This window comes from Emys orbicularis, chromosome 10, assembly GCF_028017835.1.
Source record: "Emys orbicularis isolate rEmyOrb1 chromosome 10, rEmyOrb1.hap1, whole genome shotgun sequence".
NCBI classification, from domain to species: domain Eukaryota; kingdom Metazoa; phylum Chordata; order Testudines; family Emydidae; genus Emys; species Emys orbicularis.
In genome coordinates this window covers 70,500,028-70,615,445 of record NC_088692.1, presented here as the reverse complement: position 1 = coordinate 70,615,445, position 115,418 = coordinate 70,500,028, and the positions used below count along the sequence as shown (strand labels likewise).

Genomic DNA, 115,418 nt, shown 5'->3' with positions numbered 1-115,418 from the left:
TTTCTAGATTGTGATGCTGAATGACTCTAAAGACAAGAATTAGCAGGATTTGTATTAAGAACTGCTGACTACATTCAGAGAATTATTTTGCATGTTTTTTAAAAACATATTGTGTGAATAAAGAATGTGCAAATTGCAGAACCATGATTTTTCTTTCCAGTGGGGCAGCTGAATACAAAATGCTAAGAACAGGGCTTGTAAGGTATCTCTTTGGGTTCTTGCTAATCTAAAGATGCTTTTGAGATTCTAGCTATCTTGCATTGCTTTCTTTGGAATATTTTTTTTAGTCTTTACTGCAGCCAGGAATTCACCGTTAATGATGCAGGCTATAACAGTGAGTGTTCAAAGCTGAGAATGATTTAGAGGCTTGCTTGCTTGTGGCAGAAGTGATTTTAGATATGGATAGCATCTTTTCAGATTAAACTGCTGTAGTATTTTTATACCTGTGTATGTTTCCTTTAGCATTACATACAGATGACCATGCAGACTTAAGCTATGTTCATTAAGAAAAATAAGCCACGTGTGAAGCAGTCAACAAAATTTATCCAATTGGCGTCTGTTTTTAAAATTGTTTGACTTGCTTAATTTCCATGTCATTTCTCTACAAGAAGAAAGTCAATTTATGCAACAGTATCCAGTTACAGAACTTCCAAGGCTATGAGAGAACGCAGTCAGCACAGTCGCAGTGGACACGTACTGTATGTAGGACTATTTAGACACCCAGGAATGCTTCACAGGGCTAAATACAGTCGCTTTAGGGATGATTTTATAACATCATTAGAGGAAGGTACACAAAGTAATTCTTTAAATATCAAAGGCTCCTCTTCATCTTCTCATTCCTCCACACCTCATTTACCAATTGAGGATGTCACCTTGGGGACACAGGACAGTTCCACCACTTTGTGCACTTTGATACCCCGAATGGCTAATATTAAATTATCCAATCCATCCAATCTGCCTGGTTTTAAAAACTTCTGTCTGGGGACAAAAGAGGTGCCAAGAATTAAACTCACAGAGTGTGTTACAGTTCCAAGCAGCCCAACCTCACCAGAAATCAGTTTAATCAGCTGCCTGCCTACTTCTTATCCACGGCAGGACCCGGACAAACTTGATGTAAATACAAAATCTCAAGATGACTGCAACTTGCTGGGCTTTGAGTCTGCCCCTCTAAGCAAACAGGACAAACCTCCGGTGCAGAGCGGAGAGGACATTGTGAAGACTGGCATGACCTACTGTGTACGAGTAAGTAGCTTCTCACAGATTTTCCACTAAAGAAACAAATAATCAAATTGTGTGTGGGCTTGTGCAACATAACCTTCCTTTCCCCACTTCTTCAATAGGTACTGAAAATCACTGTATACTGCGTGTTCCCTGTTTTTTGAGGCCTTATATAAGTGACGTGTTGATTATACCAAGGGGAATTAAAGTACATGAATAATCCAAAGCAATAACGATTAGTCTCCAAAGCATTTCCTTGAAGGTTTATTATAATAAACGCTCCTTAAACAGATTAACTGATTTGAAATAAGGAAGTGCATGTTTGAGGGAGCTGAACACTAAATAATGTTTTTATCCCCTTTACAGCAATCCTGCTGCACAAAATCTCAAATGGGTTGTAACGCTGTCATGTTGCTGTAGGTGTGTAATAGTTGCTGAGACTCCTGCTGCAAACTGTAGTTCTTTTGCATCATCTCTCCTGGAAATACTGCGGGTGTTTGCTTTCATGCAGCATGTTTTACAGTCCTAAATTGGCATTTGCAATGCGTCTGATTTCTGATACTACCACTGCATGAGGTAACCCCTTTGATCTGTTTAGAAGCTGTCTATTTATGGATGGGTATCTCCCTTGCCCCAATATCTTTCATTTTCAGTGCTGCGCTGGCACTGTTACATTTTGTGTCTCCATTTTTCACTCTCTGGTGAGAAGGAAACCTTGCTGCATGAATGCTCCCTGCGAACTGTATTTTCTGCTTCCCTCCCCCACGGCACATGCGTCATTTCTTTTTCTTCTTTCCCAGTGTAGACTTTACAATTGTTACCTTAATTCTTGCACTGTGAAAAGAACTGACAATTGCTTCCCATTCTTCTCTCTGGACCTTTGACCCTGACCTTTTAATTTCTTAAGGCTCGTCTCCTGTCTAATAGCTTTCCAAAATGGAAGACCGTCTACATTAGGCACAGAGAAAGCTTATACCATGGGAAAATTACAGCAAAATTTTTTTCAAGTTACTTCAGGAGTAATGGCCTAAGAGGCTGGGCAAAGCCATGGCTTCTGTACTTTGGTTTGGCATGATTTGTGCTTGACAAATTGGCGATTCCTTATAGCCCTATTATCCTGTAGGTGCTTACAAATTGTTTAATAATTTGTTCCAATATTTTTCTAGGTATCAAAGTTAGGCTGACCAGTCTATAATTCCCCTGGTCCTCGTTGTTTCCCTTTTTAAAAATAGATACTATATTTACCCTTCTCCAGTCCTCTAGACCTCACCCATCCCCAATGAGTTCTCAAAGATAATGGCTAACGGTTCCGAGATTGCTTCAAATAGTTCCTTAAGCACCCTAGGATGAAAACATCTAACTTATCTAAATATTCTTGAACTTGTCCTTTCCCTATTTTGGCTTGAGTTCCTTCTCTCTTGTTGTTAATGTTGAACATGAACAAGAAGCAAGAAGAAAAGGTAGAAAAGAGAACAAAGGATGGTCAGAGGAAAGAGGAATGCAAGGTTAAAAAAGGCACTATCCCTTCTGTTACCTACCAGATTAAATATATTTTTTAAACAATCTCTCAAAGATTCTCTCATGAAATATACTCAGTTTAAGTAGAGCCCTCTCAAGAGAAGGCTTCCTCTGGCCCATTTGTAGCTACTGTCATTGCCACAATCAGAAACGGCTGTCTATTGTCCCGTACCAAACCACGATCCTTCTCTTTATAATTAACTGTAAGCCCCAGAGATGAAAGGTCACATGTCCCCTCTGATGTCCTGAAGAGCTCACTTGGAGCAATAGATAACAAGTTTTCCTATTTATATCAGTGACCAATTTTGAATGAATTCCTTCGCTTGTTATGATCTCAGCATGATGAGCTTGAATGCATAGCTCTAACTCATGTGAGTAGCCAGACTCAAGTGGGCCTGCTCATGTGATGAATGGCTGCAGGATCAAACCCTATAGTTCAGCGTGGCAAAATACAGGATAGCATGTGCAAGAGATTAAACAGAATCTGGCCAGAAACCAGGAGACAATACCAGGTTTTTTTTGTTTTGAATTTCGAAAATTTCATTTTTGGGGAATTCTGAAATTTTGTTGCAATTCAGATTAAAAACAAATTTCCAAATGTCAGAATTTCCTGTGAACTAGAAATTCCAAGTTTTGACTAGCTCTAGCTTCTGGTACAGGCCACTGACGAACCCTGGATACCACAGGTATAGCAATTTCCTTGTTTCTGTGTTCCAAAACACGTTTGGTACTTGATCTTTTACAGAGTATAGAAGGAAATGTATTTACATATCCTTTTTTTTTACATGTACTGCCTAATCGGTGTCTTCCTATAGAAAGACCGAGTAACTAGACAGCATGAACTGTCTATATGTTGTTTGCCAATAGAATGTGAGGGACTGTCGGTATTCATTATAATCAGACTGAGGACTACACAATGAGCTACTGTACTATACTTGCTATTCTCAATTTGATAATTACTGTGGACAAGGCTTGCCAAGCAGTGATTATAACTATGCACAACAGTCTCAAAGCCAGGCTGGCTATATGTTCTATTCACAACAGGATACAGACGGATGAAAATAGTATCTTTCCTTAACACCATCCAACAGTAAAGGCCCAATCCACAGAAGCTGCTAGGGATCATTTTGCTGACTTCCATGGTCATTGGATCAGGCCATAAAACAGTACTTTAACAGTACTAAAACAGCCCAGTCTCTAAATCAATAGTATGAACAGTCTGCAAAATCCTGAATGATTTTGTTAAGCACATTTCTCTAACAAGTCTTATTTACTGGAGTCCTCTATTAAAAATATTGAAGGGGAAATTATTGTCAGATATTTTAGAATTTAATATTATATAATGTACTAATATCATGTAGCTTACATTTTTGCACAGCACTCTTGAAGGATCTGAGAACTTTACCAACATAAGTACTATTCATCTGATAGCTGTTGGGTAACCTCTATGAAATGAGTTGGGGGTCTCTTGAGTAAGGGGGTTCGCAAGACTGGCCTTAAGGCAGGAAGTGAGGAATACCATGTCCACTTTGAGGTTTCTCCTGAGAGATCATGCACAGGAGCTTCTCTACCTTACTCCATTTCATGGTGGATAGGTCCATCTATTAGTCAAGATGTTCAGGGATATAACCCATTGCTCTGGGTGTCCTTAAACTTCTGACTGCCAGAAGCTGGGCCTGGACAACAGGGGATGAATCACTCGGTAATTGCCCTGTTCTGTTAATTCCCTCTGAAGCATCTGGCACCAGCCACTATCAGAAGACAGGATACTGAGCTAGATGGACCATTGGTCTGACCTAGTATGACTGTTCTCATGTTGCCCTGTGCAATCCTGCCTTTACTCACAGGTAATTTGTCTTACTGAAATCTGCATGAGAAAACAAATGAGAGGATCCAGGTTGTATTATCCTGGTTATATTAGGGGAGCCTGGGGGCAGGGTTTGGTGTACTTCGAGTCAAATCATAGCCAACTTTATAGATGTTCCATACAACATTTTCTTGTATTATTTTAAAAATAAATAATCAAATTGGCTCCCTACAAAACCATCCCAACCTGGGGATGAGCCCCCATGGAGTATGGGGGAGCACTACCAACTGCTTCCTCCCCCTCCCTCAAAACTAAACAAAAATTCAACACTGCCAAACATTGTAAATTGAGGATATTTTTGTTCTATATCTTCTTAAAACTCATTCTCTCATTTTGTTTCTTCTGTCATTCTGATTTCTGTTACAGTAGTAGCTGAGACTGGGGCCTCCTGGGGCAAGGCACAGGATAGACAGTTTCCCTGCCCCAAAGAGCTCACATGCTAGAGCCCCAATCCTGCAAAGATTTAAGCACCTGCACAACTTTCCATATCTGAGTAGTTCCATTGGCTTCCATTGGGGGACTACTCAGGTGTGTAATATTATGCACAGTCTTCAGTCTTGGCAGGTTTGAGGCCAAGGTAGGCAAAGGGTGTGAGAAAAGAGAGAGTGGCCATCCTCACTTGGCAGAGGGGGATTTGAGATTAAATGATTTGCCAAAGATCACACAGTGAATCTGTGGCAGAGCCAGGAACTGAGCTCAGATCACGTGGCTTGGTGAAAACTGATAAACCCATAATGGTCTAGTAATGTAAATGCCAGGATCTTGCTAGAAGCCGGAAAATAACGGGTCACATGCAGTTTTTAGTAGCAGCAATGTTTTTATTATGCCTGCAGAGTCTCATGCAGCTAAAGCTCTGGTTTTTGAGGCTTTTTGGAGATGGAGTCCCAAAAGCATAGCTTGAGTCACTCAGAAATAGGATGGACACAAATATGTTTGGCATTTTGCCAAGCCTACCCCCAAAATAAATAAAGAAATGAAAAATCCAAGACTCTCCTGGGAAGCAGATTAACTTCAGTGACTCACTGCTTCTCAGCCTCATCTATGATTCATGAGCCAGGATGTATTTTTAGCTCTTTTGCTGTGACAGGCATAGCACTAGGTGCAAGTATTTTATTATAATATCCATGGCAGAATGAATAAGAACACAGGTGTTTTGTTGAACCACCCCTGTGGGTCAAAAGCTTACAGGAGCATTGGGTGAAAGGAGCAGGCAGCAGTTGTTGTAACCGCTGACTTAGTGATTCCCATGAATAATGCTCCTGTATATCCTGTCAATAATGGCCTGGCCCAGTGGCTTATCAATTGGGGTTAGTCCTTTGTTTCAGTATTCTTCTCCCTACACGAGTAGAAGGGCGACGGGAACATGGCAGACACAGGTTCATCATCCCCTCTGAGGAAGGGAGTGACCTGTGGCAACTAAACAGCAATTTCTCTGAGATGGCTTGTAAAATATGGTGTGTGCATTACTGAATGCTGGGCAGTCCTGCTATTTGATAGCCCTAGGGATTAAATTCCTCTTTCCACAGTACAGATTCAGCCTGGGCAGCAGTAGCGCAAACTCCCTTGATGCTCTGGTCATGTGTTTCACCCTGATTTGGAGGTACCACTGCTAGCGATGAGTGGCAGGTGGGTAACACAAACTCTGTACATGGTCTCTGCTGCGACAGCCCAGAAGAGACGGATAGTATCCTCTCCAATGGACAGAAGTCCATCAAATAGTCATCAGTTGTTACCAACTTTAACTCCTTATTGACCACGTTTAAATTGGTACCCAGGCTCTTTATTGTAGCCAGTTGTTTCTAACAGAAAATGGTGCCGCTTAGGCCTTTTCCTCATCTGAAGCTGGTAGCTCAAAGCAGGGCTGAGCTTTGAAAGAATCTGGTTAGGGCTAGAGCCTGCGAGGGTGCCCAGTGCAGCCAGTTGGAAAATGCATTTGATTTTCCACAAAAAAATCTACAAGTGAATATTTTGTTTTCATTGAAATTCCTCACAGGTGTGGGGTTGTTTTTTTGTTTTTTGTTTTTTTTGGAGGTTTTTTGGTCAAAAAATGAAAAGAAAAAAACCCAGGGGGTTTTGAATGAAAAGATGAAAAATTGCAACAAAAAATGAATTTTTTTCTTGGGTAAATTTCCATTTAGTGAAAGCCATTTTTCATCCCAAAATGTTTTTGGATTAAAGGATTTTGACTAGCTCTAGGGCTGAGAACCACCTGCTTCCATTTGGGTTCTATACTAGTTTATATGGCTTCTTATTCTGCCCTCAGCACCGGAATATCGGCGCACCTGCATGAAGCAACCTGACTAACATCTGTCACATGTGGTTCATTCTTTCTCTCTCTCATCCTCTCCCTAGGGGGAGAATTGTGTATGTAGTGCAGGGTTTTGTTTGGGGTTGGAAGGTGTTCAGAGCTTTGCAGGAGGAACTCAGCACCGTGCAGGTTGGTGAACAGGCAGTTAATGAACTTCTGGAGGAACTGAGAACCTGGGGCAGAACTGAAAGGTTCAGTGGGTCATTAGCAGCCTGATGTGGTGGTTGATAATGACATTATAAACCAGAAAACTGAAAGAAGAAGAAAGAAAGAACAAAACCAAACCTCAAACCGTCACCTTCCTGCATTGACGAAAATAGAATTTTGATCTGTGTTGCTCTGGTTACAGAGTTTTGTTGACAGTACCTGTCGCTGTCTAACAGTTAGACCAATACATAAACCAACAGGAAGGCAGTGCTGTCACTGGTTTAATCAGACTTGGTACAGTGACTACTGAAGCTTGTTATTTATGGCCATGGCTTTGGGACAGTTTCCTTAGCCTTTGGCTCCACTAATAGTTCAGAGGTGCATTATAAAAAAAAAAAAAAACAACCCCCAAAACAACCCAACAGTTGTATGAAGAAGCGTACCCCAACTACACGTGAGCTGTAGAGATCAGAGTTTGTTCAAGCGCACTGGGGATGGGGACCCTGCAATTGGAGCACCTCCGTGTGGCATAGTCCTGTGAGTGAGGCATTCCCAAACACAGGGCACCATTACCCAGAAAGGGGAGGAAGAGGCAGGGGTGGGAAACTCAGAAACTTTTTCTAGTTCAAAAGCTTCTTGTTAGAGCAATGCTGGGTACAGAAGTATTGGAATCAGAGTAGGATTGTTGGCATGCTCTTTTGCATTCAGTACAAATGTTTATGATGCTTTCTTTCCCCACACAGCCTCATTATGTTTATAGTGAACTGAACTTAAGGTCAGTACTGAAATTCATATACATTGGATACAAAGCTATTTGGTGGCAGCATAATACAGTACTGTTTTTATTAAAAGCACAGAGTGCCAATTCCTGGCTACTTGAATCTGAAACTGACCTAAGAGTTAGTAACCTCTGTTAACTAATAAGTAAAATTGTAAAGCTTCAGCTGAATGGTTTAATTTGAAGCACAGCATTTTGCTCCCTGTCTCACTTGTTTAATCACTGCAGTCATTCAAACTAGTCCTGGAAGTATTAGTTGTGTTAAGGAAAGGAAAGGCAGGAGACTTGGAGCTGTAGTTGAAGGGGTCATCAAAGTCCTATTCACATAACCTATGTTGCTGCTTCCTGGCACCTCCTCCCACACGACCTTTCATCCTGCTTTTCATTGACTCTGCATCATACTGTTGTAACTAGAAGGGAAAAGGTTGCATCTTTAACTCCCCCAGCTCGGTTACACAGGAATTGTTCCTAAATCAGCTTCTGCATAAGGATTTCTAGTCCCTGCTATCCAGGAATACCCCCCCCCCCCCAATATAGGGAGCCAGGGGTTTATTCTCACACCCATACCTGTTGGAAGAGTTGTTGGCCTCTCCTTTAGCGAGGAGCAATCCTCTCTAGCACATACTATCCAATCCTGTCCCTCATACCTGAAAGAGGGACTACCGTGTATGTGCCTGACCCTGCCACATTGAAGTCAATGGGAACTTTACTATTGACCTCAGTGGGCTCAGGATCGAGTCCTAATAGCTGAACTCATGTTCTTAGCCTAGGGCTCAAATTTAATTATGGTGCTTTTCCTTGGGCAGAGTATTTCTGTAGTCAGGACAGTACATTATCTGCATTCCCTGCTGTTCATGCTCTGTGCAGTACCCTGGATTCAGCTTTGATTCTCTCCACTGCTTTCCTTTGGCCTTTGAGTGTCCGTGACAAGTACCTCCTTATACAGCTTTGGAAATCAAGAATCAAGCTATTATTGGCATATTCAAATGCTACATCAGCTGTTTAGCTCAAAAGTCTGCATACAAGTAACTGGCCCTCATACTTGTATCTCTTATTACAACAACCTTGAGTAAGCTAATTACTCTGGCCTATTCCATTTACATTTTTATACTTAGCCAATTATTGTGGCATTAAAACACCTTCCAAATTTAGACTTAAACCATCTTGCAGTTGGAATTTCCTTTCCATTCGTCCTGCAGGGGAAAAGAGCATGGGTAGCTTCCTAGAAATATATACATTACGAATAATTTAAAGTGCTCTGTGTTGTTTGGGAAGAGCGGGTTGAAAAAGTGTTTCTTGCTTTTCAGCTGGACCATGGTAAGGTGTATAGTAGCTCTGAGTTCCTGTGGGAGAGACCACAGTCCCCGTGGGCCCCTGAGAAAGGCCTGTCTCCTCAGCAAATGCCCTCACCCTGGCAGTAGATGGTTTGATTGTTTTTGAGGAGTGGAGCTGTTGACAGTATTGAGGTCCTAGACAGTGAAGTGGCCTTTTAAGTATCCTAGGCCATGACCATTTATAGCATGGAAATAAGGACCAAGACATCAAATTACACTGAACCTGTATAGAAAACAGTGTTAAGAGACCAGAGCTCCAGGGCAACATGCTCTCGGTAACCTATGAAGCTGTGTGGGTCTGCTGCAGCATTCTTCTCTAGCTACAGTTTTCTCAGGGCTGATGCTTTCAAGCCTAAATAAATTGCATTGCCAGCATTATCATTAATAAGTGATCATCAGCAAGGATGGGATGTAGTCTCTTAGCCAGTTGGAAATGGTGGGACGTGACTCTGGGAATGCTGCTTTATTCAAGACCGGGATCAACAAGACCTTGCACATTGTCCTGACAATTTTTGGAACTATGACTTTGACAATTTGTGGCCTCATCATGATGGCAAACTCTTCTTTAAGCATAACCACTCTACCTTGCCAGGGTTTAACATCTGCCAGCCCTTCTTCACCTGGCTGCTGATCTCAGCCAGTCACCGAGGAACTGGGGGAAAGCACATTTCCAAGATTTAACTTTGAATTGGTGTAGAAGTGGCACATTTCATTGTAATTTCTAAAGGTGCCCCTGCCCCAGGCTGTTCAAGTAGGCATCCTTTCTTCTAGCTAACCCTGCTGGGATTTTAACTACTTTCTTAACCCAGGAGCATTGGTGTTGAAAGTTTCATATGCAAAAGTGTATTATAACATGGGAAAGAATATATAGAATATTATAACTTATACTACAAGGTATTTTATTACACCACTAGGGTTAGGATGTCATACTCATAAGGGCTTGATCCCACTCCTTCTGACTCCAGAAACACTTACACCAGATGCTAGGCTTGCTAATCCCATGCCTATGCCGTATTTTAAAATAAAAAGGGGGAAGCCGGTAGAATGCTGGCCTGTGCAAACCTTCAGCAGTCTCAGACTCCAACCAAACTCCTTCCGTACCCAAGGTGGCTATTTCATGGAGCCAGTGCTTCCGCTTTCACTTCCAAACTGAGTCAGTCAGTCATTCTTCATTTCAGAGTTAACTCAGGTGATTTGCACCTGGGTTTAGCCTAGCCTGGGTCTGAGCTGCCACAATGCAAAGCCCTACCAGAGTTACTCCATCCTTCCGACTGCTGCACTCCCGTCAGAGTATCACTAGGCCTTCTGAGGACATATTCCATGGTTCCCTGTGGTACAGTAAGCTGAGTGGCTCACTTGTTCTTTCCCAGTGAATTGTGGGAGAATTTGCCCGTCCTTCTGGGCACATGAAGGGAATTGTGGGAAGGCAGTGGACGACTATTGATACTCAGGTGAGTGAGCCTGCATCCTCACTGCAAAGCAGAACCTGGGCTCTAGCCCACTCCCCCATCCATGCCAGCTAGCCCAGTTTGCAAGCACCAGTAAACTCAGGTGAGAGGGTTTTGTTGGGGGGGGGAGGCACATGAGGGTAGTTAGGGCAACACTTGGGTAAGACCTCCAGCCCTACCTATGTACTTGGGTGGCTAGTCCATCCCACTGCTCATGCCACGGCAACTACACTTCTATTGGTAGTGCACTACTCAATCAGTGCTAGTGTGGGTATGTCTACCTGAACTAGAAGTGACACCTCCAGCTCCAGTGTAGACAGATCCTAAATCAAAAGCATCATACTTTTTATTTTCTAGGGCAGTCTCTTTCGCTTTATTTAGCAGGGGTTCCAGTCTCCTTTAAGTCCCTTTTTGATTGCTTCACAGGTCTCTTCTTCAGCACAAGTTCCTGAATACTGGGGCACAGCCTTCCATTTCCCTCCCATTCCCTTTGATCAGCTTCTCCCATTCTCTTTGGCCAGCTTCTCCTGGATCCTGGCCGCTATCTTCTTTCTACACTTTCCCCTGCTCTTTCCCCCCTGAGATTGGGAGATTCAACCTTTATTGATCGTGTATCTTCAGGTCACTCATGGACAGTAAACAAATCAGGGAACTGAGGAAGTTGCCATATTAATGCATTTCCTCTATCCAGGTTTTAAGTAAGGAGTCATCTTTTTTGTGAATAAGATCAGCTCCAGTCAGGGTAATTTATTGCAAAAACCTAGTATTGATTTTTTTCATCTTTGCTTAGAGTAGCTTCCCACGCATCTGTTCAGGATGCAAGGGTGAACTTACTCATCATCATATGATCTCAGCATATGACTCACTCCCTCCTCTGAATCTTTCGTTTCATCCAGGGTAGCAGAGTGTCGCCAGCCAGTTCACTGAATTTCTGTTCCTAAGAGAAAATGGAGTTTAAAATCTGTGCATGTAAACAGACTTTTACAATGCTTTTCTGAGCAGCACACTTAGCTACTCCCTTCGTGAGAGCTAACTAATGAGAAGGGAACACAAGATTCTCCATAAATGCTGCAATGTATAACTCAGAGATTTTTATCTCTTTAATTTTTAAATCACAGCCCTACAGGACAAAAGAACACAGTTCCAACAGCAGAAATACCACTTTGTACAGTTAAAAAACAGAACAAAACACGGGTACACTAAAAATATTTCTGTAACAGTAATTTCAGAAATCCTTAGGCTAGTTTCAGCTGTAGCTTCTGTGAGAATATTCCATAATCTCCTTACCATAGTTCTATTTATTCACCAAACAGAGGCTTTAAATCAGGAAAAGACAGCCGTGGCTAACTCACCAGAAGAACTTGCATCTGTACTGTATTTGCCTTTTTTTTTTTTTTTTGGTCCCTGCTGCTGCCTGATTGCATACTTCTGGTTCCAAATGAGGTGTGTGGTTGACTGGTCCATTTGTAACTCTGGTGTTTAGAACTCTAAGGTTCTACTGTACATGTTTTGGGGTGAAGTAATATCAGTCGGTGGCTTTGACTTGCATATTGTACTGAGATAGAAATGTCCATAGGTTCATATGTAACCACCAAAGGAATCCCTAGGCTAACACATCCTGAAATTCCACATAGGTTCTGACTGACACAGTTCTTTGTTTCATCCCCACCCCTGTACAAAGCCCATGTGAATGAGCGTTGTTGCAGGAAATCCAGTGTGTACTGTAGATTGGAGGGACAGAATTCATCCACTGATTCCGGGGAAGGCTGGTGCTCTATGATACAGTCCCTCCACACATGTTGCTGTGGACTGGAATAGCAGCCACTGCTCTTCCAACCCCCTATACAGGGGTTGCCAGCCACTGAATTTGCACAGGTATGGATCCAAAGGACCCTCCTCTTGCACCCACCAATACTTCCCTCCCTGCTGGCCTATTTGGAGTGACAGGCAGTTCCCTCCCTTCCTGGACACTCTGCGGGATGCTCCTTAGGCATATGGCCCTTCTGCTAATGCATAAATGTCACCACTGCCTCTCACACATCCCTCATGGTTCAATGGTAAACCTAGTGGACTGACACAAACTGAAACGAGATAACCAATGATAAGTAGGGTTGGGGAGAGGGAGGTGGTTAGATTTTTGTGTGTGTTAATTGCCCTGCCTCCTTTTAACGTTATGTTGTTTGCAATCATTGTTTAGTCAATTACATTATTCAATCAAATAAAATATATATTGTTGAGCAGATTTGAAAATGGTTGTACAAATGTTTCTACATCTATTTAATGTCCTTAAAGGGCCAAAATTATGTCTGCACCTAGTTGTGAACCTCTTTCTGTTTTTTCAAGGTGCTCTTTTAAATAGCTGTGATTTTTTTATTTTTTTATTTTTGCTCTCCATTTCTACTCTAGTACATGGGCTGTATTGAAGTGTTGCAGTCAATGAGGTCTCTGGACTTTGGCACCAGGACACAAGTCACCAGGTAAGTGGTGGGTGACTGACATCCAGCTTAATACAAAGCCTAAATGTTAATTTCTATACAAAGCCTTAGATGTGGGTTTTCTCTGCAGACTCCTGTTTTTTCTTGGGTGGTGATCTAAAATATCTGATGATCACAATAGGCTGTGTCTGCACTAGAAAATAAACTGTGTTCACCACCACCACCACCACACAGGGCCCCCATCCTGAGGTCTCTCCTCTTTCATGCTTGGTTTTGGATGCAGATGGGACCAAAATGTGTTCAACATCCAATATGGAACGTGTGATTGGTCCCTTGTTCTAGCAAGGGCCCAGTCTTGACTTCTTTATTAGGTGTGTAGCATTGCTTGGCCCAGTTTACACCAGCAGCCAAGCAGGGCTGAATGTGGAGTCTGAGAAGAGTTAGGCTGGACAATGGGTATGAAACACGGTCCATTTTCTAGTGCACAGCAGGCCTTAGTTTCCAGGCTTCAGATCAGCAAACGTTTGTTCCCAGATACTAAACCTCTGGGTTTGGCCAATAATAAAAAAAACCCCATGTTATCACTCATCAGGGTTTGGTAGAGTTCCCTCAGGTGCTGTTTAAATGTGAAATACTTTGTGTTCTATTATCTTTGAAAGTTTGTAACTTCCTCTGCAGATCAAGTGAATGGGTGTTGATATTCAGTCTTCTGGAGTGAGGCATTACAGTGCTTTTAAAAAGATACTGTGACAGGATTGGGAAGGCCCAGAATTTCCTTTCCTTTATTTTTCTTTTACCTATCTGCGAAGTCCATGTTACTCTATATTTGTGTGTGAGTGCACATGTTTGAGGTTGAGGTTCAAAATAAATGCTACTTTTCCCTTTCAAAAGAAACTCCTTATCGGGAAGCAGCGTGGCTCGTGAAAAGCCCTTTAACAGCTGGGGATAGATTCTGTGCTGCCCCATGCAGGAGGCACAGCCTAGATGTGTGCGGACAGGGAGCTCTATGCCCACCCAACCTTTGCCCCTCTAAGATTCTGGGCTGCTGCAAAGGCCAGCTGCCCATGAGCTGCTCTCCAGCCACAATCGCCAGAATATTCTGGCAGTGCCCCAGACATGCTCCCTCCCATCCCAAGCCATTCCCCAGCCCGGTTTATGTTGGGGAGTCAGGGAACGTGAGTTAAGCCTCCGGCACCCAACTACACCACCTGTATATTGGGGGAATTCCCAAGGGGCATTTCTGCTCCTCAGTGTGTTTGTGTTTGCACAGGGCTGAAAAGGGATGGGAACATGGAAGGAAAAGTTTATAATAATCCCCTGGAAGCTTAAAACAAGATTAAGGAAAGGGGACTTGAAAAATTACAAAAACTGTTTGAATTGGGCCAATCTATCTAATAAGTGAAGTTGCTAATGCTGATATTGATTCTCTTGATAAGATGCTGCATCATTTTGAAATGAGGCTTCGGTACGAAGCAGAATGTTGGAGGTGAGCCTCTGCCTTTGAAAAATAAATTGTTAAAACCCTCCTCATCATGTTTCCACCATGTCTCTGGCATTTAGGGCAGTGACAAAGCTCCTCCGCTCCTGTCTGTTTCTGGCAAGTCTTTCAATGGTTCCCCAGCTGTGCCCCAGGTTTTTCAGCTCAGCTTCCACAGCTATTCGCCCTATTGTTTTCGGGTGGCCTCGTTTTCACTTGCCTTCAGGTGTCTGTCTGTCTTGCTACTCTCGGGATGGAATCAGTTTCCATCCGAAGCACGTGGCCGATCCATCTCCAACGCCTCCTGGCAACGATGGTGCTCAGATTCTCTTGGCTGCATTGTGTCAACAGATCTTGGTTTGAGATTGGGCCAAAAGATACGGAGGAAATTTCTGAGGCAGGTTGTATGGAATGAAGACAATTTGATCATGTCATACTTTCTCATTCCCCAGCATTCTGCACTATAAAGTATAAAGCAGCTCTGATAAATCTTGAGTTTGGTTTTGGAGTTGTATTTTGGTGATTTCCAGACTGTATTTAAGCTCCTGAAGGTGTTCCTGGCTTTAGTGATTTTGTTCCGGATGTCCTGGCTTGTTCCACCGTCCTGGCTGATGGTGCTGCCCAAGTATGTGAATGTTTCTACACTGGTGAGAACATAATCCTCTCTCCATACTGGTGATGGTGAGGCAATATTAAAGGTCATGATATCTGTCTTATTGCAATTGATTTTCAGTCCAATTTGCTGGCTGAATGTGTTGAATCGAGTTGTTTTTTCTTGTACAATGGTGTTGGGTATGTGATAGGAGAGCGACATCATCTGCGAAGTCTACGTCTTCAAGGGATGAGAAGTGTGTCCATTTAATGCCTCTTGGCATGTCTTCTGTTGTATGCTGCATTACCCAATCGATGACAATGTTGAAGAGGATTGCAGACATGACACACCCCTGATATACTCCTGTTTTGACTTCAAAACTGAGCTCACTGTTGTAATCAACACTGCATGTAAAGTTGAAATAAGGGATTCCATATGCCCACAGAATGCACCATAGGCTGGTCCTGTGAATCCTATCAAAAGCCTTCTCAAAGTCTATGAAGTTTATGTAGAGCTGCTGTTGCCATTCTAAGCATTGTTCTGTTATGTTTCGTAGAGTGAAGATCTGGTCTGTGCATCCACACCCTTTCCGAAAACCGGCTTGCTCTTTTCTGAGAATGCTATCAACTGCCTCTGATATATGCTGGACTATGATCTTACACCATACTTTGCTTGGCACAGATAAAAGTGTGATACCACATCAGTTATTACAATCACTGAGAGTTCCTTTCTTTGGTATCTTCACTATAGCCCCATTGGTCCACTCATCTGGCACTTTCCCCTTTCCCAGACTGATGTAAATAGAGGGGCCAGGATAGATGCTGCTAACTGAGGATTTACCTTGAATAATTCTGCATTTAAGTTATCCTTGCCAGGAGCTTTCCCATTTTTTTTTAAGGATTTGATGGCTTGAATGATCTCTTCCTTAGTTGGGGTATCTGTGCTGATATCAAGATCTTCTTCTGCCTCCTGGATGTTTGCTTCCTCTTTAGGTGGCTCCCTGTTCAGCAATTCTTTGAAATGCTCTGTCCAGCATATTTCTTGTTTATTCTTTTGTTAGTAGGTGGCCTTGTTTGTCCCTGATGAGAGTGTTTGTTGGTGTCTGCCGTTTACCACTGATAAACCGAATAATGTTGCAGCTGCATCCTCTGCTTGTGTTGCCAGATTATCAATATAATGTTGTTTGTCCACTCTCACAAGGTGTTTGACCTCCCGGTGTGCCTTGCTATACTCCTCGTGGTATTTGTCCTTTAGCTTCTGGGATTTTGTGTCTAAAACTTTTTTCTTCAGGGCTTGTTTAGTTTCTATGGCTTTCCATGTGCTGGGTGTAATTCACTCCTTCCGTCTCTTCTGACTGTATCCTAGACAGGCTTCACTGCTCTGTTTATAAATTGCTGTTACTTTGTCCCACTTCTTGTTGATCTCCTCATCTGCATTCCCCTCCTCTTCATCAAGGTCTGCAAGGGCCTGAAACCTGTTCTTTAACTGCAGAACAAAGGCTTTCTGTATTTCAGGGGACTTTAGCTTGTCAATGTCATAAAGTCTATGTCCCATACTTCTCAGTTTTAGCTTGATGGAGGCTGTCACAAGGTGGTGGTCACTGCCAATATCTGCACCTCTTCTCACTTTCACATCTGTCAGTGAGCGTCGCCATTTGCCATTGATCATATGGTTAATCTGGTTCTTATCTCTGCCATTTGGAGAACACCATGTCACCTTGTAGATTTCCCGGTGTTGAAATAGGGTTCTGCCGATAACTAGGTCATTCATATTTCAGAAATCAACAAGCCTTTCTCCGTTTTCATTCATGGTGCCACACCCATGTCTTCCCATTGCTCTGTTGTTGTTTGTGTTGTCCTTACCAACTTTGATAAGGTCTCCCATGATGATAGTTAGGTCATGGTGTGGTACTCTCTCTAACGCCGCCTATAGTGTAAGGTAGAATTTGTCCTTTACTACTTCATCACTGTCATTTTTCAGAGCATAGCACCTAATCAGGGTGATATTATTATATTTCCCTTTCAGTCTGGCTCTCATAAGTCTGATGCTGATGGACCTCCATTCCCATCTTCAAAAGGATGGCAACACCCTCATGGTGTTGTCCATCATTCCATCCAGAACACAGCAAAGTTTCTCCCGAGGCTGTTAATCTTCCTGATCCCGTCCATCTGCTCTCGCTGACACCCAGGCTGTTTAAGCTGTAGCGTCTCATCTCTGCTGTGACCTAAGCTAGCTTCCCTGTTTCATATATTGTCCGTACATTCCAAAAAACAAGTTTGGTTTTTGTCTTGGTGTTAAAAGTCTATCATTAAAGCTCCTGTGTACCATGTTTTAATGCAGCCTTGATTTGTGTATACTTGAAATTAGAAGCTGTTTGCACTTATCAACTTATGCACACAACCAGCCCAGTTCCTGGCTTTGTATATAAAAAAAGCTATTGTGTTATTAATACAATTCCCTAGCGCTAATTATTCACAGATCAAAAAAGTAGGTGCCATTCTATTGGCACATGGAAGTCAGTATTTAGCATTCAGACCAATAAATTGTCTTCTTTAGTAGCTCTAGAAGACAAAAAGTGAGGTTATCTCACAACTGCATGCCATGGAGTATGTCATTACACTTACAAAATAGAGCTCTTGATGGATTGTTTGGAAAATAATGAGCAATTAATTGTTTAAAGGAAATTCACCAAGTCCAATTTGGCCCAAACTTTAGGTTTTGTAAACATGAGCAATGTTAAAACTTAGCAATACAAATGTTTCCATTACTTAAAAAAAGTCCAGTGAGAACATTTTTTAAAAATAAAACAGCCCCTTGCAGTGTGTGTGAAAGAGAAGTGCAAACCTAAAACATGTTTGCAACCCTAATGCTGGGCTAGTGCAGCAGAATTTGAAGTTCAATAGTTTAGCGTCTGACTAGAAGCAAACATAAAACTGATTAGTCTATTCTTCTCCTCCTAGCTGAGAAACTAGTATAAGTAACATACAAAAATATTGGCTATTTTAAGTGTTTTCAGTTTTAATAATCTAAGGCAGTGTTTCCCAAACTTGGGACGCCGCTTGTGTAGGGAAAGCCCCTGGCGGGCCGGGCTGGTTTGTTTACCTGCTGCGTCCGCACCGTCCGGCCAATCGCGGCTCCCACTGGCCACGGTTCACCGCTCCAGGCCAATGGGAGCTGCTGGAAGCAGCACGGGCCGAGGGACAGTGCCATTGGCCTGGAGCAGCGAACCGCGGCCAGGGGGAGCCGCGATCGGCTGGACCTGCGGACGTGGCAGGTAAACAAACCAGCCCGGCCCGCCAGGGGCTTTCCCTACACAAGCGGCGTCCCAAGTTTGGGAAACACTGATCTAAGATATCTGCAACTTGGGAAAATAGATTGGATTTTTTTACCTTGATAGCATTCCTCTACACAAAGGGGCATTTTTCAAAATTGGACCCATACAGCCCCAGAATGTGTGTCTAAAGCTTCATCTACACTACAAGCTGGAGGGGAGTCCCTGCTCATCTCCATGTACTCTCACTAATGCTCACCAAGCTAGTGCGAATATAACTAGCAGTATATCTGCGGTAGCACACACAGCAGCTGTGGAGGCATAGCTGAGTACGTACCCACTACCTATTATGCTCCCCTTCTTCCTGTACAGCAGCTTAACTCTTTGCTGAAACGTAGGCTAGAGCTCTGTCTTTTCAGAAAGTTAAACCTCAGGGCTATTGTATGTAAAGCCCTGCGGGTAGGCGTTAATAGATCCCAGACAGTTTGAGAGAGGGAACCATACAGTTTCTTTACAATCAAATATTTAATACACAAAGCACATTGTAAATGGTCTTTGGAATCATTTTACAAAGAACGTCTTAAATAAAATCTATAAGGTACCAAAATCTACTGTTTATTATATAGACTTTCCCACTTTGCTTTTGTTACATATATTTACATGGAAGGTTTCACCATAACATTTATACTTCTCTACTTAAACACACACAGACACATTCCCATATGATCTTCTTTCAGAGATGAATTCTCAGTTTCTATAACGTAGCCTTGATATGTTGGGTGTGTCACTTGGACTCTTCAGAGCTTGAGAAGAATGGCAGCATTTCCGTTCTTTTCCAAACTCTTCTTCAGGGGCTTTCAGCAAAGAAAAGTCTGGGCATCCTTACAGCTAGCATGGGGATAACAAGATGACAGGTCTCCTCAGTTGTTGTAAAATAAGAACTGTAGCCTGTATCCAGACAGGTACGGTACTGGGACCTCGCCCCCACAGCAGACAACATCCCTTGGTCTTGCATGCTGCTAAGTCTACAGGACTGTCTTTAACTTCTGTATTTATAAACTTTCTCTGTGGTGAGCTCTGACTGGCTTAGCTGTCAGTGAATTTGTGGACGCTGCAAGACTCCTTGCCCTTAGTGAATACTCTCTGCCCAGCTTCAGAAACAGCTGCTGAACATGCCCAGTAACTGCCACACCCTATGTCTGGATGTTTCTGGACCCTTCTAGTCAAGTTGCCCTGCTCTGCAGACACAGAATATTCTGCTAAAATCCACGTCTCTTCCCCACTGCTTCACTCCCTTTCTTTGGACTTAAAATCCCCTCACCCCCCCCCCCCCCGAATACACACACACACACAAATCAAATGCTGCAGTAAAAATATGTGGATTACAGTTACAGGCACAAAGGAGCAGGAATTGTCTTTATACTGCGCTGGTCATTCCATTTGTGCTGAGCAATAATAATGAATGCACCAGATGGGTGGCACTAGGTGATGTAGAATTTCTATATAGGTGTGCTATGGAGTGTTATTCCCTGCAGATTTTGCCTGTGCAAAGCCTATTTACTCAGACTTTGTGCAGGGAGAGCGGATTTCATGCTAGACATTTTTGTATGGTTTTTTAATATTCCTCAGAGCCAGCTGAAGGAAAGATCCTGGGGTCAGAGGCAACAATGAGTCAGACAGAGAGAGGCAAACCGGCTAAGTAGCTGTGCAGCTCCCAGCTGAGCAGTATCGGTGTGCTCTCTGCTGAGACTGGCTGGACTGACTTCCATGGCAGAAGGTGCAAGGATTCCGGAGTGGGAGGAGGACAAAGATCTCTCCTGGGTGGTTGGCAGGATCAGTCTGTCTGTGTGCAGGTGGGATCTGACTGGGGGAGAAGAATGTGAAGGTGAAATCCTCGCCCCTGCTCAGGCCCCTTTGTGCCCTCTGAAAGAGCCAGAATGGTATAGAGGGGCCCTGATCCTGCTCTACATGGCTGGGGGAAGATTCCCCAAGCACAGGAACTGTGGAGACAGTTGTAAGGCTGCCTCCCAAGGACCCCGTCACAACCCTGGCATAGGGTATGGGTCTGAAGGTAACAGAGATGTGTCCAGGCTGTGGCTACAGTACTTAGTATTACAGTCCCTGTGGCAGCTCTGGAAGGCTGCAGTAACTCAGACAGGTCCCCAAGGCTTGATTAAATTATAGCAGGAGCCTCTCCAGCTCCGAGAGCAGGCCAGGATCGGGACAGTGCAGCGGTGTCTTAAAGCCACCTTCTCCCTTCCTCCCCCCGGACTGAGAGTTCTGTGCAGGATTCTCTTAGGGTGCGTCTGTGTTGCAGCTGGGAAATGTGATTCCCAGCTTGGCAAGATGTACGCAAGATAGCTCTGCGCAAGATAGCATGCTAAACATAGCAATGTGGCCTCAGCAGCACAAGCAGTGCCTCGGGGTTAACCACCCATGTACAATCCCACCCAACACCCCCGGGGACATCCATTGGCCATTGGCCATGTTGCCCGTGCCGCTGCGGCCACATTGCTACATTTAGGTGTTAGCACCAGTAGAGCTAGCACATGTACATCTACCTCAGCTGGGAATTGCACTTCCCAGCTGCTCTGTAGATATGCCCTTAGAGGCATATCTCACCCTAAGACTGTCTAGAAAGGAGACCTAGACTGGAAAAAAGAATCTGGAGATCCTCTGCTTTTTGGTGGATCCTGGTTAGCTTTATTCTTCCCTGACTCTGCTGCACTTAGGCCTTGTCTATCCACAGAAGTTGCGCTAGCTTAATTTATGTAGGTTTTTAGTCCTGTTTAGTTAGACTGGTACAGCTATGCTTATTTCAGTCTGAGTGACTTATTTCTATGTAGCTTAAACCTGTTCCTAATTGACGTAAGCTAAATATTGATTAAAGTGTCCATGTTCCCTTTTTCATCAGGTTAGCTAAATCAATTTTATATCACACCTTTAGTTAAACAAGGGCTTGTCTATATGCAAATTGCCCTAGCTGCTCCTTTACTAAGTGAACATGTGCATGCTGTGAGACTGGACTTTCATGCTTCACTTCTTTTTCTATCGGTGCATGTTCTACTCTGCATCAAGGTCAGCATATATCCTAGAGGCTTGAACTTGCTTTCAGAAGCTGACTGAATTCATTGCACACAACAAGGCTAACATTCCATATGGTATGTTCTAAGGGACTGCAGGGTATCTTGGATGACTTATTTAGTTCCACTGAAATTAACGGAGCAAGTCATGTGCCTTATGCCTGAAAGGACAGGATATGGGGTAGATGTTATCAGTTTCTTGGAAGGTTAGAAACAGGATGATTTATCATGGTATTGATGTATACTCCAAACCGTAAATCTCTTGGCCTGTTTGAAAAATGAAAAAATGTCTGACACATTCAGATGACCTCTCATGCGCCTCAAAATGTTATATATATTTGTGCTCTAAAATTATATTTAGATTGCACACTTAAACCAAAAAAGTAATAGAGGGGTTTTGCCCCTTGCTTCTTTTTGGTGCTTACCCTATAAGGGTTTTAGTGCATGTTGTTCTCTAGGGCAAAATGTTTTCCCCAATGGAGATTAGAATTGCGCTCAAATCAAGTTATTTGGATCCAGAATGCAAACACCCCCGAAGTTCAGTATTGTTTACAATGGGTTTTTAGTTCTTCCCATTATAAAAATACGGGCTGTGTGCAAAATGTCTGTCACTGAATCACCTCAAAGGTCCAAGAGTGTTCAGATCCACGGTTTTAGTTTATGGCCCCACTCTGTGGAAAGTGAATAATCTTTGTCATTTGTTCACATGAACCAGTTGCCCCCTCTTTGTTGTACTATAAACATGCATTTTCATGGTTTCATTAAGCCCTCTGGCTAGTTCCCTGTTACGCATCTCCTAGCTCACACTCATAAATCACTCATTATTAGAAATTATACTTGGACATTTATGGGAAGAAGGGAAGAGATTCTGGATCTTGGATTGCTACATTAACTTGTAAACTTGAAAATGGTCAGGCAACATTGTTAGGGCTAAGGGCATCTGCAGTGGGGTGACAGGGATGGATGGCTAAATAAGGCTGACTTTGTTTGGATGATTACTTTCTACTTTGTTGAGCCACACAATCCCTTTCTGTTAGATGGCGTAGGCAGGCCTTTAGATGCTTAAAAGCAAATTTCAACAGCATTCTTATTCACTTACATCAGCCCACGTCTCTTCTTTTACTCTCGTTTGGAGAAACAATAAACAAAGTGGTCTACTGTTATTGTGAGTTCTTCCCTTTAAATTAAAAGATTAAAACTGCAACAAGTTTTCTTCTAGAGAGTCAAACTCCAGAGAACAAGTCCCACACAGCTTGGAAGTTGCCTTCCACCCAACAGGTTTGTAGCAACCAGCTAGCACAAACTTTTTGTTGTTAAGCTTCCTAGAAATTCAGACTCCTTCAATCCAGTAGACAGCAGAGCTGCTGGAACCCCAGGATTTGTAGAACAGCGTTTCTCATCCTTTTCAGGTTGGCTACCCCAAAAAAAATTTCCACAACCACCTTATATTTATTAGAAAAGGTGAGAGTTAAAAACATATCAATGATAAGCCTATTGAGTTGATTTGTGTGTGTGTTTCGAGAGGTTGATAGAGAATATTTAACCTGGAAGGGTAAGGGTATGTGGAGAGTTGGGAACAAGATTGTCTTTGCTTTTGACTTTAATAAAAGTTTCAATCCCTCTCAACCCCTTGGTTGCCTTTCATGACCCACCAGTTGAAGAAAAACTGCAGTAGAGTATAGAGTGGAATCACATCGTTTCATTCTGAGTGTGATAAAGGACACATTCTCAGGCACAGCCTCAGATTTTAAATGTAAAAATGTACATACGAATTCTTGTGTCCACAGAATTGCACATTCATCCATTTTGCACATGTGGACTGGACTGCTGGGAGCCTATCACATCTACATCCACTAATTCAGGTGTATGTGATATGGCAGGTACAAAATTGGAGGCTGGTTTAATGCCAGCTGAAAATGTGTTCCTGAAAGAGAAACCTAAAATCAACTTGTTTCTAGAAATCTATCAATACAAGTGCTATTTCTTCATAGCAAGGGTATATCCACAGTTTCTTCTTCTCTCTAATCTATGATGCAATTTATGTGCAATTATATCTGCCCTATTGAATTGTACTGTACCTTAGAAATACTTTAGGATACAAATGAGGTGTTATCCCATATTTATTTTTCATAACTATCAAAATAATGTGCAGCCACATATGCCGTAAACTTTGTTACTAACTTAAAAGTATGTCATTATTATGTAATTTACACGTTAGATGTGCTTGAAATAAGCAACTTAGCACAATATTAGTGTGCTGTAAAATAAGTCATTACTCAAATTAAAGCCAGACATATCATGGCTGGCTTGAGGAAACTATTTTATGTATTGGAAAGGTTGTTCGACCATCTAAAATGCCATCCATGGATACCCAGCAGCCAATACATGAGACAAGGGAGTAGGTGTTCTACGTTGAACGGTACAAGTAATGGAAACTGCTGAGGAATTATCCTCATATTGCTTTGTCCCCTTTGCTGAAAATTGCTTGGGTGGATGGGGACTCCCAAGGTTTCATTTTCTAGTACAGGATCGGGATCTATTGTTATCAGTTTTGCTTTGGACTCCTTCATTCTGTATAGACTGTCCTGGCTGAAGAGTCCAATCATTCCTCTGTTGCCAAATCTCCTTGTTTTTGATGTTTGGCCAGTGTCTCTGTGTCTCTTACTATACAACCAGCCTCAGTGTGCTGGGCTAGTCCATACCTCCCCACATTTCAAGATGGGTCCTGCCCTGGGGGAGGGGAGGATCTGGCAGAGAGGGCAGTTGCAAAGAGAGCCCACTCCACACTCACCCTGCAGGGTTGGCTCCTGCCCAGCACGGCTGGCTGGGCTTGGCTCCCCGCTCCAGGCGTTGCAGTGCACATGGTCGCAGCCCTGCTGAGGGCTGGCCCGGCCCCCCTGACAGGGAGTGGATGGCGGGCCAGGCCAAATTTGAACAAGTGGCACTGCAACCTCGTGCTCCAGGGCCCAGGTCACAATGCTGGGAGCTAAGCTGAACGAGCCCTGTGGGATTTGAGTCACTTCAGCTAGGACGGGGGGTTGGGGCTCAAAGATGGACAGTCCCGCGAAACCCCGGGGCTGCTGGGAGGTAGGCTAATAACCCTGATTGGTTAATTTATACGATGTCAGGCCGGTTTGGTTTCTTTTAGTACTGACCTAGAATACAAGATGAACATTTTTTTTTACCATTTTAAAGGTTGGTTTTGTGGCTAGGAATCTCACCGTTTTTTTCATATTGATCATTTATTGGCCTTCCTAACTGCATTTCTTGCCATGGCTTGCAGGGTTTAGTGCTTATTATTTCTAAACTAGGTGATTGTTTTGGTAATTCTCATTGCTAAGAGCTTGGCCCATGCTATGGTAATGCATCGTTTAGCCTGCTGTAATGCACGTGTGCTTGTCTTCCACTTTCATCAGTCCAAAGTCTTTCATTCCATGCAGAATATATCAGCTGAATTTACTCTTCTTCTTAATCTTGATACCCTTTAAGTTTAATTACTCAAGATTTCCTTTACAGTGAAAGTTCAGTTGAACATTAACGTCATTCATGTTCAAAACCCATAAGGCTGGATCCTGAGCTGGTACACATTGGCATACTTCCATTGAAACCAACGGTGATGTATCAATTCACACCAGTTTAGGATCTGGCCCATTCAGATATCACGCTCAACTTACTTGCAAGTAGTACTCTAAGTGCGTATCTCCTCCTGAAGTGTCGGTTCTACAGTAGGTTGTTTCCGTGTATGTTTACTTGCTCTCCCTAAGCTGTGGGATTTTACTACTTGCCCTTTGAGGCTGCCATTGGTAGCGTTGAATGGTATGTCTGGTTTTCTCTAGCTTGAAAGCCGTCATTGACATTACACTATTCTCCAGGAGGCAATTTATCCGATGGACTGTACTCCATCGGTACTAATTCTATATTAGCATTATTGCTGTATCAAGAGCTTTCTCTCCTAATGCAAATGGACCACAAGCACTCATTGGACTAGACGCTGAGACTGAAACCCATTGGCTGTTATTGATGTGTGGTTTTTTGGGGTTTTTTTTTTGTATTTGTATTTTATTTTTTTATTTTTGAAACTGAGCTGTCTCAGGGAATAAAATCCTGCAGCATGTATGTGAGCTCACACACTCTCTCTCAAAGGTAGCCGACTTTCCTAACCGCTTTGTCCCTTTCTGAATAATAAACTATGACTATGGGAAAAATCAAAATTGAACTTGCAAGTTTTAATTTACTTCCTGATCTCTCCTAGATGAGACACAGGCTGTAACAACAGTTTTTTTGTTTGTTTTTTTTAAAGAAAATTACCTAAGGCAGAGACACACCCCAAGAGTCTGTCTTTGTAACCAGAATTGGTAGAATGGAAAAGATCCTTCTTAATATAATGATTAGTAAATAATCCTCATGTGAAAAAAGAATACAGGCATAATGTATATGCAGCAGTGAAGTGTCAAATGATTCATTGGAATCAGAATAGTGGTTCTCTAGCTGCATGCACTGACTCCTGAGGCCTAATGTGTGTAGTACATAGGTATAGCATGAAAAAGTCCTGCTTCACCATTGCAATGGGTCATTTGGATTTTTACATATCAAATGAGGGGTAAATGGGTTTCCTGAATGTCTTTAAATAATGTGAACCTTCTCTCCTTTCATCTGGGCTTTCGTACAAATGTGCACATTCAGGCATGTGCAAATGTGCGTGTTTGTGTCTCATTGGTGGGTGCAAAAGACTCTCTGTGGTTTGGAATATTTTGAGTTCCCAGATGTGAGTGGTGGTGGTTATGCTACAGAGTGTGCATTCCTGACAATGGTCAAAAGAAGCTAGATCCAAACAAGAACGGAGAAAGGATCCAGTAGGCTTTTTCATATATTTTCTTCTTGGGAGAGTGTAGGAGAAATGACAGACTAGAAATTCAGTTGTGTAAGTTATAATTCACCCGGGACAGCCTCTAAGGTCCTGGCTGTCATAGTAAAGGTTTGGTGGGGAAGGGGGTAGATACATATGACATAGACATGACAAGAATGCATTAAAGCAGGCCTTAGGAGTAATGTTAATGAAGAAATGACTGATGACACTACTTGCCATTTGCTATAGAAGATGATGTATTAGAGCTAACTTGTAAGAGCTGTTTCATTTACCAGCATGCTGACTTACTAAAGTAGGAGTTTACAAAAATCTGACATGAGAGATGTGGTCTCCTACAACTGAATTACTCTTACCACTGATTAACTAGGTCTCTGGGGAAAGGAGCATGCAGCACATTGTAACTAGTTGCAGTCTAAAGAGTTGAGGAGAAGGGGACGGATCTTGTGCCAGTGCTACAATGAGCACCATGGGGCATAAGTATACAGGTCTCAATCCCTCTCTTCTTCAGCCTTGAAGTAGGAACTTCTAATAAAAAAAAAAATAGCCATAAAAATACTTCGCTCTGATACAGGGCTTATAATCAATAGATCTTAAAATGCTTCTCAAAAGTGGCGAAGTATCATTATCCACATTTTACAGGCCCAGAGAAGTTAGGTGCTTTGTCCAAGGTTATATAGAATGTATACAGCAAATAGAACAGAACTTCTGTCTTCTGAGACCTAGTCCTGTACCCTAGCCACTGGACCCACAATGCTAAGTCCACACATCACCTACAAGACATCATAAACAATTGTACTAAGACACATTTAAAAAGATGACCTCCGGTGAAATAACATATAAAAGCAATAAACTACAATGAGCTTCTGTTGCCCTATTTGTCTTAGGTTACAAAAACTAGAAGGCTGGAGTTCAAATTACTCCTGGAGTATTTTAGAAATTATAAACACTCTGGGCCAGAGCTATGTAGCTTTCTGCATTTCTAGCAGAGGGAAAGCAGACATGTGAGGGGGGAAAAAAATCTACTTTCATTACTTCCATTAAGAAGCTGGTGCGAGATCAGTGCTTCTAATCAGGGTAGGTAATATACAGTAAAGAGGAGAGACTGATGGAAGGAAATTTGTTATTGATTTTCTTTTCTTCTGCAAAATGACATGTGGGTTGAATGGTTTTTAATGACACATTTATCAATGGGACTCCATTTGTGGCCACCTTGTGAATTTCTCTGTCATCACAGCCCATCTAAATTTCTTCTCACCTAAGCTCAAAGCATCCCTTTTTCACTTAGTTCTTTTGTGACTATGTCACGGAGTCCTTAAAAATGAAACCATTGGAAAAGCCATGCCAAGTCAACAGTGTTATTAACATCAAGTACTAACACCCTTAGAGCCAGCAGAGAACAAGCTACAGTGTATGGTCCTAAAGTAGCTGGGGTCAGGAATGAGCCCCTGGCCTGACTTTTATCCTGCCCCCATATAGGACGTCTGGGCTTTAGAAATCCGGCCCTGAGCACTGTTGTGATTAATATGTTTTTAGGATTTTTTGGCTAGATGAATGTTCTGAAAACGCCTGAACAAACTGGCCTCATTTTAGGAGCCAATTAAAATCATCACATACAGAAGATGACAAGCAGACTGGGTTGATTTGGCAGTAATCAGAACAAGCAATTCAAGGGGGCTTTAGCTTCCTTCTTCTGCACAGTACAGCTCTGCACTTAGATATCTGCTATGCAATACAAAAAAGGCACCAACACACACACCTTTAGTTTATAACGTTCTAGGGTGACAGCTCATCTTTCCCCTGTGACCCCAATGCCAGAGGTCAGCTGGAGATGGAAGTAACTGAGTCCAATCCTCCAAGAAGCTGAGCACTTCACAGGATCGGGCCCTTTAATAGCTAAGTTGCTGTACCCACATGTACTATTGCTTGTTTACCAAGACGGGAATTATATTTGATTTTGGAATGTTTGCTGTTTTGAGACTGAGCTGACATTTTGTCATAGTCACACTGTCTAAAACAGTCCCCAGATAAAAGGTAAGATGTGCTTGTGCTGAACACCTCGCATTGTAGTAGGGGTTTTTTTCCCATTGGCTCCAAAACATTAAGCATCAGTAAGTGAGAAGTTAATGACCTTCAGCAAGATGCATTATTTTGCCCAGCAACTGTGCCATCCTGGATCAGGATAATTAAATGCTACATTGCATGTTAAAAGTGATAATCGGAGTGATTTTAAATCAGAAGTTTCTTTGTCCAAGTGTGGAAAATAAATACAGCACGCCACTTTGCTATATGAAGTGTGTAATTTATCTGTCTTTGATGTAGGCCAGTAAGCACTGTAAGTGATTTATGAGTTATACCCTTCCGTTCTGCTTTCATAAATGGGAAGTGCCTAAAGAGAATACTTGAAAGTGAGAAAAGGGGTTTTACCATGGGAAATTCCTATTCGAGAAAGAAATCTGAACTGATACCCCAGAGCTGAAAAACCTTGAGAGAGGACAAGTAGAAACAGAAGCCAGCTCTGGATTTCCCCTCTGGCCCTTAATTCTACAATGTACCACATCAAAACTCAAGATCCAAACTACCCCACATTTGAAGGGGAGAAGCTTTGAAATCCAGCTTCCACTTTTGCAACTCATGCACACTGTTCTTAAACAGAGATGGGCTCATCTGAGATTTACAGAGAGCAGTTTCCTACTTAGACAAATCTAGCACGGCTGACAACAGCTCTTCCACTATTGATGCCACCGCTCCTGGAAAAGGGCTTCAAAATGTCTAGTGTAGAAGCTGCCCATGAGAATCCCAGTTTGAGTTTGGCCATGGTAAGGTACAGCATACTCCCAAACTAGCTAGCATGGCCATCAGGTGGGGGAGTGTAACTTGCTGGGACATTTTTGGAATCTAGTCAGACACAACTACTACTCCTGTGAAATGTTCACCATGTACTGTGGACAGTAAAAACAAACCAAAATAACTGCTAGGAGCTTTAGGGGGAGGGATAGCTCAGTGGTGTGAGCATTGGCCTACTAAACCCAGAGTTGTGAGTTCAATCCTTGAGGGGGGCATTTAGGGAACTGGGGTAAAAATCTGTCTGGGGATTGGTCCTGCTTTGAGCAGGGGGTTGAACTAGATGACCTCCTGAGGGAGGTCCCTTCCAATCCTGATATTCTATGATTAAGTGTTTAAGGGTGGAACTGTAACTATAAATCACCAGTCTCCTGACCTTTTTGGAGCGGATGCTTGTTAAATGGTCAATAGTTTGTGCTGTCTTTTCTATTCTGCAGGGAAGCAATAAGCCGACTGTGTGAAGCTGTATCAGGAACAAATGGAGCTATAAAAAAGCGGAAGGTAAATATTGCATTAGTGGGACATGTTTTCCTTTTTATAGCTGCTTTTTATGGGTTAGATGATTCCCTAGCAGGATTCAGCCCACCATAGAATTCGTGCAAGTTCAGTTCTCAACTGCATGTTATAAACAGAGTATTTACAATACACTATTTAAAACTATAAAAAGCAACAGAGGGTCCTGTGGCACCTTTAAGACTAACAGAAGTATTGGGAGCATAAGCTTTCGTGGGTAAGAACCTCACTTCTTCAGATGCATCTGAAGAAGTGAGGTTCTTACCCACGAAAGCTTATGCTCCCAATACTTCTGTTAGCCTTAAAGGTGCCACAGGACCCTCTGTTGCTTTTTACAGATTCAGACTAACACGGCTACCCCTCTGATATTTAAAACTACTCATTCTTTGATGAGCAATAATAGTACTGTGTCCTGGAGCCCTAAAAGGTTAATACCCTGCCTGACACTTCTGTTCACACCCAGATATCCCAATTCCCAGTGCTTTGCCACAACCAGGTTTTGGTTGAAAAACAAAACAGTTTTTTTATTGGTAAGGAGACTGAGTTAATTGATTTTCCCTGATTATCTTTTTTTACATTAAAAGTTTAAAAACTACCAGAATGACAGTGGCTAGTGGTCTCCATCACTCATTGATTCAGTGAGGAGTGATATTAGCACTCCATGTTGTGCTGTACTATGTTAATTGGAAGTTGTAGATTTCTGTCAGGAACTATGGAGTGTCGTAGGGAGGGTAACTCTCACTGACCACATTCTTGTTATAACCTGGAAAACAAATACATTGGAGAATTTCCTCATTGACTTGGAAACATTTTGTCCCCAGGAAAAGAAGCAGAATTAAATGGATAAATTACTCGTTGTGAATTATTCACTCAGCTCTATCACTTACGAACATAGCTCTTTGGTGTTTTGTTAAAGTTTTTAGTTTATTGTTATTAACATACAGGAATGTTGCATACAGATATTAAGAAACCTTAATCATAGCCTGTATTTCTTACCTTTAAAAGCCCCCTCTGAGTGTGATCAACATCTTATCATCTGTGTCTTTATTTTGTACAGATTCTGGGAATGATAATCATAGGTTATAAAATCTACTCAACCCTGGTATAAAATCACTCGACTCTGTCTGTGATGCATGAAGTTTACAGTATGTTTTTTTTGTTTTTGTTTGTTTATAGCCTCCAGTTAAATTTCTGTCTTCTGTGCTTGGCAAAAGTAACCTTCAGTTTTCTGGCATGAATATAAAACTGATCATCTCCATGAGCAGCCTTACTTTGATGAATGTTGATACCCAGCAGGTAGGATCTTTATAGGTCAGTTATTTTCTGAGGTTTCCTTCCATCCATGTTAATATGTTTTCTTCCTCTTTTAGATGCAGATAGCTGTGGTTTAAGAATGAACAGGTGCTTGAGAGGGAAAGCAAAACTATTCAGGTTTAGATTATAAGCCTTGTAAAGATTAGCCAGAATTGGCCTCTGAATTTAAAGGGGAAAAAGCGGTGGAGAAATTTGACATTTGTCACATGTACTTTGTGTTTATAATAGTGTCTTTCATCTGGAAGCATCCCTAAGCACTTGACAAATAGTGTCTCTGTGGGTGTATGTGTATACCTCTGCCTGTTCATTTGTATGGTGCCTAATAGGGCTGCAGTGCAGACTGGAGTCTCTTATCACTACAAAAAATAAATATTTAATAACAATAATGGGTCATATGACTGGCCTATGTTAGGGAGGTTTGGCAGTTCCCCTGGAACAAAGCTGCCCTAGAGTTACTTACCTGACTTCCAGGGGATCTCCCATAGCACCCCCTCCTGGAAACCCCAGGGTATAGCCTCAATGATACTGCAGCCATAGGCAGCTAGCAAAACTTAGAGCAGCCCTTAGGCTAGTGCAAAGTTGTCCAAAGCTGGTTTAAGGCTGTGCTAATGTGTGTTTATTGTCAGTTACTTATCACATGCATTTGCTGATTCTGCAGGATATGTGGCGCTATATGCCTATGGGGCTGAGGTCTGACTTGGAACTGTGATGTGATTCTATTATTGGATCACAGTAGCAACACAGCTCCCTACGATGACCACCTTAGTTGTGCTTAACCTTTTGTACTGGTTTCAGCTGTTTCTGATACAGAGCTAGGTTTTCTTCTTCACTGAACAGGTGGGGTCTGTGAGCTAGGTTCTAACTCCCTGATTCTGTGGGCAAGCCCTGGCTGTCACACATTGTAGAGCAGCTCTAAGTTGTGCCATTGCCAAAGCGTCTTCAGTAGAGTTGACCCGGTGCAAGTGAAAGATAGTCGTGGGCAAAGTGGAGCTCCATCACACAGTTCCCTCACTTTAGATGTCTTCTACCCGGGGAGAGGCAAAGGTGCAGGGCACCAGGAGAGTTCTTTTTACCCCAGAGGAATTGCACCATTCAGGAGTGCAAAGGGACCAAATCCCAGCTAAAGAATCTGGCCCCAGATGTACTAATGCTTTCTCAGTTAATTTGAATTATGGGAATTCAGGGCACTGTCTCGCTGTTCTTTTTAGCCCCTATTTACTGGATGTTGGTAAATTGAAAATCCAATGTATTCAGTTCTTTCATTTCCACCACATTTCACTGTTTGCCTGCTTGCTTAATCAATTGCAGTTGGTTCTAATAAAGAACTGTGTGTTCATTGCGATGAGGTAATGCATGAACCTAAGAAAAATTGATGCCTGATCCAGCTAGAGAGATTTATGACAAATAAAAGAACTGTACTAGTGTAGAGAGTGAATATCGTCAGACCACAAACACCAGAGAGCCCTGTTCATGAAAATATTCTTCCATCAGCTGACTTCTTGTGTGCCTTTATGAATAACTGTCAGTGACATTTAACTGAACTCATTTGGCTTTTAACTTTAATCACGGATTTGTAAAGCCACCTCTCTCTCTCCTCACGTAGCCCCAAGTTCCCAATATTTAGTTTATTAATCATATAAAAAATCAACAGCTGAATTCATTTTAAAAAATCCCTAACGGCTGCTGGGGATTAAGAAGTCAAAGATCGTGCTGTACTGTATGTGAATCTGATGTTTCTGGCTGTATTCCCATCTTTAAGTTCCCTCACAGGAAAATTGTATGATGCGCATATTATTGGATCAGGTTTTCATGAGCTAGGCCCTGTATTACTTTCTCTGCAGGGTTATCTGGTATTTTCTATATGTACAGCACATGGACACTCCTAACTGACTGCTTGTATTTCTCAGATTATTGCCAACCACCACATGCAGTCCATCTCATTTGCCTCTGGAGGTGATCCAGTAAGTATAGCTGTGTAAGATATATTTCTGTAAGCATAAGGATTAATTACAAGACTAAAAGTACCTGCAATTACTCTACTTCATCCCCTCCTATCTCCAGTTAAATTGGACTTACACAGTACTTAACATTTCTGAGTCATTACACGTAGGACAAGGAAAGTGGTTAGAGCAGAGGACTGAGATTTTGGACTCTTAGGTGCTATTCCTGGCTCTGCCATAGACTTGCTGCATATATAGGACACTTAATATGTCTTTATCTTTTTTTCTCTGTCTTCAAAATGAGCTCAACCTGCCCTTGGGTTCTGTGAAGCCAGCAGCCTTGGTTCCTCCTGCCCTGATTTGGGGGACCTAGAAATGGGAACGTATGAACATAGAAATTGCCAAATTGGATCAGATCTGTGGTCCGTCCAGTCCAGTCTCCTGTCATCAGCTGTGGCCAGCACCAAAGGCTTCAGAGGAAGGTGCAAAATACCCTGCAGTAGGCAGCAATGGGACAATCTGTGCAGCCTGGGAGAGGGAGGTCTTCTCCAGATCCCTAATAGTTACAGTTTGGCTTAGGTCCTTAAGCAAAAGAGGATTTATATCCTTTCCTAAACTTCTTTTAAAATATTTATTATAACTAGATATTCTTGTTATCCATATACATGTCTCTTTTAATCGTTATATTCTTTGCTTCAGCAGCATCCTGTGGCAATGAGTTTCACAGTGTAACTGAATTGTGTGGACAAATATTTCCTTTGATCATTTTTGAATTTGCTGCCTTTCAGTTGCATTGACTGTCCCCTGTCTCTTGCATTATGAGACAGAGAAAGTAGAAGTTCCTGAACTGCCTTCTCAGTACTGTTTAATTGTAAACCAGAATCTCATCTTTCATTCAAAAATGTCCATTCTCTCCCTTTTGGCTTTGAACATGTAAACTGATCAGGCAATATAAAGCAGATGGAAGGCTGCCCTAAGTGGGCAGCTGGGCATTCCCCTTGTGTAGAGAATCCCTGGGTAGTATAAAGCCAACAGAGCTAGCACTCTGTGACCTGCTCCTAGCCCCCTTGGTGTAAGGGGATTTCTGGGGTTGGAGCGGTGTGGCCAGGGAAGGCTGTGCTCTGGCAATCCTGGACGAGTAGAGTAGACCTAGGGGTGCTACTACTACAGTGGTAACTGAACCTTGAGGCTACTCCATGTCTGGAAGCCAAACTGGCCTGCAGCTGCCACCAGGTGCCTTTAAAGCCATCCTTGCCCCTCGCCTTTGGTGTGGCAATGAGCACAGTTTTTCTAGAGCAGATCTGACCCTTGAAATTCTGCTTGTACCACCTATCTGATAAGGTAATAGTGGAGGTATGAGAATAGGAATATTACCTTGCCTGTATTTATTTTAAAAAAAAAAAAAAGTGTGTGTGGGGGGGAAGGTGGTGGTGGTGGGGAATTCTTTGGTCCAAGACTCTTTGTTCTGAAGTTCTTCGAATCATTAGAGATGGGGCTGATCCAAAGACCTAAATCCTAACTTCTGACTTTGGGGAAGTTCAGATCCAGATCCAAATGTTGCAGCTTAAGTCCCTCTTTGCTTTTAATTAAAACACATTGAATTTAGGTTCACAGCTCACTAAAGTTCACTCTGAATCATATCATCAGCAGTTACTTTACTTTGCTGTAACATGCAAATTCTTTGCCTGCCAGAAAAGGTCACACACGGTGTATGCTGGATGGTAGTTTTCTGTACTGCTGAATGCTGCCTGAATTCAAATGGAAGAGTCCATGGTATAATATGATGCCTGATTTGGGAACTGATTTATGGCTTTTTGTTCATTTGACTGGGGAGGGTGTTGGGTGGATTTGTGGGAGGGCACTATTATTTAACTAACTTACATGGAAGTGTAACCAGTTTTCTTAATAGTTTAACTTTGAAAAACTGGCTTTAGCCCATCTTTAGATAATCTAGATAGGGTGTACTTTCTAGTAAGTTTTAGATTTCTAAATACAGTTTCTCTTTATTTTGCATAACTTTTTCCATTTTGAAAATATTGGGATACATTTTCAGTGCTCTGCTCAGCAAATTAGATGCAGAATTCCCATGGCCTTCTTACTTATTTGTTCAGCCTGAAGCCGTATTGTGCTGTGAAGTCATCAGATCTCACAGGATAAGCAGGAGTGGGTGTTGTCAGTATTTGGAGGGAAGAGCTCTAATGAACACCTACAGAAGGTACTGTAGAAGGTGGTGCTGGTGATTCAGTAGGTCACACTCTTCCCTCTTAGGCCTGGTCTGCACTTAAAAGTTAGGACAACATAACTACAGTGCTCAATGAGCGCCATAACTATGCCAACCCAACCCCTGGTGTAGATGGAGCTAGGTTGATGGAAGAATTCTTCTGTTGACCTAGCTGCTGTTGCTCGTGGAGGTGAAGTTCCTAAACCAGTGGAAAACCCTCTTCCATGGCTGTAGGAAGTGTCTACACTAGGTGCTACAGAAACATAGCTATGGCACTGTAGCTCTGCCACTGTAATGTCTGTAATGTAGACGTGGCCTCGGTCAGAGCTGAAGGAATGCCCCAGCATGGATGAGAGGCACTGGGCTCCATGAGCCAGAGCCATTTGCATGATATGTCAAATGGAGGTCCAGCCCACTTGAGGTCACTAGTGGCACTTTACATAAGAATAAGGATGTGAATCCTCGTGGCCAGATGCCATTTTGGGTAATTACAACCACATTTTTTCTTACAATTTCAACTGGATATGGTATTCCTCACTTCCTGTCCCAGAGCCCAATCCTATAAGGTGCTTAGCACTATGTAGGAAGGTGTTCAGCAGCTTGCAGGATTAGGCATCTAAACTCTGTAATGTTGTTATGCACTGTGAAATAGCAGCTGTGTTCTACTCCAGAGGTGGCTGCATTTCAGTGCTGAATGAAGTAATTCATGAATGTGCGTAACCTTTATAAAGATACAACAAAAACATCTGGTATTTTTCTAGTTAATTGCTAACTGGTTGCACGTCTAATTTGTATTGAAAATGTACCCCAGACTATGTCTGAGCTTTTAAAAATCTGAGAAAGAAATTAAAGAAATTGAGGAAACTGAGTTCACAAAATTTATTTAATAAGAAAATGTTGGCTTCATTTGCATCCACAACAGTTAATTTGGGTGCTTTTTAAAATAAACATCGACAAGTTATGCTGGCCCCAAGATCTACTTCTTTCATAATTGATTGAGCAATATTAAATGATTATTCTTGTGGCATTACAAACAAGGGCTTTTATTTCCTGCCAGTTGATTGCATCTTCTGTAGAGAGCCATGCCTTGAACTGCAAAGTGCACTCTCCCTACTCTTGCCTTAAGGATCCAAGATAACAAAATGCATCTTTAATTATTAAAATAATGCTATTCATTACATCACCATTTTACTGCAACACTGAATTATCAACTGGCTCTTTTGCTTTTGTACATTCTCTACATGTTTTATTTTTGCTATGTCAGTCACCATTTGCTGGTTTTGTACTAAAAACTAATGTTTCAGTATTAGTCATGACCAGAGTCTGGAACAACCAGACTGAATACTCAGGCCTGTCTTCTCATCTCAATGACACTAGTGTTAATCCAGACTAACTCCACTTGACTTCAGTCGAGTTACCTGGGACTTACGCAGTGGTGTAACAGAGATCAGACTTCAGCCCATTGAATTTCATATTTTAGTTCTTCTTTGAGATGTTCTTTTAAAAAAAATATGCATAATGGGCAAAATTCTAATCTGCCCTCTGCAGTACTTGGCTCGCTAGTTTGTGTTCTGCTCTTGAACTTCCATAGGTAGGTGAGCTAACTGACTTCCATTGAAGCAGAGAGCACTCCGCTCTCCTGGATTAGGTCTAATACACTTTAGAACCCGGCATAACAATTGAAGAGGACAATTTTGTCCATTGACTGATCATCATTTGAATGACTGCTTCTTCTATAACAGAATCGAGAATGCAGAATATCATTTATTTAATATACAAAGAATGTAAAACAAAGAAATTCCTGCATTTTTGGCCAGGGGAGGGGAATTAGCACTTCAATATCAAAACAAATGACTGTTCCTTTCAATGCACTAGGCTGACTACTGTTTGCTTTTCCTAAACATCTAACTATGTATCATTTCTGAAGCTGAAGGGAGAGCCTGAATTTATCCTTCTGTGCTCATTTACACTAGTTATTTTGTTGACAATGGTGCTTTAATGACTCACTTGAAAGACATTTGTTTGTTTTTGTTGTTTTTTAGGATACAACAGACTATGTTGCATATGTAGCTAAAGATCCTGTTAATCAGCGAGGTATGAAAATATTTTCAGATTAAAGTATTTTGTCCTATCTCTACTGAGCAATAACATGAGCTTTAATGTGCCTGTGATACAGAACAGCTTGATATTCTGTCCATTTCAGGGTTGTAGTATAATTTCACTAGTTGGTCAATGGGGTGATAGTGTTGTCTGGACTGCAGCACTAAACACCTTACTACTCAAGCCACACAATGAGAATCTTCAGGCGTGACTTAACTCCTGTTAACTATCAAACTCCACGAATGAGAAGACACTTGCATTCTGCCACTCTCCCAGCTTCCCAAGCAGGACTGGCAGCTCTGCACACAACCTCTGTGCTGGCTGAGAGGAAAGGAACTTATGCCTGCACCGTTGCAAACTGAACTGCTCCAGTTGAAGTTTCAAGGCGAGGAAAAAGTTTTGGTGATTTTTGTCTCGTAATTTATGATGTTCCCAAAATCCTTTAATGGAATTACAGCCCATGCAATTCAGTTGCATTCACTTTTATTCACCTAGTCTGTTTAAATACCAGTCTGCTGCCTCATCCGTGGAGATCATCATTGCATCCTTTGCATTACTTATTTAAGAACAGTTATACAGTGAACAGCAGGTCACATCAGTAAACTTTTGGAGCCAGCCAGCAACCGATGACCTTTGCTAACAACAGAATACTGTGATTTAGAAAAAAAGCCCCATTCTCCTGGTGGCATTGCAACAGGCAAAACACTGACTAGCACAACTATGCCAGAGCATTTCACAGGCAGTGCAAAAGCAGACAGTGGGACAAGACAAGAGGGATTGGAGTGGTCAGAGTAATTCTATTTCCTTCTGCAATGTACTGACTAGCATCTAATTTGTACAGCAGCCCACTAGCAGATGGACTGGTGAGACTTGCACAGGTGTATTTGTATATGAGAGCATTTGTCCCTTCAGTGGCTGGCCTATAGAAGATAAAACCTCTAATACTGCTCTAGCTAATTTCCCTTTAGTTCAGGTAGCAGGAAACTGTTTATTAGAGCTGGAGGTTTTGGGTATCATCACTGCTTATGACTACTAAGTCTAACAACTGACTACTGAGATGTCTTCTATGGTTAAGGAATCGTTTCCAGGGAAGGTTGGGCTGATATTTATGACCCTCATTTCGTAGCTATGTCATCTTTATTCTGATACATGAGAAAATGACTAAGTCAATGAATTACGGCACTCCAAAAATCTAGTCATTTGTGGTTTCAGTGACATTTAGTATTAAGCATTCAGGTATGAATGCAGTAACGTATTAAAAACCACTGTAAAATCAGTGCTTGTGTTTGTATTGCACTAGTGAATTATACTACCATTTGGAATGTAGACTTTAGATTGAGGCTTGAATTTTAGGCCTCAAGCTGGTAGCAGCAGAGGCAGTCATGGTCTACAGTTCTGGATGCAGTGTACTGTACTAGCCAGAGTGATCTCACAGTGCCATCTAGTGACTGGTCTGTAAAAGAGTTGCTGCTTTGAGACCTACTGCCAGATTTTCAGGAGTTCATGGCCAGATTTTAAACGCATAGCACCCAAAATTGGAGGCAGATTTTCAAAGATTTCAGTTTCCCTTTAAGCATCTAAATAAGGGACAGATTTTCAGAAGACCTCTGTGCCCAGTATATGCCTAACATGCTGAAGTCTTCAGCAAATCTGGCCACTTATTTTGGACTTTTGGTTTAAATGAATGATATTGGAAAATCTGACTCTTAATGCATAGCAGTCACTATGAGAGGAAGAGAGACAAAGGACGCTATAAGAAAAACAAAGCAGAAAATATAAACACAGGTTTAGATTCTTTTGTCAAGTTGTAGATTTATATTAAATTAAATTAAAACACATGCAAGGTGGTTTTCTTAACACATCAAAAGCAAAATCAACATGGTCTCCTCAAATTACTTAGATATTTCCTTTATACTTCATCTCTGGATTTACTGATATAAGAACTTTCTCTGAATATTTTCTTATAAGCTAAGTGAATATGTTTTATGAAAGTGTCTTTTTGTTCTGTGTTTATACAGCGCCAAGCACAACAGGGTCCTTGCCGCTATAATACAAATAATAAATAATAGTGTTTTAAAAACATTTTTGTATCACTTTGTAGCATGCCATATATTGGAATGTCCCAACGGAATGGCTCAGGATGTAATAAATACCATCGGGCAGGCTTTTGAGCTCCGATTCAAGCAATACTTGAAGAATCCTTCTACTCTAATTACTTCCAATGAAAGGTCAGTATGGTGTTTTCTATAACCGGAATATTGCTCTTCTACTGTAAGGATGAATATATGCTATAGGGACTGACCCCCTAAACAAGATGCATTGTGCATGGCATTCTTTTGGACACACACAGACTTTATTTTTAAAAACAACAACAACCCTGTACACACAATATATAGCAGACCAAGTTTTCCTGCTTCTAGTGCACTCCCATTTGTACAGGTGTAACTGAGAACTGAATTCAGCCTTATTCTCTCTTCTCCAAATAGCCTTATTTTAAATTATGCATGTAAACTGAGTAAGCATTACCAAATAAGGACAGAGTAAGTGAAATGAGCAAGTTCTGCTCTCTACATATTGTGCTTACATTGAGCTCCAACCTCAGCTGTTCCAAGTTTCTGTTCAGTGCAGCTCTAGAGAGGGGGTTGGTGGGGGAAAAGGTAACTCTTAGCCACCTTTCTGCTCTCCTGATCCTGGCCCTGTTGGGAGCCGAAATTCTATCTGGCCTAACTTAGAGCAGCCTCACATACTGAAATAAACACAAGTGCAACTTGGAATTTGAATGTGTGAAGAGTGTACCTGGAGCTCTGCACTTAGCTACATTATTAAAAATAGAGGGGCTAGATTATTACTTGGACTGTATGCCTGCACATGGGAATCAGGGCACGTAAGAATGCTTCTCCAAAGGCTGTGCAGACTCTGGTGTGGGCACACAGGAGTAAGCACAAGCTCATTCTCCACAGCAACTGGGCAGAGAGTAGGTGGGGAACTGTCAGAGACTTAGCTTCACCCCTCCATATGCCCTGACCAACACAGCAGAGAAATCATAGGGACACATACAATCTCAGCCTATCTTTCTGACATCTCCTTGCAGATGTCTACTCATCAACTGAAACCTAACATGGCCAGAACTCGAGTGCCTGATGTTTTCCCCCAAAGCCCTCCCCTTTCCTTATCACAGCAAGCAACACCACCATCCTCCTTGTTGCTCAAGCCCATCATCTTGGCTTTGTCTGCGGCTTTGAACCACAGTTACAGGCCCAGGTCTAAATCTTGCTGCTTCTTTCTGCACAACAGCTCCAAGATCCAACCTTTTCTTCCTGCTCATGCTGCCAAGACTCTGGTCCAAGCCCTGATCATCTCATGCTTTCACTGCTCTAATCTCCTGCTGTCTGCCTTCGGTGCCTGCAACCAGGGGGGAGGGATAGCTCAGTGGTTTGAGCATTGGCCTGCTAAACCCAGGGTTGTGAGTTCAATCCTTGAGGGGGCCACTTAGGGATCTGGGGCAAAATCAGTACTTGGTCCTGCTAGTGAAGGCAGGGGGCTGGACTCGATGACCTTTCAAGGTCCCTTCCAGTTCTAGGAGATAGGATATCTCCATTAATTTATTTATTTTTATAAATTTTATTTATTTATAACCTCATCCCCCTAAAGTCTATTAAAACATGGCTGTGAAGATCATCTTGGCTTATTGCTCTGACTTTGTTGCCTCTCTCCCATCTTTAAGTTTCTCCATTGCATCAGACACAAACTTCTTGTCCTTACTTTCAAAGCCCTCTGCAGTTTAGCCCCCTGCCCACCTCTCCAACCTATCATAGCAAGGTTGATCCACACTTTCACTCTGCCCATGATGTCAGCCTCAATCACCTGCTTCTCTGACAAGCATTTACATGCTTTCTCCCATGCTGCCCGTTATGAGTGGGAAAAGCTCCCGGTCTGAATCCGCAAAGCCGCCACTATCTTCCTTCAGCTCCCTATTCAAAACTAACCTCTGCTTCAACACTTCAAGGAAACTGCAAGCTGGTAGTCACTAGGCAGTTGGCAAATTGTGGTCACTGCTACTGAATGGCTGAGAACCGCACACATCCTATTGTCTTTGTTATATTGCCCTCTTAGAGCAAGGACGACCTTTTATAATGTTTTGTACAGTGTCTTGCAGAATGAGACCCAACCAGGTTGTGACCTTTATGTGCTACCACAATAGAAATGTTAAAAAATGTTACCCCTTTTTGATCTGGGCTGTTGGACAAAATGTGGGGTCTTGTGAGTTGTTTCAGTTAGGAAGACAAGCTGGTGATGGAGCCAGGTGTTTCTTTGACGCAGTCCTGTTTATTTTCAAAGAATGTACAAAGTCTTGTTTCCTTGGACACAGGAAGACTCAAACAACAGGGGATAGTTTCTTTGTTCACAGTTCCAAGCCTCTTTCAGACAAGCACTTTCCCAAAAACCTCTCGCCCTAGTCTTTTTCTCAGGGCCACACTCCCAATGCTTGTTCTGCTGCCTCCTTGGCTTTCTATTTCTGTTGTATTTTCCATTGCTTATGTCCCATGCACTCAGACATACCACTCCAGTACAATCAGGGCTTGTCTTCACTACCCGCCTGGATCGGCGGGTAGAAATCGATCTATCGGGGATCGATTTATCGCGTCTCGTTGGAACGCGATAATCTATCCCCGAATCGACGCGCGTACTCCACCAGCCCAGGTAGGAGTAAGCGCCGTCGACGGGGGAGCCGCGGTGGTCGATTTGCCACCGTCCTCACAGTGGGGTAAGTCGGATCAGATACGTTGAATTCAGCTACGCTATTCCCGTAGCTGAATTTGCATATCTGAAATCGACCCCCCCCCCCAGTAGTGTAGACGTAGCCTCAGTCTCCCCAGTCAAGTTTATCAACTCACAGCAGAACTCCCTTTGGGCACAAGGCTAACCCCTACTCCAACCTTGCATGTGGCTTTGGTCTGGGTAAAGATCCCTATAGTTTCAACTATCTAGTCCATAAAGGTGCTTTATTGCTTTTTATAATGATCCTGAAGAAAGGCAGCTTGTATACCCAACCCATAACAATAATAACAATACCACCTTAATTATATTTTTCTTTTATTAGATAGAGTATTTCTCTCCCTCCACATTCTAATACTAACCTGTTACCTCAGGGGGCAATAAGTATAAAGATGATATTCCCTGTGCAATCATGCTAGGTTACATCATACGTAAATCACAGAAATTAGAAATGGAAATGGTTGATTAGATTATTTAGTCCAGCCCTCAGCCAGTCCAGGAGAACAGTCCCCAGACAGAAGACTTCCCTCAGATAGTGCTGTGTGACTGAGTCACCCACTTCCAAACTACTGTGAATCATATAATCAAATACTTGAGCTGTGTATCACATAATCAAGTACTTGAACTTTATCTCTTTCCTGCTTGTGGCCTTTTATCCAATTATCATCTTGTTACACAGAGAAGTAAGATTCCAAATGCGTTGTTATTTTTGGAGGAGAGGCATAGTGCAGGAAACACCTCCTGCTTTTGCAGTGTATCAGCTGAATGTTGAAGCCATCATTTGGTTCATGGCATGCGGGAAAATGTGCACCATCGATGATGCCATTTAGGGCTTGTCTACACAATGAGGTGATGCACATCATTGGGCTGTGAATTCTAAATGGGCCCACGTACTCAAATTTCCCTAATGCACGTTAATGGAGTCCCATTTCAAACACTACTATGTTAACACACACTAGGGAACTTTGAGCACATGCCAGTTAGTATGTGACACGCTTAAATGCACTATTGCACCATGTAGACAAGCCTTTAGTGTTTGCTTCCAGCTGAAAGAGCCTTGTTCTGTTGATTGTTTTTTAAAATTAGACTAGATTCCATTCTGGAAAACTGTATTTGTTGTAGCCATATTTGATTTCCTGAAGCAATTCCAGGCCTATCTAACTGCTGCCCAAATGCCACATGAAGTTTTAATTTCCCTTTATAAGTCCCACACACTTGCTTTATGCAGACAAGATAAGAGGCAAAAGGAATTGGGCCCAGAGTCTATAATGTGAATGCATTAATGAACAGCGTCTACTCGGAGGGTAAAACATTGCCAAAAGTGGCTCTTGTATCATTTTCATAGCTAAGAGAATGCAGACCGTCCCAATGTTAAGGAAGTATCTATGCCACCCTGCCAACTGAGTTATGGGTGATTAACACAAATCACAATAGCTGGAAAAATAAAGAAGTAGCTGAGTGAAAGGATTTAATCAAACAGCTTTTAACATTGGGAACAATGGCATTTGTATGGCTAGTTTGTCCATTTTGTTGTGGACAGACTCATGGAACGTGTTTACCCTGAGAATCATTTGATTATATGGTTCATTTCATGTGCTGGTTCATTTTTCAGTGAAGTGATGAATCTTGATGGATCAGCTTGGAATACGCAGGAAAAGGAGGATTATGAATATTACAATGAAATTCCAGGGAAAGAACCTCCTACAGGTGGACTATTAGACATGCGAATGAAAGTGCAAACAGACCAAAGGGAAAACTGTCCCATACAATGTGAAAAGCAATACTGTTTGGTAAGCATGTCTATTTCGGGTATTACTATTCACTACTTGGCTTGGGAAGGGATTTTTAGGCCAGTTTTAATAACACTTAGCACATATTTGAATCTCAAAGCACTTTATCAACATTAACTGATTCATCCTTACATACCTCTGGGAGAGCAGGTATCATCTCTTTCTTGAGATGGGGAGAAAGTGGGTCGTAGATTTAAATGGCTTGTTCAAGACCACACACCTGCAAACCCTTAGGACTTGCCAGCTTCCAGTCTCATGGTCAGACCACGCTGTCACTCCGCACTGCATTTTGCATGTATGAGATGCAGTTTTCAGTAATTCTAGTGTGTTTCAAGATACAGCGTGCTTTCAAATTATCCAAAGGTCTCTGGGACTTTAGGGGGTAGACAAACCCTGAACCTAGGCACAGTCAGGACTCAGAAAATCAGGGAGTGAAACCAGCAGATTTAAGAGCTTACTGGGATAGTTCCCCTGATTGTAGAGTGTACTGGTCAGCATTCCCAAGCACAGGGAAGTGGGTACCACCAGCTGGCTCTGCTTGCGGAACTCTGAGTCTGCATTCAAAGACCTCCAGGAGTGGGGCTGGGAGAGGATGTCTCAGTTATGCTTGTGGCTTTGCAGCAGAGGCTTATTGAGGAGGGGCAATACAACCCCAGGAGATGTAACCGAACTCTGGTTCACGGCTGTGAGACTCTATTCCTCGTACCCCCGACCCAGGTGTCATTTTCTCAGTACTTCCTTTCAATCTTGAAAATTCTTTAATGCCATTCAGACAACAGTGTGACCATTCTGCTTCCATGCCATGTTGTCTGTATTCTCTCTCCCTGTTTTTATTGCAAGAAATGTTTACATGAAAACAGGATCTTCATTGCCTAGGAGTTAATCTAATCCTGCTGCATATTCCTCAAATGAAATCATCTGATTCCCGTTTGTGACATCATAGTCATCTCCCTAGCAACTAATTGTGATGTTACGAACAGTGGGTTATGATTTCAGGTGAGGAATTGGTCCCAGAAGCAGAGCTGCTGCTTGGCAACCAAGATTCTGTCTTCATGAAAATATCCTTAGGAATAAAATCAAAATAAGGGGTTACTCATTAGAGGAGGAAGGGTTAGAGTTCCCAGTGTGTTGAGTATTAATGCTTTGCTAGTCAATATATTAAGACCGTTTCTGTAACATGCTACAAACATGGCATAAAATGCAAACACAGAACCAAGCTTCTCTCTCTCATCCGTCAGAGACTGGCTGTGTACCCATATTTTCTAAGCCTTCCATTGACTGCCATGGAGCTTAGACTCTTCACGGGGATTGGGACATGCGTCACTGGAATAGCCAATGGGAAGTAAAGCATCAGCACTGACTATTGTTTGAGGGGGTGGGGAAATTTGTTGTCCAGGGATCACTGGAGTGCATGGTATATATTGAAACGATATCTGAAGTTTATTAACAATTGAGAGTAAATTGTGTGATTCTTCCAGGCTGGCAGCCCAAAATGCATCAACATATATGAAAACTGTCCAGAAGAAAACAAATCAGTGGGTATGTGCTACGTCTTCCTTCCCTTGCATATCTAGATTTCAATTGAGCCAGACTGTCTGGAAGTGCTGAGATTTTTGATATAATAAAGAAAAGTGTTCTGCTTGTTAGGTCATGAATAGTTCCCCGGCTGAGGGGCAGACAAAAAAGCCTTACAACTTTTCAAAGGGGTGTTAATCCATTTTTATGCCTGCCGGCGGATTTACCAATTTTACTTGTCCTGACACCATACAGTAGCCCTTTGTTACTTTATTTTCTTTCATCTCCTGCAAGGAAGAAAGATGCTCCCCTGCTTAACTAGCTCTGACCCGACTCTTACAGAATATACACATGCATTACAGGGTCAGAACTGTCAGCGTCCCTGTGACACTCTGGAGGGAGCATGTTTGTGGCCTTGATTCCAGTGTTAAAGGGGGTCCTAGTCTCAAATCTAATCTTAACTCTGTTTCTTCACTTGAGCTTTCCCCTATTTCCCTTTGTGTGGCTGGTTATAAGCTCCAAGTCACCTTCATGGTGGGGAAACTTGCTCTCTGATATCCCAATATATCAGTAGGCTCCTCTTCCTTTTTTGGACTTCACGTGGCACTGCTGATGCCTCTGGACACATTTCTTTGGCTCCATCCTTTTCCTCATACAACGAGGCCCTTTAAAAAATCCCATTGGCCCTGCTGGTGGGGACTGTATTACACTGCCCACACGGTGGTGGTAAATTTCTTTATTTGCAATATTTCTGCATTTGCCATGTTTACAAGAGAAGCAACTAATTTCTACATATGAAGGATGAATAAATCAAATAATAAATGTGATAAATAGCACAAACATGGTCACTGTTTGGCTAGCTGAATAGCATTCCCTTAATACCCTGCTGCTCGGTTAACCCTCTCCTGAATTAAGACCCTAGGCTGAGCGATGCTCCTCTGGCTCACCAGGCAGAGCTACAAAGCACCAATCAGCTCCAACCTCCCAGGGGCAGGGAAAGGAAGAAATCCCTCCTCTTCCCAAAATGCTCCTAGGAAGGGGAAAGGGTTTTGCAACAGAACTGAGGATGTGCAGTGTGTCTCCATAAAGACGTACATTAGGATTGGAAGGGACCTCCTGAGTCCTCAAGTCCAGTCATCCTATTGATAAACTTACAAACTCATCTTAAAACTGGGAGGCTGTTCCAGAATGTCACTCCTCTGATGGTTAGAAACCTTCTAGTTTATAGCCTAAATTTATACCCATTTGTTCTTGTGCTGACATTGTTCATTAGTTTTAATTGCTCTTCTGTCTCCCTGGTGTACCCTGATGTATATACAGAGAGCAATCAGATCTCTTCTGAGCCTTTGTTGTGCTAGGCTAAACAAGCCAAGCTTTTAGTCTCCTCTCCTACAAATTGCTCCCAGAATGAGGAGAGATCAGAGCTCCCATTAGACTCAATGGATGTTTTTACACCTGAATCAGGGTAGAATAAGTGTGGAAAAAGTTAATTTATTCAGAATTATCCAGGGCCAGTAAAAATAATCAGCCACATACTCAATAGACGGGCATTAGGAACCCTGAGATGAGAAACCTAAAGAAAAGTTAAGAAAAACTGCATGTATTTTGACCATAAATACATAAAATACTCCTATAATAATAAATACCCACTCCTATAATTTTCAGCGAACCCTACAGAGAGCTTCAGGGTGGGGTTTTCAAGATTACTCAGCTTTGGCCTAAATTGCTCTCACTGAAGTCAATGGGAGATTTACCATTGACTTCAGTAGAAGCAGAGTTAGGCCAAGGGCTTGAGAAGTTTTGATGACCCCATTTTAACTCTAAAATGGTTAGGATGTTGCTTTTTAGAAATAAAGACAAATGAGATAATTTGGCACATTTTTCTTTTGTCCCTGAAGGGTTTAAGTGGAAATGTCAAAGCTGCAACATTCAGATGCAGCTGTTGTTTTTTTAGCTTGGTAAAAAAGAAGATACAATGTATATTGCCATTAATTACAGGTAACTATGGTGAAAGATCACTGAAGGCAAAAAAAGATGTATCCTTACTGAAACCTGCTTGCAAAATGGATCTTTTTGATGACCCTTGTTACATCAACACTCAGACCCTGCAAACTACAGCCTACACAGCTAGAGGCCTTGCATCAGCCCAGGTCTATGGGAGCCCGCTGTGTCATGAAAGTAGGTTCATATTTCAATGACATCTTTTTCTAAGCCTTGAAATGAGGATCTTGTCATCTGAATGCATGGGGAAGGAATCTGTTTTCTCCATAATAATTTGGGAGGGGAAAAAAATCTTGTAACTGCTAGGCACCTCTTTTGGCTGTTAAATTCAGGATAAGCAGCACCAAAGATTAGAAATACTGACAAGCAATGAGTAGATCTAACTTCTGTCTTCTGAAGTTGATCAATGGCAATAAAATGGATAGGGTTATAACTTTTCACAGGGAATGATAGGCAGTCCCGGAAGCTGCTTTGAAAACGTAGGGCCATATCATGTCCCCAAGATATGGGATGGTCTTCTGCATGTAAATCTTACCCATTCTGACCCAAGGGAGGTCAACTGCCTCTGCTGCAATTTCATAGATTTTAAGATCATAAGGGACCATTATGCTCATCTAGTCTCATGTCCTGCATAAACCAGCTCAGAGAACTTTACCCAGTAATTGCTACACCAAGCCCATAACTTTGGTTTGAACTGTAGCAGATCTTTCAGAAAGACATCCAGATTTGATTTAAAAGACTTCAAGTGATGGAGAATCCATCATGTCCATAGGTGAGTTGTTCTAATGGTCAGTTACCCTGATTGTTAAAAATTTGCTCCTTATTTCCTATCTTCTCCCTTCCTGAACCACTTATGCGATTGGCTTGGGATCCACACAGAGAGAAGGGGATGGAGACTAGGGAGGCCTGCATTAGAGACTTTCCCAGCTTGGATCTGTGAGTCCCCTCTGTGTTGGAGAATCCCTCTTTAAAGAGGCCAGAGGACGCCCTGCTAGCAAAACTGCATTGAAACAGTGATACCAGTCAGTTTTCTAAGAGAAATGTTGCCGATGAGTCATTTGAGGCCTGACTGTCTGTATCCCAACCCACCTATACTGTTGTTGTGTTTAGTAACATTTTGGGTTTGCTTAGCAGATGCATCATGCTGTAAATGCTTCCTTTCAGGCTGTATCAGTCATATTATCTTATACTCCTGTACATAGCTGGAGTCATTCAACATGACCCTCACAATTAGATGTGGCATTCTCTTCAGTGCCAGCTAAAGAAGAATGAAAAATTAGATCTTTAAATAATGTAGCCAAAAGACAAACTTGCTTTGCAGGAAAGATCTGTTTTTTTTTTTTTTGTTTTTTTAAAACAAAATACCTATCAGATCACAAATAATCAGATTGTGTTCTTTGTCATTTTTCATGTGCTAATAATACAATAGGTAAAAGTAACCATGCAAACAAACAAACCAAGAATTTTGTCTGTAGATTTTGGTATAAGACAGAATGTTTTACAACTCACACATATCTACAGAAGTATTTTTGTGCCACTCATAATTGTATGTAGTTCATTGAACTACATAAACAGCTTTCTAATACATGCCACATTCAGATATACAATTGCAAGATGGAATCTCCTCTAAGCTTCCAAACTTTGTGATTCTTTCCCAGAGAAACCCACCCCCACTCAACCATTGCAACACAAAACCCAAACACTACAATATCAGAACAAACTTTTTAATGGCTAATCCCTGTTCCTGTTACCTAGCAACATGAGAACTAACTAACTATTTAATGGATCTCACACTTTCCAAAGTTTCTACATGTGTAAAATGGGGGTGATAAGTTTTACCTAAGTTGGTGGGGTTCTGTGAATATTACTGTGCGCATAAGGCTTTGAAAATGTTAACTATTATTACTATCTGGAAGACTGGTTTGATTACAGCTTCAAATCTGAATCATTTGACTCTCCCAGTGTTTCAGTGGTATAAAAATGTTTTATATCTCTCGTGTTTATGCTGAAGTTTTGGGTGAAGGGTTCAGCATCTTTCCTTTCATTTAATTTTAGAATTGCCGGAAGCTGTTCAGCAGCGTGCCACAACCAACATGGATAGTGTATGTGTTCTGCCACAAATAAAGCAACAGTTAAGGAATGAAGATTGTTACCATGGCAAATTAAACAGGAAAGCAGCAGAGACCCTCTTGGTCAATGACGGGGATTTTTTGGTGCGAGAGAGTGCAACATCACCTGGTCAATATGTATTGAGTGGATTGCAAGGAGGGCAAGCAAAGCATTTACTCTTGGTGGATCCTGAAGGCAAGGTATGGATAATCCATGTATGGAAAGTATCTCATAAAAAGGTACTGGTTTGCTCCAGCATTTCAAAGGCAAAGTGCATATTAAAGTGCCAAGGATGAAATGCGGGTTCTGTTGATGTTAAACAAGAGTTTTGCCAATGACTTCAGTGGGGCTAGGGCTTCACCCCAAGACTTTTAAGAGTGTGGTCATTATTGTAATTAGCTGTCTCACATGGATGTATAATTAACACATCCTTTGAGTATTAAATGTTGCTATAATCAAATGCTGATAGCATCCGACAATAAAATTGACCAGTAAAGGGTTTCCAGATGCAGAAAAAATAATGGAAAGAGTCAGTTGTATCACCTGAAATCTAACCTTCTAGGACTTCTGTACAGCTGCTTGAGGAGCTTCCCTGAGTGATATTTCTAACAGGCAGGAGTGAACCAGAGAGCATTTGCGAGAGGGAGAGACGGGAGATGCCTCTTGGGAGAAAAAATTGTGGCTTTGCTCCCCTTTCACAGCTGTATGCCCCTGTGCCCAGTTCTGCACACATTCCATCAACTTCCTCTTTCTCCCTCATTGTTCTCCCTTGCCTGTGCAATGGGTATGACATCACCATAGCAGAATATGGACCCAGCACAAGACAGGGTATCACAGGTGTTACTTTTGGCTGGCACAAAGGAAAACCAGCGGCAAAACAGATAGAACAATATTTAAACTATTTGTTCTGTTAAAGTGTGTGTCACTGCAACCCTGCCTATTGATCCTGTTGAATTCAGTGGCTTTAATTCCTGTTGACTTCAAAGTGATAATTTTTAATTGAAAATAAACTTAAATCAATTCTTTTGCTTTCTTTACAGGTCAGAACCAAAGACCATGTGTTTGATAGTGTGGGTCATCTTATTCGCTACCACATGGAAAATAATCTGCCAATCATCTCTTCTGGAAGTGAAGTGAGCTTGAAACAGCCAGTGAGAAAACAGAATAACACAGGACACATGCAATACAACAAATAACACTGTTGGATCTCAAAATTCCCAAGGCAATTAATTTGTGAAAACTGCATTGACTATTCTTAAACTTCATTACTACAAAGCCAACTCAAAAAGTATAAACTGCACTTTTCAGCTGCTGTTACGGAAGACTTCTTTTCATGTGTATGTATGAATATATGTATATCTATGTAGATCTATAGAGATCAATATGCATAGCTATATAGATATATATAGTGTTAATCTTAGCAAAATGAAACCCCTGGAGAGTGAGAGATCCATTTGGGAGAAAAAGACGTGCACAGATATCACTTTCAAGGTCATACTGAATCAGTAACTATTTAAAAGCACAATTAAACTTATACATGGAAAAGCTCACTTGAACAAACTGCTGGGACATTAGTATGTGCCTTTTAGTCATGGAATTATTAGAAACAAATATTATTTATATTGGATTAGTTTCAAGTGGATACATGAACATGTGTAGGTTTAGAACTACTTGCCAAAACAAATTATTTGAATATTACTAACATGTCACTTGCTTACAGTAGACACTAACTTTATTTCATTTTGCTTATAACAGCACTTTAATAGCAAATAATGTTTTAAATGAATGGCATACACAATAGAAAGGTTGCCTGTTTTCTTAGTAACAATCAGTTTTTTAATCACTGTCTGACTGTTCAAAGATTTGAGATTATGCAACATTTACTAAACGGAAATAAAGATATGTAAATGAAGTGTAATTTTGAAATAGAATGTATCAAAGTGCAAGCATGCTAGATTCTAATATTTTTGTGTCTTGCATATAATTTTACTATTATTGCCAACAATTACTGGAAATGTCTCTTTTTAAAACTAGGTTAAATATATTTTTCACTGATTCCATTGATATTGACAAATTAGAGAAACTGAATGAGACAAATGATACATTTTGAGGGGGGAAATATTAAAAAAAAAAATTGAATTTTGCATGTTCTAGAGATTATTGTACAAACTTTTTCTCCAAATGATGTGATATCTGCCCCTTGCTTGCTTAGATTCCATTTGATCAGAAACATTGGAAATGACTTTTTAAGAAAATATATTCTGTTTTGTCACAATAAATGCTGTAAATCTGAACGAACCTGTAATCAGCGTATCTGAGAGAGTCAGTAGTTTATTGGTAGTTAAGGAGCAGTGTTTCAATGAGTAATAGGAGAGAGGAGGTGGAAGTGGAACTGAAGGCCCTTGTGGGGAGTTATCTAAGGGTTAGAGCTGGCCGAATAATGGATTTTTCAGTTTGCTGGAAATTCTGAAAAATCAAAACAAAGATTTGTTTTTGGGTAGAAAAAAACTACACAAATTCACAAATAGCTCTGGGTCAACCAAAACTGCATTTTTAGGGGAATAAATTATTTGTGGAAAATAATTAGTCCAGCTCTAGTAAGGGCATCCTTGCTTGGTTTTAAAGTAAGTGATGCCTTTTGGCACAATCAACTGCACCTACCCCTTGCCAAATTCAATTCCATTATCCTGTGGTAAGTGAGCTTCACTAAAAATAAGGAAATTCTGTGTCCTCCATTCAATATGAACATGTTATAGGATGTTACAGAGATATATCTTTGCTTCTTGAAAGAAGAAAGGCTCATATATAGGATAAAAGGTCTGGTAACTATGGGCATTGCCTTCCATTGAAGGGAAAATCTGATTATTTGACGAGCCATTTTTTAAGCAGTGAAATGATTTCCCCTGTTTTTTCATCAGTTTCTAGGCCTGAAAAAGCTATAATCTTTTGTCTCGTGTAATTAATAAAGTCATTAGAATATTAAGCTCACATACACACCTTGAAGCAAGGAGAAGCTTTGAAATGTCACTGTAGTTGATTGCCTTGATAACTGTCTGGCATGGTTCCTATTTTGTGCCTTCAGTACTGAAGACCTATGTTATTTCTGTTTGATCACAGCAAAGGTTCTAATCTGTGGATCAGAGCCCCAGAGAGAGTCATTGAAGAGTTCTGTACAGTTGCTGGCAAAGTGGTGTCAGGTTCTGGATTGATGCTCTGCACATTCTCCCTCTTAGCTAGAGCACCACCGTGCAGCTTACTCAATACGAGCGCATTAAGCCGAAGGGGGAGCAGAGAGAACCCTTTGGTTGTTTGTCTGTGAAAGAGAACTGCATGTAGTTGCTCTGCTTCCTCTTCAAAGTTGGAGGTGGGGAAGGGGAGAAGAGTGGAGCTTTTCCCCTCCCAGGAAGGAGGTAGAAAGTGAGTGTGTATAGAATTCCACTTCAGCCAGAATTAATTGAAAGCCTCCCAAGACTTGAAAAACAAAACATTTGGGGTTGTGGGGCCATGGGAGAAGAGTTGTCTGAATTTGATATTGAGAATGACTGTCCTAGGACTTTCATTTTTCCTTCATGGACAGATGTCCATGCAGAAAATATCTAGCATGTGGGTATGGTATTTATAGCTTGATGAGAAATAGACTTAAAACCTCCACCCTGAAATTGAAAATCCATACCCTTTAGGAAAATTTGGCTCAGAGCCCAAACTTTATGGCTTGGGCTTCTCTGGGGTGTCATTGAAGCAAAATTGTGAGAGGAAAAATGGGAAAAGAAGCTGGCTAAAATGTACATTGATGGAATAATCAAGTAATATCTCAGAATCTGTTGCTGTGGAAGGGAGAAAACGGAAGAATCCTGAAGACTACAGATACAACTCAGGTGCTGCTGTAACACATCCATATGCTGTTGACAACAGACATACCGGTACTTTCTAGATTAAATCACTAGAACTCCAGTTCGTCTTTTCCAAAAAACAGAGAGGCCTCTATCATTTGTGTATTAATAGGTCCCTGACCCTCTGTATGTGCCAGCTACTGCGTACAAAGTACATTATCCTGTGCACAGTGGCAGAATTCTAGAAAGTTTCCCTGAAAACCATGTTAGAGCCTCTGAGAAAATCTGTGGCATGAATTGGCAAGCATGCCTATGCAAGTCACTTCACCTTTCTGTGCCATGGGGATATTACTTTGCAACTGAAGTTGTAAGAATTGGTTAATGCATGTAAAGCTCTATCTGTGCTAAGTATTATTAAGATGTTACTAAGCCCCACGAGGAAGGACACAGATGTACTTCGGGAAACCCCACTGGAAATGCAGAGCATTTCAGGCCCTTTATCAAAGTGCATGCAGATTCCACTGAAATAACAGAAATTTGCTTGAACAAATTAAAATTTGTATTTGGATAATTTCAATAAATAAAATGTTATAACACACACACATGAATATCTGTGTGCTCTTACCTGCCTCAATATGTCTGTATCAGGACTTTGGAAGTTTATATGATTTAATGCTGATTTAAGCAGTGGAATTATACTGTTTATGGAAGGTGTCAATGCATGGTACAGTTACACATAGTCTTTTTCTTAGCAGATGAGCAAATGATCCATACTTGGGAAGACCCTCCGTAGTGTTAATTTTGTTATGCAAATTTATGGTACAGGCAGTACCTGTGGAGTTCTTTGAGCAGCAGGAGAGTTTGGCTTTTGCCAAGGGTTTCTGATCATAATCAATTCTTGAGGCAGAGTTGTTCTCTGAAACTCAAGCAATGATGTTGGGTTGAAAGTGCTGAAAAAGGGGATTGCCCTGAATGTTGTTTTACCACTTCAGACTAGTGTATGTGTGTTAATAAAATCAGCTACACTTAAAATATGCCCAGCAATTTGCACCATTTGGGGAGGCAAATGTGTCCCTCCCCCCTCCCCAAGATTTTTGTACTTGCTCAAAATTTTATATGGCACCAGGGAGCCATGGCTTGACCATTCTTAAGCAGTGGACCTGTGCTAATCAATATGACCACTGCTGGAGCAGCCCAGAGTGTCCTTTTAGCTGCAACATCATAGAAATTTGACCCAGCCACCCCACAAAACAGAGGAAATTTCCATGAGTGGGATTGTGACCTGGCCCATGGGATCAAAATACCACTCAGATTTGGCTAGGTGCCCTTCTGTCCAGATGGAGGGATAGTCTGGCCAAATGGTGGTGTGACTTGGCACATGGGGAGTGTGTTCTAATACAGCTGAATGCAGAGGACTCCCCTCAGAACTCAGCTCCTGGAACCACTGGCACATTCACTGTATGGATAAGGGAAAAGGGAGACTCTATGTCTAACGGAGACCGTGGGTCCCTGCGGAAGGAAGAAAGGGATGAGAAGGGACCAGGATGTGGTCTCTGCAGGGGAAGGACTGGAATTTGACCCCCACCCCCAAAGTATCTGAATTGGTGTCACTTATTTCCAGACTCGATATGTGTTGACTGATGTGCCCTCCATGGGGAAGCCAACTTGTAAGGCTCCAGCCAATGCTACCATTCAGAAAAGGGACAACATGGATGTCCCAATCAGCTAGTGATATCAATGAATGGGGAAATGTTACAATACAAGCATGTGATATGCAGCATTATTCATATACACCCTTGTCTCCCACAGAGATGTATTAAGAAATCAAGCAATAATCAATTTAATAGTCAACCACAAGCTGCACTCAAACAGCTAATCTTAAAATCAGTTTCAGAACTCTCATCACATGGCATCTATATGATGCCAGCACATTTCAGCCTAAGATGGTCATGGGCTCTTGCTGTGATGCAATTGCATGTTGCAGTGATGTCATGTCTTGTTGCCATGTCAGGGTGCCATCATGTTGCTATGGCACTGCCATGTTTTGTGGTGAGGCATCACATGTTGCTTTCATATCTGTACATGGTAGACCCCCTGGTGTGTGCATGTCCCACATCCCCTTACTGTTAGGGTCCCTCCCAGCTGTAGGCCTTGGATGCACAGTGGTGACAAAAAGGGGATAAAGGACTGGCCAGTAGCTGAGGTCCACTAGAACCCTACTGCCCCTACCAGCTATTGGCTAAGATCCCCAGCCAATCAGCGAGCGGCAGCGCTTCCCGCGGCCTCCCGCGCCTGCTTTCAAACTGCAAACACTGGGGTTTGCGGCGCAACTGAACATGAATGAGGAGGGACAAGTAAGTCCCGCCCCCAGAGCAGGGCACTCTAGGGCGGAGAACAGCAGCCTGGTCGCTGACTGGAGGATTCGGCTATCACTCAAAGTGGGTTAGGCTGTGTCACGCGGAAGGCCACCGGTGGGATTTGATGGAAGGCGAGTAACTGCATGGTCCTGCGGCCCCTGGTGAGTATCGGTGCGGGCTCCGCTCTGCTTCTCTCCTGGGGACCTACCGGGAGTGGGAGCCCCCCTGAGCGCGGGCCCTGCCTCTTCCCTGCCCCCATCGCTGGGCTCGGTACGGTCCCTAGTTGGTGGCCACAGCGAGCGGGGCCTCGCCCCTTCCGGGGGTCGCCTCCTACCGCCTTCCTCAGCGCTGGCGCTCCCATGGGAACACGGAGAGGGATGCGCGACCGGGCAGCAAACTCCGGCCACGGGCTTGTCTGCTGTAGCCTTCGGGTCCCATCGGTTCTGCTGCCGTGGGGGCGGGGCCTCCTGGCAGCGCCCCCCCCCCTCCCCCGAGTGCATCCGGCTGCGCTGGGGGTGGCACTGATCCTGCGAGTGACTCCCCCTCGCCCTGAGCCTGCCGGGCCCCGCTGAAGTCACAAGAGGGTGGAGAGGGCGAGCGCCCATCGCCACGCGCAGGATCCCCGGCCGCTGGAATCTAAAGATTCTTAAACCCTACTCGTGTGTAGGACCAACGGCTAATGAAATACAGTAGTGACCTTACAGCCAGTGTAGAGTCCCACTGACGGCTGCAGTGGATGTTTTCTCATTGCTGTGTAGTGAGATCTGCTCTGGCAGAAGCAAAAGGAATGCGCTCTACTTTAGTTGATTTAAAAAACTCAATTGTTCTTCAAATCAACTTCTGGGTATGATATCTTGAGTCTTTAAAAAAGAAGAAACTTGAAATCTGGCTCTGTTGTCACACTGGTTTATGAGCAGCTTTCTAGCAAGTTAGAACAACATCAAATTCCTCTGAACTTTGCATCAGGAAGCAATCCCAGCTGATCATCGTCAAAAGAGTGAACCTGATTATACACAAAGTACTCCGAAATTCACAAAATAAAGAAATTGAACAACAAAGCATTTTCCTGCTACCTTTCAGCTGTAGTCATCTTGGCTGTTATTTGTAACTATATAGTAGGTAAAGAAATTTTCAGTTAGAAATGTAGGCTAGGAATTTCAGAGGTCATCTATATGTCTCTGAAATTGAATTATGTGGTGGGTGCCACCCCTAGGTCTCTCGGAAAATCCCAGCTGTAATTTTCAAGCTGCTGGTTTTTCTCTTAACTAGTACTGCCAACCCTGAAGTAGCTTTAGAAAAGGGAGGCTTGCCAATGGACCTAGTACTATGTGTATGATGAGACGCTGTTATATTTGTGTTTATGATTCAGAGATGAGTGTGTGTGCACTCTGATTATGTGCACAGGACTTCAAAAAATACATGTATTTATGGTGAGTAGATGTTAGCAACTTATGCAGGATTTGAGCTTGGAATGACCATCACAAACTTCACTACCTTTAGTTCCATGTACAAGGTGCGCTTATTTGATCTTTTCTCGTCTAATATTTAAAAAAAGCATGTACGTATTAACATAAATAAAACATTTCTACCAAAACACCATTCTGCACACAATTCTCCATCTGCGGAGAGGGGAGAGAAGAATTGAACCACACATGACAGATGTTAGTCCTGTCATTTATTGTTAGAAGCTGCCCAGATGCTGTGATGTGGAAGGTATTAGAACCTAAATGTAATACAATAGGCTTTTAGAGAAAAATATTGTTACAAAGATCACTTTCCTGAAATCAAGCTAAACTAATGCATTGCTGTCTTCCTAATTCTGCAGACTGGTTCAGTGCCTTATTTACTGCTTATTGCTTACTGCTTTATTGCTTTTGTCAAGCTGCAGACTGACCAGATCTGAAGAAGAACTGTGTGTAGCTCAAAAGCTTGTCTCTTTCGCCAACAGAAGTTGGTTCAATAAAAGATACTGTATTACCTCACCCACTTTTTTTGCTCAATGTTACTGCTACCAGCAGGGTTCTGAATAGCTGCATTGAAAACTGACAAGAATTGGGTCAATTTCACTGCTGCTGCTTGGGAAAATTATCAGTAGCTGCAGATGCAGGTGCAAGAGCTATTTAGTAGAGATGATTTAAAAACAGAGGCTGAAGGGAGGAGTAGATGAGGACTGCTGCAACCAGTAAGCTCAAGTAACCTTATGCATATTTTGAAGGAGATTTTGGGATGGATGCTAGGAAATACTCAGAATAAGTATAAGTAGGCAAACACCCTTAAAGTAATTATGTACAAAACGTTATATTGTTGATTCCAATGGGATGTCATCTGCTTTCCTTAATTTGGGAATGACATGTTTACTAAACCTATTGTTTGGGGGTGGGAATAGCAACATGTACTACAACTATATCAAAAAAAGCAGAGGGAGGCTAGGTATAAAAGTGCTGTAAAAGCTGCTGTAGTAGTTCTGGTATTGCCACTTACAGTTGATCAGAAAAGATTTAAATCCTAAACAGCTAATTAAGGATGGTCAGAAGTCTTTAATTGACGGGACTTTTTTTGCTTCTATTATGGTTTGTATCAGTGCTCTGGTAGTGGCATACTTCCAGTATTTTTTACGTCAGTTACATTAACTATAAAACAAATGAAACCGCCCCGCCCCCTCCCCCGGGACTAGTAGAAGGTAGTATTTATCCACTTATACTGAGTGAATATGTACTAACTCCCTAGAGGCCAAATATTTTGACATACTTCTTATGACCATAAATTATTTTAAGTAACCTGTTCATTTGAATGTTCATGTAATGATTAAAGGTTAAACACTTTGACAGCTAAACATTTATTTAAATGTTTTAATTGCTAAAACACAGAATTCTTAGAAATTAAAAAGTCTTGCTAACACATTGAGACGCTACAGTGGAAGATCAAGGTAATCCACTGATAGTTGCAGTGTTTGTTTTGAAGTAAACATTGTGTTGTATGTCCACTTGATTTTTGTTGTTGCTCATATGTAACTTTTTCTTCCTCCTGTGATAGGTTTTAAACAAGTTGGACAACAAAAACTTTACCTTATTAGAAAACAATGTCACTTGACTTTGACAGTGGAGCTCTGCAAACTCAACATGAAGAAGAAGATGAATATGACCAGGAGGACTATGCAAGAGAGCAAGAGGTGAAAGCAAAGAAATGACATAAATCTGAAGGCTTGTTTAACTCTTTCCTTTTCATTTCTTTTATCCATAGTTATAATTATTTTGAAGGATTATAAATTTGAGTTTTTTAATTCCCAAGGCTCTCATGAGAGCACAGCATGCAATACTTCAGTACATTGTTTTTAAAAGAATTACACCAAATGTCAAGAAGAGATGAGATCCTACTTTTTGCGAGAACTGCACACCTTCAATACATGATGAGACAAAATTAAAGGCCTCCATCACCTGGGAACTGTGGTTATTTCTCAGCAACCTCTCCCCTGGTTAGGATTACTTACTTAGGAGGCTAAAGTTTTGGTAGGAGTGGGGGAATATTTTCTACTCTAGTCACCAGCTTGATGGTGTGACAAAAAATGTTTTAATATTTTAATTTTGGAGTTGAGGCGCTCCCTTGTCTGGCCATGCTGGATGCTTTCAGGGTGGCTAAAACCATATATATATATATATATATAAAACCAAAATCATCAGATTATTTAAATTTAAATACAGGGTTATATTTTAAAAAACAATTTAAAAAATAAATTTGAAATTGACAATCTAAGGTGTAAACTTATTATCTATTAAAATGATTTACATTAAATATAAAAAATATTAAGACGCAAATCTTTGCTGCCAGGTTTAAAAAAAAAAAAAAAAAAAAGTCAGATCTTGAACTGGTGGAAGGTTAGGACTCAGATTCCACAGAGAGGAGTACAGTATAAATGTCTAGATATCTCATTGCCCAAGTACACACAGCACAAACAAATAGCAACATAGCTTGCATAGAGTGTCTAGAGAATCAGGAAATATTCTCTGATCTCTGTGCAGGTTTCTTGCTGTGTCACCCACTCCCTTTTGGGGTCCACTATCTAAAGACATGATGGGCTCTTGTGATACCTTATGCGGTATTACAAGCACTCGTGTGTGTGGACACTAATATCGTTTTATAGTAAATGCCAAAGTTCTCTAGCACAGACTGCCCTTTACAGTTGCTACATTTCTGTAATAATACTACTTAATTGATGTCTGGTCCTTTGATCATTGCAACACTTTTCAGAAGAATTAGGAGTGTTAATTTCAGTATCCTAGCCAAACGTAAATGTAGGGAACTTACATTTTACTGTCTTAGTTATAAGTTACTTTCTATTTCTTTCTGGAAGTATCACCAGTTACTTTTTAAAATAAGGTTTAATGTTGTCAGGGGAGATAAGGTTATGGTGACATCACAATCTGCTTGAGTTTACTTTTGCGTCTCTTATGATCTCACTAGAAACAGCTGATGGGTTTTTAGTTCCTTTTATTTTATTTTATTTTTGGGGGGCTCTTGTTCTAGCTGAAGGCATGTTTCTTGACTTCCCAAGGTCAGTTGTTTTAGGAGAATTGTGAACTGTGCCATTTAAAGATTGGTGTGTGTGTATTTGGGTTATGAGAAGAGAATTTATGGCAGCAGTTCTTATAGTTGTGTAGCAGCTGAACTATTCTTAAAGTTCATCTTTATCCTTTTTAATGAAAAGGGGCAGCAGCGTCTGCGAGTGTTGGTCACACTTGTTTTACGGTGTGGGGGAACTTCTTGCACCTGCAGACATTGAGGCAGTATTTGTCCCATGGTGAAGTGTTCTATCCTTTATGTAAATGTTGATAAAGAATAGACTTGGAAACAATTAATGACCTCTTGATACCCAACAATTATTTTGCTTCTCTTTGTAGCAGTAGCTTCTGTGCCACTCTCCTTGGATAAGGATAGTGATAGTTCTTCTAGTGAGAGATGCTGTGTTCTTGAACTGAGAAAAGACATTCTGAGATCAACAAAGCAATTAATGTTCCATATACTTCAGTGAGGGGTGATCTTTTTTTTAAGAGGTCTCTATTGTGATGTAAGCTCTCTTGATGTATACTATTGCTAAGGTGTATTATCTGAAAGAACTCCTTGTGTGTCATTCTTTTTGTGTCAGCTTATGTTTGCTTCCACTGAATCTTAATTTTTATTACTACTTGCTGCTTCTGCCTCAGAACTGCAGGGATCTATGTGGCAAGAGGGTGCTTTGGTGCCAGAGGATTGAAGGCAGAGGTCAGAGTATTTGTAGTGTCTCACTACAAGTTTTATTACTTGGCCACTTTGTTGAGTGGAGCTTTCTTTAATGATCTTGAATTTCACTGTACCCATGAGCTTTTGGATGTTGACTATGATGGTTACTGCTTCTTTCCTGGAACTGGGGACAGTTATGAACTTTACCTGTGTGATATGGTGATCTTTCTAGGACTGGAAGCACCTATTGGATTGGAACTGTTTATAAGGTCAGATTTGTGGTGTGAATGGCTGTGTGTAAGCTGGAAATCGCCTGTGAGAGAGAGCTGGTTTGGGGCCATCATATTAGAGGTGTTAGCAGTGAGATGTTGCAGATCTCCTTGACTGAGTCTTGTGAACTTTAGTACCATGTTAGACAGCATCTCAGTCAGCTCTTTGAAGAAACCTCTTCTGGTTAAAGACTTAGATGTTCGCAGGATACCCATGTTGGTCTTATCTCCAGAACTGCAGATGTAACTAGGCACATTTGAAAGACTTTGATTAGACTCTTGTATCTGAGGCCAGTTTGGAATAGAATGGCTACTTATTCAATTTTAGTACGCTAGAATCTGTGATTTACTCATTTAGCCTGAGGAAATGAGGGGAGCTACCACTGGGCCCATAGTGTTAGGCAACCAGATTCTGGTAAATCATATCTGGTTAGGGTGCTCACAGGTGATGAAATCATAAATGTGATGTGGTCTTGCATTGGTTAAGAGGAACTTAAGTTCTGGAGTTGACCTTATCTATGTTCATATTCATGTGCAGTTGGTCTAGATTGGCTGTAGTATCTAATGAGACTGTGTGCTTGCACTTCTTGTGGATGTTTCTTCTAGATAAAACTTGCATTGGGAAGGAGCAGGATTGGGTTGAAGGTGATATTTGGGGTGGGGGGGTGTTGTTTTTTGGTTGTGGTAATCTATCAATACTGTTGTTACTTAGGGTGTGGCAGGTGTGTGGGATTCTCCAGGATACTGCATTGGTGTTGTGATGTGGGAAGGGGCAGAGTTGGCAAAGCCTTCCTCATGAAACAGAAGAGCTGATGATAGATGACCTTTTCCTTGTATTGAAGCTATTTAGGGCTGTTTTCTCCTTGTGTTTGGTGTTTACCTGAGAGCTTTCTGCTGCTGTAGATATTGACAGGGAAGGGTGATTGTGGTGATGTAGCCTCTGATCTAGACTGTTGAAATGTCTTTGTTGGTGTGAGGTCACACTAACCCAAAAGTTTCTTCCAGCACTTGCTGGTGAGCAGCTCCTTTACTGGAGTTGGGAGAAGAGGCTGTTGGAGCAATGGGACCCAGTCTTTTATAGGCCTGAAAAGATAAGCACAGTTTATTGGTTCCTTTCTGTTTTAACTCTAGATGCTCCAGAATTCTTTCCTTCATCTCCCACTAGGTGTTAGGTATTTCTTACGATGCTTTGACATCAGTTTAATCTAGCTATTTAATGCCATAGCATTTGTTTTATAAGCCCAGTTCTCTTTCCTTGTGCATTAGAGAACATGTCAACAAGAAAACTTGTAAATACCAGACAAAAGTAATTGCCCATGTCATTATTTCTCAGACGTAGTTATAAGTGAGGGTCTTCCCATCCCCCTGGATGGCTTTGCTTATTCTAGGTTTGGGCAAACAGGACTTTTTAAAGGTAATTAGCATTATTTTCTGTGACTTTATTGCATGTGGAATGTGATTTTCTTCTACTTTAGGTGTTAACTGAATATGGTGGTCCTTTCCCTCTTTATCAAAAAAAAGTGGGGTGTGGGGGGCAAGGAGACACAAAGACATGGCACTTCTCATAACTAGGCATAAATCATGTCCTGACACCTGTTTTTAACAAGTTTTGTGAAGTAAGCTTAAAAAACCAATACTTCTAGCAAAAAATGTACCTCCCTGCCCTGCTAAGATTATTTACTGCCCTGAGTATCTTGTTAAGTCACATGCTCTGTCTAACACGTGGTAGGTAAAATGGAAAAAGGCAGCTGCTTTCTTTTTCTTGGGGATATGCCTGTCAGTGCAGCAAGCAAGGGGTAGACTCTCAAAACTTTGGGCAGTCATTTTTGTCACGAAGAGTCCCAGTCTGTATTAGAACCAGGCTCACAGGGAGACAAACAACCTTTCTATTTTTACCTGCTTTTTTTTTTAATCTATAAAGTCCTCTTTATCTTTGAGTGATTTTTGTCTTGAGACAGGTCAGTTATTAACATCAAATTACTGCTCTTGCTGCTCCCACTGCCATGCTATACTACCTCAGCCTACTTGGAGTCCCATGACTTTCTAATTTATAAGAGTTACCAGAGATCCTCATTGTACTAACTCTTGATGGGTGCTCAGCTTTCTGCTGCAGGCTATCAGTATACTAGATCATACGCTCACTGCACTTCAATTCCTTCTGCTGGACTTAAGGCCCGGCCCCAAGGTGAGGCCAGTAAAATTGCTGAGGTAGTAGTACTTCCCGGTTGTAGTTAAGGAAAAGGAAAGTCTTGCTACTTTGAATTCTGCTGCTTTCCATTTCTGATCTCCTGCTGGAAACAATAAAGCTAGAGAAATATCTGAAGTCCAGCAAGGTTTTGAAGAGAAGTAAAAGTTTGTCCTTTCAATATGAATACAGCAGAAGGCATCTCTTCTCTCTTCCTTTTCTTTGGTATTTTGCTAGAGGCTTCAGAGTTATTACTTATAATTTTACATTGTATTGTCTTAGGTTGAAAGACTAAAAGGTGCTTGATTCACATAACTAGTCCATAGCATTGTTGAATGTCTGGAAACAAACAAAGGTTTAAGAGATGAGGTGGTGGTATTTAGAAAGATATTTTCCCTCACTTCCAGCCTTCCTCTTTATATGTGTCAAGTCTTAGGAAGCAGCTGAGTATGTTAATGGTTTCTTAAAACAGAGATTTAGCAATTTGGGAGAGTTTGATCTGAAAGGTTTTTGTTGGGGTTTTTTTTTGGGGGGGGGTTACACTAATTTTCTTTTCTCATGGTAATAACTGCTACTCTGAGATAGTTTCTTTTTTTTTTGTACTTCATGTATAGCAGCTGATGTTTCTGCTCTAATTAACAAGTATGTGTAGACTGCTAGTTTAGAGAAGAACAAAGTTTGGGTGCAGGCACTAGATACAATAACTGATTATATGTTATGTAGCTTTCTAGTATCCTTTTGAGAAAAAGAAAATGTACTGCCCAGATCTACCAATTGAGGGTCAATATATGGCTATATACAGAAACCTTTCTGAAGGTTTGGAAGAACAGGTACATTCTATACAGGATTCCTTATTCCAAGTAAGTACAGAAGATTATTTTATTTTTTAGAATTAATTTATGTGGGCAAAGGGAATGACTAAATATGGGAAAGTCAGGGTAGACTGCTTTGGGAAAGATAACATGACAGTGAATATTTAAAATGTGTTTTGGTGCCTTTCTCCTAAAAACTTTGAGGTGATTTAGCTTGTTGAAGCTTAGCTAAATAACATGCCAAGGGAGATCTCATGATTTTTCTAAAGAGATTTTTAGAGGAGTGCCGTCTTTTTATACTTGATTATTTCAATCATTGCATTGACTGCAGCAGTATAAACAACTCCTTCCTCAGGGGAGAGTTGAGAGGCTTAGTTAATGTTTGTACAGCACTTTGGAAGTGTAAAACACAATATAAGTACTATTCTAAATTTGTAGCTGACAGTAATTCTTGGTTTGACTGGTGTGTATTTACATATAGAATAAATTATAATGTCCCCATGCCCTAATCTAAACAGTCAACTTTCTTAATTAAATAGCCTTGACTTGTGAATAAACAGCATGTATGGCATACTCTGACTGCTACACCTACCAGCTGTAGTCTGGGGAGCAATAACTGCCTTTGACAAGCAACTGCAACTCTTGGGCCCACATAGGCGATGCTCTTCTAAACTGAATGCACAGGAATGACCCTTTTTGACTCTCATAAGAGATGTCTTGCCCAGAAATAAGGACAAATCTCTTTCCTAAAGTTCACCTTATGCGCCAGTATGTACAATTTATACACAAGGTATTTTTTCAGATATGTTGTATACCTAGCCTGCCACTGTTCTATCAGCAGTCTTCATCTGGTGGAGTGGATAGTATACTTGACCTTCAAGATTAGTTATTGCCAGTAAAATCACTGGCCAATATTTTGAAGGACATTTTTGATGCTGTACTAGTTTCCTCCCTGGGAGACTTGTTGATGTATTCAGATATCTCTAGCTGATGGTTTCTCACCATCAGTCAGCTCACCTTGAAATCTGTCTTGTGAAATAGAGGCTTTGAGGCTGAGTGTACTCTGGTAAACTGCGTATTAGGTGGGGAAAGTGAGACGTTTACATGTTACAATTTTGATTTCATTGTATATTCTCAATATACAGTAACTGAGAACATTAATCATCGCCACTTCTATTCTCCTTCTGGGCTGCCACTAGGGCAAGGGCAACACAGCTTTTTCTTTCCTGGATTTGAGCTTGTTGGATTTTCTCAGTTAGTGCCTGATTGCCCTGCCCCCTGTTCTGCTTGAACATCTTTGATTACTGCAGCACTCTGATCTGCTGTATATACTAGCATTGGGTGGAACACTCTGTAATCAGCGCTCCACTCTGTATGCTTCATAGCTGCAAGTGAAGGACTGCTAAATCCTCCCCCTATTATCCGCTAACTAATCCTGCTGAGGTAAGCACCCAAGGAGTGCACCTTAGCATGGGGGGGAGAGGTTCCAGCAAGTTAGCCCTCCAAAAAGAGGCTCTGTTCTCTGACGCTTGATCCAATGATTCTTCAGCACAAGTCACTTCCTGCAAGTACCTGCCAGAGAAATCACTAGGGTAGTAACTCCACCAACAAATAAGCATCCTTAACCTAACTGTGTCCCTGAGTTGCCATGGTAGCCCTGTTGTAACTGAGTGGCATCTTCTCAATGGAGGGAAAATTGGGTTTCACGTGAATTTGGTATTTCCTCAGTCTCTAACATGTGTATGACTTTTTTAGTTGAAGCATATGTTTTCAAAAGAGCATGAGTAAATTGTACTGTATTAATGTGTGTATTATTTGTCTGATTTCAGTTGCAACAACTATTAACAGACCTTCCCCATGACATGCTGGATGATAGTGGAGACCAGCTCTCTAATTACTCTGATTGTAGCATACATGAGGATGCAGAGCAGTAAGAAAGTTAATTTTTCTTGGTAGTCATTTTGCATGCTTTAAAAAAGAGTGTGGTGAAGCTGAAGCTCCATCTATGGGCAGATGGTGTACAAACAACTTTCTTAACTTTTTTTTACGAATAATGGGAATATACCACAACTTTAATGAGGCCTTAGGTTCCACAATAAATGGAGTAGATGCTAAATAGTTTAATCTAGTTCTCTTTCTGAGAACATGGACATAACTACCCCTCCTCTCCCCCAGTATGGTTACTAATGTTTCATGATATATTTTCTTTCTCTCTATATAGAGGACATGAATCCTGGGAGCATGAGGCCAGGTGGAATGATCATCTGCTGATAACTAATCCCCAAAGTGTAAGTCCCCGACAAAATTGTGACCCAATAATAGGGTCTTCTCATTCAGAATAGCTTGGTTTTGATCTAGTAATTTATAGTGTACAGTATTTTATATGATCCTTTACAAACCAAATAGTAATGCACGTTGCCTATCCTGACAAGCTTGTAATCGAAGAGGAAAAAACATGAGATAACAGTTCAGGTAAGGAAGAATATCAAATCTCTAATCTGTTCATAGGGCTATGAACAGGGACAGAATTTGTATCCCGAACAGTTCCTGTATGACCAAGGAAATAATCATGGTGAAACACATGCCAGTAATTGGACTGACCAGCTCAATGCGGACAAGGAAAGATGCATTTACGAAATTAAAGAGGACTACTCTGATAGACAGAGTGAAGAGGATCCTGATGATGTGTATCTCGGCAGAGATGGGTATAAAGCACCAAGTCATTGCCAACAGAACAATGTATATCATCTCCCAGAAAATTTTAGACCATACACAAATGGCCATACACAGGAATTAAATAACCAACAAAACAAAACAGTAAAGTTTCCAGATGCTCCAAAGGAACATCTGAAGGTATTTAAAATATTGATGTATTTCTTTATCTTGTTTGTAAGTATTTTAATGATTTAAGTGTTGATGCTAGAGTATTATTTTAGCTGCTTTCAGTTTAGAAGATCTAGATTTAGTGCGAAGTATTACGTTTAGAGAAAAAAAATCAAATGCGCAGATACAAAATGGGGAATAACTGGGGAATACTGCTTAAAAGAATCTGGGAGTTATAGTGGATCACAAATTGAAGATGAGCCAATAACGTGATGCAGTTGTGAAAAAGGCTAATATTCTGGGGTATTAACAGAAGAGTTGTATCTAAAACATGGGAGGTAATTGTTCTGCTCTACTCTGCACTGGTGATGCCTCTGCTGGAGTACTGTGTCCAATTCTGGCTAGCATACTTTGGAAAAGGTGTGGATAAATTGGAGAGAGTCCAGAGGAGAGCAACAAAAATGGTAAAAGGATTAGAAAACCTGACCTATGAAGAAAGGTTAAAAAAACTGGGCGTGTTTAGTCTTGAGAAAAGAAGACTGAGTGGGGGGGCGTGAGGTATACAGTGTAGTTGTAGCCGTGTCAGTCCCAGGATATTAGAGAGACAAGGTAGGTGAGGTAATATCTTTTATTGGACCAGCTTCTGTTGGTGAGAGAGAGGTCTTCAAATATGTTAAGGGCTGTTATAAAGAGGACAGTGATCAATTGTTCTCCATGTCCACTGAAGATAGGACAAGATATAATGGACTTAATCTGTAGCAAGGGAGATTTAGGCTAAATATGGGGGGAAACTTTCTAACTATAAGGACAGTTAACCTCCCTTGGTGTAACCTATTCCATTACTTATTGAATCTCCATCATTGGAGGTTTTTAAAAGCAGATTAAACAAATGTGTGTTGGGTGGTCTAGATATACTTAATTCTGCCTGAGTGCAATGGGATGGACTCGATGGTTTCTCGAGGTCCCTTCCAGTCCTACATTTCTTTGATTCTGTCTCCAGTTGTTACAACATGATATGCTTCTGCAATCAATTTATCATATTAAAGTAACTCAGAGTTAATTAGTTGAACTTTCAAGCATAAAAATGTAGTATTTGGTTTTATTTATAGAATCAGCACAAAGCGGTACTAGATGTGCTGATTTCCTATTGACTGTGTAAACTTTGCCAATAAGACCCTATTCAACAAAGCACTAAAGCATGTGTGTAGTCCTGATTTCAGTGGCACAACAGAGACATAGCTAAGTGTTTTGCTGGATTGGAGTCTAAATAATGAGCCTCTGCAACTCCTTTTTTTTTTTTTTTTTTTAATATCAAACCTTGTAAATCCAAAAGGGGAAATACTTTTGTGTGCAAGATGAGGGTAACTTTAATTCAGTTGTCCTTACTTTTAATCTGTTGTCACAACAGCAATTTGGTGCATCTGAAGTTGCTAACAGCCAAACTGTGGAATCTTACAAAGTGACATATAAACCATATCAAAATGCCATTCAGCAAAAAGTCCCAATAACCCAAGATGCAACAAGAAGAAATGAAGTGCTTGAAGAGATGCAACGAGAGTTTTTGGGTACTGAGGAGAGTAAGTGTTATCCACTTCAAGCTTTGATAAGTATCCTGGGGTGAAATCCTGGTACCACTGAAGACTTCAGTGGAGCCAGGATTTTATCCTAGGCTTTGTTAAACAAGAGCACAAAGGAAAAATACAGCAATACCTTAGATATATGCTAACCTTTACTCTAAGTTTTTATTGAGGGATAGCTCATTGAGGTGGTACTAGTTTCTTCCTATTACAATGAAAATAAGAATAGACCGTTTCTTTTGATCAGTATATTCAGTTTTAAATGCTTCATAATATTCACTGTAGGCCAGTAGGATTTTGCCTGAGTAAAGGCTGAATTCTTTTATTCTGCTGATGGCTCTTGTACCATTGATTGCATTGGGAGGAGCTAAAGCCTGATCTATACTTGAAACGTAGGTTGACATCATGCTCAAGGATGTGAAAAATCCACACCCCTGAGTACTGTAGCTATGCTGACCTAACCCCCAGTGCAGACACAGGTAGGTCAACGGAAGAATGCTTCAGTCTACCTAGCTACTGTTGCTGGGGAAGGTGGTGTTCCCACAGTGATGGAAAAACCCCTTCCATCATTGTAGTCTGTGTCTACACTACCGGGTTACAGTACTGTAGCTATGCAGCTGTAGCACTCACAGTGTAGATGTGGTCTAATGGCACTCAGCACCTGTTCAGAGTCACTCTGCTGCTTACAAGACTGGGCCTTGAACGGTTCACCTTTTTGTCCAATAAATGTTTATAACGTCAAATCTGTAGGCTTAGTGGAGAAATGTCAAAAGTCTCTAGATGACTAGGAATGGAACTCTGAATTTACAGTAAGTACACTAATGTTAATGCTCTCATAGTTGTGTGGAGTTTTAGCTAACATTGTAATTCAGGCCTAATGGTGGGACCGTGAGCGGGTGCACTTTATTTAGTAAGCAAGTTGTATAATTATTCTCTGTTTTGGAGTTATATATTGTGCACCAACAATGAATTTGACACTTTTCAGAAGATAGATGGTTCCTGCCCCAAAGACCTTATAATCTATTTTAGACTAATTAATTGTACTGTAAGAATGTTATGCACTCTTCAAAAGCTAGCTTGTTTGAAAGTTAGTTATATTTTAAACTTCAACAGATTCTGCGGACAATATGCAGATTCTTCAACTTCAGGTTCTTAATAAAGCAAGAGAGAGACAACTGGAAGAACTTACTGAAAAGATGGAAAAGAGTGCACAGCAGATTAGGTATCTAAATCATCAGCTTGCAATGGTCAAAGGTAAAACAAAAGTTTATATGGACCTTTAGTTTCTAGAATTTACTGAGATCTAACGACTTTTAATGTTTCAGAGGGGTAGCTGTGTTAGTCTGTATCAGCAAAAACGAGTCATCCTTATGGCAGCTTAGAGACTAACAAATTTATTTGGGCATAAGCTTTCATGGGCTATAACCCACTTCATCGGATGCATGGAGTGAAAAATACAGTAGGTAGGTATAAATGTACAGCACATGAAAAGATGGGAGTTGCCTTACCAAGTGAGGGGTCAGTGCTAATGAGGCCAATTCAATCAGGGTGGCCCATTCCCAACAGTTGACAAGAAAGGGTGAATATCAACAGAGGGAAAATTGCTCTTTGCAGTGACCCAGCCACTCCCAGTCTTTATTAACTTTAACTTTTATTGTGCTCATCAATTTTCTGTTTAACACACCCCAACAAACATTGATTGTACTTGCAAACTTGATTTGGCTTCAGAGTCTGAGCATGATTCCCGCCTCCCACCCCACCCCACGGCCTGTGCACCTTTTGTAGTCATTTACACAATGGGGGTGTAAAAATACTATCAGCAGTTCAAACAACTGAAGAATTCTATTTTGCTGGCATTTTAAACCTCCTGTGCACTCACTCAAATGAGGTGCAACACTGCGGAGACTTAGCCCCCTTGTGTACAGCTGAAGGCTTACAGTTACACTGAAACTTTTTTCACTCTTTATAGTACTTTTTAAAATAATATAGGAACGGCTTCATTAGATCAGAGCAGTGATCTCCGACAGTGGCCAATACCAGCTATTTCAGAGGAAAGTGCAAGAAACCTGATAAATGGATAACTAAAGAAAAAGAGAAATTCAGTAAACAAGAGCCAAATTCAATCTTGAGAAAGTACAGAAGTATTTTATCATCTGTTTGACACACATTACCCACCATGTCTAATCTCTGTGATTATTAAATAAATTACACTACACTAATCTGGATCCCAATTCTAAAATATTGGTTTATTATTGATCTACTTAAATAGCCCCCGTCATTTTAATAATGGTAGAGCGAGGAGGCTAGAAGGGGTATGTGTAGAAAGGAAGAGAGAGTCATCCCTCTTTCCTACTAAATTGCTGCTTTTGTAGTACCTTTACTTTCAGCTGGATAGTAACCAAGTGCTTCCTCTAGATCTGTTAGTACACCCGCTGGTTCCAGAGAAGTCTGTTTTTAATCGGGTGCAGTGAGCAATGGTTGCTGAACTACTTGTGCCCATTATTATCATATTAAAGTCTTGAGTCAGGAAAGTGTTCTGTTCAGGACCATTTTTAACTTTAAGTGCTTTCCCAAATTGAGGCCTAACTCAATACCTCTTTGGGTTTTTTTTTTTTTTAAACTTTTAAAAACTGTTTTGTATTTATAGCCCTAGAGTGAAATTCTTTAAACTTCATGGTGATACCTAATGTGAGCATCCTGGCAAGAATAGATGCAGTATTACTCAAAGGCTTCCATCAGGATCTGGAGCGGCACTGTGCTAGACCCTGTAGAAGCATACAGGACAATGTGGTCCCTGCCCCAGAGAGTCCAAACAGTCTAAAAATAAAAAATTGGACGAAGGGTAGGAGATAGACACAACCGAGACAGTGTTCAGTGATGATGGGTACACACTTTGTTGTCTTAATCTCTTTGTGTGGGGGCAGGAGTGAGGAAAGGGGGAATTGTAGCAAGGGGGAGAGGGAAGGAAAGAAGAGAGGAGTTTGGAGTGGGTAGGGAGGGGAAAAGGGTGGGAAGAAAGTTGGGCAAAAAAAGCAAGCAGCAGACAGAAAATAATGGCCAAAGTTCAAACAGTAACCAGTCTGCTGACATCCTTGGTTGTTTCTAGGCAAGTCCCTGTCTTTTCATCTTCTAGGTGGTCCTATTTTGTTTCCTCCATCCCGTCCCCTGCCGCATGCGATGGTTCTGGTTGCTTGTACAAGTAGAGTGGTGTTTCTTTATACTAGGATGTTGAGGGTGCAGGGGGTCCTGGCTGGGCCTCTCCCTGCCCCTCTGCTGGTCTGGTTGTTGCTGGCTGCACTCTTGGAGAGTCAGCTCTGCTTCCTCCAACCCATTAGGTTGAGGGAGGAGGCCCACTAAGGTGTTATACTCCCAGACCCAGGTGCCAAATGAAAATTCCTCCAGAAAGGCTTGTTGCAGAACTCCTCTCATAGCTCCCACGATGCTTAAATATGTATTTCTTTTGTAAGATGAAAAGGATGGCTTGGCCCTCAGCCTCCAGGAATCCCAAAAACTGTATCAAAATGGAAAAGAACGGGAGATACATCTTGAAGGTCAAATTAAAGCACTTGAAACCCAAATTCAAACCCTTACTGCCAACGAGGAGCAGGTACTGTAACTATTATCTGTAACTGTGGGAAATTTCGGTAGTTGTACTTACGATGCAAAAGTGAATCTTAAGTTTAACAAAGATTAATATACTCTTATGGACATGCTAATGACTAATAATAGTATCTGACTAATGAGTTGGAACTTCTTGTGTAAAAATTATGGATTATAATGTGTAATCTATTATCCAGACTGGAATTAGCAAAATTTCCCCAGTCTTCTCGACCCTAGTAAGAAAGGTAAATATGACCTCACTAATTTACATAATTAGTTATTCCATAGTTTTGTAATTGCAATCTGGAAGTATAAAATCCATAGTTTCTCAGATGTCTTGGTTCTTCTGGTGATACATCATTTACTTTGAATATCAGAAGTCCTACTATTTGCTAACCCTGGCTTTTTTATTATTATTATGTATTTATTTATTTATTTATTAAAGTGTTGCAGTGGCTAAGATGGAGTGTTACTCTTTCACTGCTGCATGTTCAAGATGAAGCTTCTATAATGAAAAGAATATTGTTTAATATCTTGTTTTCAGATCACCAATATTCTTAGTCTTAAATGAGTCACATTAGCTGATGGGAGTCAGACCTCACTGAAAAAACTATTTTGATTTATCAGAACCTTTTAAAAAGATGTCAATAGCATCTCTTATAAGGATTCATTTGAGCACTTTGTTTGTTTTTTGTGTTTTTTCCCCTCTGGCATACCTCTCTGGATGCTTTACAAGGCCTTCTCTGTTACCTCTCTGTCTCCATGAATCAAAACAGGATGTTTTTACTTTCCCAAAGATAAATACATTGGAAATTCTGAATTTTGTACTGGTTGTGATGCACTTGGATATCATTAACCAGATTGTAATGGTCTTTAAGTGCCTCACAGCTATTGAAGTGGGAGGAACATTGCTGTGATTTGGGTCATAAAACAGTTTACAGATAATCCAATGAGATTTATTTTATTTTTTGTGTCGCATATGTCTACTACCTGATAGAACATATGCAGACCCTGAGGATTTCGCAACTCCTCAATGTCAAAAGTGACTAAAGAATGGTTTTAGGAAGTATAGCAACTTTCTTACATATCATATGATGCTGGTCTCCTTTTCCTCCACTTATTTCATGTCATCCAATCCAGGAACAAGAGTGTAACAATCTACTCATAGCCCATAGTCATTTATTTTAGTTCAGTTTTGGTGGATGGTGGGTAGAAGCAACTTAAGTGGAATGTAGCCCAAACTTTCTAAAAGGACAGGAGTTTTCCCTGATGCTCCTATCCCTTAAGAAAGTGAACTGTTCAGATACTTCTAGACCAAATAAGTCATTGACAAGTCACTTGAAAGCTTGAAGTTGGCTTCCAATGTACTCCTTTGCGGTGGAGGGATTTGCTTAAACATAAGCGGTCACATCCTACACAAGGCAAAACTGATTGGCTAAATGGATACGTCATCACTGTACCATGCAGAGCCTGGCTAAGGGATGGCGCTAAGGTGGCTTGCACCCCAACTCCTCCCTAATACTAAGGCTGCTGGGCCGTTTGATACCACAATACGGTTATCTTCCCCCAGCCTTCCGGCAACCAGGAAATAAACAGGGCACAGGACTTTCCTGGTCATGTCCCTTTCTGCTGTCGGAAAGTCCCCTTCTTCCCAGAGCACAATCAAGAATGCCCCCTTCGTTGAGGGCTCTTGTGTAGGGATACAGAAGGCATTGGAGGTATTCCTTTGGAGGGCTCTTATAGTGGCATTGCTGCCCTATTGTTCTGACATACTTGGTGCAAAGGGCAGGATGACTGTGAATCAGGCCCTGTGAGTCTGGAATGTGACTTCACGAAGTCAATGGGAGTTATGCTTGTGTAAGGATTGCAGAAGCAATGGTGGTAGTTTATAAAATGTTTGGTTTAGGGTTGTGTCTCACTTGTCTAGTGTACTTTGACTCATATACAGATAACAAAATATATGCATTTGGGACAACCTAGGAGAATTTTAAAGTTTCTTCATAAAATTCCTCACCTGCTAAACTCTTTATCAAAAAGAGATATAAGCATAATATGCAAACAATATTTAAGAAATGGAGATCTTTCTAACAGCCAGAGTACCCCAACAACTGATATTAGAACACACCCAAGGAGACAAACTTGCGCTCCAACCTGATGTTGGTTCCTGCTAACTCATCCTGTTAGGGATGGATCCTACAATATTGCATTTTTAGTAACAAACATACACTTCTGGTTGGAAATGGAGTTGGCAAGAGCTGTTTATAATGCACACTTGTGTGTGTGCACACATAGGATTTCCAGTGGGGCTGATCTCCTCTTAGAAGAAGATGCAGTCCCAGCTGACTCAGGAGAATCGTATTTACTTTGACTTGTGTTGTAAGATACATCAGTGACTTTAACTTCTTGTGATTACATTCTCAGATGTGTGTGTGCACGCGCCTCTATGGGGGCTCTTCTGCAGTGTTTGCAACTTACCTTCCCCTTGCAAAGTCTCTAGGGATCTTTAAAGTATCTGGGACTCTGTACAAGTCCTGCTGACAAAGGCTGATGTGCTGGAACCTTGATTGTATCCTATTAACTAAATGGCATTATGTTTTAGCACTGGCTTCTTTTAAATTATACAATGCGGAGTTCCGTCAGAGCACACATTCTGTTAGAGTACTTGTTTCCCAACATTAAAGGTGGGTGTAATTTACCACTTCCCCCAATTCTAACCAATAATGAAGAAGACAGGTCACTGAAACAGAGCAATCTGGATCTCTTGTTAAGATGGGCCAAGCAAACAATATGCATTTTAATACAGCTAAATGTAACTGTATAGATGTAGGAAAAATAAATGTAGGCCATACTTACAGGATGGGGGATTCTATCCTGGGAAACAGTGACTCTGAAAAAAGATTTGGGAGTCATGGTGGATAATCTGCTGAACATGAACTCCAAGTGTGATGCTGTGGCCAAAAGGGCTAATGCAATCCTCTGATGCATAACAGGGGACTCTCAGGTAGGAGTAGAGAGTTAATTTTACCTCTGTGTTTGGCACTGGCGCAACTGCTGCTGGAATATTGTGTCCAGTTCTGGTGTCCACAGTTCAAGAAGGATGTTGATCAATTGGAGAGGGTTCAGAGAAGAGCCACAAGAATGATTAAAGGATTAGAAAACATGCCTTATAGTGATAGACTCAAGGAGTTCGCTCTATTTAGGCCTTGGCTACACTTGAGAGTTACAGTGCAATAAAGCCGCCCCCAGCGGTGTAACTCACTCCCTGTCCACACTGGCAAGGCATTTGCAGCGCTGTATCTCCGTGGCTACAGCGCTGCAGGTACTCCACCTCCCTGAGAGGAATAACAGCTGCTGAGGAGTGGCTGAGACGCTGGTGCTCCAGTGTAAACGGGGAGTAACCTTATTACGCAGTGATTGACCTCCGGAAACTCCCCATAATCCTTTTAAGTGAAGCTTCCTCTCCTTGTTTTGTTGTGATGCCTCTCTTTGTTTTGTTGTGAACTCGGACGCTCCGGGAGCTGCTTATCAAAAAACCAAACACTGTTTGCTACTGTTTGCTGTGAATGAGTAGAGGCAGGCAGGGGGGCTCCCTTTGGAACGCCCACAGCTAATGTTTGCTTGAAGAGAGAGGCGGTGCACAGGGGGGTGGAGGAGGGAGGGGGTCCGTTTAGGCGAGTGGCTGCTTATCTGGTCTGTGAGGAAAAAACCAAACAGCTGCTGTTTGCTTTCAGTGAGTGAGAGGGGGTGGAGGAGGGAGAGGGGTCGGAACTTGCAAGGCAGGGTGTGTGTCCGCACTCCAAAAACCCACTCTCTCTCTCCCCACGCTCCCTGTCACACTCCACCCCACCCCCCCCTTTTGAAAAGCACGTTGCAGACACTTGAACGCTGGGATAGCTGCCCATAATGCACCGCTCCCAATGCCGCTGCAAATGCTGCAAATGTGGCCACGACAGTGCGCTGGCAGCTGTCAGTGTGGACAGACTGCAGCGCTTTCCCTACTCAGCTGTACGAAGACAGGTTTAACTCACAGCACTGTACAGCTGCAAGTGTAGCCAAGGCCTTAGTTTAACAAAAAGAGGGTTAAGGGTTGACTTGATTACCATCTAATAAGTACCTTCATGGGGAACAATGATTTGATAGTAGGCTCTTCAGTCTAACAGAGGAAAAGTATAACACAATCCAATGACTGAAAGTTGAAGCTAGACAAGTTCAGACTGGAAATAAGGTGTACGTTTTTAACAACAAGGGTAATTGAGAATTGGAACAATTTACCAAGTGTCATGGTGGAGTCTCCATCACTGGCAATTTTTAAATCAAAATTGGATATTTTTCTAAAAGATATGCTCTACGAACTATTTTGGGGAAGTTACACAGGAGGTCAGACTAGATTATCACAGTAGTCCGTTCTGGCCTTGAAATTGATGAAGCTATGAAAATGTATTTTTAACTTTGGACATTCTTAACTGTGCAGTCACTTCTCTTGAAGCCTTTATATGTACATAGCTTTTTGTAATTGAACTCAAGTATTCTATATTGTGGGTTTTTGCAGCTATTCAAACAATCCAAAGTGGCAGAGTTAGCCATGGAGAGCATGCAGCAGCAGCTGTTAGAGCTTCGGCGTTCTGACTCTCTTCAGCGAGCCAGAGAACAGCATGAGACCATAGTTGCAGCCCTGAAGCAGAAGTATGAAGAGCAAGTATTGTCATTAGAACAGAAACTTGATGCTACGAACTCTGCACTGCAGGAGCAGGTTAGGATGGAATTTAGAACACTGAATATTTGCCTAAGTCATAGAAGACTGTAGAGTTGTACTCTTTTCCCATCCAGTCCCTTCTGAAACCAGACTGGAACCATTCTTCCAAATGGCCTGTAAATCTCAATCCTACCTTCCAGAAGATGGTAACAGAACAGAGAGAAGTAGACACAAAAGTCACAACATTTTTAAATGAACACAATATATGATATGTTTATAAACATTGACTTGCGTGTCCACAAAGCCATTTGAGTGTGATTTTAGTTAGATACTTAACAAAAAAAAACCCCCACCCAATACTTCTACATGAAAAGATTTTAACTATTATTGCTACAAGTAACACCTAAGACTTCTCTAATTTCTTTCAGTTATAGCACATGGTAGGGTCACACCTTAATCAACTCTTTGTATTGTTACACTTTTAAGGAATTGACTCTTATAGTTGATGTATAATTTTAAACTGAGGTGTGGTCTGAGCACGCCCCAGGAAAACAGGAACTGACTGGTTTCCCTCGCTTAAACTCTTTTTTGCAGGTGGGAAACAAAATTAAATTGTAAAAATAATATTGAAAAACACACTTCATTTGGGGTGTGTTGAGGATTAACTGGTAACTGATTGTGAACTGGAAGGCATTATATTAGTGTCACCATTCTTTCCTCCACTAAGCATTCTGCCGCTAAGGCTTTGTCTTCATTGAAAAATAAAAAACATCAAGATAGCTATTTCAATATACAATTTTTAGCAGAAACAAGGTGCTGTTGTTTTTACCTCAGTGTAGCTAGTTGAGGTCAACCCTATGACCCCTGCCTGGGGCTTACCTTGATGTAGCTAGGTGAGGTAAAAACTACTTGTCTTAACATTTACATCAAAGTAGGTTTCTTGATGTTAAGGGGCACACTTTTTTTTGCAATGAAGACAGTGTTTAGGTTATGTGATATGAGCTGATGATAGAATCATAGAATATTAGGGTTGGAAGAGACCTCAGAGGTCATCTAGTCCAATCCCCTGCTCAAAGCAGGACCAACGCCTGCTAAATCATCCCAGCCAGGGCTTTGTCAAGCCGGGCTTTAAAAACCTCTCCGGATGGAGATTCCACCACTTCCCTAGGTAATCCATTCCAGTGCTTCACCACCCTCCTAGTGAAATAGTGTTTCCTAATATCCAAACTAGGCCTCCCCCACTGCAACTTGAGATTCTGGTAGACTTTGTAGCTTAAAAGCATTTCGATAATACTTTCTCTACTATGTTTATGAACTAAGGAAAACCACTATCAGAATTGTCTGAATATCTCTGATATATGCTTAATTTAATTGTATTTTAAATTTTACTAGATGACTATTTAGACTACTGCCTGTGAGAGTGATGAATTTGTAACTTGAAAAATCTCTCATTAGAAGGATCTTTGCTGTAATCTAAGGGAACATGTGAAGCAACTCGAAAGAATGCTAGAAGAAAGCAAACTAGAAAAAACAGAGATAATCAATCGACTGACGAGGAGCCTAGAAGAAAGCCAAAAGCAGTGTGCAAACTTACTGCAAACAGGTTAGTCTTGTGCATGCACCTTATCTGCTCTGGCAGAAACAACTTCCAATAAGGATAGAATTGCATAACAGGTGCAGCGTGACTAATAAACACGTATTCGACTTTTTGGGAGGAAATAAGTTAACCATATATTTGAAATTCATTAAATGATTCTCGATTTGAAGTGAAATGTTAGGGCAAACTGCTAGTGCAAGATACATAGCATGAATGTGTAAAACTTTTCCCCTGTACTACTTCACAGTTAACTGTTGATAAACACTAACTTCAGCAATATGGCTGTGTCCAGTTTCTTAAAAACTGTGCCTCAGGGCACTGGATGGGTTAGGAGATTGGTGATGAAATAGTGTTGTCACTTGGCCCAGATAAATAATGACTCAAAGCCATGAGTATTTAATTGGTGGCTAGTGGTTTCAGACCTTGTCTACACACACACTTTCAGTGGTTTAGCTAGATGTGTTTTCAAATGGACTTCATTAAACCTCTGCAAATTTGTGTGCAGGTTTTGGTTTGAGTGGCTTATTTTGGGTTTGTTAATACTGTTTATTTAAAAATAAAAATGTGTGAATGAAGCTAAGTCAAAATAAGCCTCTCTTAAACCAAAATAGTGCTTGCCCACAGACTTGCACTGGTATAACTAAAATAATTAAGCAAACATAACAAACAAATCCCAAAACAATGCCAGTTTATGTGTAAACAACCTTAGTTCATTTCTTACTGGACTGGTGTCAACGTATCCCTGTTGTAGTTTGCCAAAAAGAATACCATTGAATGCTATCTCCATAGAAGAGTTAAGGATTTGAAACTAAAGGAAAAACAAACCAACTTTTCAGTTCCAGGCAGTCTCTTAAGAGCCACATTGAGGAGCATTAGCCAGACATTGTAAGGAACCTTGCACTATTGCTTCCATACTTGCAAGTGATTTGTAGATGGCCTTGAAGTTCTCCATCTTTTGACCAGCATGTCTCATGATGAATTTATTTAATTGTTTGGTTTTTTAAGTAAAATAATATACTATTAGAGACATGCCTCTCCTTTTCCTGTGGATCCCATTTTAAGAACCTGCTGAAAATGAGAATTCTGATGTACATATGTACAAGAGGCCTTCTTGATGAGGAGATGGTAGAAAAAGTCCAAATGGAGGGGAAAAATCTTTTTTTGTTAATTCTCTATAATAAAGCAATAAGTAATTATGAACGTAACAGGTAGTATTAAGTGGGATGCAGTCGGCCAGCCAAAGAGTGATGGAATACTGTGGAATACCCTTAAAAAAATATTAAATTGGCAACTTCATAAAATTAGTCTTTATTTTTGAATTTTTTCAACCTCTTTTCCAAGGTAGCCTTGTTCCTGCTGTTTTTTGGCATAGTCACACAATTTCCTTTTTGCTCCTGGTTAGTTACAAGAAAAGCAAACATTTGACATGTCTTATTCCTCCTAATTTTTATTTTAAAACTACCAGTTTAAAAAAAAAAACCCTGAAGAAATAAGGGTTTTTGAGCCTTGAACAAGCTGCTGTTTAAATCTGAGAACTGCAATAACCTTCTTTTCCAAGTAGCCAAAAAAACCTTTTTTCCATCTTTATAACTTGTATTTTAAAATAGCAGAGTTCATGAGCATAGTAAATGGAGTAAGGGCTACTGCCATAGTCAATATATTTACTTTTAATGGTGAATTTTCAGTAGTAATCTTCCTTACGGTAAGGGTTCTCTTTCTCTATAGGTTCAATACAGGAGACAAATCAGTTACGATTACAACTGCAGCAAGCCCAGTCTGCACAGCTGATAAGCAACAACATGAACAAGACTTTGCAGGTTAATTTATTTTATGAAAAAATATTTTGTTAGAAAAGGGAGGGGGTATAAAGGGTAAGCATCTGCTAGGATGAAGCATTTTATGGACATGTCATGGACGTTGAATGTATCAGTTGGTACTCCCATTACTGAAAGGAGAATGGCTCTCCAGAGTCACAGTGAATATTCCATGCCCGACTTGCTCATTAAAACACAGGGATACATGTGTCTCAGCAGGGCAGACTTTACGTAATGTGTTTAACTGGTGTGCTGGTGGGAGAAGAATGGAAAGTATTTAAAATTCAAATCCTGTTTCCAGAGGGAAGAGAAATATCTAATTTAATTGGATAAGTAGGGACTATTGGAAGTATAATATGGTTCTGAAGCTTATTTTCATGAGCAAGTATTACCATCATGAGCGAAGGGGGAGAATGCCTCTACCAATTATATCTGGAAGTCCATGTTCTCATTTTAGTTCAGATATTTAACTTGTAAAATCCTGCCATCTTTGAAACTATGAATCTTCTCACTGCTCCTAGCTGCTACTGCAGCTAAACTGCATTCCCCCCTATACAGAGAGATCCCCATCATGATAACTGGGAGAAGAAAAGGAAGAGGTAAGGACATAAGAATCTGAAACCATCCCTTACCTGAATGCTAGCTGTGATACTAAGAACTCTGTAATATACTGGACATATAGTGAGAGTAAGAAATATTCCCCACTTGGTTTTTAATGCAACTTATAGTATAATAAAGAGGCTATCACATAGGTGATTGAGTAATAACTGGTACTGACAAAACAAACCATGTGTTTCTAGAATTAAAGCAATGCTTGGTGGTTCAAATATGTATGGCCTGTAAATACAGAAATTAGTTTAGTAACTTGAGAAATTTGTTTTATTTTTAGTGACTTATCTGGGGAAATTCTTGTTGGGCCTAAAAGGCTTGATTTCCTGGTTTGCTTTGACTTAGTTGACCTGTTATCTATAATACTACTATTTTGCCTTTTTTAGGAAGAGCTAACAGAACTAAAGGAAGAAATTGCTTTGTACGAATCTGCTGCCAAGCTTGGGGTGTTTCTGAATGACTCAAGTGGAGAACTTCATGTGGACATGACTGATTCTTATGTGGATTTGGGTATTAAAAAAGTCAACTGGAAAAAATCAAGATTTCACAGGTATTGGGTGATTATCATTCTAGCAAAAAAAAAAGTACTAAAACAGGTTATACAAATGATGCATCAGATCAGTCTACAGTAGAAGATGCAGTCTGTACAAAATTATTATATGTAATAATTTTAAAAAACCTCACTAAATTAGCAGCAGAGTACTTATAACAAACGTGGAATTCTTCACTTTGGTCCCCTCAGCATATTTAATAAATTACCATAGATTATTCTAACGTGGGAAACAGCGCCCACCTTCTGCTCAGTTTGAACCATGCTTACGTGCAGATCTTTCTGATATTTGCCTACAGAAGTAGTCTGCAGACTCTGTAGTCTGAATATTAGGAGTACAGGAAAATATTTGGATGATAAATCTGTACACTGAGCAAAGTGTCTTACTGCAGATAAAAGACAACCATTCCTTACCTGTTGAAACTCTTGGTCTTCAAGAACAGCCTACAGAAATACATACAAATGCATTTGGACTCAAAATGGGACTGCTTATTTACTTGTTTAAAACAATATTTTAACCAACTAATCACTAGTTATAGCTCACAATAGCTCAATTTGTGCAGGGGTGAAGCAGTTTTAGGAAATGACTTCTTAATTCTGGAAACTCAGCTACTGGATTTCTAATCAGTTGCATAGACCAGTTGCTGAAATATATTTATAATGATAATGCATTAAATGTATATTTGAAGTCCTTTCCAGGTAACATAATAACAAAGCAAACATAGTTTCTAGCATTGCTTGAGGTACTCGCTCATGGTGAGCTGTCTTCTTACACTTCTTCTTTTAACTGTTCTATTGTTGGTAGATTTAGTAAAGTAAAGTAGAGTTGCTGCTTGTTCTATTCTAAGCTTTTGGATGTCACAGGTTTTAACAAAATCGGACTGGCTATATTTTCTCTAACAGTACTGTGCAGAACAGAGATTTGGATAAAGAACTTTCTAAAGATGAGCTCATCCTAGAGTTGAAAACTGAAATGGAACGTTTATTGGGCAGTAACAAAATGAAAAGAAATCAGATTTCTCAGTTACAAAATGATCTTAAAGACTGTCAGAGGACAACAGAAGAACTCAAGCAGCTGTTGAAAACAGATAAAACCGCAAATGAGAATGAGGTTTGTTCATTTAAATATACCACTGAGCATTTGGACTTAATAGAACAAGGCAAAAACTCACTGGATTTAAAGTAAACCAAGCAAAACCTATAAGTGATCTCTCGTTTTTCTCTTGAGAACAGCAGTTACAAGTAATTTCTTTGAACTACATTTACAACAAGTAAATGAAGCTGTTCTTAACCTTAAGGAAGGGATTACTATTATGTAGAAATAGAATAAGTAGCATCAGAGAAATTGGAAATAACTGGCAGATGTCTTTAAACTACCACCAGAACTTGGATAGTTTGTGCTGCCTTTCAGTTGAGTTTCTGGTATGAGAACTTGCTTACAAATGGTTGCAAGCTTTATTGACTGATTACTTTAAACTTTTCTTGAGAGTTCTGTTTCCTTGGAGGAAAGCAAATCGCAGCCTTTAGCTGAAAACTGCAAACTGTACAAGGAAGGAGCAATCATTTGGGTCAATGTAGCATTTCTCCCATACTACTTTTTTTTCCCCATATTGAATGTTAATCTGTAAAGTGGCTTTTATAAATCAGACAAACTTGCTGTAATATGAAGAAAGCCATTATTACCCAACATATTACATGTGCAAACTGTGGCCTGAATGGTGGGGAATGAAAGTATACCCTGCAAAGGCCTGATGTCTCAATTAGATGGTAGTTGGCATTCAACTCTGGTACAGGGCTGAATACTTATAATCATAGTATCCTGTATTTTGCAGTGAAGCCATTGCCTTTTACTGCTTATTTATTTATTTATTTGTATCAAGGAAAAATATTTGCTTAACATGTTAACTTCTAAAGCAAGTATGTCTACATGTATGTCTGAAGACTTGTTCCAACTTAGTTTTATGTTTTCTTGATAGCCTAAAATAAGTAGTGTAGAAAATCTGACTGAAACCTTGTGGTCCACTCCATCTGCTTCTGATAATTATCTTCAAAAAGAGCTTCTGAGACTTAGAAAAGTGAATCAGGATTTACAACAAGAGGCTGAGGTGAGTGTGTCATATTTGCCCTAAGGGAAAAAAGTAAAAGACCAGCCAAATTGTCCAAAATGTAAATTAGGATGCATTCTTTAAAATTTTCTTTTCATGATTTTGACTTTCATTTGTATAGAACTATAGTTCATGTATTCGAGAGCTTAAAGCAAGTGAGGAAAAACTGAAAATTGCAAACCAAGATCTGTGTAGTCAAATGAGACACATGATTCAGGACTTTGATCGGGATAAACAAGAAGCCGTTGACAGGTAACTTTGTTAAACGCATCTCCAACTTTAACCGCATGGCCTGCGTAGGTCCTCTTGTACCACCTTTGTACAGAGATGGTGGCATTAGACCTCATGTTTATTACCAAAAAAAAAATTCAGCTGCACTTGTACATAAACAGTTGAATGAAGCTTTAACTTTTTTCTCCATCCTAGGTGTGAAAGAACCTATCAGCAACACCATGAAGATACAAAAGCCCAGCTTCGGGAAGACCTCATGGAGAGGCATGCTGCAGAAAAAGAACAACTCATTCAGGCTTATGAAGAGACCATCTCACAGTTAAAGTAAGACTTTTATCAATTTTGACGTCCTTAATTAGACTGAGGGTCTACCATGAAGTGGCCCTTTTCAATCACACTTGAAATAATTTCCTTTATAAATTATGAACAGTTTGTGATCGTGTTTGTGAATTTAAAGAATAACAATTTAAAATGACTTATGTAAGGGCTGACATGGATGAGTTGAACAAGGAGATGATTGCAGTGAAGGAATGTTACATAGCAGTCTGTGGAGAGAAAGACACACTGGAAACCACTTTGAGGAAGAAACTTGAACAAGAGCAGCAGTCAAAGGAAGAGAAGGTACAAGAGAAAATATCGTTGATTAACATTGGAGAATGCTTTGTATCTAAACTGAAAGGTATTGAATTTCATTACTTTTCCTTTTGGCTGATGCATTCCATCAGGAGTGAAGGGCTGAGTTCCACTTCTGGTTTTTGTTCATGGGCCAGGGTATAAATCTATGTACACACTTTGAGCTATAGTAGAATACCTGCTGCCAATGGGAAGTTGTGTCAGAGAGAAATGATAGAATATAGCCTTTATATAGTACCTAAACTTTGGTTATCCTTATTTGTTTACTCATACCTTATTGTCACATTTAAAATTGTTTCATGGAAAAGTTATGTTCCTGTTTAGGACCACTGCTATTTCTGGCCTTTATTTCCTTTTCCTTCATATCCTCTTTTTTCTTTTTATCTCCCTCATCTTTCTTTGCATCTATGTTCTGTTCTGCATTTTTCTCCCTGCAACAGTTTCCAAGTCCAACGTTCTTGTGGGCTTCACTTACACCCCTTTCCCATTCCATCTGCTAAAAGGATCAGTAGTTAAATAGTTAGTGCTGACACTGAATTGCCATTGTTAGACTTTAAAGTTGACGTTTCAGCAAGATTAAAAGGCTACAGGGGAGTTCACGCTTTTGAGTCATTGTTCTGAAGCTGTCTGCACACTTAGGGCAGACATCCTCGCGTAGGCTTATACTCAAGGCTTGTCTGCACTACAGAGCCTTTACAGTATAGCTATGCCAGCATAGCTTCATAGTGGAGAAGCACCGTAAACCAACAGAAGGAATTCTGCTGGCATATCTACACCACCTCCTTGAATAACATTAGCTATGCTGACAGAAGCACTCATATGTTGGCATAGTTGTGTCTACGCTGGGGGTTTTGAACTGATTTAAATCACCTTGATTTAAATCACCAAGTGGAAAGCTTCAATTTAAATCATTGATTTTCATCAACTTTTCCATTTGTACTTCAGTTATTAGCTAAAGAAAGGTGCATTTTCATTGGTTGATATAACCGTTAAAGCATGTTGATTTACAGCTAAATAGAGTCCTTACCAAATCGAGTGTACATATTTTTGCTACATAGGAGGGTACACTATAACTATATACATTTATTTAAGCAATTATATAGCTTAATATAGCTAATGGAAATTCACTTCTCTTGACCTGAGGTTTTTCAGCAATATGAATTTAGTTCCTTTGTGTTTGAGGTGCACATGAAGAGGAAAGTAATTTGTGTTGGGCTTCTTTTTGTTTTGTTTAAACTATTTTTCTGTGCATTATGGTAGTGGTTCGTCTTGTAGGTGTGCAGCTATATCAGAAATTTAACGAATGTAGCTATCAGAAAATGCTGTGTTCACTAGCTGATAGCACACATGAAAAGGTGAATGATCAGTGTAGCTTTCTCTCTTCCTCCTCGTAGCTGTCCTATGAAAAATGTAGTGGATGGTTAGAATTGTGACATCAGATGTAGCTCCTCCCACTACCTGCTCATTTGCATACATCAATCCTATTTAGCATTGTTATGATCTGAAAAGGGACTCTGTACAAGTTGATTCTATGTCAAACTTGTTCAGCATACAGGCTAGAGTTATTTTTCTAACTGCGTACACGGCAAGCTCCATCTGGAATCTGAAAAGTGTTTTCTATTTCTCATCTATAATGACAGTGAATTAAAGCTACCCACTTTTTTTATTCATGAGGTAGAATACAATCTATTTTGTTTTTCTATAGGTGTATTAACACTGAAGGGGCTATTGGTGTGTAAACTGTCTTCTTTAGCAAAGCAGCATAAATGGATGGATGCAACTCCAAACACACTGGGAGCAGATATGTTGACTCAAAAGTCACTTTTACAATAGTCACTTATGATAATAATCACACTTTATCTTAAAATATTAATCCAGAAGAAAATCTGTCATCAAGAGATCAATGATAAAGTGCACAGACTTTATAGTCTTAATCAGGTTTCTTTCCACATTCCAATCTCTTCTTTCTGGTGCATGTTATTGTTGGCTAAAGTTTGTTCAGTTGTATGCTTGAATTTTGCCTAGTTCAAGAAACAGTTATTGGAAGAAAAAGAAGACTCTCTTAACCATCTGAGGACTGAACTAGAAGAAAAGTACAGGAATTCTATTATAACAGCAAAAAGCCAATGGCTGAAAGAAAAAGAAGTCAATATTAAGCAGCAAGTGGAAAATGAAGTGGCATTAGCCAAAGTCCAGTGGGAGAAGGAACAGAAAGAGGTGTGGGGCTTGTACTAATACACAAAGAAATTCATAAACTTCTATTAATGGACACTTAGGGGCAGATCCTCAGCTGTCATAGCTCAATTTAAAGTCAGTGGAACTACGACAATTTAAACCAGTTGAGGATCTGTCCCTTTAAGCCTAATCCTGAGAAGTACTGAGTTGCTGAAATCAATGGGAGTTGTGGATGCTCAGTATATCTTGATCAGGCTTTAATTTAAAATTAACATGTAAAATTCACAATAACTGCACCCATAAGCACATCTAAATATTTCACTTGAATTCTGGAATGGGTGATTCAACATTTCTACTTGCCATTTGCTTTAGTAGCTATGCAAACTTACTTGCACATCTTCTATCACCTTCTCTAAAACTGTGGCACGGGAACACAAAAGCACTCTGCCTTTGTTACTAACCACATGCTCCTAAGTATTGATTTGTTACGTTTAACTTGAGCGCTCTAATGGGACCTGGTAAAAAGTATCTAAAGAAGCTTAAATTCCACTAACCCTTCAGAAATGGAGGTCGTCTTGTCTCTACAGAAACAACTTTCTTATGTCCTCTGAGCATGGGTGTCACTCTCTTTTCGCAGGGAAGGGTGTACACGTCAACTGAGACTACATATTTGACCAGTAATAATTCTAGTTTTTAGGTATTTCAGCAATATTTTTTCTTCTAAAAAAATACTCTCTTATATAGATCAAAGAACAAGCTATCCAGGAAATAGAAAGAGTGTGGCAAAGCAGACTGGATCGAACTCTAGAGGAAACTAAGAAAGCTTTAGTTGAACTCCAAGATTGCGGCAGCCAAACTGACCAAGTAACCATAACAGATGAAACATCAAGTAAGGAGATTGCAAGGATGGTTGAGGAGCAAAAATTGCAACTGGAGGAGGCACTGAAAGAAAAGGAGAAGGCTGTTAGAGAGGCCTTGAAAGAACTTGAAACAGAACTGGAGAGGAAACATCATGAAAATATTGCCAGTCAGGTAATAGATACATTTCACCCTGTTAATTGTTTTACAGCGTTCAAACGTATGCAAAGTGGGTGCTACCAAATCAGAATGGTAATGTTTTATGCTTGCTTGTTACTTGCTCTCAGTAAATGACAACATAAGGTGCAAAGCAGTAGAGAAGCTGACCCTAAATATATGTTTTAAGCAGAGGAAATTATTACAAAGCAGGTTTAATCGTACCTTACCTGAGTACTTCGACTTCCTGAATTTGATAGCCTCAAAAATTCTAAAAATATTAGTCTTCTGTTTTCCTCTGCCTGATGTTATAGAAATTAACAGATTTGTGTTGGGACTTTGAAAATGTTATGAAAGAGCTAATAGCATAGCTAGAGAACCACTGGCCTAACTTTAACATGTTTTATAAACTCCGTAACATAACTCAATAGAATGAGTCAGTACATGAGTTCCTGAATTTTTGAGCAAAACCACTTGATGTATTTTTTTTTTTTGGTTAATTAGTTTAAAATACAATTAATGCTTCTTAATTCCTCTTGTTTTGGTAAAGGAACCTCAAGCTCTAATGCAGTGGAATTTACTGTTTAAAAACAAAAAGATGTAGTAACCCTGGTACTCTACTCTCTGTAAACATTGGCAATTCAAATGGAAATTCAGTTGGTCTTGTGTTAATGTACAACGTCACAGTGTTAAAAATGAAACCACGTTTTAACTCGAATGGTTAAAATGACCTCTTCTTTCTCCATTCCTCTTTTGAAGGTAGAAACAGCTTTGACCAAAGCTCATGCCAGGTGGCTGAAAGAATTAACAGAACTTGAAGAGTACAAAGCAAATCTAAAGGCAGAACGAGAGAAATGGGAGAGAGAATATGAAATCAATGCAGCAAAACAGGTAGCAGAGAATACTTATTAGGATGCTTGGTAGTTCACTAGCTTATTTTATTTATTATAAAATTTGAAAAAAAGCTTAATTCAGTTTTCCAGCAAAAAAAAATTGAGCCCTGATTCAACAAAGCTTATGCTTAAGTGCTGTGCTAAACTGAGGTCTTAGGGAAGTAAATTACTCTGTTTAAAATTGTGGGTAGATTTCTCCGTTAGTGGAAATAAGCAGAATTAGAATGATGAAACAAATTTCTGGAAGCCGGAGACAAATCATTTGTTACTGAAATCCATAATAGGATATCTAGACTGACTTACAAAACTCTTCTGACTGCAGTGGAGAAACACCTGTAATCGTTCTTTCTGAAACAACTCCATTAACGTTTCATCTTAATTGGAGTTTTTTTTGTTTTCCTTAGACTTCTGCAAGATGTTTAATATGTAGTAAAGCTGGATATCACATTGATTAGGTAGGAGGGATACTTACTGAGCAATACAGTACAATGTGTGCATCAACATTTTCAAACAGTGTTCATCAGTTTGTTAAAGTTTATGTGGTTATAGCCAAACATACCTAACATGAAAATCCTTAAGGGTTTGCTGACAGACTGTTTTAAAATATATTTTGCATTCTTTAGCTATCGCTAGTTCTTTCAGCAGCTGAAGAGAAATGGAAGAAACAACTTGAGAACACCGAGAAATCTGGAGCCAGAACCAAAGAGCTTGAAGAGAAGATCATTTCCCTTAGAAGGGAACTGGAGCTGAAGAGAGAAGAAATCCCTGCAACTGTTAAAGCAGAGCTAGCACAGGCTCGTGCTCAGTGGAACAAAGAAAAGCAAGAAGAAATCCTCCGGCTACAGGAACAAAATGAGCGAGACTACCGTTCATTCTTAGATGACCATAGACATAAAATAAATGAGGTGCTTGTAACAGCTAAGGAAGATCTTGTGAAGCAGAAAAATGAATTGCTGATTCAGAAAGAGGCAGAACTTAAGATGTGTCTGGACCAAAAGCAACGAGAATGGGCAGCTCAGGAAACAAAGAGACTCCAAGAGGAAATTCACCAATATGAGGAGAAGATTCTAATTGAACTTGAGTTCCTGTTAGGAGAAATCCATGAAGAACTAGTCAAGAACAGAAATAATGAGCATACTTGGCAGGATACATGTTCCAATAGTGCCCTTCAGTTAAACCACCAATACAAGGAAAAGCTAAAGGCTTCCCTACAGAAGGCTTATAACGGCACAGTGCACACAATTCTAGAAAAAGCCAGGCAAGAATGGAGAGAGGTAACCGTTCTATAAATTAAAAATATAACTTTGCCAACCATGAGAAGGGACTTCTCTGATAACTGTCATAGGACTTTGCCCATCCCCCAAGAAATTATATATGATATTGTGGATCAAAAAAGTAAAACGATTGAGTTTCTTACTAATCTATTCCTAAATCTTTAGAAAAGAGATGGAAGATTCCCTCTTAAATAAATAAGTGGAAAAAAGAGGACTACAGGTATAGCTTTGGTGACATTTTAAATATTTAAGCCAGACAAATTCAAATTAGAAATAAGCACACATTTTTAACAGAGAGTGTGATTAGCTATTGGAACAAACTCCCTTGCTATCAAGACTGGACGCCCTTCTAGAAGATATACTTTAGTCAAACACAAGTTATTTAGCTCAATATAAGGGTAATTGGGTGAAATTCTATAGCCTGTGTTTATCCAGGAGGTCAGACTGGCCTTCTGACCTTAACTCAAGAAATTCATTCATAGATTTGAAGTTGGTTTAGAATGTTTATCTGGAGGAATTTCAAAAATTGTCTTCCAAAGTCAAAGAAATGGATTCTGTGTTCTACAGGATCAAATATCTCCTTTAACAACAGTTTGCATATTTTACAAGCTGTCAAACTCTTATGCATTATATCCTATAAACTGCTGATATAGACTTGGTGTAATCTTTTGAATAGAAGTTTAAAAGAATGAACCCAGAATTCTGCCACCTACCCTAGCTGTATATAAAAGGTATACTGGAAGCACATGCTATTGATTTCACCCAAACACTTCAAATCACAAAGCAAAATACTTATTCTTGCTCTCCAGTTCTAACATATAGTACAGAGGTGGGCAAACTACAGCCCGCGGGCCACAGCCTGTGAACAGTCCTGGCCTGGGAGGCTAGCCCCGGCCCCTCCCCTGCAGCCTCAGCTCGCTCGCTCCGCTGCCAGTGCAATGCTCTGGGTGGCGGGGCTGTGAGCTCCTGGGGCAGTGCAGCTGCAGAGCTCGGCCTGACCTGGTCTCTGTGCTGCGGCGGTGGTGGCGCGGCCCGGCTCGAGCCGGGAGGCACGGCTGTAGCACCCCACCAGCCATCAGTGCTCCAGGCAGTGCGGTAAGGGGGTACAGAGCAGGGGGGGTTGGATAGAGGGCAGGGGAATCCGGGGTGGTTGTTCAGGGCGGTCGGGGGAGAAACGGGGGGTTGAATGGGGGCAGTCAGGAAGGAGGGGGGGGGATTTGGATGGGGCGGCAGGGGGCAATCAGGGGCAGGGGTTCCGGGGCCAGTCAGGGGACAGGGAGAAGGGGCATTTGGATGGGGCAGGGGTCCCGGGAGGGCCGTCAGGAATGAGAGGAGGGGTTGGATGGGGCGGCGGGGGTCTGGGGGCGGTCTGGGGACAGGGAGCGGGGGTGTGTGGATGGGGCAGGGGTCCCGGGGGGGGGGGGGGCGCCATCAGGGAACAGAGTGGGGTTGGATGGGGCAGGAGTCCTGGGGGGCAGGGGGATAGGAGGTGGGGGCCGGGCCACGACCACCTCCCCTAACTGGCCCTCCATACAATTTACAAAACCCGGTGTGGCCCTCAGGCCAAAAAGTTTGCCCACTCCTGATATAGTATGAGTAAGGCTACATTTTAGTCACGAGTATTTTTAGTAAAAGTCATGGACGGGTCACAGGCAGTAAGCAAAAATTCACGGCCCATGACCTGTCCATGACTTGTACTATATACCCCTGACTAAATCTTGGGTGCTCCGGCACAGGGAGCGGCTGGGGACTGCTAGGGGTGCTTGGCGGGCCCTCCGAAGTCACAGAATTCCTGGAAAGTCACGGAATCTGACTTCTGAGATCTCCATGACAGACTCGCAGCCTTAAGTATGAGGATTGCAACATAATACAAAGAAAATAAACAGTAAATAACTGCAGCTGGATTGGGCTCTCAGCTAGAAGATTGAATGGCCAGATAATACTGCATTCACACAGACATCATCATCTTGTCCTGATTCTGGTCTCTCATCATTGTAAACCTGGAGTAATTCCACTGAAGTCAGTGGAATTATACTGGTGTAAAACTACTATGAGCAGTATTGGATCCAATGTCTAATTCTTCCACAAAACCAGGTTGCCATCTTGATGTTACCGAATTCCATCCATTTGATAATGGATGTATTCTGCACTGTTAATTTGAACATCTCATTGTTGCTAAGGGTCCTGGTGTCATGTTTGTGCTGATTGCACTGTTTCATCAAGAAATTTATCCTGGAATGTAGTCTTACATACCCAATATGACTATTGCCAAATGGACAAACCAGGCTGATTAGTCAGTAACCAGTAATTCTCCTACTTTTCTGATCTATATTGGGTATGCCAAGGGGACGAATCCTCCAAGCTTGTTTGTAGTAATGACACCTGTGTAACACTTCTACTTCTGTTAGCTTTATTGAGACCTTCAGACACTACATAGATCTCCCATTTCTGCTTCTCTCTGATATTTAAAAATTAGAGAAGGCAATTTTAAATCAGTCACACAAAGAACCTACTACAGGCTTGACAATTTTTTGAAAATGTACTGACACTGATTTAAAATAGTCTTGCTTGACTTTACCAGGATAGTAAAAATTCTTGTCTTGCCTGTCTCCACCCTGAACATCATCTTACCCTCTCCTCTAAAAGGAAATAGGCAGAATTTACAAGGCTCACACAAAGCCAGAAGTAGAACTCTCAATACTCTATCAATCTTCCTTTTTATTTGTTTTTCTATTCTTTATTTGGAAAATGCCTCTCCTGCATTGCCCATCATAGCTGTCACTTTTGATTATGGGGAGCAGCCCAGTGGAACTTCCATAACCACCCAACATTATGTAGAATACCTCATTCATCAGTTGGGGAATCATCTAAGAACATGGCAAAAACACATAGCATCTTGCCATTTGTCTTATCCCTTCAAGAAAGGGAACGTGAGTAAGGAACTACTTGTCATAAGGCTGCTACCAGTAGGTGGTGGGACAACCAATTTCTGCTTAAAGCTCACCCCAATCTCAATCAAATGAATAATTGTAAATTTAATTTTTTTCTGATGTAGCCATAAAATATTCTCACTGATAATGCATAGAATCAGGAGCTTTTACTTATGCCTGGTACATCTGGTCTAAACAATGAGTCCCATTTCAAACAGGACTATGCTAACATGCACTAGGTATCTTTTAGTTCAAGCTAGCCGGGTCTACAGGGGGCAGTTACAGTGCAACAGTTTAGTGGATGCTGCAGTTGACATCCCTATAGTCCGCACTGCAGGGCCATGTAGACAAACCTTGAGAGGCAAAAGTCTTGGTGAAAGCCCTGGGCAAATGATCAACATTATTAATATTCAGTTAAACTTCTAAACTACTGATTATTTGAACCACTTAACTATCCAATGAGTTCCTTGGGATTCCTTAGCAATTTCTTCTATTACATTTGCCACACCTAGAAACAAAGTGAAATTATCTTTTTCTGCCCTTCCACTATCCCTAGTCAAGCAGGAACTTTATAAATAGGATCTAATTCCTTTCCACTGGACACATCCTTGAATAGTTTCAGCGTGTTTTAGGCTATGCTTATTTCTGCCTTATTCAGAAACTAATTGAAGCTTACCAAAAATACCATCAGGAGGACAAAGTACTAATAAAGCTGCAGCTAGAGAACACTGGTAAACTGGCGGTAGGGTAACTTTCTCCTTCTACCTTGAATGTGCAGTTTTAGAACTACAATAAAGGTTTTCCCATCTTGATAGGTCTCTAGATTAAAATTGTTCAAAGCTAATGGAGGCATTGTGGGATGATCCATTTGTGTTTGCTTCCCAGACTGTTTCTGGGTGTGGCTATTTCTAAGTATCCATGAACATTATGTTTTGTACTACTTACTGAGTATTCCTGATATCTGGTTTCAATTACAGAAACATGAAGAACTAGTCTTCAGTTTAAAAGAAACAGAGCACTCTTGCATGCAAAACGGTGAAGGAGAAACTGGGGACACGGCAAGACCACCTATGTATGATGTTGGACTCCAAGTAGAAATACAAAGAATATTAAGAAGGCAGCCACCTTTGCAAGACGCTGAAATGGATAATGGTATTCTTGGTTTCGCTTTTCAGTTAAATCTTGTAAATTTCATTGTGCAGCATATAAAATGTATTTTTAGCTAGCATCAGCCTTCTGTAATAACACTTGTCACTTGTAACTAGACTCACAAACATAGGCGTCACAATGCTGAGTGTCACCACGCCTAACTTTTAGGCTGCTAGAAAATTACTGGGATCTACAAAACCTGGGTGAGGTGCCTAGGCTCATTATACAATGAATGGGGAGAGGTACGCACCTCAGAATGGGATTCACAAAAGCCAGCATGGTAGATAGCTCCTCACCTAAACTAGCCAAAGGGAGATGCCAAGCTGACTGGGTGTGTGCTATGCCCAGCACCTCTCTTGGGATAGCTGGCTAAGTCCAGGCCGCAGGGAGGTGCCTCCCTCTGCTTAGGAGTCTCTGCTGCAAACAAACCCTTGGTGTTAGACATTTTAGCAAGAAGCTGGGGGCGGGGGATGGGAAGAGGAGGAGTAGCTCCCTGATAAGGTTTAGCCCAGTGGTTAGGATACTCACCTGGGATTTGGGAGGCCCTGGTTCAAGTCTTCCCTCCACCTGAGGGAAAGAAGGGATTTGAACCTCTCAGGTGGGTGCCCTAACCACTGGGTTATGGGATGTTCTGATTGGGGCTTGTAACCTATTGTAGCCTTTATGTTGAAATGTTTCCAATTAATATAAAGTTGTTAAAAATAAGGATACAATAAAACCCAACTTAGTTTTCAGGTTCGAGTCTCTAGGTCGAAAATGATAGAAAATTAATTTAGTAGAGGACCTCTAGGTGTCACTTTGGTCAAATCAAATTTTATTTAAAAGAAAAATGATTAGTTTGGTACTAATGGTACTCTTTTAATGTTAATTGGAGCTCTCCTCAATTTTAACAAAACTACTCCTTTTTATAATCTGTTATAATACGAATTAACATTTAGCCTAACCATTACTATAGTCTTATTTCCACACCTCCTTATTGATTCTTTACATTACACATTATTTAAATTAACATCTATGGCAACGTCCTTCCCATACTATCAATATAGATAGCATTTTAATAAAACATTCTCAATTTTTTAAACCATTTTATTAAAAACCTCGCTAAAACCAGTTAACCAAAACATAACCACAGCATAATCTTGGGTCATGTCTTTGCTAATTGTAATTTTCCCATCTTATTGTCTCCAACTTATCTCTAACTTTCTCACACTAGCAACCTCAATTTCCCAGTCTCCTCTATGCTTAGGCCAATTTAGGCCAAAACCTAATTTCTATTTAGCATAGGCTACAGACTCCCTCAGTCTCTCCTGTTGAAGTGGTCCCAGTTTGGATAAATAATGGGCCAGAGAGAGACAGCAAGCATGAGAGACTGACTCTGTGGCCTGGTGGTGCAAGCACTCACCCAGGATCCAGTCCCTCTGCTCCACTGACGTTTTAAAAATTATTTATCTACAATGGAACAGCTTTAATAGGAGAGTCTGAGAGAGCCCCACATCAGAATATCTCATAACCTAATGGTTAGGGCACTCACCGGAGAGGTGGCAGATCCCTGTTCAAATACCTTTTCCTTCTTAAGTGGAGGTGGGACTTGAACCAGGGCACTGTCCAATCCCAGGTGAGAACTTTCAGCCCTGTGGCTAGGGTAACAAGGGACGTTCTCCTCCTCCCCAGCTGTTTTGTTTAAACTCACCAATGGGGGCCTAATCCAATAGGCAAAGTCCGAACATTCCTACCGGCTCAGACCCTGCAGACGAGTTAGGCTTTATCTTCCCCTAGTTCGTGGCTCACACTGGGACTTAGGCATCCGGATGCCTGGTGTGGAGCTGCAGTGCGTATGCTCAGACACAAAAATATAGGCACCTAGGGAAGTTTTACTGCAAAAATTTAAAGGCTGAATGAGTTTAGGTGCCTATGGGGTTTGGCGGAAGCCATGTGTGAGGTTTGTGAATCCCAGGGGAGCCTGATTCTGGGACTAACGCGACTACTGCCACTTTAGACACCGAAGTCCTTTTGTGAATCTAGCCCTTAATGACTTATGAAATCAAAGGGCAAACACTCTACTATAATGAGTGAATATATGGATGATGTAGCACACTTAATATGTACCTTGATTATTTTTCCCCTTTAAACTAAGTGTCTCAATACTGCATAAACTTTTATTTCATTAGAACAGAAACGCTGCAGTGAGTGTATGGCACTTGGTCGTTAGATTACTGATCCAGTGACATAATTTATTTTTATTTGTTTATTTTTAATAAAATGTTGTATGCTTTCTGGTTTTAAAAAGTCAGTCTTCAGGATGTGAGCAAATAGGCGCAGTCTTTGGCTCTGAATCCGAATAATAAGTCAAAGGGGGCAGAGGTGGACAAAAGAACTTCCATGTTTTGCATCGAAGTCCCTGTAGGGTAGGTTGTATAGGGCTGTGTTTGTACATGATACTTCTTAAACCAAAACCTCTGATCTCAGGTATGAATCGTGCAAAAACAAATGCTTTGGAGGTCGAACTATAGCAGTGGTCCCCAACTTTTTCCGTGGGGCGGGCGCTGGACGACTAGCCGCCGAGGACCGTGGCCACCGTCCAGCAGCTGCCGCAATGCCGCCATGAAGCAGCGTCATCAAGAGACATCGCCGCCGCAATGCCACCAAAATTCGACTGCATTTCGGCGGTAGCGTTTCTTGACGTTGCCGCTTCTCGGCGGCATTTTGGCGGCTGCTTTTCCAGTGGGCGGGTGCACATGGATGCCCCGGCGGGCGCCATGGCGCCCGCGGGCACCGCGTTGACGACCCCTGAACTATAGCATTCACCCATGGCGCGTATGAGTCAAGGAATTCCACGTTTATGTTAAATATATTTTGTCATGCTGGGTGAATCCTGATTTGTGACAAAGTTCAGATTTTTTTTTTTTTTAAATCATGGAATTAATGCTCTAGAATAATCTGACTTTATAGTATTTTAAGTTAACCAGAAATGTTGTAGCTTGCTCCCAAAGGTCTTGTATACAGTATGGCAGGGTCAGGGCCTGTGCATAGAATCATAGAATATCAGGGTTGGAAAGGACCTCAGGAGGTCATCTATTCCAACCCCTGCTCAAAGCAGGACCAATCCCCAGAAAGTTTTTTACCCCAGATCCCTAAATGGCCCCCTCAAGGATTGAACTCACAACCCTGGGTTTAGCAGGCCAATGCTCAAACCACTGAAGAAACATCACAGGAGGCCCCCAGGTTATGCACAAAGCCCTCTCTGGGGTTTCATGTTTGTTTTTAGAGTTCTTATGCTACCAAAAGAATATAAAGCAACAAAACCCATGAGAGTGTCTGGCCCTATGCCTGTAGTGTGGCTTAAATTCCTTCACCACCAAAATAACAAACCATCTATTAAACACAACATAGTATATATAACCAGTGCAGCTCTTCTGCTTCTGGAGCTCCCTCTCCTGGCTGTAGAAAGCAGCCTTTTTCCCTCTCCGGGAAGTAGCCCAGCCTGTCTTTAAGTTTCTTAACCTAACTGGACTCAGCTGCATCTGATCCTTTCCAGCTGGGAGTGCCTCCCTGAGATGCTCCAAGAGCCCTGCTAGAATTTATTTTAAAAAAATACAGTTCCCAAATCCACCCCACTGTCTGCATCAGTGGTACCTCCCTCTACACTCATGGCACTGCTGGGATGGGTACGTTGTGGCTGCACTGCACAAAAAGACATAAAATGTATAGACCCTGTAACAAATACTACATTTGGATTGTGTCTATAGCCTCTTATGAGAGTTTTAGTTAGATAAATAGTGTACACTTTCCTAGGGTGTAAAGGAATATCTAATTAAAACCCTAGAAATAATATGCTTGATTTTGGTTCTCTTGATTCTATGGCTGATGTATAACTTGTAGTAATTACTATTGCAGATCAGAAATGTAAGAAAAGAAACCTTTGGTCTCACGAAGATTTTTGCTGTGACCACTGTTGCCAACAGCTTGAAACAAAGGAGAGAGAATGCCAGGATCTAAAAAGAAAGCTGGAGAAAGCCTGCAGGCACCTCCAGCTTGCAGTAAGGGAACACAAAGCTAAAGTAGAGCAAATCCGAGGTTAGTATCTCTACTCACCTACATAGAATTCTGAATAGTTTCATTTCCTGCTGGTTGTATGAATCTGTCCTTCATCTTTGAGCTGTAGAGTGCAGCCACTGTAATGGTACATGTCTAAATAACTCAGCCCTAATAAATTCACTTTCTAATAGTAATCATTCATCACAGAACTTTCTTCTGAACCTTTATATCCTGGGGACTAGCACAGAGATCAGCGTTTCGATTCATTCTGTGGTCTCTGAATGGGACTGTTCTAGGAAAATGTACTGACCACGGATGTTCTTCGGGCACTTGTCCACCTGGATCCCACTATAAGTGTGTATGCCCGGTGTGCACGAGCCTGTAACCTTTTAGCCAGCAGCGTCCACTGCGGCTGCATGTGTGCTCTGCAGGGTATAAATAGTTGAGCGGTCCCAACCGCCACACAGTTCCTTCTCACAGCCTGTGGTAGTGAGTCAGACCCCGCTATTCTCCTCCTTTGCTGTAGTCCTTAGATTGTTTTAGAGTTAATAGCTTAGTTTTAGTCTTAGTGTAGTTTTAATAAGCTTTAAAGAGACAGTGACTTAAATAATAATAAAAAGGGGGGGGAAATCCACACGACTTTTTCCCTTTCATTTTAGAAGCTTACCTTGCTACTGAGGAGTAGGTCCCAATGGCAGAGGACCGGCTTTAGAATTTTCCCTGCTTTAGAAACAGTTATACCTGCCCAAGATGCACATACAAAATGTCTGCTTTGTTTAGGGGAGTCTCGTGCCTCTAGCAAGTGTGCCATTCCGAACTCTTTTTCTAAGTGCACACAAACAGCTCATGATACTCAAGGTAGGAAGGAGCAAAAATCTCTGGATGGAGCTTGGATCAGTTGCCTTCTCTAAAAGTCATCGCCCCTCTGGCTTACCTAAACCAGCTCCTTTGAAAATTGCATTGGCACATGAAACTTCAAAGACTGTAGAATCATGTTCTTCTGCTGTGCACTTTGTCCTCTATCTTTGGTGATAGACATTGCTTCCTTAGCACCATTGGCATCAGTGCCATATACTACAAGTTCATTTGGTACCTCATCCTGATAAGACTTCTGCTGAGACTCCTCCATTGGTACCATCAGTCATGATACCATTGATATTGCGGCTGCTTTCACATCTCCTGCAGATCCTACCATCACTCTGGAACTGGAGTCCCCTTTCCTTGACGTGTCGCTTTATCTCTGGTATCTAAGTCTCTGCTGGTTCCAGAGCCCAGGGTGCCAAAGATGGACCAATGAGAGATGCTCTAATGGAAGAAAACTGAAATGAAGATGAAACTCAAAGATATTACTCCATTGTGGAAGCTTCTAGATCAGATGCTCAGCTTGGCATCATTGTCGTACAATCGTGATTTAGTCAGAACTTCTATACCCTCCTTTATACCCTTGTTGTAAGGAGTTTTGAGGTTGAACAAGGTGCATGCACATCCCCCCTGGACGCTGCTAGCTAAAAGATCCGGGCTCATGGCCACACTTACAGTGGAATCCCTATGGACAAGAGCATCTCTAAACTCCAGTTGCTGTAAGATAAGTAAACCGTTTTTCAACATGCTTCACTTGACCTCTCCTCCCCACCTGGTGTCACAGTTGTCGCATTAAGCTTTTTTTTTTAAATATATATAGAAAAGCGTGCTAGATGCTTTGTCACGATGAATGTTTATACTCAGTCCTGTCTACCCCAGCAAGACAACCACTTCCATCACTATTGTAAGAGGCATGCCCACTCACTGCATATCTTGCTCACAGAGCCAGTGGTTCCTGTGCATTTAGCTTGTGCCATTGCAGACTTTATGGGCCTGGCCCACTGGAATATTTAACTGCACAAGCCAATGTGCACCGATTGAGTCAGAGGTGAAGATTAGAATCTGTGCCCCCCCAATATATTCAGTGTGCAAACTCTGACAGTGTTTAAATGACTTTTAGTATACAGTCAGATTAGACATACACAGCGAATCCCATCTTCCTTTGGAATGTCAGCTGGTGGTTGTTAAAAAATACCATGATGCATGTGTGAAGTGTGAAATGTTCTCTTCCTTCTCCCATCCCAAAGAAGTCTCAACTACTGCACTATAAATAACCTTTCTTCCTTCTAACATCCCTGCGCTTCTGCCTGTAGCTAAGAGTAAAAATTACTTACAAAAACCTGTCTACACCACCACTGAGTCCATCATACTGCTTTTATATTCAGACTTCAAATGACCTATGGTCTAGTTAGTTCCTAACTATGTCATTTTGATGGCATGGCATGTTGTAGCTGCCTTTGAAACACTGACCTCTTATCACAGAGGCAGTAATTTTACATGAAGATGTTTATGAAGATGTTTAAATGGATTAAAAACATACAGATCAATTAACTGTCTTGGTTTTTGTAGAAAATGAGAGAGTCCTAGAGGCTCTAATGGAAGAAAACTGTGAGATGAAGATGAAACTCAAAGATCTGAAAACATACAACACACCACCCAGGTATTTTTAAAAAGCCTGAACAAACTGGCTTCCATAGAAGTCATCCTACCTGTCTTGTAGTTATAAAGTACTGCATGTTTTGTGTGCTTTCAGGTCATTGTCGGAGGGGGCTATTTCAAAACCTTGTACCTCCTGTGATGGTGTAAAAGGCTTGGAAGAAATGCGCTCACAATATATTAAAGCTGTGGGCAAAATTAAGGGTAAGTGCTAATGAGAGTAAATTCACACACACACAACTGCAAATCACACTCTCATCAGCCAGTTCATGCAAGAATCCAAACCAGTGTCAGATTTCTGACAGTCTGCTGAGGAGTGAAATTTGCTGCCTAGTGAAATATTGGAGTTATTTGCTCCTTTTCACCTTTCCCTTCCCAAATAACACAAATATATGTATAATATATGAAAGACATCTATGTTCTCTCCTTGCACCGAAGTGTCTCTTAAGATCACCCTCTCATACCTCACATTGTATGCTCTCCTGGTACACGTTAGTTTTTTTTAATAGAGAGAATGCAAGAAGTTGAATTATCATTTAATCCTATAAAAACTCATTGCAACAAGTATGGGCCTGATGCTGCCAGCCTTACTTACTTTGTAGTACATGATTACATGGCAATGAGGCTACTCTTATAGTACAATACTACTCAACATGAGGGAGGCTGGCAGAATCTAGCCCCATACAAATTGTTTTAAGCTGTTATCATAAATAGCAAGGGCTGCTTTGTGTCGTTGAATAACTGGGCTCTATTGTTTCTTCTGCACTATAATTTTCAGCAAATGACAGCCTTCCCTACCAAAGAATTTGTCCTCAGGGACATTTAATTGTCCCTTGTTTTATATCCCCACATTCCAGGCCCTGTGTTTTAACCACGCTCTTTTTGGCTGAAGAGGACTAGATCAAATGCCATTCCTTATTTGACTGCAGTGGTTACTGTTGAGTGCCACGCTGCCATTGCAACACTTCTACCCTCAATCTTCCTACCCCGTGGCCAGGTTGTCTCAAATCCCTTTTTCCTTTTGACACTCCATACTAATGAAATTACATTTATGTAGGTGATATGCTTTGTTATATCCATGAAAGCAAAGAGAGAGCAGCTGAAATGATTAAAGCAGAGGTTTTAAGGGAACGTCAAGAGACTGCCCGGAAAATGCGCAAATACTACTTGATTTGTCTTCAGCAGCTTCTCAGTGATGATGGGAAACACGAAGGGTGAGTCCCAAACAGATCCATTCGAAATTATTGTATAGCACATATACTTGAAGAAAATAGGAATATACAAGAACATAGAAAGTCGTATATTAAGCCCCCGATTAGTTGCCCATTGTTTGTTTACTCTGAGGTTGTGCTGGTCCGCAAGCCCAGCTGGGTCTGCTTTAAACTCCATCAAATACATACTTTGGTGTGGGTCCTTCAATCCAACTGGCATCCTCTTCAGTGAACTTTGTGACTGAGACTAGCTGAGCAGCCTTTCTTAATACCTTCTCAACAAGTACCCTTGATTCTCCAGAAAGTTTCCGTCAAGTAAACAGGTGAACAGGAAAACCTCATGTTGTGACTTCACAGCAATTGTGCAGCTTTACAAAATTTAAATCAGGCTTTAAATGTGACCTGTAAAAGGAAGGGGAATGAGCTTGTACCTTTTCTTGCTTGCTTGAAGTATTAAAAGGTTGTGGAATGTTTAAACAAAAACCAAAAATGGAAAAAATTAAACAAAATTTCTCCCTCTGGCTTTTCTGGAGGACTTGTCTGAGGGGGTCTCAGATACTGGTACTTTTCTCAGGTTTATTTGAAGGGACAGGGTAATTTGAATTTCTAACACATTTTTTCTTTGGAGTGTTTGTGTGGCAACTGAGGTAAATAGGAAAAGCTAGTTAGCTTCAAAACTTACTGATTTTAAATATTCTGGGGTTCTCAACAGGGCTGAAAAGAAAATAATGAATGCTGCTAGCAAGCTTGCTACAATGGCAAAAGTGCTTGAAACACCTGTTCGGAGCACACCCCAGAACAAAAATGCCCACTCAAGTAAGTTGGAGTGACGGGTTGGTTCCCTTCCTTCCCCTTCTTATAGGTTTAATCCATTTAGTAGTGAAAATGCAGGTGGACAGTGGGAGGAAATTTTTGTTTGCTTTGCCATCATTTACATAGGCGGTAACTTAAAAACATGAACCACTTGATTTAACAGCACTAGTATTGACAACTTTTTATATAAACTGACTTTTCCCCAACATTTAATGCTTCCTTAAATTAATCTTTTTTTTCTTTCTCCCCCCATTCTCTTAGCCCTGCCACTAAATTCTGAACTGCCAACTGGAGTTGAGCAATCAAAAAGAAATCACATTCATCAAACTAGGCCAGCCCATATGGAAAGCAAATCATGTGGCGAAAGTATTGCCAAAAAAGCCAGTGATCAAGTTGTTCAGAAACGTGTACCTTATAACTTAAGACAGCAGCTTGATGCAGTAGAGGCTGAAACACAGTCTGGGCTTCATGAAAGAGGGACTTCAAATATCCAAAGTAGCGGGAGCACTTCTAAACAGCCAGCTGATAATTCAAGAGACACTACGTTAGAAGTTTGTCCTGCTGAAGATGGAGAAAGGCATAGAAATGGCTATGTCTTAAATACAGACACAGATCTGACAAATACTGCTAGCACTACAGCACTTCAAAAGACATCCTTGTGTGTTCCTCAGGTGAAGTTTGGAAACACACATATACCCAGCTCTATAAATAGCCTTTCTGACTCTGGGCCAGCTCATGTAATGTTTGAGAACCAGACTCAAAGACCAGTCTTAAACGAATTTAAATGTAACCAGCCAAATAGATATGGGGATGCGACATCTGAGAGAACTCAGGGGTTTGATATTCAAGAAACTCCAGTAAGGGATGACGGAAGCTCCACTGACTGGAGTTCAATTAATGGGAGTCTGCATTTCGACAGTGGTGATATGCCCTTCTTGTATCCTGTGCAAAAAGTGAGTTCTAATTCAAAAGAGCAACATATGGCCTGTGAACAGTTTCCTATGACCAACTTGTTTCCTAATGCAGATGAAAATGTTGGTACGTTTTGTAGGCAATTTACCAGCAAAGCCAAGATTCTTGGTGCAAAAAGTGAAGCCATACTTTACAGTAATGAGCAACTGAACGTAAACCCAGGACAGAATTCATACAAGAGCTCTGCGAAATCAAATTCTGATGTCTCACAACAACGCAATGCAACCCCATATTCGAGTATAGGAAAAGGCTACAACCAACATTCAAGGAAACTGATACTGGATGCCAAATCTTTTCAGCAAGATAGTGGCTTTGATAGCCCACTTCCTAACTTGGATTAACATCAATAATTCTTCAAACATTAGTTTAGAAGAAACTAATATATTTCAATGCAAACTTGGGACATGTGGAAAATCTATTGTTCTAGAAACTTGTGGGTTTTATCCCTTTTGTGATCTCTCAATGTTATGTGACTTGAGACTGTTACATGAAAAAACAATCATAAAATTACTTGAAATATTGATGTAGGCTTTTGTTTACCGTGGTCATCTGACTTTCACAGTTGTGTACAGTATTTTATATAAGTGTTGTGTGTATTTTTTGTTTAAACAATCTATTTTTGTACTTTAAGATTAGTTTGCAGTGCAATGTTACATTTTTATTTATATATAAATAAAACTACTTTCAATTGTGGTCCCTTTTACAATCAGTATAAAAGTTTAGTGTGCATTAGAGATGTTTTTTAGAATCTGTTTGAAATGCTCAGGCATTTCATCCCTATAAGCGCCAGTTTATATTTAAGTTATAAGCATAAATATTTACATATGTTTTTATAAAATGATTATCAGTCTTTTATACGCTGAATCAAACTCCAAGCATGTGCCTTCTCTTTGAACATATGTACAGTGAAAGCTGGTTCACTTCTGACTGGGAAAAAGATCTTAGCTTTGTTTTCAGTAAAGCAGGTTAACTTTATTTCACAGCTATTCCTAGATAGCACTGACTATCCTCTTAATTTAAACTAAAGACTTAGTAATATTTCTCATGATGCTTTGATAACTTCCATTAAAGACCTGCTTGTGTTTCTTTGAAACACACTCTCTTTAGCTCATTTTGTCTCTAACATATTTTTAATTTTTGGGTTGCATTTGTTTTTTTTCCTAGGGATATTTATATGAAAACAGGAATTTTGCTGTTTGCTTCATCTGCTCCTGCTGTTTGTGTGAGAAACAAAGTCCAAAGTTGTTGTGACAATACAACATCCACTATGACTAATAATACAGTTGTAACCCAAGGATTCGCTTGCAGAGTGGCATAAACAGCAGGCACAGATGAACATCTAAGTAACCATCCTTTTTCTGTATAAATGTCTGCAATAATTAGAGAATAGAACTATAGAAGCAGGTCACTCTCCAGCAAATCAGTTTTCCATGAGGTGTTTGCTCTTCAAAGTTTTTGAGTTACAAGCTCACTAGGCGTACTTTTATCTCTTTCATATTTGCTTATTCTAGGGTGGGAAAAGGACGATGGCACAACATATAGCTATGGTTAAGACTGTTTTTTGAGTCTTCAGGGTTAAAACTTGAACTGCACAAAGTTTTATGAGCAATATAGTCTACTTTAAAAGAATAATAGAGCGGGGTTAAATAAAAACAAAAACTTCTAATGAAAAATGTATTTAATTTGCTCTACTAAAATGTCTTAATTGGCTATTTTAACTTTCATGCTAGTTGGCATGGCAGATATGCATTACATCTCCCTGATTTGAAATTAGGTCAGGGGCTCTAATATGAGAATTCTGAAATCCTTGGTGGTCCTTTCATGTTATCCATAAACCCAATCCCATTTCCTCTGTAGGCAAAGTGGAGTTTTGTCGTCATCTTCAATGGGAGCAAGATCAGGCCACAAGAGACCTTTTGTGCCTAAACCAGCATGAGCAGTGGCTAAGCTCTAAGGCCAGATTTCCAGCTTTTATCTGAGGAAATAACTGTAGCCATCTGTACAGGGGAAAGTGTTACCAGTTATATCTCTATAACCCTCCCATCTAAACACTCTTATTCCAGTATGAGTGGCTTTTCTTTCTTTGGTTTTTTATTTTTTATTTATTTATTTATTTATTTATTTTTTGGTTTAACTTTAACTCTTGCAGAATAAACTGAGCTGAAAAAGGCACACTTATACTGGAATAAGAGTTCCCACACAGACTTTATAACAGAATAACTGTGTCTGTTTAAATTCACACCTGAGATTATACCAAAACACCTTTTTCATGTAGACAATCCTGTGTCTATAAAAGTTAATATGCAGTTGTTCTGCAAAATAAGCAATTGAGCACACAAACTGGGTATCTGTCTGATTTGTGGTACAAAACAGCTAAATTCATCTTCCCCATTATTGATCAAAAAGTTCCAAAGTAAGGACTGTTTAAAAGATTGGTCTATGGTGGTTCAAATGGCTTTCTCATGATTTTTTTCTAGAAGTAATAAGCTTAACACACAAATCCAGACTTTTTCTAAATCTTAAATCTTCCAGTAGTCCTATTCTGATGCAAAAAAGCTTTTTAAATGCCCTTTCAAAACTTCTAACTTCCTACGGCATATTGCATTACCTTTTATTAATATAGCTACCAATCTTAGACATATAATATGCAGCTTGCATTTTAGTTTTTTTGTAGTTTTTTAAAAATTGCCTTAAGCAGTTGTTTGAAGGCCCCGTTAATCCAGTTCAAACTGAAGTAATGAACATGATCCAAATCAAGCTCAAGTCTGAACAGCTGATAAAATTCAATCAAATGCTGGCTTAAAAGAAGAGCTACACTGAGCAGAAACAACCTTCCTGCCACAACAATTGCTTTCAAGCAAGCGATGGCAGGCTAAAGCAGATTGATAGTGTTGAGGAAACCAGGTAAACTCTGTTTAACAAACTGAAGCACCTTTTGTCTTGGGTTTGGGAATGATTTCCTCTTATGCGCTGCCTTTCTCCACTACCTAGTAGAAGGCTTTTTTATGTAGATAGGTAAGATACAAGTCCTCTCTCTCACAGTTTGAGAAAAATAAGGATAATTAAATCTAAGAGATCAATTGACCAATCTGCTCCTTTTTAATAATTTAATGTCCCATAAAGTATCACAGCAGTAGACACAAGCTACTAATCCATAGCAACTATAAAAATCTTCATGCACAGTAACACTGTATGTGTAGCTGGAGAACCAGCTAAATCCCCACTCAATGTTAATGGTATATTTTGTTGCACTGACAACTCCAGACATCACCAACACCACTCTGGAAGGGGATTTTAAAGCCTCTCTAATGAGACTTCATTACAGAAGACTGAAGGGAAGATGGCCCCAAACAAGCAGCAACAAGAGTTTCCTGATGAGTAAGGATTTGAGCCCGTGTGAGGGCCGGGACAACAACAAATCTAAGCCCCCTTGTGAATAGCAATTCCTAGGCCCTTGCTCCTCTAATATCAAGAATGAAGCAATAACTGACTAAAACAGTAGCAGCTCCTGGAACTATACTGTGAGTGACACCAGGAGACGGGGAAGGTTAGTGTTGCAATTTGTGGTTGGATTTGTACAGTTGCATGAAGGCTTGTCACGCAGCCACTAAAAGAGAATGTCAAAATAAGTTTACCATGTGTCCTCTCCCACTAGGTTATATGCTGCTGAAAGAACATATTTGTCTTAATCAAGAACTCATCATTTACTGTTATGTGAATGTGTTCCTTCTGGTGTGCTCTGTAGAGACTTTGCCAGCAGCTCCTTATTCAGACTGCTGCTTAGTTTAATACTGTTTCTGCCACAACAGCCAATAATTCTCTGCTGTTCTGTTACTGTTTCAGTTCAATACTATTTAACTTCATCTGTGTTCAAGAAGATTCATGGCTGAAGCCCCTCAACCTAGTAGCAGACTGCAGTGGGGTATTCGTGCTATGCTACAAAATCCTTTTACTTTCTAGTTGCTTTATCGTTTTTATACCGTGTCTGCAGGACCTATGTTCTAAGAAATATCCCCATCCATGTAACAAACTGACCAGCCTTAAATAGCTAATTGTCTATACAGGTAAGTGGGCCGCATGTACAATTGTTAAGTGCAACGTTCTTAGGATCGTCCATAAATGTCTTTAATACAAGCTTTTCTTTGCAAGGTCTTGTAAGTGAAGTATGTAAACTTGTTGGGATCTCACACCCACATTTACGTAATTTGTTTAGAAGCTTTCTAGGCATGTTTTCCAGGAACAATGGGTTGTTGTTATATATATCATTTAGTTCCCCCCCTTCTTTGTCACTTGTCCTTAAAGTCCGCTGTGAGCGCCACTCTGACTTTGTTTGTGAGCTTTCTTTTGTTGTTGAAGCTCATTCCACTAAAATTTGCATCCTCCTATTTCCCTTTGTTCAGTGGAGGTTATTCAGACTTCCCAATGAAATGTATTTCAAGTAGTTCCTTTGCTATTTCCTACACTATCTTCTGCTCTGAAGTGAGGCCTGATTCATCACTGTACCATCTGCCTCATCTCTGCTGGTGTCAGTGAGTTACAGTAGAAATTGCGGTAACCTGAAAGTGACATGGAACACCAGCAATAATTGTGACGTAGTGAGACTTAACTCAGTGCTTTCTGCCCGATAACGCTCCGTGCATGCAGAGCCCTTTTTAGCTTCATTGTTAATGAATCCTCCCCACTCTCACTACTTGGGTAGATGTTATCCTGTTGTGTAGATTTCAGACAGAGAGGCAGAGAGCCACAGGAGCAGTGATCAGCGTGAGAGCTGAGAGCTTTTCCTCTGCTCATGGTAGCCCCACTCAGCATGCTTCCCTCTAAACCTTGTCAACACTTGAAGAAATTAAAGAAACGCACCTCTTTTGCCAAATGTTTTGGCTAAATGCCATCTTCGGTGTTATGGCTTTGTCCAGATGACAAATGTTCCCTGTCAGCCTTGCAACATAGTAAGAGGGGACAGCAATATTGTAATTGTCTAATCAACTCCACTTTTGATTGTAAAGCAAATGCAATTCTTTAACACTGGTTTTACTATAGCTATTAGCTTGTGCAATTGCAATTTGTACAGCAAAGCTGAGTTTGAGAGGAAGTAGTTGCATTTTTGTTACTTTACTCCCCTCTAGTGGTTTTCTATAGGATGCATTGCATGAAACAATTCATCGCAATGGACTTAAGATGGTGAGTTAAGGCATTGTAAAGAACAAATGTCTGCAATTAATTTTTGTTTCCCTCCATACTTTGTTTCTTTCTATTGGGTAAAACCCATTCACATAGTTTCTTGTTTTCTTTCCTGTAGAACAGCCGTCTACCTAAAAACTGCTATTACCGTATGTGCTATTTTAACCAGATCTAATAATTATTATTATAATCAAAGGTGAGAGTGTATGCATGGGTTTAAAAGGCCAAAATCTGCAGATAAATTCCAGAGATATAAGTTTTTGTGCTACCTACTACACATGGTGCCATCATTAATGTTAACAGCCCTATGGCTCAAATAGCAGCCAAAAGTTGTAGAAACTTTATTTAATAGAGGTGCCTAGTCTTACACTAAACATGGTCCTCTCCAGCAGGCAAAGAGAGACAAGAGCTTCTGTGAGAATATTGAAGATGTCTAGGTCTGCATTTATTTTTACACCTCACCAGGAGTGGTTCCTTCCTAAGTCACTGATGATGTAACATGCAGTAAAGCAGTGTGCAACAAAGGCCTAATAAACAACTGCAGTATTATGAACAAATCTTTGGCCACGGTTTCCTTGCATGCCTGAACCGTGGTGTCAGAATGGGTTTTTTGTTTTTGGTGTTGAGGTGAGAAGATGGGTAGAGGTGTAATGAAAGAACTGAAATCTTTGGCACCATTTCCCATTGGAAAATTTAGTTTCTTTGAAATTGAAATGCTTCATGAAACAGTTGATTTTAGCAAACAAAAAAAAATTATTATTTCATTTTGGAGAGAAAAAAGGGGGAATAAAGTTCTGATTGTCAAAATGTCCTGTTTTAACACTTATGGAACCATATTTTGATGTTTCTTTTGAAATGACTTTCTTTTGAAATCTTAAAAAATTTGTATTATGAAAATTTTAAAATAGGTCCAAACATTTTCAATTTTGCAATCTGAAACTAAATTTTGAAATTTTGGGGTTTTCTGCCTTGGAATGAAAACAAACTTAGAAATCTTGAATTCCTTCACAAAATGGAATCTTTATCCTCTGCACAGCCATAGATAAATGTTCTGTGCCTATATACCTGCACACACTAGATTACCCAATGTTAATATCGCCAAAATTCTCCAGATTATTCTCTGTAGGTCTTTAACAGACACTTCCAATAGACATGAGCCAATGTTGTTTTGACTCCCCTACATCACTGCATGTGTGTGAACAGGACTTACACCAATTTAGCAGATAATTAAACAGTTTAACATGTCAGTGTCAAGGCAACTAACAATTATAGTAGAACCTCAGAGTTATGAACACCAGTATTACGAACTCACCGGTCAATCACACACCTCATTTGGAACCAGAAGTACACAATCAGGCAGCAGCAGAAACAAAACAAAATAAAAAAAGCAAATACAGTATAGTACTGTGTTAAACGTAAACTGCTAAAAAAAGGAAAAGTTTAAAAAAAGATTTGACAAGGTAAAGAAGTTGTTTCTGTGCTTGTATAATTTAAATTAAGATGGTTAAAAGCAGCATTTTTCTACGGCATAGTAAAGTTTCAAAGCTGTATTATGTCAATGTTCAGTTGTAAACTTTTGAAAGAACAACCATAACGTTTTGTTCAGAGTTACGAACAACCTCCATTCCTGAGGTGTTTGTAACTCTGAGGTTCTCCTGTACCTTGTGCAGCAGTTTCAAAACACCCATGTAGAATGATTATTCCCGATATGAAGTACCTTTAACATAACTATGCATATATGGAACCTCTCAAACATGCCTTGCAGAGTAAGAAAATAATTTTCTTTAAATGAAACAGATGAATTAAAATAACCATTTTATTCTCCTCAGAAGAAATTGTTTCCAGAATCTTGAAAGCTGCATGATTGGCTTATTGTGTCCATAGGTTGTATATGTATTCCTCTTGTCCTGGTTTTATTATGATATCTGATCCCCTGTTCTTGGTTTGTAGGCATGTCAGAATATGAATTCTATTTTTCTTTTAAAGATGACCTATAAAGGGGGAGGAAATGGGCTTGTGCCTTTATACCAGGGGTAGGCAACCTATGGCACGTGTGCCGAAGGCGGCATGCGAGCTGATTTTCAGTGGCACTCGCACTGCCCGGGTCCTGGCCACCGGTCCGGGGGGCTCTGCATTTTAATTTAATTTTAAATGAAGCTTCTTAAACATTTTAAAAACCTTATTTACTTTACATACAACAATAGTTTAGTTATATATTATAGACTTATAGAAAGAGACCTTCTAAAAACGTTAAAATGTATTATTGTCACGTGAAACCTTAAATTAGAGTGAATAAATGAAGACTCGGCACACCACTTCTGAAAGGTTGCCAACCCCTGCTTTATACAAACAAACTCCTTTTGTTTGTTTAGAAATGCTGGTGTTGTATGCCCTGGTGACTGGGTTACATGTGAGATTGACATCACAAGACACTGAGAACTAAGCAGTTGAGAAGGGAAGGGATGTCTAACCAGAGCGATGAAAATGCGCTGGGTTTTGGTAATGCCAGTTTTACTCCAATGCCTAATAACCACTTCACCAAAAGGACGCCTTTGCTAACAGTTCAACACTCCTGCACCTGTAATTGAGGTGTGAAAGCTCCCCGCATATTTTGGTGAAACTCCTATCATGTTTTCCACCAAAACCCAGGAAAGAATGGACTTTATGTCCCTGATATTCCTAAAGAAGGAATGAACAGGGGAGGGAAGGAAAATAAGCCTTAAACATCCATCCAACCCTTCTAACCAAGTCCTAAAGAAGCAAAATAAAAAGCACAATGCAGATTACTAAGGATTTTTTGAGATCCTATTTCAATGCAAAAGAAAACCATTTCTTCCTGATGGCTGTGTGTAGCAACACCATATGTATCAGGGTGTGTCTACATCAGAATCTTAAAGTAATAATAAATAACCACTATTGCTACAACCAGTTCAGCTCCACTGCTGGCAGCAAGAGGGGATGGAATCAGTGTAGCAGGGGCTTCAGGCACCTGTTAGCTTTTTAAGCACAGTGTCAGCTTACTGCTGAGAGTAGCTCCACACAACATGGTGCTTAGAACACAGCCAGATGCCAGCACTTTGTGTACATTAGTGTGCTCGCTGTTGCTACCGCCAGATAGAGCTAAACTGGTGGTAGCACCAATAGGAAATTTTTGCTAAAATTTCCCAGTGTTTGCCAAGGCCACTGAAACTCTCATTCCTTCTTGCGGTTTCAGAGGAGCCAGACTGTGGACAGCAACTATCCTAGCAACCCCTCAAAGCCTCTGTGTTCTTTGATTCCACTTACACAACAGGTGGGGAAAACAGTTTTAAAATGCTCATGCAATTGTTTTCACTGTATAATGTGCCTTTGTAAGCACTGCACCAAAGGTGAAAAGAGAAATCTAAAAACGTATTTACGTTCAACGATCCGATTTCCTTGAACCATCCAATGGCTGATGTGGTGATGAGGAAAACTGTAACTTTACTATTACAGGGAATAATACTACACACGACTGACAATATTGCTTATGTAAAAGTGCTTCCTCTAGTGTTGTTCCTTTGCTGCTAATCATTCTGGGCACAGTGCAGGGCTGCTGGAAGGGAGAGGCAGATTCGGGTGTTCCTTTTGATTTTAATTGCATGTTAATGGTATAAGTGGCGCATTGTACAAGACATCTCAGTAGCACCATCATTTAACACTGGTAGTGACCATCGCTTGTTCAGAGCACGGCTCAACTTCAATGAAAAGGTGGAGAAGAAAGCGCTACAGATGGCAAACCAGAGACAGCGGCCAAAAATATTCGATGATGCAATCTTGAAAGCGAACATTTCCAAGGAAGACTGGAGTCTTAAAGATAGCTGCAATGAGGATTATAAAAACTTCACTGATAAATTGAGGCAATGCGTGAAATTAGCTGAGAAAGAAAGACCAAAAAGAGCAAAGGGAAGAATCTCTAAGGAAACGCGGAACTTGCTAGAGAAGTGGAGGAATATGAAGCGAAATGATAGTGACAAACTGGAGTACTCCCTCCTCTGCAAGTTGATAAGACGACGACTAAAGGAGGACTTTGAGAAGTACCAAAATGAAGGGCTCTTAAAGACGGCTGATCGTAGAAGCCTCAAAAAAATGCAAAAGGGAATTGACACTGTACAGGTCAACAATAATGGCGCTGAAGAACAGAGACGGGAAAACCAGTAATTGACAAAACAGGGATGGAAGTGGTCTGCAAAGATTTCTACACCGAACTGTTCGTGTCTCAGATAAATGTCCCAGTACCAACACTTCAACAGACCAACGAGCATGTGCTCCCAGTCCTTGTCAGCGAAGTTCGACATGCAGTTCACCAAATGAAGGAAGGAAAATCCCCAGGTAAAGATGGACTGACAATTGAAATAAGAATTGGAGGCCAAGACCTTTGGAAAACCCTTGCTCAGAGATTTAGCCATTACTTGGAAATGCAGAAGATACCATCGAGCTGGAAGGAGTCCAACACCATTTTGCTGTACAAGAAGGGCAATCGTGAAGATCTAAAGAACTATAGTCCAATATGCCTGCTCTCACATGTCTACAAGCTGTTCACCAAAATAATAACAAACTGACTCTCGCAGTCTGGACGAGCAGCAGCCGAGAGAGCAGGCAGGCTTTCGAAGGAATTTCAGCACAATGGACCATATTTTCACTATAAACCAGCTATTGGAACGCTCAAGGGAATACAAATTCCCTTTTATGTATTGCCTTCATCACCTATGAAAAAGCGTTCGAGAGCATAGAGATCAGTTCAGTATTGAAAGCTTTTGCAGAACAGGGCATCGACATAAACTATATCAAACTATTAAAGGAAGCAAATTCTGAGTGCACTACAGATATAACTTTATTTGATGCCCCCCTTCACATCTCAGTTAAGAAAGATGTGAAACAAGGAGACACTGTTTCACCGAAACTCTTCACAGCCTACCTCAAAATGGTAATGAGGTGGATGAATTGGAAGGGTGGAATCAACATCAACGGAGAACAGTTAAACCATCTCAGATTCACGGACAATATTGTGTTGATCGCTGAAAATACTATCAAACTACAGAAAATGCTGCGAGAACTCAACACAAAAAGCAGGCAGGTCGGACTGAAAATTAACTGCTCCAAAACAAAATTTATGCAGTCTGATACCTTGCCAAAAGCCCAAATAACAGTCAAGGGAGAACAAATAGAAGAAGTTGAGCAATATGTCTATTTGGGCCAAGAAATTAACATGCACCACGATCAGGAAGGTGAGCTCTCGTGAAGAAAGAAAGCAGGTTGGTGTGCATTCAATTCTATCAAGGATGTCCTCCAAGGAAAAATCAACAAGGCAACACATGCCAGCCTCTTCAACTCATCAGTACTGCCAGCAATGTTGTACGGCAGTGAACCATGGGCATTGATGAAGACAGAGGAGCAGCAACTGTCACGGAGAGGGCGATGGAAAGAAGAATTCTGGGAATTTCAATCTGCAACTGAGTCCCCAATGAAGTGATCAGACAGCAGAGTGGAGTGCAGGACATCATTGTTGAGAGCAGGCAAAGTAAAATGCGATGGGCAGGGCATACAGCGAGGCTCACTGACAATCGATGGACTGCAGCTATCGCTGAGTGGTACCCACAGGAACTGAAACGACCACTCGGCCAACCTCCAAAGAGATGGGAAGATTTTATCGTGAAAAGACATGGCCGCACATGGAGAAGGAAGGCCAGGATATGAGAAGAATGGAAGCCGTGTAGTGATCAGCGCAATCTTACGAGGGCTGAAGGACCAATCAATCAAGATGATCAAGGTTAATGGTAGCTGAGCAGTGCACACGTGGGTTTGAGAATTTTGTTGACATTTTAAATTAAAGTATTTAAACTTTTTGTGTTTGAAGGGCTGTCTGAAGTCAGTAAAAGCTAGAAAAAGAACAGAAGGCCCAAAGTCTCTCCTTTAACTCATCTGTTTGTACCTAGGCCTTGTATGGAGCCAAATAACCAGCACCCTGGCAGGGGCTGTCTCTTACAATATGCCTAGTGCAGTAGGCCCCTAGTGTGTGTTGGTGACACTAGATGTTAATAAAATAAATAAATAAATATATGGAGATAGGTATATCTCATAGAACTGGAAGGGACCATGAAAGGTCATCGAGTCCAGCTCCCTGCCTTCACTAGCAGGACCAAGTACTGATTTTTGCCCCAGATCCCTAAGTGGCTCCCTCAAGGATTGAACTCACAATCCTGGGTTTAGCAGGCCAATGCTCAAACCACTGAGCTATCCCTCCCCCCATGTACTAATGCCATAAGCTGTTCAGTGTGTCCTCTACTGTAGGAATCTGCCAACTGTAGAATGCATTTTGCCTCTCATCTTAAGAATCAGTAACCTAATCTCTGCCTGCTGCTGCTGGCTAGCATTTTGTTGAAAGCAACACACGTGCTGGTCAACTCAGGGGTTGGGGCTAAACAGCCCCCTGAACTGCAGACCCACACACCTTTGTGGATGTGATGCGCAGTCTAGCACGCTTGCTGGCGTAGCTTGCAGCACTCTTCGGTGCTAGCTGCTGCCCTGTTGCTTGCATGGGTGAAGAATGCCCATTTTCTAGCCCAGTCCTGGCACAACAATGCAGCAGAGGGCAGGGTTTAGCTCCAAACGTGATACAATAACTCTGTCCTGGGGGATGAGAGTTGTTTAAGCGTGTGGCTAAACTTCCTGTATCATGTGCCTCAGTTGAAGCCATAAACCAATAAATAAATAAAATGATTTTTACCACACTATAGACATCTAGCTATTGGGAGAAAAAAATGTTTAGACTTGTGAAACAAACGAACCAAAGCAGGGCAAATAGAAGTTACCACTAGGGCTACTTTTACATTTATCTTGCTGTGCTACCCTTGACAAAATCCATGCACTGTCAGAT

At 40.8% G+C, this 115,418-nt stretch overlaps 2 protein-coding genes across 2 annotated transcripts; both read left to right on the top strand.

Moving 5' to 3' along the window:
• Positions 1-657: 657 nt before the first annotated feature.
• Positions 658-50,659, top strand: SHC4 (SHC adaptor protein 4). The gene is made up of 12 exons (XM_065412153.1): positions 658-1,242; positions 13,025-13,095; positions 29,622-29,685; positions 30,874-30,993; positions 32,919-32,972; positions 37,215-37,266; positions 39,374-39,500; positions 43,661-43,838; positions 45,317-45,377; positions 47,352-47,531; positions 49,410-49,663; positions 50,504-50,659. Exons 1-12 carry the CDS (start codon positions 658-660, stop codon positions 50,657-50,659), a joined length of 1,902 nt encoding a protein of 633 aa, XP_065268225.1.
• A 5,091-nt stretch (positions 50,660-55,750) lies between these two features.
• Positions 55,751-103,686, top strand: CEP152 (centrosomal protein 152). Its single transcript, XM_065412367.1, has 28 exons — positions 55,751-55,811; positions 58,684-58,819; positions 65,960-66,060; positions 66,352-66,418; positions 66,639-66,983; positions 68,362-68,530; positions 69,644-69,784; positions 71,998-72,137; positions 76,680-76,880; positions 78,279-78,426; positions 80,146-80,237; positions 81,230-81,393; positions 82,297-82,504; positions 83,370-83,498; positions 83,620-83,750; positions 83,925-84,053; positions 84,215-84,350; positions 86,388-86,579; positions 87,282-87,569; positions 88,311-88,442; positions 89,068-89,718; positions 93,626-93,800; positions 97,692-97,871; positions 100,263-100,353; positions 100,447-100,553; positions 101,407-101,563; positions 102,273-102,376; positions 102,635-103,686. Exons 2-28 carry the CDS (start codon positions 58,730-58,732, stop codon positions 103,684-103,686), a joined length of 5,520 nt encoding a protein of 1,839 aa, XP_065268439.1. The 5' UTR covers positions 55,751-55,811; positions 58,684-58,729.
• The last annotated feature ends 11,732 nt before the right edge of the window (positions 103,687-115,418 follow it).

What these genes read in the sequence shown, in the direction of transcription:
- SHC4 (XM_065412153.1), top strand. Translation starts at nt 658, where the DNA reads ATGAGAGAACGCAGTCAGCACAGTCGCAGTGGACACGTACTGTATGTA. An exon ending in CTAATTACTTCCAATGAAAG is followed by an intron (nt 39,501 to 43,660) that starts GTCAGTATGGTG and finishes TTCATTTTTCAG; the next exon opens with TGAAGTGATGAATCTTGATG. An exon ending in TGGTGGATCCTGAAGGCAAG is followed by an intron (nt 49,664 to 50,503) that starts GTATGGATAATC and finishes CTTTCTTTACAG; the next exon opens with GTCAGAACCAAAGACCATGT.
- CEP152 (XM_065412367.1), top strand. Translation starts at nt 58,730, where the DNA reads ATGTCACTTGACTTTGACAGTGGAGCTCTGCAAACTCAACATGAAGAA. An exon ending in CTCCAAAGGAACATCTGAAG is followed by an intron (nt 66,984 to 68,361) that starts GTATTTAAAATA and finishes TTGTCACAACAG; the next exon opens with CAATTTGGTGCATCTGAAGT. An exon ending in ACTCTGCACTGCAGGAGCAG is followed by an intron (nt 76,881 to 78,278) that starts GTTAGGATGGAA and finishes ATCTCTCATTAG; the next exon opens with AAGGATCTTTGCTGTAATCT.